Genomic DNA, 144,179 nt, shown 5'->3' with positions numbered 1-144,179 from the left:
CAGCTTTATTATTGAGACTATCTCTGCAGGAGCAGTAGGAGACTTTGAAAATGCTGAATTTGGTTTGTCTCAGAATAAATACTTAGGAAAAATTACTACATGTTTAGAAAACTTAAACCAATCTAAAAAGCCCTACCACGTTTCCCTGGCTACAATCCAGTAAAGTAGACAACAAGTGTGAGAAAATGATGGATGACCTTTCTTCAGTAAAATAGGTTTAACTTGTTTTTTCTATTCACAGTTTTACCCTGATCATTTTCTCTGTGCTTCAAAATATGCTTCTATTTGTGCATAGATGCAGATAGTGATTTTAGCATTAAATGACAGAAACTATTCTGTAGAATGTGTTTATTGGGCATCAGGGAGCACACAATTTTTTCTGTCTTTTTTACTTCTGGTGAGCCTTTACTTGTGTTTGAAACAATCTTGGTTGCTCTAGGCCAGCACACCATATCACTTTTTTGTGTGAACCAACATAAGAAAGTCCTCCCTAACTCATTTCCCAATGTGCCATGTACAACTACCAACATTTGGAAAGCCAATCTCTGCTGCAACAGTTTTAGTGGAAGCATTGACCAAAGTGCTTAGCTAGCAAAATTAAATCTCAGAGCAAACATGTTTAGCGGTAAACATACTGGGAAAAAACGGAGGTTGAAGCCAGAGGACAAAGTTACCACCAGTAAAAATGGTGTATTCTAAGAGACATAAAGGGCGTGTAAAGATTTTTGGATACAGATGAAGAGCCACCTTCATCTAGTGGCAGGACGGAGAAGAAAACGTGTCTGTATTGACATAGAACTTGATTCCTCACTGGGGAAGCATGCCATATGTTAGCCTCAAAATAAGATACTGGAGCTCTGCACTAGATGTCCAGCTATCCTCCATTCCTGTGTCAGATTCAGTACAGAGAATGTACAGAACAATTCTGCAAGAAGATACTGCCTGAAGCACTGAAAACAACAAAAAACTGAGTCTTGGCCAGTATTAATAGCTTGAAGATACTGATGAAATCCATGTTTCTTGCTCTAAACTTTATTTCAGACCTCAGAGAAATATCACACAATGCTCAAGGGGCTTTAGCAGCACAATGTGAGATGTGATTTTTTTTTTTTTTGCAATTGACTTCTCTACAATGAAAACCAGATGACAGTCCCACTGCAGTGATGAACTTGTCAAATTTGTGGTGCCACCTACCCTGGCTGTCAGAAGCTGGAAAGGACCACAGAAACACACCAAGATGCTTATCAGACTGCTAGTCCAGTTGCATCATGCTAGCACATATATCACTTCTTTCTTCCAGCTTTCCTCATGTCTCTCTTAGCAGCAGCTGAGTAGCTAAGTGATAATGGAAGTCAGTGTGTCAAACACATTGGAAGTCAGTTCTTCACAAGTACAGGTATATATTGGATGCATCACAAGACAGGTCTAGGCCAAATACAAACACAACACATTGATTTCACATGTGAGATTAAGGATGCAAGGCAGATCCAGACACATTGGTTTGATGTCCTGTCCTGTTCTGTGACCTTCTGGAGTTTCCACTGTGCTGGTGAATGGTTTTGTCCATTTCTTCTTGGTTTTCTTTTTTTTTTTTTCAGATATCATTGCATACAGAGGTGCAAGATACCTCTGAGAAAGGACTCTGGCCTGCTTCCATGGAAATACCAACATTCTTCCTGTTCATGAGACTTCTTGTCTGTCTAAATGGTTTTTTGTGGCTTTCCATCCACAGCACAGAGTGATAAAAGCTCTGTCACCACTGGGGACACACAAAAAGTCCAAAACTACCCAGCTTTCTGCTTTTCCCTCAATCTTGGCAGTATGTATATTACAAAACCACCTATAATACACAATGGGACACTCAGTAGGATAAGCTCTTACGGTAAGTTACTGCAACACTGCTGCCATCAGTTCACACAAGTTTTCTTTCATAAATCCATTCTAGGCAATTTGTCTCAAGCTGAACTAGACTGGTCTGTACTACTCAATCCATTCCTCCAGACTCTGCCTAATGTACCTGAGCGTGCTATAAACAAATTTCGCTCTTTGAGGCTGTTGATCAATCTCTTCTCCCCTTTTTCTCCCAGGAATCTCTTATTTTAATGCTTCTCAATTTTTAATTGCTCTCAGGGTTCTTGCTAGAAGCCTTTGCAGCTGAAAGATATTCTTCTGGGAAACAGTGCTCCCTATATAGCTCCGCATTCTTTTAACTTGTGGTACCTTTTTGCAAGCTTTTGGCTCAAAACTAGGAGAGCTTGATGAGTTTTTAAATGGTTTTGCTGGGGAAGACTACAGCTGGAAATAAAAATTACTTTTCTTCCTTCAGCTTACTGTTTTTTGACCTTTGGAAAATATTATTTTTAATTTTGTGTGTGCTTCCATTCATGGTAGAGATCATACTCTGCTTCACAGCTACTTTTTTTTTTTTTTTGTAGTTAAGCACTGCTGTAAATGAAGATAAAGGAATACTTCCTAAGCTGCAACTTTACCACAAAGGTACCTATTGCTGAGGTTTGTAAAAACTTTTCAGCTGAGTAATCTCTTCGGAGCAAAAGCCATGCCTACAGCTGGAGTTTTAATGGTAATGCTTTGTCTTCAGAAATTTTTCTTTGCAGAAAAGACCTTTGGAGTCCTGGTGGATGCAAAGTTAAACATGAGCAAGAAATGTGCCCATGCCACACAAGACCTGGACAGGCCGGAGGTCTGGGAGGGGAGATATCTAATGAAATTCAACAAGGGCAAATGTACAGCCTTCAGTCTCGGAAAGAATAACCCCATGTAGCAGCACAGGTTGATGAATGAAGTCTTGGAGAGTATTACAGGGGAAACAGACCTGGAGGTCTTGGCGAACAGTAGGATGACCATGAGCCAACAACGTCCCCTCATGGCCAAGAAGACCAATGGCATCCTGTGGTTAGTAGGTCAAGATAGGTTCTCCCCCAACAGTGTCCTCCTTGATAGGAATGTTGCCCACAGGTTGAGCAGAGGATCTTTATCCTCAGCACTGGTGAGGCCTCACCTGGAGTGCTGGGTACAGTTTTGGGCTCTCCAGTACAAAGGAGTTGATGATATGCTGGAGAATGTCCACCAAAGGGCTACAAAGACGATGGACTGTGAGGAAATACTGTCTGGAGAGAGACGGAACTGTTCAGCCTGGAGGAGAGCAGACTCATAAAGGACGTCATTGATGTACATGAGATGAGAGGCTTCAAAGACACTGGAGTCAGGCTCTTTTTAGTGGTGTCCAGTGGTTATGGGAACAAACTGAAACATGGGAAGTTCCTTCTGAACATCAAGAAAGACTTTTTCACTGTGACTGAGCACTGGCTCAGGTTGCCCAGAGAAACTGTAGAGTCTGCTACCTTGGAGATCTATCAAAAACTGCCTGGACTGCCTCCTCCTTCTTTAATGTGCACTGATAAAGCCTCATCTGGAGTCCTGCATCCAGTTCCGGGCTCAGCCAGCACAAAAGGGACAGGGAACTTTTCTAGAGAGTTTGTAGAAGGCCCTCCAGGGGACTGGAACATCTTTCCTGTAAAGGAAAAGCTGTGGGATCTGGAGTTATTCAGCCTGGAGGAGACTAAGGGGAGATCTCACTAATACTTACAAGTATTTAAAAGGTGCATGTCAAGAGGATGGGGCAAGGCTTCTTTAATGTAGTGTTCAATTATAGGACTAGTAGTAACAGACAAGAGATGGAACACAAAACGTTACACTTAAATACAAGGAAAAACTTATTTCCCATTAGAATGAGGGAGCCCTGGTACAGGCTGACGAGGGAGGTTTCAGAGTCTCCATCTCTGGAAGTCCCTCTGTAACTTGTTTGAGCAGGTGGGTTGTACTGGGTGATATATAGAGGTCCCTTCCAACCCCTACCCTCAGTCACCAGACACCATCAGCTCTCCTCATAGTCAACTGTAACTAAGCTACAAATGGCTCCAGGATTAGATAGCATGAAAGAAACAAAAGTGCAGGCCAGACATTATTTTTTTTAAATGTGATCAGCAGACTGCAGCACCAAAAGAGATACCATTTACAGATACATTACAGGTATCAGGTAAGCCATTTACAGTACACAGAATTTGCTGGTCCTGCAGAAAATAAGGATTGTGTTGGTGTGTCTTCTGGAGCTCCATCCACTAGGATTATTTATCTACGTGGAAGCAATGAGTGCTCTTGTGATAATGTCGTTTTTCACTAGTGACAGGTATAGCCACAGACTGAATTTTTTGTACAGTAATGAATCATAGAATCATATAATGGTAGTGGTTGGAAGGGACCTTTAGAGATCATCTAGTGCAACCCCCCTGCAGAAGCAGGGTCACCTAGATCAGGTCACACAGGAACATGTCCAGGTGGGTCCCCGTGGTGAATCCATGTTAATGCCCCATAGTAATCATCTTTTCCTTCATATGTTTAATGACACTCAGGATAAGTTGTTCTACCACCTTTCCAGGGATGGAGGTAAGGCTGACCAGCCTGTAGTTTCCTGGGTCGTCCTTCCTGCCCTTTTTGAAGACTGACATGACATTAACCTTCCTTCAGTCCTCAGGCACCTCTCCTGTCCTCCATGATTGTTCAAACATGATGGACAGAGGCTTAGCAGTCACATCAGCCAGCTCCCTCAGCACTCTTGGATGCATCCCATCAGGACCCATTCACTTATGAGCTTTAAGGTTGGCCAACAAGTCTTTAACCTCTTCCTCTTATCCACCCAGTGAAAGTCCTCTGTTCTACAGACTATCCTACTCTCCTTGCTGGGCTTCCTGAGGGCCGACTTGGCCGTAAAGACTGAAGCAAAGAAGGCATTCAGTAGTTTGGCCTTCTCTACATTCTCAGTCACCAGGGCACCCTCTGTGTTTAGCAGAGGGCTCACATTCCCCCTCATCCTCCTTGTGCTGCTGATGTACTTGAAAAATGCCTTATTGCTGTCCTTAACTTCCCTGGCTAAATTTAATTCTAGAAGGGCTCTTGCCTTCCTAGTTGCACCCCTGTATGCCCTGGCAATGTTCCTATACTCTTCCCAAGAAGCCAGCCCGTTTCCACCTCTCATAGATGGCTGCTTTCTGCCTGAGTTGTCCCAGCAGATCCTTGCTCATCCATGGAGGCCTCCTACATCCTTTACCTCCTTTCTTGCGCATTGGGACACACTGATCACGGGCTTAGAGGAAGTGGTGCTTGAAGATTGACCAGCTCTCATGGGCACTTCTGTCTTCTAGAATCATATCCCATGAGATCCGTCCAAGTAGATCTTTGAAGAGGCCAAAGTCGGCTCGCCTGAAATCCAGGGTCACAATCCTGCTTTGTGTTCTGCCCCTTCCACACAGGTTCTTGAACTCTACCATCTCATGGTCACTGCAGCCAAGGTTGCCTCCAACCTTCACATCCCCAACCAGGCCCTCTCTATTCGTTAGTACCAGGTCCAGCAGCACACCCCTCCTTGTTGGTTCCTCAATCACCTGCGACAGGAAGTTGGCATCAACAATCTGTAGGAACCTCCTGGACTGCGTGTGCTTGGCTGTGTGGCTTTGCCAGCAGATATCAGGGTGGTTGAAGTCCCCCATGAGGACCAGGGACTGTGATCATGAGACAGCTCTCAGCTGTTTGTAGAAGGCCTCATCCACATCCTCCTCCTGATCAGGTGGCCTGTAGCAGACTCCTACAACAATATCACCTGCCTTGTCCTGGCCATTAATTTTTACCCATAAGCACTGTACTGTCTCCTCATCCCCACCCAGGCACAGTTCAGTACACATTAATTGCTCCCTCACATAGATAGCAACTCCACCTCCACGCCTTGTCAGCCTGTCTTTCCTAAACAATACATAGCCCTCCATGGCTGTGCTCCAGTCATGGCAGCTGTCCCACCACGTCTCTGTGACTACAGTGAGGTCGTAGCCCCGCATCTGCACCCACATCTCCAGTTCCTCCTGCTTATTCCCCAGGCTGCGTGCATTGGTGCAAACACAGACACCCTGGACAGATGCAGGAGGATCCTCCCCAGTTTGGAGGATCCAATGCAGTTGGATTCAATGGGGCTAAGCATAGTGTAACATTTTACACTATAGTGTAAAAGACAGATTAGCAGTTTGGAAAGGGATGGACCATGAGCCAGCAATGCATAGCTGTGCTGCGAAGCAGTGGGGAGATATCTGGCTTTTTCCACACCTGCCAGTGCTCCAGGTGCAATCAGCTGTTTTCATTACTGCCTAGGGGAATTGCTGTGCTTTGCATTTGTAACAGTCTTCCACACCACTATGCTGGCTGAGCTCCCCAAAGACAATGCTGCTTGAAGATTGGTTGAGCCTTTTCCCCACAATTTTATGAAGAGCTAAGCCCTGCCACTGCAGAAACTACCTGACAGTCAATGCTGGAAGGCAGGTAGCATTCTTCATTCCATTAACACTTTCTTTCCCAATCTTGCTATTGTTGTTTCTAGACATGACAGACAATAATCAGAAAACAAAAGCATTTACATTTTCTCCATTGGCAAAGCAGCACATTCGTAATTGACATCACAAGCGAAGTTTGGTTATCATTACTTCAATATTGCACTTCAACATGATCAAAGCAATCAGTGCACAGACGCAATAAAGAAGAAGGAGCTCTGATTCAGTTCCTTCATAAAGAGGTCTTGGAAGAGAGTGAGAGCATGGTTAAGTATAAGAGGGCATACAGCTGAGATATCCTTTTACATGAAAGATGATTCTCATTTCATGTCTAATTATATCTCTAATCTGTTCAACCCAACATCACTGACATCTCTTCTTTTCAATTGACGTTGCAAAATGTGGAATAGAAAAAGCTCAATCTCAGTTGAAACTCCTCCTGAAGTTTGTCACTTGCTGATGGAAAGCTTTTTGAGAGCTGGGATGCTTGTTCTGGCTATATTAATGCTGCCAGACAGCCTCAGTCATATATGGGTGAGGAACCCTTCAGCTTTAGTCAATGAAAGTAGCCTTTTTGCTTTACTGATACAGACTACAGCTGAGTGTAGGGACAATGGACTTTGCACTGGTGAATGTCCATAGCCAGGGAAACAAATGCCATTGAAAGCAAACATAGACGTGCTGTTCACCATGTTTGTCTATCGGACTTGCCACAGTTCAGGCTGAAAAAGCACACTTGTAAAATTCCAGAAATCCTTGCCTTCTGTTTGAGCACCTCATCTTCAAATTACATTGGTGACAAGTTTAAAAATTGTTCTTCACCTCCCTCTAGGATTATTGGCACTTGTGCACACCGGTGCCAAGTCATATGGTGCAATGCTGAGCATCTTGGTTCTGCTTATGCTGATAGCCACTGCAGAGGTCCGCAGGACCTGCCTCTGCAGACTCTGGTGCTGCAGGCTGGCAGTGGGCATGCGGCTCCAGCAATTGTAGCTTCCTGAGGCTTCAACTTCAAGAACTTAAATGCCTCTGAACTTGGACTTGGGATTATCCACTTGAGTAAACAGGCACGGCTTCTCCCACCCTACATTATCCTGGCCAAGCACTCTCTTTTTGCTTTATGGATCACTCAGTCAGCTTTCTGCTTTGACCATAGCCAGTTCATCTATTTAGTGTGTGTTTATAGGACAGAAGCGGAGCATTCTAAGTGTAAATTAAGGCAAAGAAGTACAATTTTAACTTGTTGTCATTCTGCATAAAAGACAGCTTCTCCTTTCTACATCTTCTCATGGAAAACCCTCTCTCTGACAGGAATTCTGCACTTCTGCATTTGTGGCATGGTTGGGATAGTGCCTGGGACCTGACTTCCATGAAAGACTGTAACAGGTCCCCACCTTGATCAACTGTGCAGTCTTTTTCTGCTCAGATCCTTTGTTCAGAAAAAAGCTATTAAGGGAAGATTCCTGCCTCCTTACTACAAGAGGGGAGGAAGAGGTGAAACAGTGACACAAAAGTGACACCTCATTTTTTTACAGCCAGCACACTGGATTTTTTTGAGTAATGATGAAGCAATGCAAACGTTGAGAAAGGACCTATAGTTAGAGACCCATTTTCCAGGATGTGATTGTTTACCTGCTGTGGTCAGTTTAGGATTGTACTTTCAAATTCAATCTTTCTGCACAGTCTGATCTGTGCCCAAAGGATATACAGGAAGTTTTGCTTTCTGCTGAGTGTTTTTGTGTCTAACCACCATGTGAGAAGAGATGCAGTAGCAACAGGACAGCTCACCCTTGCATAGGATGTGCACACAGATAAAACAAGGCTAACAAGTACAGTAAAAGTAACAGTACAGTACAGTAAGAGTACAGTAAAAAGCTTCTTCCTCGGGGCTTAGCTCGAGCATGATTCCACATTCCTTAGCTGTAGTGGACACAAATTGGTCCTACCACTCAAAAGCATGTGAATTAGAGTGATAAAGGCAGTTTTATGCAGTAAGGATATGTGGAAATTTACTTCAAGCTTGTGTACACGTAATACCTGAGTTAACATGAGTGCTTTGGGCAGTGCTCTGAGACAGCATGAAGTCTTAAGTCTTACCAAGCAGAATTGTACATCTTCTGATATAACAGAAGAGGTCTCATGCAGTGCAATAGTGATAGAGGGTTTGCAGAATCACATTTTAATTAGTGGGTGGGGAGGGAGGGACATGATCACACCAAAGGGCTTTTCATTCATATTCCCAGCAATGTCCTGTAAGATGCCCAAATTGCTCACAGTAAAGTTAACTGTGCACACAGGCTCATGATTGCCACAGAAGTAGTCAGAGGCCCACACCCTTGGTTGTCATCTGCTTACTCTGGCTGCAGACTTGTGCTCTGACCCTGGCATTATGTTTGCCTCTTCTCTGGTAGACAGCTGGAGAGACCTGCCTGGCACACAGAGTTGGAGCATGAGCTTTCCTTGTGTGAAATGTCTGGGTTGATGGTGGAAAGAAGGGGGAAAGATGTGCATGCAAAGTGCACTCTGGTGCCAAGGACCCCTACAGCAAGGGGGAGATGTGCACCAGCAGCAGTAGTCCCTCTGGAGAAGAACACAACTTTCCTGCAGAAGATACTCCAGTTGGGAATTCCTGAGAGGCAGATACACCAGAGTGTGACACCACCAACCACAATCGGGCATTATCTTTCAAAGTAGTGGTTTATTTGAAACTTGCTCCCAGCTGAGCTGACAAATTCATTTCCAATGCAACAACAGATGGGTGCAGACAGATGGCTCAGTAATTTTAAAGCCTCTCCAGAAAAAGGAAATGCCACTATAAACCTGCACTATCTTGACATTATGAAAGAATGGCATCTTAACATCTGCATTAGCTGGAAACAGGTGTTAGGAAGATATGTTATTGGCCGGATTTTTGTAGTTATTCTGATAGTCTCCCCTGCCATAGCTCATAATCCTCCAACCTTCTCTCCTTATCTGAAAACTGTATTTTAAGATATTTAAATGACTTATTTCATGATTCATCAACTCACAGCTTCCCACTACCCACCTTGCTAGGAGGCTGGGGGTGCACTAGAAGCTGTGAGGGACACAACTGGGACGGTTACTGAACAAAGAGATAGCCAGCTTTATATACTATGATGATGCCATATAGTGATATGGTGTCATACTTAGTATTGAAAGCTGTATGAACAGGAAGGAAGGGAGGACATTCATAGCGATGGTGTCTGTCACTGTTACATTCCTTGGCTTTCCTAGGAATGAATGAACACCTGCCGGCTCACCCATGGGAAGCAGTGAATGAACTCCTTGGTTTGCTTTTCTTCAGTGTGCCACTTTTGTTTTACCTATTAAACTGTCTTGATCTCAATCCATTAATTCCCACTTTTTCTTTTCCAACTTTCCACTCCACAAGGGACAGTAAGCCAGTGACTCTGTGGGTCTTAGTTTCTGGCTGGAGCCAGACACACAGTCTTTTTTGGCATCCAGCTTGAGGTTCAAAGTGGTCAGGATGATGACAAGTTTGGAATAATGACAGCTAGATAAAGTTTGTAGCTGTCATTGCTGATCATCTATTAATTGGCTGTCTCTTGCTTGCCTTCCTATGTATGTCAGAGTCTAGTGCTTATTACTGACTGTTTTTTGCTTTTGCTGTACTGCTTATCATCTCACTCTGCTATGCCTGGTTACATTTTGATAACATTGACAGTTATGCTTCTGGGGTGGCAGATGGCCAGGGTACCTCAGCTGTTTGTGTACTTGGCAATGACAGTGACCCATACAGGAGTCCATACAGGACCAGAACACACTAAATTGTATGTCCCTGGAGGAGTCCACACCAGAGCAAGTACATCTCAAAGAGTCTGCAGACATGGTTGCATCTCTGCCACAGTAGATATTCCTCTGAAGAGATAGTGACTTAAGGAAAAGTCCACAGTAGAGGAAGTATACCGTGAAGCATCTTTATCTGTGGATAAGTCCATGCTGCAGCAGGTACATCTTGAAGCATCAGTAGCTGCATGTACATGAAGTCATGCTGGAGCACCTCAAAGCAAGCAGCCACAGAAAAGCCCATAACAGAGCAGGTACACTCCTGGAGAGACTGCAGCCATGGGTTAAAGGCATATTGTAGCACATAGTGCTAGGGAGAGTAAGCTAGACCACTCAGACCTGATGGAGTTACAGAGAAGGTACAGCTTCATGTACTCACGATGGGGCTGGGCTAAGCTCCAGCCTCAAAATTCATTAGGGTTTCAAAATTAGGAAGGACAGGGAGTGACAGCATTTGAGCAACCAGAGAGATAGGTATAAAGGTAAAAATGGAAGTGAGCAGATCCTCACTGACATTGAGTAGAAAATGACACTGAACATAGAAGGAGAAAGCAAGCAGCATGAGCTTTATTGTCCTGTAGGAAGAGGCAAAAATAATGAGAAAAGAGCTGCTCCTTAGTATGAAGACCATGAAGAGTGACACAACATGAACAAGTCAAATAATGAGTTGTGGAGCAAAAAATGGCAATGCACATTGAAAGGAATGTGCAGAAAATGATTGTACTATACTCAAGCAGTTAGTACAGAACACTTCATTGTTCAGAAAATCCTTGGGTGGTTATCGCAATGCAGGCCACCTAACACAAAACAGTATGTCACCCTGAAAGGGACCATCATTAGTGTCTGTAGGCAGACATGGATTTGACACACCTTTGATACAAAGCAGCAAAGATAGAATACATAGGCTTTTGTGGGCCTCATAACATGGAAGAGGGTTACGCAGGTCTGGGAAAACGCTGTCTCTGCTTAACACTGTAAAGAAAGGATATGTAAACTTGGAAGGCCGACAGTAGAATCAACAGAATCAAAGAATGGTAGGGGTTGGAAGGGACCTTTAGAGATCATCTAGTCCAACTCTGCTTTTAAAACAGGTCCATTTAGATCACATCACAGAGGACCATGTACAGGTGGGTTTGAAAACCTCCAGAGACTCCACAACCTCCTTGGGCAGCCTGTTCCAGTGCTTCATCACCCTCACAGTGAAATAGTTTTTCATTATGTTTAAATGGACATTTTTATGGTTTTTATGCTTCATTTCAGTACCCCTTGTCCTATCACTAGATACTAGTGATGCCCCAACATCCTGACATCCATCTGATGCTCCAGTCTCCTGACCATCTTGGTGGCCCTGTGCTGGACTTTCTCCGGAAGTTCCCTGTCCTTGAGCTGGGAAGCCCAGAATTGGAATCAGTATTCGAGATGAGGCTTCACCAGGGCAGAGTAGGTGGTGAAGAGACACTCCTTCAACAACACTGGCCATACTCTTCTCATGACCACACTCTTCTTGATGCATCCCAGAATGTCATTGGCCTTCTTAGCATGAGGACACATTTCTTGTTCAGACAGGACTACCAGGTCTCTCTACAGAGAGCTGCTATGTAGCTTGTCAACTCTTAGCCTCTACTGTTGCACGGAGGTGTTCCTGTCAAGATGCATGACTCTGCACTTTCCCATTGTTGAACTTCATGAGGTTCCTCTCTGCCTAACTATCAAGCTGATTGAGCAGTATAGCCTTCTTGTGAATTGACCAGTCCTCCCAGTTTGGTGTCATCAGCCAACTTGCTGAGGGTACTCTCTGTCTCCTCATCCAGGTCTTTGATGAAGATGTCAAACACGAGTGGTCCCAGAACCAAGGCCATTGGCCTCCAACTTGATTCTGTGCCTTTGATCACCACCCTCTGGGCTCTGTCATTCAGCCAACTCTATGTCCACCTCAGTGTCCATTCATCCAAGCCACACTGCCTGAGCTTTCTGATGAGGATGTTGTGGGAGACAGTGTCAAAAGCCTTGCTGAAGTCAAGGTAGATGACATCCACTGCTCTCCCCTCATCTAGCCAGCCAGTTATGCACTCATAGAAAGCTATCAGGTTGACCAAACAGGATTTCCTTTTAGTGAATCCAGGTTGACTCCTGCAATAACTATCTTTTCCTTCATATGTTAATAATATTGTGGATGACTTGTTCCATCACCTTTCCAGGGATGGAGGTGAGGCTGACCAGCCTGTAGTTTCCTGGGTCGTCCTTCTTGCTCTTTTTGAAGACTGGCCTTTCTCCAGTCCTCAGGCACCTTGCCTGTCCTCCATGATTGTTCAAACATGATGAAGCATGACTTAACAACCACTTCAGCAAGTTCCCTCAGCACTCTTGGATGTATCTCATTAGGATCCATTGACTTATGAGTGTTAAGCTTGCCCAAAAAGTCTTTAACCTCTTTATTATCCACCCAGTGAAAGTCCTCTGTTCCACAGGCTATCTTACTCTCCTTGCTGGGCTAGGCTTCCCAAGGGCCAGACATGGCTGTAAAGACTGAAGTGAAGAAGGCATTCAGTAGTTCAGCCTTCTCTGCATTCTATCATCAGGGCACACTCTGTGTTCAACTGTGGGCCCACATTCTCCCTAATCTTCATTTTGCTGCTGAGGTACCTGAAAAATCTCTTGCTTTTTGTTTACTTTCCTGGCCAGATTTATTTTTTAAAGGACTCTAGCCTTCCTAGTTGCACCCCTGCATGCTCTGGCAAAGCTCCTCTACTCTTCCTAAGAAACCAGGCCCTGCTTCCACCTCTCATAGACGGATGTTTTCTCCCCGAGTTCTCCTTTGTTCTTCCATGGAGATCTCCTGCCTCATTTCCCGCTTTTCTATTTGTGGGAACACACTGATTCTGGCCTTGGAGGAAGTGGTGCTTGAAGATCAACCAGCACTTCTACATCTAGGATCCTTTATGATGAGACCTCTTCAAGCACATTTTTGAAGAGGCCAAAGTATGCTCATCTGAAGTCCAAGGTCACTACTCGGCTCAGTGTCCTGCTTCTTCCATACGGGATCTTGAACTCCACTATCTCATGGTTACTGCAGCCAAGGCTGCCTCCAACCTTCACACTCCCAATCAGAGCTTCTTTATTTTTCAGCACAAGGTCTAGCAGCACACTTCTCCTTATTGTCTCATCAACTATTTGTGATAGGAATTTGTCATCGACATTCAGTAGGAACTGCCAGGACTGTGTGTACTTGTCTGAGTGGCTTTTCAGCATTTTAAATTAAGGGAGAGATACTCTGAACTGGGTTTTAAGTCAAGAAAAGAGCCACTGTGTGCATATTTTCATGAGTATTGTTCAGGAGATGGGGTGCAGCCAGTCACAATTTCAGACTTCCTTTGGAAAGACTTGCCATGATGTCATGTATGCCTACCTTATCCCTGTGATGCAAAATGGCACCGACATAAGCCTCAGAGAGGCTGTGTCCATTTTTCAAAGTCACACAGGATTAAATTGGTGCCCTGTTCTCTTGGGACGCCAGATTTCAACAATAAGAGGCTTCCTGCTACACTTAGTCTGGCTTTCCTCTGCTTAAACACTAATGCATGTTCCTATTTCCACTGTAATTAATTAATGAGCTAATTTATTCTCTGAGAGAAAAAAATATCTATCTCAGCATACTATGAGTTTATACAACTGTCATAAATTGACATAATGACTATGCTGAATTTTTAAATCATTAAGGAAAATAACCATTACAGTTATGATGTGTGTGTGTCTCTTAGGTAACCACCTACCCAAGGAAGACAGGAGCTGTTAGCCTTGAGTAGGCACTGAAGTTTCAGGCAGAGACGCATCACGTATTTCTCTACCAGCTTGCAGGCAAGGAAATTCTGTTGTAGAGCACGCTGTCTTGCACAGTTCGAGGCCATAATCCCATCCCCTCATTGACAGGGGCAATGCAGCCTATGGTGGCACTGTGTAAGGAACAGATTTGAGAAAAGTGTGTTTAAAAAGCACAGGACAGAGCTCTGCCCGTGCAGCCATGGCTATAGAACACAAGGGACAGCTGCCCTTAAGTGTCACTATCTTTTTATAGCTATGCTCTTTTCAAAGCATTCTTCATTCTTCCAAAGATGTTTGGTCTAGGTTTGCTATGATCTCATGCTCACTCTGCAGACTCACTTGCCTGTGAGCTCCTGTCACAGTAACAGCAAAACAATAAATGAAACAGGTGGTGCCATCTGCTGGGAATCAAAATTTTTACTTCTGTTTGATTTACAGACAAAATTGTAGAATCAAACAGAATGTCATCACTCAGACTCCCTCCAGGTTTTATTTGGCATCTTTGCAGCAAGATGTCCATAAGCAGGAGGCAAAAATGTCAGGAGCTGAATTCAATCTCTTTGTTAGACCTTCTGTAGTGTTCTGTTGTGGCATCTATCCACCACAAATTATGGTGTAAGAGCACATGAAAGTGTCAGGACGAACTGCTTTTGGATTTTTTTTTACCTGGAAGGAGAAAATATTTATCTTTCTGTGATACAGTAGAGATTAAACATCCTGCAGCTGTGACAAATACAAGGTGTCATGGAGGGCTGAGAGCAAGAAAAAACATTGAGCTTGCAAAAGGCTTTTCATAGAACCACAAAATCACAGAATGGTTGATGTTGGAAGGGACCTCTAAAGATGATTCTATCCAACCCTCACCCTGTAAAAGTAGGTCTACTTCAATCAGGTCACGTAGGAACTTGTCCAAGCAGGTTTGGAAACCTCCAGTGAAGGAGATTCCACACCCTCCCTGAGCAGCCAGGGCTCTTTCATTCTCATGAGAAAGAACTTTTTCCTTGTGTTTAAGTAGAACTTGTGTTCCAGCTTTTGTCCACTGCCCCTTGTTGTTGAGAGAGACCATGATAGTCTCTTGCTCACTGCCCCCCATTCAACCCCACCCCACTAAGGACAGTGGAGGAGGCCCCAGCGAGGTGGGAGGAAAAAGATAACCAAAGGATGTTGTAGATTGTGTCAAGGGCAGGGAGCGCTCACTGTCAATACTCGACTTAGAGAGGAAAGTAAGAAAATTTTATTCTACTGCCTAGAAGAAAGAGAACAGAACAAAAAGCAAAATGGGAGTAGGATAATTGAGAAAATTACAAGCAGCACTATAAGATCACCCTCTCCCATCCCTCCTTTTTTCCTGGGCTCAGCTCACTGCTCCTCCCTCTCTACCTCCTCCTCCCTTAGCAGCTTGGGGAAGGGTAAGGATGAAGTCCTTAATGAACATCTCTTGTGTGGGTTCTTTACAGCAGTTACATCTCCTGCAAATACAGGGTCCCACCCACAGGACATGGCCTCCTCTTGGCATAGTCTTAATGAACATGTCTGGCATTGGTTCTTCCCAACAGCTACACCTTCTGTGAATATGGAGTCTCTCACATGGGAAATGGCCTCCACCGGGCAGGACTCTGCACTTGTTCTTGTTGAACTTCATGAGATTCCTTTCTGCCCAGCTCTGAAGGAGGTTGAGATGTCTCTCCACAGCCTTCTGACGAATCAGCCAGTAGTCACAATTTTTTTGAGAGATTCTCTCTTGGATTTCTACCCAAGTTTTTTTCTGAAAAGCTTGAGAAAATACCCTTACTCAATAACTTCTGCCTCAGTGCCTAAAGCACTCAAGGAGCAGAGAGCTCTGGAGCCAAAGGAAAATCTTTTGGAGTCACCTTGTCCAAATATCTGCATAGACAAATGCTGAATCAGGCTTTGCTGCAGCACACTGCCATTTTCTTAGATCACTAGGTAGACAGAAATGTTAACACATCATTTGCTGCCTAAATTGGACCCTATTTAACTCAGTGAGTTTCCTCTCTCATTTCTGTGGGAAAACAACGATGAATAGCTTAGAAAAATCTGTTCTGAACTATAACTTTCTCTCTTTGTAATGTTTTAAGCCTCCCTCCTTGCCTCTATATATTTCTAACAGGTTTTGTCTAACAAGCAAGAAAACAGTTCATTCCTAATGTTTTAGGTCCTGTTTCCAGAAGTCATTTTAGATGCTATGTTAGAGCTGCAGCCCTATGTTTTGCTCTCTATAAAGAGTAGCAAGTTAATCAAGATGGCCTAGACACAGGAATTCATCAAGGCCATAGAAGTGCTCTGCTTGCCAAACGGACCCAAGATATTTTCAGGACAATAGATTAATATGTGGTTTGGATTCTGACTGGATCTGCATGGATCAACATAGAGGTATACAGATGCATTCCAAACCCTAGTCTGGCAAACCTCTGTGTAAGTGAAATGCAGTCCTCTTAATGGAGAGACTTGAGAGCAACACTTTCTGACATGCTTTAATGTGAGCTGGGATGGGCAGGCTCCTTGCCATATTCAATGTTCCTCCACCAGAAGAGGACCTTGAAGCTGGATTTCCTCATCAATGCCTTTTAGTTTAAAGATCCTTCTGCTCTCTGTCTTGCAGGGTTTTTAGGTGTTTTTGTTTTTTAAAAATAGATCTATCTATCCTTATTGCTCTTATGTGTGCCTGAAACAAACCTCTGATTTCAAAGTGGCTGGTTTGTGTTTGGGTAGGAAAAGGAAAATAAGCACATTATGTCCATTTGACTCCAAGAAAGGGTTTTATTCTCTGTGAAACAAGTGTCACACATTCAACAATCCAGATAAAGACTTAGCAGCCTCCTGGTCTGTAAGTCTTTTGGTCTTGTGACTTTTTTATGTATAGGCTGCTGAAAAGAGCTTTAAAAATTTTTTACCTTGAAAATCTCAGCCTGAAATACTAATGTATCTGGAAGAAAAAAAAATCTGTGGGAAAAATGCTTTTGGATCTCTTTTGCAAATATTTTATGAGAATGGTTGCTTAATGGGAAGAAAGCAATATTGTTCCAATTCTTATGTGATGCCAGGCCATTCGGAAAACTGCAGGAAGTTTTATACCTAAGACTGGTTTTCCTCAAAAATGTTGAAACATGAATCTAATGAATGTCCCAGTGCATACTCTCATGTGTATAAACCCCCTTAACATTCTTCCCATTCTTAATCCTCGATTTTGAGAGGGTTTAAATGCTGCCTTATAAAGGAAGACCTGGGAAAAATTCTTGATTCAGAGAAGGTATGTAATGTTCCCAGCCTATCTTAAAGCCATCTGCTGGTCCTTTACATTCTCTTATGTTGCTGTGGAAAAGGAGCAGTTAGACATAGCCATGAAGATGCAGTAACTCTCTCTTGCAACTGCAAAATTACCTCAAGGATCTTGTCTAATCCTCCTTCATTAATGAGATTACTGTTACTGAGCAGCTCCTACCACTGCACAAGACAGCCATTGCCAGTGTGCTGACAGCACAGTGAAAGGCCCAGGCCACGGGCAGATCTCATTCTACATACAGCTTCTAGTGTGGGCAACACTTCTGTCTTCTGGGAAAATGTTTCTCTGTGCACAGTAGGTGTATTAAACAGGGCAAAGGAGCTGCTTGCCTTGTTTCTTTGCCCTCTCCAAGTAAGAGTTAGCAGTCTAGGCTGGCTGTAGGACTCCTCAGGAATCCTGTGATGCTAGACTGAAGTACTATTGGATCAGGCTCCCAGTTTTGCCTCAGTGAAACACTGGCACCCTTGACTAGCCTTTCAGCACGAAGGACCTTGTTTTTTACTCTGCATATTTAAGGATTGCAGCAAACAAGGGCAAAGGCACTGTAAAGCCAAAGAGTTCTCTGTGCTTTTCAGATCTCATAGTTAAAGAGTGCCCATTTCCCTTCTGGGATGACAGCTCCATGCTTGTAGACTGATTCATGCCATCAACCTATCTGCTACCAGGTATTACAATTTGGAAATGGATCTGGTTTGACTTTCACTATAGAGGTATAAGCCATTAAAACCTAATATATGACATCAGTAGATATGCAGAAGTGTCACAGGCTGTAAGGAACAGGTAGGATAAATCCTGTAGGGGTGCATTGGCTTGAGGTTCGACAAGCTGAGCACTACACAGTAAGCAATTGTATTTAGTGTTTTCACTGCTTGCTCTGAGATCATAGGTATATGTGGAAAACAGAGGAACTAAGAAATCCCCTCTTATTCTAACCCTTACCATTCTGTGATTCTGTGAGATCCTTTATATTTCATTCTGGTCCTATGTGCCTTCACTTGCTTGTGTACTTTTTGTGATCTTAATCTCCATGGGTACATTGTCATAGGCCATACTTGTAAAGAGGCCTCTAAGTGGAAATCACTAAGCAGGAACATGCATGTTAAAGGACCAAGTGGTGGAGATGTGGTTGCTAACTATCATGCATTGAGTGGGTTCCATAAGGAAGGAGTTTGTGTGCTTTAGCTTGTCCTCTGGGACATTCAGGAAAAAGAGATCAGATGATTTGGTCCTTGCCAAAAGAAGACTATGCAACAGTTCTCTGAAATGGTTTGATTACTACATGGATGCAGGTTGTGCAGGGATGAATGGCGGCTGTGTAGCTGATGGTGGCCTTTGGTTATGCCAGGTTGTGTCAGAAAGGGAAGGTTTGTCTTTGAAAGGTACCTGTCTGAAATGAACATAGTGCCTATTTGAAAGAGAAAGAGCAAGTTTAGTGTCACTTAGGTCTTGGTAACAACCATAGGATTCATATAGCACACACTGACAACAGCTATGATCACAAAACAGAATATGAAAACTTAATTCATCAATGCCTCTAAAACAACACACAAAAAAAATCCACCTCTATTTACTTCTCTAGCAGGCATTTTCAGACTATCCCATGCTTTTTCAGGAACCAGAACTGATGGTTCAGATATTGTCAATGCTAAACTAAAGAGTTCATTATATTTAGGACTGCTGACATGTTGGTGGTGTGTGTAATCCCAGCTGCAGCCCGGAATGGAAGCTGCTTCTTGACGATGCTGCCCCTTGGACATGCACTGCAATGAGCTGGTTAAATCTCCACATTCAATGAAGAAGCCAGTTTAGCAGCTGTAACTTTGATTTTGATCACAGGCCTCTGTGCTAGCAATAGTCAAATGTGCCTTTTGAGCAGCTCAAACAAAGTTCCCCATGCTTTAGAAATGGCTTTAGAGGTTTTCCTTTCCTTTTGACACTTAATTGGGATTGATAGCCAACCAGTAGGAAAAAAGAAACTATATAGTTCAATAAGAATTGTCTCCCCTCACACTTCCTTTCTAAATCTGCATTTTTGTTCTTCTGTTCATGGTTTTGTGGTGGTTTTTCTTAAATGGTGCAGTTACACTGTTAAATATGGATAGGAGAGTGAATGCTCACATTAAAAAAAATAATACAGATGTCCCTGACAAAAATAATTATATCTCACAGAATCTTAAGGGTTGGAAGGGACCTCTAACTCCCCCTGCCAGAGCAGGCCACCTAGAGTAGGTCACATAGGAATTCGTTCAGGTGGGTTTTGAATGTCTCCAGAGAAGGAGACTCAACAACCCACCTCAGCAGCCTGTTCCAGTGCTCTGTCACCCTCACAGTGAAAAAATTTTTCCTTGTATTTCTTTTGAATCTCTTATATTCCAGTTTATACCCATTCCCCTCATCCTATCATTGGACATCACTGAGCACAGCCTGGCTCCATCCTCCTGACACCTGTCCTTTATATGTTTGTAAAAATTAGTGAGGTCACCCCTCAGTCTCCTCTTCTTCAAGCTAAAGGGCTCCAGCTCCCTCAACCTTTCATCTTAAGGGAGATGCTCCACTCCCTTCATCATCTTGGTAGTCCTGCGCTGAACTCTCTCCAGCAGCTCCCTGTCCTTCTTGAACTGAGGGGTCCAGAACTGGACACAATATTCCAGATGCAGTCTCACGAGGGCAGAGTAGAGAGGGAGGAGAACCTCTCTCAACCTACTAACCACAGCCTTTCTAATACCCCAGGACACCATTGGCCTTGGCCACAAGGGTACACTGCTGGGTCATGCTCATCCTGCTGTCCACCAAGACTCCCAGGTCCCTTTCCCCTACACTACTCTCTAACAGTTCATTTCCCAACCTGTACTGGTACATGGGGTTATTCTTTCCCAGATACAAAACTCTACACCTGCTCTTGTTGAATTTCATTAGATTTCTCCCTGCCCAATGCTCCAGACTGTCCAGGTCTCATTGCATGGTAGCACAGCCTTCTGGTGTGTCAGCCACTCTCCCCAATTTAGTGTCATCAGCAAACTTGCTGACAGTGCCCTCCATTCCCTCATCAAGATTATTAATGAATATATTGAACAGCACTGGTCCTAGCACCAACCTCTGAGGGACTCCACTAGGTACAGGCAGGCCTCCAACTAAACCCTGCCCCATTCATCACCACTCTCTGTCTTCTTCCCTTCAACCATTTAACAATCCAACTCACTGCCTGATCATCCAGCACACATCTTCTCAGTTTTGCTGTGAGGATGCTGTGGGAGACAGTGTCAAATGCTTTTTGAGATAATCCACATCCACTGCACTACCACCATCTATGCACCTGGTTACATCTTCACAAAATGTTATCTGCTTGGTCAAACATGACTTCCCCTTTGTAAAGCCACATTCCTAATGACCCTCTTGTCCTTTAAATGCCTGGAGACAGCACCCAAGATAAGTCATTCCATCACCTTTCCAGGGATGGAGGTTAGGCTGACCAGTCTGTAGTTACCTGGCTCCTCCTTCTTGCCCTTTTTGAAGACTGGAGTAACATTTGCTCTCCTCCAGTCCTCAGGCACCTCTCTTATTCTCCAGGACTTACTGAAGATGATGGAGATTGGTTTAGCAGTGACTTCTGATAGCTCCTTCAGCACCCGTGGATGCATCCCATCAGGGTCCATGGATTTATGCACATCCAGATTGCTCAACTAATCCTTAACCCAGTACTCATCAACTAAACAAAAATCCTCCTTTAACCTGACTTCCTCTGGAGTTTCCATCAAAGAAGGCATTCAGTAACTCTGCCTTCTCTGTACCAGGGCACCTGCCTCATCCAGCAATGGGCTTACATTGCTTCTAGCATTAGTTTTATCTGCAATGTATTTGAAGGAGCCCTTCTTCTTGTCCTTGAGTCTTCCTTGCAAGGCACATCTCAAACAAGGCTTTAGCTTTACCACCACCAAAACCAAAAATGAAACATGCAATGAAATCTCCTAGAAACTCGCAATATACTGGGGAGGTTTTGGGGTTTGTTTCTGTAACAAAGATTTGAACACTTTTGAGTGTCTTCTTTGGCTTTTAAAATCACATTGAATCAATATAGTTGGGATACTAGAGTTTGTTGTTGGAAGCTGAAGTCACGTTTTCTGTTTTACTAATCCCTAATCACTTTTATGCTGGCCACCCTCACTCCTCATTTCTTTCTACTGCCAGGGAAGTGTCTCTGGGTAATATGCCTGTGCAGTTGCAGGCCTGATTGGAAATAGTCTTGCTCTTCTGGTTGCTTCTTTAGTAACCTCTAGAAGTGCAGACATGCATCATGCTGATTAAGAATGTTCTCATTGTCAGTTTGTTAATGTGGTGTGCAAGGGATGTTGGCCTGACTTATGTCACAGCAACCACTGTATCACTTAGTATTGCAAGGTCAGTCTGGACGTGGGGCTTATCTTTGCCCTTCCAGCAATTAGTGAAAGATTCAGACATTCTCACTTCAGCAACAGGTCTCCTAACAGTGTCTGAGAGGACAAAATAAAAATCTGTCTCCCTCACCTCTACATTGCTTCTGCACTACCATAGTAAGTGATAGTAGCATGCTGTTATGAGGTCTTCATGCATGTGATCACCCAGATATGACACAGGCAGCAAGTTAGAAGGTGACAGCTTTCTGACTTTAACTGCTGTTGATGTGCCACATCTGGAAAGCCAGCAACCAAATCCTCTGTTGAAATCATATCATATTCTAGTTTGTTATGCTGCTCTGAGAGCAAAGGGAACAGAGTCTTTCTGCACAGGCAATATTGGTAAAACCTGTCCCGGTTTTGGCTGTAACAGAGTTAATATTCTCTCTAGTAGCCGATATATAGTGGTTTGGATTATAGGAGAATAATGTTGGTTTTCTTTAACGTTTCAGTTTCCCAGATTCTGTTAGTGAGGAAGCTGAAAGAGAGCATGGCCAGCACTGCTGACTCCAACTAGCCAAAAGGCTATTCCATACATCATGTCCAGTATATAAATTGGATGGAGTTGTCAGGAAGGGGTGGTTGCTGCATGGGAACTGGTTGAGCATCACTCAGCAGGTGGTGAACAGTTACATTACGCATCACTTCTCTTGCTTAGGTTTTATTTCTCTCTCTTTTTCCTACCTTTTTTTGTTACTGTTACTATTAATTACTATTACTATTATTGCTTATATCACATCACATGAGATTACATTATATATTATATTATATTATATTATATTACATTACATTACATTACATTACATCATATCATAGCATATCATATCATTTCTTCAACTGTTCTTACCTCAAGCCACCAGTTTTACTTTTTTTCCTTTCTAGTTCTCCTCCACATGTTAATAGAGGGCAGGGGGAGAGTGCAGCAGACTAAGCAATCAGTTGCATTGCCTTTAGTTGCTAGCTGAGGTTAAACCATGAAAAACCCCAACATTTCTCAGACAGAAAGAGGAAACTTTATTCAGTATTCTTGTGGGACTCTGTCTATTAGAGCTGACAGAAAGGATCTGCCATAAAGTTTAAATCAGAGCCACCACTTCATTAATGGTCTTTCCTCTGCAGCTTAAGGACAGCTTGTTAGCTCAATAGTTTAAATTTCCCAGTATGACTGTGATGTTTGGATAAGTGTTTTGCAGACTGCCTTTTAATTCTGGTAGAAGCAGAGCAGTCACTAGCAGCTGGCTGTTCTAGCAGATGAATATATTCCTCTGTAGGCTTTCCCTGCATGAGATCACACATGTCTATCTGGGAAAAGAAATGTTCACATCAAAGACTGTGGCTCCAGTAAATATTATGTCATCTAGAGGAAGAAATCCCCTTTGGAGGAAAGGTCTTTCTGCATCAACCCTGCCCCCTGCTCCCCCCCTCAAAAAAAACCCAAAACCCAAAACCAAACCAAACCAAAACCCAGCAACCAACCAAATAACAGAAATACACAAATGGGGAGATGTGAAATGTGTTCCCTTGATTCGTGTCAATGTGGATCAACGAATATGGATGATAATTTTTGGTAACTTTATTTGTTCTTGTGTAACTTGTTCTTGCTTTTCGTAACGGCAGCTTGACAGGTGTCCTGGAAGACTAGCTTGAACCAGGTTTTGATAAGGAGGGTGTTTCTGCTTCTTGTAACGGCAGCTTGGCAGATGCTTTGGGGAGATTAGCTTGAACCAGTTTTGCAGGTCGCCTGGGGGACACCGTGAGGAAGACTACTGACTTCCTCCGACGACCACCTAAAGAGGGTGAAAAAGACCCCCAAGATGGAACAAAGCATGCGCGAGAAGCAGAGGACCCTTTCCCAGAAATGATTAACATTTTTCAGCCCCTTCGAGGAAAAGTCATGAATACGTATAAGGCCTTCCCTACTTAATGCGAACTCGGGATGTGATGGGTGTGCGTCCTGATAGAGCAGAGGCTCTCAGTGCACCCAGCGCTGTTTGCTTGCTCTTATTCATCCAATAAATTCCTAAACTCAACCAGAATCCTGCTCGGGGATACTTCATTTATCACAATTGGGGGCTCCTCCGGGAGGGTCTTGGTTCCTGAATTCTGACTTGATTTAGGAGGGGCGCCCCACCATTTGGTGGCTCCTGATCAGGTCGGGTCAGGACTAACACCAGCCTGAACCTGAATAGGGGCAAGCAAAGAATTTGATTTTTATGAGCTCCCTTGCCGGCTGCAGCAGTTTATTTTGCCCATAATTCTGCGCGCGAAGATCCGAACGAAGACGACGGAGTCGTAAGTATTTAAGGTGTATCCCGTTCGGTTGGGTGGGTTTCGGTTGCCTGTGTGTGTAAGAGTGTGACTGAGACGGAACCTGGTTCCGAAGCGAGTGTGGAGGTCTTCTAACCGCGATTCCAATCTCCCGCGAGGGACTTGGCCGGTGAAGGACCGAAGCGATTCCTATAGTATTTGTGGGTGGGTGATAGGTCCTAAACCCCCTGCAAGACACTCTTACTGGTAACCAAGGGCTGTAGGAATTGCCACAGTAAAATTCCTAGATGGGTCAGAAAAAGTCAAAGACCCAGGACCTAAAGAAAGGGAGCAAATTACCAGACATACCATCAGAAAGTCCATTAGGAATAATGATTAGAGATTGGAATGAAAGGGGCCCCAGAAAAGGAAAAAGTAAATTAAAATTAGTCCAATATTGTATGATTGAATGGCCAAAGAAACCTTTAAAGCCACATATCTTTTGGCCTGTTTTTGGATCTTTTGAGGACTGGATTTGCGAGGCCTTAAATATATACGTTAATTCAAAGGAACCTGCTTGTCAGGAGGAAAGTGATTATGCAGGATTATGGATGAGGACTTCACGTCCTTTTCCGGCCTCAATACTTACATTGAAAGCAGATGAAAAGTTTGAGGAAGAAGAAGGGGATAAAAATGGAAAAGTAAAGGAAAAAGATGATAAATGGGAGCCACTGGATAACTTACCGCCTCCATATCCTAACAATCCACCTGCGGCGGCGGCTCCCCCTCTAGTGGCCGTAGTACCTCCACCAGCACCACCGTTGCCCCTGCCTCCACCACCAACAGCACCGGAATTAGATCTACCTCCGGCTGCATGTACGAGAAGTAGGACTGCCACATCTGAGGGAGCTTCTCTATATCCCTTACGAGAAGTACCCCTCGGAGGTAATCAGGGAGGCATTGGGTTTGTGGCAGTCCCTTTAAATACCACAGATGTAAGAAATTTTAAGAAAGAAATGGGGACCCTATTAGATGATCCCCTTGGGGTAGCTGAAAAATTAGACCAATTCTTAGGCCCCAATACTTATACCTGGGAAGAAATACAATCCATTTTAGGGATCTTATTTACTGCTGAGGAAAGGGGTATGATTAGACAAGCTGGAATGAGAATTTGGGAAAGACAAAATCAGGCTGGACCTCCTGGGGATCATAAATGGCCAAATATGGACCCTCACTGGGATCACCAACAACCCCAAGGGAGGCAGAACATGAGAGACCTGAGAACATTAATTATCCAAGGGATAAGAGAAGCGGTCCCCCGAGGACAAAACATTAATAAAGCATTTAATGAGGAACAAGGGAAAAACGAATCACCAACAGAATGGTTAGAAAGGTTAAGAAAAAGTTTACAAATGTATTCTGGAATAGATCCAAATACAGTGGCTGGGACTGCACTCCTTAGGACACAATTTGTAGCAAAATCATGGGGGGATATAAGAAGAAAATTGGAAAAATTAGAAGACTGGCAAAATAGAGGGTTAGAGGAATTACTTAGAGAAGCTCAAAAAGTCTACATAAGGAGGGATGAAGAAAAGCAAAAAGCAAAAGCAAAAATCCTTGTAGCAGCCATAAGAGAGAGTAAGGAAACTGAAATCTCATCTGGGGAGAAAGGGAAAAAGAAAATAGAGATGACACCCCAGGGACGACCTTCTAGAGAGAGGTCTGGTATTCCCGTCTGTTACTACTGTAACAAGAAGGGGCATATTCAGAAGAATTGTAGAAAACGGGAACAAGATGAAAAAATGTTTAAAGAGGAATAGGGGAGTCAGGGGCTATATTTGCTGGGGACTTCAACATCAACAGAGCCCTTGATAAAATTACTAATAGGTCCCCATAAGGAAGAAGTTTTATTTTTAGTCGATACGGGTGCTGAAAAGTCAACCATCCAAAAGCTCCCAAAAGGGATAGAAAAAGAGAAAAATTATATTTCAGTAATTGGGGCAAAAGGAGAACCCTTTAAAGTGCCCATTTTAAAAGATGTAGAAATAGAGTCAGAGAAGAAAATTTGCCTTAATGATTTGTTGTTACTCCCTGAAGCAGAATATAATTTACTGGGGAGAGATCTGATCCTGAAATTAAATCTAAGCATCCAGAGTCAAGGGGACAAGTTACAGATTAAGTTATATCCCCTAACACAAGAAGATGAGAAAAATATTAATCCCTTAGTATGGTATAAAGAGGGAGAAACTGGAAAAATACAAATGGACCCCATAAGTGTTCAAATAATAGACCCACATCATCCAATAAGAATCAAACAATACCCCATATCCATGGAAGGTCGGAAGGGGTTAAAACCAGTGGTTGACAGACTTTTAGAACAGGGGACTTTGGAACCCTGTATGTCACCCCACAATACGCCTATCCTCCCTGTAAAGAAACCAGATGGATCATATAGAATGGTACAAGATCTAAGGGCTGTAAATCAGCGAACCATCACTAAATTCCCTGTGGTGGCAAATCCTTATACTCTATTGAGTCATATTTCTCCAAAATATACTTGGTATAGTGTGATAGATTTAAAAGATGCATTTTGGGCTTGTCCTTTGGACGAGGGGTCCAGAGATTATTTTGCTTTTGAATGGGAGGATCCTGAGACAGGACGAAAGCAACAACTACGATGGACTGTGCTGCCACAGGGGTTTACAGAATCACCAAATTTATTTGGACAAACTTTGGAAAGAATTTTGCAGGATTTTTTAATACCCAAAGAAATTAAATTATTGCAGTATGTAGATGATCTATTAGTGGCAGGGGAAACTGAGGAAGAGACTCGAAAGGCTACCATAAAGTTGTTAAACTTTTTGGGAGAGAGAGGATTGAAAGTGTCCCAGTCAAAATTACAATTTGTAGAACAAGAAGTAAAATACCTAGGACATTGGCTAAATAGAGGAAGAAAAAAATTAGACCCTGAACGAGTATCTGCGATTTTATCTTTAAGACCACCAAAAACAAAAAAAGAAATTCGGCAGATACTAGGATTGTTAGGATATTGCAGACCATGGCTTGAAAATTATAGTGAGAAAGTAAAATTTTTATATAACAAATTAACTAACAATCAACTTAAGTGGCTTGCAGAAGATGACCAGAGATTTGAGGAAATAAAAAGTGCATTAATACAAGCACCTGTACTGAGTCTCCCAGACTTAGAGAAACCTTTTTATCTTTTTGTAAATACCTCAAATCAAACAGCGTATGGAGTCCTCACTCAGGACTGGGCAGGAACCAAAAAGCCTGTGGGATATTGCTCTAAACTACTTGACCCAGTAAGCAGAGGATGGCCTGCTTGTCTGCAAGCCCTAGTCGCGACGGCTTTATTAATAGAGGAAGCCAGGAAAATTACCTTCAGTGCACCCTTAAAGGTGTACACCCCACATAATGTTAGGACAGTTTTACAACAAAAAGCAGAAAAATGGTTAACGGATAGTCGGATTTTAAAATATGAAGCAATATTAATAGATTCCCCTGACCTAGAATTAAAAGTAACATCTGCACAGAGCCCAGCACAATTTTTATTTGGAGAACCATTAGAGGTACTACAACACAATTGTTTAGAAATAATCGAGACCCAAACAAAAGTTAGACCTGACTTAAGAGATACTGAACTAAAAGAAGGGGAAATACTGTTCATCGACGGATCTTCTCGAATGGTGGGGGGAAAGAGAAAATCGGGGTATGCAATAATTAATAAAGGGTTAAACATAGTAGAGTCAGGACCCGTGAGCCCAACATGGTCAGCTCAAGCTTGTGAGTTGTATGCCCTTTATAGGGCCTTAGAATTATTGAAAGGAAAGAGCGGGACTATATTCACGGACTCTAAATATGCATATGGGATAGTACACACTTTTGGAAAAATTTGGGAAGAAAGAGGCTTAATTAATACCCAAGGGAAGAATTTAATACATCAAGAATTAATAATAAAAATCCTAAAAGCTCTAAGGGAACCAAAGAAAATAGCCATAGTACATGTAAGAGGACACCAAAAAGGATTAGATTACCGAACTAGAGGAAATAACTTAGCAGATAAGGAAGCTCAGGAAGCAGCTCTCAGGGCTCAGACGATTAAAGTCTGTGTAGTACAAACTAAGAGAGGCAACAATGAAAAGGAACAAGAACAAAGAGAAAAGAAATTTACCCCTGAGGAATTAAATAAGTTGGAGAAAATAGGGGCCAAATTAGAACAAGGGAAATGGATGTTACCTGATGGGAGGGAAATGTTGTCAAAAGCCCTTGCTAGACACATTATGGAACGCTTACATGCACAAACGCATTGAGGTACAAAAGCATTAAGTGATCATTTTCTTAAACAATTTGGCTGTATTGGAATCTTTGAAATAACAAAGCAAATTACACGGGGTTGCTTAACGTGTCAAAAGATAAATAAGAAAATATTTCGACAAGTAGCAACTGGAGGAAGAAAAACAGCTTATAGACCTTTTGAAAGAGTACAAGTTGATTTTACAGAATTACCCAAGGTGGGAAGGGTAAAATACTTACTAGTAATCGTGGATCACTTAACACAATGGGTAGAAGCTTACCCTGTGGCACGAGCCACGGCACAGATGGTAGTAAAAATTTTATTAGAACACTTAGTACCTAGATATGGGATAATCCAGTACATAGATTCAGATCAAGGCACGCACTTTACTTCTAAAGTAATAAAATTATTATGCCAATCACTAGGTATCCAGTGGGAATACCATACTCCCTGGCACCCACAGAGTTCAGGAAAAGTAGAAAGGATGAATCAAACAATAAAACAACAGCTAGCTAAATTGATGATTGAGACCCAAATGTCTTGGACAAAGTGCTTGCCATTGGCACTTCTGAATATAAGAACTAAACCTCACAGTGAAACTGGATTATCACCATATGAAATGTTATATGGCATGCCCTATTCCCAAGGGATGCCTCTAGAGAACAATGTAATTGAGGATCAAACTATCCAGAAATATGTGGTAACCATTGGGAAAAGATTAAAAGAATTAAGGGAAATCGGGATGTTAGCCCAGACTCCACCGCTTGGATTTGCAATTCACCAATTAGAACCAGGAGATAAAGTTCTAATAAAAGCATGGAAGGAAGAAACCTTATCTCCTCTCTGGGAGGGACCTTTTCTTGTTTTATTAACTACAGAGACGGCTGTGAGAACTGCTGAAAAGGGATGGACCCACGTTTCACGAGTAAAAGGTCCAGTGAAAGAATGGAAAGTCGCATCTGAGCCTGGAGAGACTAAATTGACCTTCAGACGATCTTGAAAGAACACGCAACAAAGGAGACTTTGTAATGGTAACTGAGAGTGGTGGTAAGATCATTTTGCGAAAAATTCCCTCCCTCAACACCTAAGCACACTTTGAATATAAAGTGCTATTACAATAAGGTAGGGAGAAACCCCACACAAGTTTAAAGGATTGTTAGGCCACGTGTTAGAAACTGAACTAAATAAACCGGTTAATCCCTTTAATACTGAAGTTTGGCAAAAACCATATGAGTCTCATCTAGCATGATCCATATGAGACCCCTGAAGAATACCCCTGCTGCCGTGAAGATGAATAACCCCGCTGCTGGAAGCACCCCAGTAGGCGGTGGAGGCAGAGGAGTAAAAAGGTGGGGTTTAATTTTGTTTGTATGGATCAACCTAATCATACATGGAGTTTCAGCCGATTCGTGCTCCAAATGCTACCAACAAGTGGCATATGGGAAACAAACGGTGTCAACTCTGGCCTATCATACCCACATAAATGCTGGGTGTTATAAAAGAACTCAATTGGAAAAATGCCAAATAGCGGGATTGACTCTTTGGGTAGCTGAGAATCTTGGCGACAAGACAGGAAGAGTAGTCTATGGCTATGGAACTTGTCCCAAGGGAGAGAAATATATATGTTTCACTCAAGGAGGAATGTGGGGGTATTCAGATGGAGGAGGACAACAAGATAGATTTAAAGAAGAATTAGTAAAGAATGTTACACAAAGATTAAAAACAAATCGCAAACGACCTCCTTCAACTTCAAAATCATTATATGAAAAACTCAAAGAAAGGATGAGCACATGGGATTTACCAACTAAAGGACAGAATTTATTTGTAGATTTGATGCAGAAAATAGCTACAGAATTGAATGTATCCTCCTGTTGGATATGTGGAGGGTCTCAGATGACTGAGCAGTGGCCATGGAGAGGAGAGAGTGTGGAACCCCAACAATTATTGGAATGGAACAACACCCATAAATCCAGCACAAACAGACCTGAAGGATGGGTGCTAAGTCATGAAGTAATAGGCCAGTTTTGTATATCTAGAAATAGCAGTAATTTTACACAATATGTTGGACATACACCTTGCAAAATGATCTTGACCACTAACTCAACAAGTAGTACCTGGTGGCCAAAGTCACCCGATGGGTATTGGACTACCAACTGCCCTGGCAATCAAACTCAATGTTGGAAAAACAAAATGAATGCAAACCCATTTGAAGAAATTAGGGATTTGAAGTCCTTTTGGGAAAACCCTAGAAAAACAAATAGCAATTGGAAGTCTCCTGATGGGCTATTTTGGATATGTGGGCAAAGAGCATATAACGAATTACCAAAGAGATGGAGAGGTAGCTGTACCATTGGAATGATCCAACCCGCCTTTTTCTTGCTGCCAAAAATGAAAAATAATCATTTGGGAATACCTTTGTATGAGACCCTGAACCGAAGAAAGAGAAATATATTAATAGGGGGAGCACAAAAGTGGAAAGATAATGAATGGCCCCCTGAACGAATCATTAATTATTATGACCCAGCTACATGGGCACAAGATGGAAGTTGGGGTTATAGAACTCCTATCTACATGCTAAACCGCATCATTCGGTTACAAGCAGTAGTTGAAATAATTACTAATCAAACTGCTTGGGCTTTAGAATTAGTAGCAAAACAATTATCTCAAACTCGAGCAGCCGTGTATCAGAATCGGCTAGCCTTGGATTATCTACTGGCAGCAGAAGGAGGCGTGTGTGGAAAATTTAATACATCTGAATGTTGTATAGAAATTGATGATCATGGGGATACAATTACAAAGATAGCAGATGAAATTAAACGAGTCGCACATGTACCTGTACAACGATGGGACTCAATTTTGAAGAATGACTGGTGGGATAATTTATTTGGCGGTGTTTGGTGGAAGAAATTAGGATTTATGATATTGTGTTCAATATTAAGCTTATTGTTTTTACCTTGTATGATCCCGTGTTTGATTAGACTGATCCACTCTATAATCCAAGGTATGCAAATTACTGCTATGCCCATCGATCCTGAAAAAGCAGTAAGCGGTAAAACCAACCCTTTGATGATATTAAAATTGAAGGAAGATCCAAAATTGATATCAATCAAACAAGTATTAACTCAGTTAGAAGCTAAAAGAAAATGGGGGATTGTGAAATGTGTTCCCTTGATTCGTGTCAATGTGGATCAACGAATATGGATGATAATTTTTGGTAACTTTATTTGTTCTTGTGTAACTTGTTCTTGCTTTTCGTAACGGCAGCTTGACAGGTGTCCTGGAAGACTAGCTTGAACCAGGTTTTGATAAGGAGGGTGTTTCTGCTTCTTGTAACGGCAGCTTGGCAGATGCTTTGGGGAGATTAGCTTGAACCAGTTTTGCAGAGATATACACATGGAGGTCGCCTGGGGGACACCGTGAGGAAGACTACTGACTTCCTCCGACGACCACCTAAAGAGGGTGAAAAAGACCCCCAAGATGGAACAAAGCATGCGCGAGAAGCAGAGGACCCTTTCCCAGAAATGATTAACATTTTTCAGCCCCTTCGAGGAAAAGTCATGAATACGTATAAGGCCTTCCCTACTTAATGCGAACTCGGGATGTGACGGGTGTGCGTCCTGATAGAGCAGAGGCTCTCAGTGCACCCAGCGCTGTTTGCTTGCTCTTATTCATCCAATAAATTCCTAAACTCAACCAGAATCCTGCTCGGGGATACTTCATTTATCACAGGAGAAAAGCATGGATGTCATCAATGCATACAAATACCTCAAGGGAGAGTGAAAATTAATCAGAGGTAGTTTCTTTTCAGTGGTGCCCAGTGACAGGACAAGAGGCAGTGGGCACAATTTGAAGCACAAAAGGTTCCCTTTGAACATCAGGAGACTGTTTTTCACTGTGAGGGTGACTGAGCACTGTCATAAGTTTCCCAGAGGAGTTGTGGATCTCCATCCTCAGAGATATTCAAAAGGACAATTGGCTCATGGTGGCTCTGTGTCTTAGTGGAGGTTGGACCAAAAGACCAGAGAGGTCTTTCCAGCCTGAGCCAGACTGTGATTCTGCAATAGTGAGTGAGGGGATCTCTTCAGACCAGTCTGAAGCTCTTCACTCAGGTACTGAGAGCAGAATTCACCAGCTCAGTGGCATGCGTCAGTGAAACGCTTTAGCCATGACAGTGTATTAGCAGCAGCGCTTACTCTTCTGTAGCCCCTCCCTGTTAGAGCACATTTACAACTAGTCTCATTTAACAATCTTGGAAAAATAAGGCACTGGAAAGTTGAGATGGAGTCATCTAGATCTAATATAGCTTCACAGGTAATACACCTGGTTTTACTACCTAGTGCATGAAACGGTTTTGCAATGCTGTCCTTGGCAATGAAGCAGCAATATGTTCCAGCATTTTCTCCCAGGAAAACTTGAGACATCTTCCTCTTTCTTCTGCCCTTTATGGTTGGGGACAGTTTGACAAAGGTGAGGTTCCTGAAAGTATGTCCAGGCCAAATATAATAAATCAATAAAAGCAGAAGAGGAACAGAAATGGAAATGTCCCCAAATAATCAGCAGTAACAACATGTTACAATCTATTAAACACAAGCAAAAACTTTGGCAGTTTTGTTTCAGAACTAAGCAATTGTGTAGTATAAATAAAACTAAAAGCCAGAAAGAATGTTTTCCCCATCATGCAGGTGAAATGCTCTCCAGATGATTACAATCTAATGACAATTAACAGCAATGCTATGGACCAGATGGATTTTGAAATGTTGCCTTTAACCGATTGAAGGAGTAAGTAAGGATAAAATGTCCAACGACTGTCTAGGTGTAAATAACAAATTGAAGATTGTAATCCAGGCCTCAGAGATGACTTCATGTGGGGGGGAATTTTTTGAGCCTGATCCCAAAAGCAGCCCCTAATGTTGAATGTACTTACTGGCAATTTTCCAGTGCCTGTTTAGTCTAAATCCTATCACTGTTTTGTGCATGAATCACTGGAAATGAAGAAGAGCAACATCACCGCCAAAACAGTTTGCTACCTACCAATCTTGGCTGTGTGAGAGCTCTTGGGATCTCCTTGAGTAACAGTAATATACTCTTGAGGAAGAACACAGGCACTGAGAAGAACAGTGAAAAGCATCTAAAGACATGGAGTTTTGTAATCTGATAAAAAAGTGACTTTGGCCTCAGAGCACATATTACGCGAGATACCAATACTATTTTGGAGGGCTCTTCTCTTTGCTGCTGCCACAACAGAGCTCCTTTAGGATTCCCAAACCAGGGTCAAACTAGTCTGTGCATAACCAGTTGTGAAGCAAGATCCTACTTTAGATCCTATGTTCTCACTGTTGGTATTTACAGATTGTTCTTAAGATAACCATATCCTAGGAGGCTTTGTGACTGCATTATTTATTATTATTTTTGTATTATTAGCAGAGGCTTTATGACTGTAAGACATGTTAATGTGTACTTGAAGCAGTGTGGTGACTTTGGCTGAACAGAAGCCCTCCTACCACTGAGCTGACCACTTCAACGTAAGTGTCTCACATCTCTCGTGGTTTCTGTGGTGACTGACCACTGCTGCACTCACCTATGGGACTCATGCTTGTGGACGTGCAGCCATAGTTGTTAGCAAGGTGGGAAATATTTTGGTACTATAGTTATTACCTAGTAATTTTGGTCTTAAAAAAAATACTAGTTCCCCTGGGGGGATGCTGGGGAGATACTGGAATACTCAGCAACATAAAGCAGAGAGTTTGTCTTGCCTAGTTTTTACCAATTAACAATCTTTTCATATGAGTTATCGTAAGCCACTGGGCTTCTTTGTACGCAATGCTGAGATAGTGTTGATTCCTCTCAGACAAAGATTTATTCCTGAAATGAGAGGAATTTCTTCTCAATCCTTATCATTGTTAAGTGAAATGGGCATTACTAGCTCCAGTGAAAAATATTTGAGCCTGAAAAAGCCTGCAATCTCATATTCCTAACCAGGCTTGCTCAAAGAGCTGTTTAGATTGGGGCAGTTTTCTCATGTAGGACAGAAGAAGCTTTCAGGCTGTCTCTGGGAGATTGGGTGAGGAAGGGAAAATGGTCTAACTGTGCTACATGTTCTCTGAATTGGTATCAGCAATGGTAAAAGGCTCTCTGCTCAGCAGTGAAATGCAGCTTCAGAGAAAGAGAGCATGAAATCCACAAGCAGCTCTGCAGAGTGTCTCAACCAAAAGTATCTAGAAACTCACAACCTGTTTTACTTTTTTTTTTTTTTTTTTATTAACTAGTCATCACAGAAAGAGATGTGGTAGGCAGACAGACTGTCCTTAAGGATTTTGGAAGCAGTACTTTTCTTCAGCTCCTTTGGGAAAAGACTGAGGAAAATGGGAGACATGCAGGGATCCACCTGCTTTCCACTACTCCAGTGTACAATGTGCCATAAAAAGCTGAGGAAGTGCAATTGCCATCAGATTTCCAGTAGCATTGTCCCATCTTCTTGCACTGTGGAGGACTGATGTGTGTTTAGAGGTAAGAACAAAATTACCTGGCAAGCTAGGCGTAACAGTCAGACTACTGAATGCAGCAGTAGGAATTTCTGTATGAAAGAACAGAAGAATGTTCAAGTAAGACTAAATGGATCTACTTTCCTGGATTTACTCTTGTTTTACTTAAGGCAAGTAAACTATCTTTCTAAGACGGAGTTTCCCTCATATCTTTGTGTATTACATTCAAGAGGACACCTTGACATAACCTGAAGTTAGTCTGTTTGTTAGACAGACCTCAAAATAGATTTGTATCAGGCAGTAATTCAGAAAAGTTGATTTCAAGTGCAGTACTTGTAAGGACAGGTGATCTCTTCCACCACATCTCCTAATGCAGATAAGGTAAAAGGAAAGTGTTAGGTCCATAGGCTTTCAAGACATTTAGCTGAGCACACATGGTTAGTTTACTAATAAGCAGGGGAATAAGCAGGAGGAACTGGAGATGTGGGTGCGGATGTGGGGCTACGACCTCATTGCAGTCACAGAGACGTGGTGGGACAGCTGCCATGACTGGAGCACAGCCATGGAGGCCTATGTATTGTTCAGGAAAGACAGGCTGACAAGGTGTGAAGGTGGAGTTGCTCTCTATGTGAGGGAGCAATTAATGTGTACTGAACTGTGCCTGGGTGGGCATGAGGAGTGGGTAGAATGCTTATGGGTAAAAATTAATGGCCAGGGCAAGGCAGGTGATATTATTGTAGGTGTTTGCTACAGGCCACCTGATCAGGAGGAGGATGTGGATGAGGCCTTCTACAAACAGCTGAGAGCTGCCTCACGATCACAGTCCCTGGTCCTCATGGGGGACTTCAACCACCCTGATATTTGCTGGGAAAGCCACACAGTCAAGTGCACACAGTCCAGGAGGTTCCTACAGATTGTTGATGACAGTGCCACCTGGATGTACCACACAACCCAGTCACTGAATGTTCCGAGCTTCACAGCCCTACCAGCCTTTGAGCTGACTTTGTTACCTCAGCACAACACAACATGTAATAGTATATTCATTGTACTGTATACCAAGGATCTTAAATTTCTGTAGCTTTCAAGCAATCTTGAAAGCCAGTGTGTTGAGCTGTATTCCTCAACTTTTTTGAAAATCTCAAACTGTAAAAATATGATCTGATTTTCTTCACAGAATGTACTCTGTTGGTTAGAGCAAGGTGGACCAGTCCCAAAAGCTGATTAGACTGTTGTGAGACAGCAGGCAGTCTGCAAATACTTACTTCCTCAGCTTTTCACTGTCTGCAACTAGACCTATCCTTTGAAGCCAGAACAGATCTGTGAGGACAGATGTGCTAAGGTATTGTGAAAATGCCTCTGGAGATCAGAGCCTGCTCTGGGGTGCACAAGGCATTGCCTTACAATTAGCAGACAAAAGGCAAACTCACACTGTCTCCATCCCTATATTGCAAATTTTCTTGAAGGTGATCAGAGAGAACAGACTCATGGAAATCTGCTGGAGTTTGGCAAGAAACTTACCTCTGGATAGGTGCTGAGGATACCCAGACAGGAAGTGACAAGGTATAACTGTGTCCCCAGGAGCAATGGCAAGAATCCAAGGAAGCATGGTGTAAATTATCATGTTTCTCAACTCCACTGGGGTCTGGCCAAGGATTAACACCCCTGTTTGCTTAGGACAGGTCCTGAGGTGCTTTTAATCCCTGTGAGGGCCCAAATGCACTGAAGGAGCACTTCTATGCAAACATCACGAATCACATCAGCCCAATCTCTGCAGGAGAAAAAATCGCCAGCCCTCCAGCCTTTACTGAGGCTCATGCTTCATGAAGAAGTGTGATCTCCTCCCTGTGTTTAGGGTTACAGCTTGCAGGCCATTTTTAGAACAGAGAGGGAGCTTGTCCTGTGCCAGCACAGGAAGAACAGTTCCTGGCAAAACAGCCTCATCATGGTCTCCACAACAGGTGTATTGGTGGCTCTTGATAAGCAAGAGGATGGAGCTTCCTTGCAGAGCAATTTTTAGCATAGCCCTGGAATTGTTACTACAGTTCTCTCTCTTGTTTCTAACATCACCACTTTGCAGATAAATCCAGCACAAGGAATGCTGGGAAAGATATTTTGCTATTTTGGCACACCTAGGATTCACCATCAGAATTGGCACATTCCCTGCTCCCCTCCCAAGGCATTGTCCTCATCCTCTGCATCTTTCCTGCCACTCCTCATCAGAGGTCTATCAGAGGTCTATCCTTTAAAGTGATGAAGTTTTTTAGAAGTGATTATCTTAAACCAAAAGTTTACCTTGATGTAAGCATATAGCAAAGAAAACCCCTTCCACCATAATCAATGCTCCAGTATCCACTGTGGTTTAGTCTGTCTGTGGCTAAACCCTAAGAGTAGTCACTTCAGAGGGCCCCACACAGCCAGCCTGGACTAGAAGGGATTTTGCTGTGTGTGCAAGGCACTGAGCCCATATTCACAAGCCCTGCCAGGCCTGAGTTGGCAATCTGGCAGCATTGCCAGGCAAGATGAAGGAGGAAGAGGCTGGGAGAAATAAGTCCTTATTAGCAGACTGCCTTCAGGGAGTGCTAAGTGCAAGCCAGAAGGAAATTTCTCCTTTGCCAAACAGCAAAGCAATCATGTGGGTGATGCAAAAGATAACAAGGCAATGCAAAGACGTAGCAGCCGGTGAGTGGAAGAGGTGGTAAGCAAAGCCATATTCTGGAGCTACAGGTTTTGTAACATGCAGAAAAACCCTTGCATCCTAGTCCCAATATGCACCAGGGTGGGCTCTTTCCCCTTCCCTCATCAGTAACTGAAATTCTGCTAAGACACATTTGCCTGAATTCTCATTCAGGTGAAAGCCATATACAGGTCACACTGGCCACACGATTTTGGCAGTGCTGCCCACAAACAATAAAGCAAGAATGAGTCAAAATAGTTCCTCAGTCATGAGCTGACGGACAATAAAGACAACTGGTAAGAACTGGCAATATCCAAAGTGGTATTCACTTCAGGAAAGCTGCAGGCTGGGAAGAGGCCAGCAAGCAAGGCCGGGGCAAACGCTAAACTGACCGATGGCAGACGGATGCAGTGCCAGGGCCAGGCAGAAGCTGAGCTGGGCCGGGCCGGGCAAGGCAGGGCCTGGATGCGCAGAGGGCAGGAGGGGTAGGGCAGGCGCACTGCCCGAGGGCGCTATGCGCGGCGGGCGGCTGTCGGGGCGGGAAGGGCAGTCGCCGCAGCTCCTGGGGCCGGGCCAGGGTCCCTCCATACGCGCGTCACCGCGCGTCTCACCGGCTCTCGGCCTCAGCCAGGCGGCGATGGGGGTCGGGGGACCCCCCCCCCCCCTCCGCTGCCCCATCGCCCGCCCCCCCGTACGGCGTGCCCCGCGCCCTCCCCTTCCTCCCCCCTCTCGACACGGGACCCTTTAAGAGGAGGCGGCAGCTGCTGGAGGGTTTGGCCAGACGACGGGGACGCTCCTGCGAGGGTTCTAGGATTGGGTCGACCGGCCGGAAAAAAAAAAAAAAAGGAAAGTGAAGCAAAAAGGAAAAAGGGAGAGAGTTAAAAACAAAAACACATACACAAAAAAAAAAAAAAAAAAAAAAAAAGAAAGAAAGAAAAGGACGTGTGGAAGCAAGAGAAGAGAAGGAAAGACAAGAAAAAAAAAAGGCACACGTCCCGAGGTTGTAGCTTGTGCCCATCCTGGATCGCGCAGGGATGGCACACCCCAGCTGGCTCTGCCTGCTGCAGGGCTCTCTCCTCCTGCTGGCCACAGCGCGCCAGAGCAGCCGCCCCGCAGCCGCCTGCCCGCTCCACGCCAAGGTAAACGCCAGTCTCGCGGCCCGCAGATTAGCGAGTTAAACTGGGCGGGGTGGGCGACGCGGTACGGCACGACACATTCTTTCCGTTCGGGGGCCGTGGTGAGAGAGTGCGAGGCCACCCCATGTCCCAGCTCGTCCCGGTCTTGGCGGCGGGCGAGGGCTGCGGGGGTCTGGCCGCATCCGTGCGGTGCAGGCGGCTGGTGGGAGCGGGACAGTGGCGCCGGGCTCTGCGCCAGCTGGGATCTGCAGCGCCGGGGCTGGCGGTGGAGTTGGGGAGATACCGCGATTAGCCTCAGTGGGACCTTCTGACCATGCCGTGCCGCATGAGTGTTATCTCATCTGCTATGTCATCTCTGTCACTAAAATGTCAGATAATCTGTAGTTCTGGTATTGGTAGGCTGTTTCCTAGGGTCATTAGGACAATGGTGTGTAACCATGCTGTTTAGGTATGGCAGCATCTGTCTTATTTGCAAAGCCGTTGAGTGTATCCTTATGAATATTTACTCCAGCTGACTGGGAAAAAATATACCTGCTGTCCCTGCATCTTCAGGGAAGGCTTTTTTGGGTGTGCTTTTATCTTAATTAGGGGTTTTCTTTTCTTCTCTAAATTACAGATATACCTTTCTTCTTTTTGTTAGTTTGCCTAAAGCTTCTGTCATGAAAGAAATATGGGCATTGGTGCCTGAAAGAGAGACACTGCTATTTTAAGGAATTAACATATAATTCTTCAGAGGGCTTTCTCATTTTAACTCTAAATTATAGTTAAAGCTGCAATCAGTAACGTGCCTCCTTCTTTCTTTGACAGGGAAAAAAAAAGCGCCTTTGAAAACAGTTCATCTAAAATGTACTTTAATCTTTTGTCATATATCCCGGTTACTAACTAATGTTGTCAGATTATGCTTTCTTTTTGCCTAATATTTGCTAAATTTGGTAAATTTACAGCCAGACTCCAGGAAAGAACAGCAGAATGCTTGTAGTTGGTTAGTATGTTACAATGTGCTGTTATTGATATGGGGCAATTACTTTAAATGGCTACCTTTCCCCATATAACCACTTCAGCAGAGCAAGTAATCTGTCCAGTCTCAACCTTTGGCTTTTTAGGTTTATTTATTTATTTGCTTGTTTGTTTTTAATTTCTAGCAAATAGGATCATGGGTTCTTTTTGTAGTTGTAGCCAGTGCAATGTTCATCCTCAGGCAAGTTCTGCTTACAATCTTAAGCTGAATTTGAGGTGAGCAGGTGGGCAAAAGCTCAAGAGATTAACTATTAAGAATGTGCCTAACATTTCCATAGCCATTACTGTAGATGCTTGGGGCACTTTACTTGGTGAGTAAAGGTGCAGTTTTTGACTCAGTTAGGTATACATGAACATGGCAAGATACAACACCACCTTAGATAAGAGGAAGGGAGAAAGTCATATGGGGAAGAATGTAGGGCTGGCTGCCTGGATGAAATGTTGCATGCCACATGCTCTGGCTTATGTACCAAGCAAAAGAAAAAAAAAAAGATAATATGGATTGAGAAACAGTGCAATGCTAGGCTGAGGTTTGGAAGATGTGACTATGGCTCCAAATGGGGTTAGGGGTCCTAAAGAAAGACATTGAAGCCACAGCAGGCAGCGACCTGCACAACACTTTGTGCTGGAAAATTTATAGTCTACATAGATGAGACAGATGGAATCTGTCAGATCAGTTGAACTTCTGACAGATCAGATAGAAGGAAGTAGAAGTGGTGTAGAAGGAAACACATCCTCTATAGTTTTCTGAAATCTGAACTTCACATCCAGTTCCTGAGTCTTTGGACAGCAGTTTTCCTTCACTTTTGAGCTTTCATTCCCCATATCACCACAACCTTCTCTCTTGAATTTTTGTTTGGGTTTTTGTTTGGTTTTTTTGTTTGTGTTTTGTTTGTGTTTTGTTTGTGTTTTGTTTGTGTTTTGTTTTTTTAACTCTCATGCTCTTCTAGGTGTTCAGAGTGCTGCCACATTCTTTTTTCCTCTTGTTTTCTTCTGTGTTATTTTCTGGATGTTCACCATATTTGTACTCTTGACAGTCAATAGTACATCATTTGGCCTAGCTTGAGCTAGTTTCTTAGAAGAAAGATGACACTTTATCTTATCCTTTTTGGCACCACTCTTCCAAGCAGAATCGTTACTGCCTCACCTGAAGTGATACATGATGACTGACAAATGCAGTAGTATGTGGAGACCACAAGTTGCATTCTGCGGTGACCTATAAATAACACTGGAAACAGTTAAAATGAACAGAATCTGAGGCTTGTTGAGGTTTGTTTTTTTTTTTTTTTTTCCAAATATTTGAAGAACAAACCTATTGGAAAACCATCAAAAATAACTCTCAGTCAGAGTCTGTGTTCTACCGAAGCAGACAGAAGGAAGGCAGGAGGTTGTGGAAGTTTCCAGTGCCATCTGTGGGCAACCAGCTATTGATTAAAAGGCAGATGTTGGGATATGGGACAAGTGTATTCTGGTTTTATGTGCTGATCTGTGATACATCACTTTATTCTCCTATCTTTCAAGGTTGTGAGTTTTTTTTTTTAACCTAGGCCCTGCGTCAGCTCCTGAGTATTAACCTCATGTGCACCGTGCTTTTCCAGGATTTCTGCAATACCTGATTTCCTTATTTTGTGGAAGGATTGTCTGGTGCTATGAACCTGCCACACTAGACAGTGGTGTTTGTCCCTTGTGCAGGCCTGGTTGAGGAGGGAGGCTTTCCCAACCTCATGGTAAGCAGTGGACCTTATAGATTCCTGTGTATTGTCTCTGGGACAGTGTCAGCTTGAGCAGCATTTCTTCTTTCTCCCTCATTCTCCCATTGGCTGGCTTCGATTTTGTTTCAAGGAGATTTTTTTATCTGGACTGGTATACCCCTGCAACCTATGGAGACCCATGGCAGGACTGAGAGCCACCAGCAGCTCCGTGTGAGTGAGCCTGGACGGGCGAGGGACTGTGTGGGAAGACGGCCATGGCCCAGGCCGTGCTGGAGAGCCTGCGGGCCGCAGAGCAGCCCCACACGAGAGACAGAGAGGAGCTGCAGCCTTTGGGATAAATGCACATCGGAGCAGCCCGTGCAGGGCTGCCGTGTGTGTGAGGTACCCCACGGACTTGCAGGGAGGACTGGCGTGGAGTTCACCCGTCCTGAGGAGGGAAAAACGGCAGAAGCTATTGGAAATACAGTGACTGAAACCCCCACTCCCTGCCCCCCGCCCCCCCCCCCCCCCCCCCCCCCCCCCCCAGGCCGTACGGGGTCGAAGGAGGTAAAAACACTGGAATCAGGGCTCTGAGCCCGGGAAGAGGGAGTTGTGGCAAGAAGGTATTCTTAAAGGGCTGGTCGGATGCTTCATTGTTATACTACTCTGTGTTGTTTTATTTTGGTTATGTTTTTGGGTTTTAAGGTTATGTTTTAGTTGATGTTGCATTAAATTATGTTCTGTTTTCTTCCCCAAGCCAAGTAGCCTGGTCTGTTTTGTCCTGAACCTGAAGCAGCAATTAAGCTCTCCCTGCCCTTAGGCAATTCTCAGCCTCTTCAGTACTTGAGGCTAATCGTGGTCTTTTGTTCCCTGATGGGCCTAAACCTCAACATGATGTCACATGGTATCTCCTTGGTCAGCCTGGGTCAGCTGTCCTGGCCATGGCCCCTCCCAGGGTCCTGCACACCTACAGCTGCGGGAGGGACAGTCTTGATGCTGTGTGAGTAGTAGCCAAAACATTGATGTGCTATCAATACACATTTTTTAGCTACCAACAGAAGGCACAAAACTACAAGGACTGTTGTGGAAAGTTACCACCACCCCAGACACAATACAAGGACTGTGTGAGAAGTTTTGCTAGGTGTTTGCCTGCTTTCTGCTGCATGTGCTGCAGGCTCTCTAAAGGAAGACTTTATTTACTCTATGCCTCATGGCCTGTGTGATTTCCTCCGCAGTACTGTCAGTATTACTCTGCTTTCAATGTCTGATTATGAAAGCTGGGGGAATTTAAAAAGAAAAAAAAAATGAGAGTGAAATGTACACTTTTCTACCTGGCTGTGTGCTGTGCTGATGTCTGGCAAAGTTCTGATGGTCTTTGTTAAAGCCAGGTACCATCCATCTGGGCTTGAAGGGGAGCTGATTTGAAAATTGAAGCTGTCTTGTGACCACTTGTTCCTTCCAATTCTTTGCAGTCATGGCTGTTCTTGTGCACTGCCATGTACATCATCAGACTTGTGCAAAGTGAAGGAGTGTTGACCTCCCAATGTCATGTCTGTCACAGCTGCCTCTTCTGCCTTTTTGCTTGCTTGTAGATAGAAAGCAGCACTTCTAGCCTTTTCTTCTTAATGGCTGACAGCTACTTCTAGTTCATTTCTCACCACAATAGTGTGTCTTTCCATTTTTTCCCTGCTGTCATTTCCCTCCTCTCATTTTCCCTCTTGCTTTACTTTGTGTATTTGTTTTCCTATATTCTTCCTGGGTCTGTGTCAGATTCATACTCACCGGTTGCCTTGTATCTTCTTTACCTCTCAGTGCTGCATTATATTTGTTCTTGTTTCTTCCCATAGTCTTCTTGAGAGAGCTTTTATGGTCTGTAATTCAGGAGCATATTGCAGGACTATGCTATAGAATCCAGAGTTATAGCATGATGTTACGAAGTTCTGAGGTATCCTTCAGACACTAATGTTCTGCAGAAGTGCCAGAAGAGCTCTTTGGAGTATACTTGGTTTATCAGCCCATGCTAGTAAGTTGGGCTGGTAGTAGCACTTTGCTGAATCTTGTGGTATGGGTTTGACGTAGAGAGCTCCTGGAGAAAGTTGTCCAGGATGAACCATTGCAGAGCTATCTTAAACCTTTCTAACCCTGGGTCTTCAGTATCAGAAATTTATAGGCAATGTACTTGCAATAAATTCTTCCAAGCAGCCTGTTCTGCATTTGACAGTCAGACAGACTTCTTAGATCAGCACACAAGCACATTCATAACTGAGGTTAGAGTTATCTGGTGGCTAAAGGCTGAGGAGATGTTTTGGTGCATCTGGAAGCATGTCTTCTTATCTAGACATGCAAAGGCTACCTCTTCCCGTCGGTGCAGATAGAAACTGCTTGCTTGATCCTCAGCAAGGATCACTGTACCAGCAGAATCCACACAGTGGGTGATGGAGGTCATGCCTGCTGTTGGTATAAACTGACTTGTCGGGGTCCAAGCAGGATCTGCTTTGCCCCACTGTCCTGCTGGATTACTTAGAGTTTGAGCACAACCCTGTATGCTGGGAGTGCTGCAAGGTATATTTTGCAGTGCAACCAAGTCTCATTCAGACTTCTGATGGCTGTGTTTTTTGAGAGACTTTAAGGAAACTTTTTCCTCCTCTGTGTTGAAAAGAGTTTGCCCTGGAACCACAGGCTGAGCTTAGCCTACGGCGTTTCTTCCCTTATTTTCTAAGATGTTACATGAACTTCTCTGGTCCTTAAGAAAGAGAACTGGGCTGTGAGGGGTCTTCGCTGTCTGTCATGTGCTACATCCCAGTAAAACTGTATTTCTAACTGCTCCAGTAAGTCTGCCTGCCAGGTGTGTTTTGTGTTACTCATTTATTTGGTGTCTCACTCAGAGCAGAATGTTTTCCCAAGATGCCACAGTACCCTCTAAGTATCACGGCAACTTCTTTGATGAGATGTGCCTTGCTGTGCTGAAGTGAGAGGCGTCAAGGTGAAGGTGATTGAGACCCTGATGTCTTGCTCTGTTACAGTAAAGTGATGCCAGCTTTTGACTCGATAAAAGATGGAAGCTGGATAAGCATCTTACCTGGAGCATGGCCTGTTTGGGCTGTGTTTCTCTGCTGGTTTTGGCAGATACCTGAGTGATGAGCCAGGATGGCATTACTCTTGAGGGGACTCAGTGTTTCCTTTCAGGAGGAGAAAGCCAAGGGCCATCTTCTTGTGCTGTTAATTAGTAAGAATTTAATTTTGACCTTAAAACCTGAGAGAAAGGATGGTCAAAGAGGACTCTGTGTGAGCAAAGCCACTTCAGGAGAGTCTTTGCTGGCAAGCTGCTGAGAAATGCTTGCTTGGCACCGTGTTTTCCTTAAGCCCTGTACTGCAGTGGCCTGGCATAAATGTTTGTACTTACCCACTTGTGTCTTCCTTTCCCCCAGCAAAGCAAGCTGAACTCCTTCCTGTGGACCATTAAGAGAGATCCTCCGTCTTACTTCTTTGGTACCATCCATGTTCCATATACACGTGTCTGGGATTTTGTCCCAGAGAACTCAAAGAAGGCCTTCCAGCAGAGCCACATTGTGTACTTTGAGCTGGACCTCACTAACCCTTATACCACCTCAGCTCTCACAAGCTGCCAGCTCCTGCCACAGGGGGAGAACCTCCAGGACGTCCTGCCCCATGACATCTACCGCCGGCTCAAGCAGCACCTGGAGTACGTCAAGCTCATGATGCCATCCTGGATGACCCCAGACCAGCGGGGCAAAGGGCTATATGCAGACTACCTCTTCAATGCCATTGCTGGCAACTGGGAGCGGAAGAGACCAGTGTGGGTGATGCTGATGGTGAACTCTCTGACAGAGGTAGATATCAAGTCACGAGGAGTGCCTGTTCTGGACCTGTACCTGGCCCAGGAAGCGGAACGGCTGATGAAACAAACAGGTGCTGTGGAGAAAGTAGAGGAGCAGTGCCACCCGCTCAATGGGCTGAACTCCTCCCAGGTGAGATGGAGTGGTGTGCAGGGTGCCAGGCTGGCTGCTAGGGTGGATATTGCAGCAGCAAGAGCATGGGCGGGGGCATGGGGTAAGTGCTCTCTACCCAAAGATTTGTGTTTGCTCGCTGCAGCCTCTGCCTTTTTCTGTACCCTCAGGAGAGCTTGCTAGTGGGAGGAGTTAGGGCCATGTCCTGAATTCATTTAGACTTGGCCTAGCAAGAGCACTGTCCTCTTTTCTGTGCATCCTTTTGGGCAGGCTCTGTCCTGAGAAACACTGGGCTTTTGGATGTCTGCTTTCTGATCCTGGTCAGGTTGCCACACTGGAGTCCAGGGCAGCCTGGGGCTTATTGTCTAAACTTGCTCTTGTAATAACTAGTTAAGAGGAAAGATGTGATCACCTAGGGGAAGCAGGGGTGCTATAAGTAGAGCTGAGAATTAAGTCCTGGTTGGAAAATTGTCCCAGTGGACCTCTGAGTGCTCTCAGAAATAGAGGTCCGTCTTCTACATTGGCAAAAGTGTGTTTTGATTTTGAGTTGGGTTTTTTTTTTCTCTTTCTTTGAGACCAAGTGAGAGTCAGCACAACACAGCTTCCTGCAGGGAGCTCCACAAGCTGGTGCAGGCCCTTGTGCAAGTGCCTTTGTGTTTGCAAACCAGCTAGAGTTTAGCGCTATTGTTCACACATGAGGCAAGCAGAGCAGTCTTATGTATTGCCTGAGTGTTGGATCAGGTTATCACAGGCTCTCATTTCTGAACTAAATGCACCAGGGAACTATGTTTGTCACTGCCTGCCTGCACAGCATGATCACAAGCAGGCATAAGATTGCTCTCTGGCCTGAGGTACCGTTGCTGCAGGGAGATGCTATCTTGGGGAGAGAAAATGGTGTTTGCTTAGGAGTAGGTGAGACCTGCTGTTCAAGCACATGCTGGTAGCCCAAAGTGCGAAGACCTTTGGTCATGGGCAGGGAAGTTTTGACTGATAACTGACCTTTTCCCCTGCATCCTGAGGCCTGTTCCATCACTGACGCAGCACTTCCACAGCTGGAAGGGGAGGAGCAGAAGGGGAGGAGCAGCCCAGCAAGGGCAGGGACAGCAGTTTCAGACAGATGTTGGAAGTACTGCTACCTGGGCCAACCTTGATGGGAGACTGCAGTACAGGGAATAGGTAGCCTGAGGTGCACCACTTGTACAGTCCTTAACTGCTGGCAGGGCTTCTGCACTTGTCTCTTCCCTTATTTGGAGCTGCACAGTTTCATTCACATCTCCAGTCTTCTGCTTAACTGGGCTTTGAGTCCTTGTGTGCTGTCATCATTTTCTCACAGCCGCCCTAGGAATGCGCTGGGAAGTCTCATCTCCTCCACATGTTATGTGGTTGATGCTTTATTGATGTTATTGTTCATCTTTTTCTTTTGCTGATGCTGCTCCCCTGTCTTAGTGTGATAGAAACGGGGTGGGAGCAGCATACATTTTCCCATCTCTGTTAAGCTCATGCAACTGTTGACACTTACTTTAGGCCTTCACACAGATTTCTTCAAAGAGTGGCTGTTGTGGTGCTGTTTTGCAGGTGGAATCAATACCACATGAGCCAGGAAGCTGTATGGGATGGGGACACCCCATGCATCATCCAGACTTGCCCAACCTGGTGGCATGTATTATGAGAGACCAGCTGAGGGGATCCAGGTAACCAGGCTACAGGAAGCACCTACTCTGGTTGGGAAAATCACAGCTGGTGATTACTCCACAGTGGTTGGAAGTGTGCATGCACATCAAGTGAGCTGCAGTCTCTTTCATACCTGCTCACTTCCAGGGGGGAAAAGCATGCTCTCCCTTGTTGGAACAGGTCTGGAGCAGCTACTGCACTGCAAATTCATACCCTCACTTCTGCCCACTGCTAGATTTTGCACACTGCACAACTGGAGTGCTGCACTGGATGGCTACAGACTCTTCAGAAGGGACAGGCAAGGCAGGAGAGGCAGAGGGATAGCCCTCCGTGTAAGGAAGTGTCTTGACTGTTTTGAGGTCAGTGATGGTGAGGATAGGGGCGAGTGTCTATGGGTAAGAATTGAGGAAGGACAAAAAGGGGGATGTCATGGTAAGGAGTCTGTTATAGATTGACCGGCCAAGATGAGGAGGTAGATGAGAGGTTCTTCAGGCAGCTTGGAAAACTCTCAATATTTCTGGCCCTCATTCTCATGGGGGACTTCAACCTACCAGATGTCTGCTGAAAATACAGCATAGCAAAAGGGAGGCAGTCCAGGAGATTCTTTGAGTGTGTGGAGGATATCTTCCTCATGAAGCTGGTGAGTGAATGAGGGAAGGCACTTTGCTGGACCTAGTGTTGACAAACAAAGAAGGTCTGGTGGGGAATGTGATGGTTGGAGGCCACCTATGGCATAGTGATCCTGAGATGATCAAGCTCTCAATCCTCAAGGAAGCAAGGAGGGGGATCAGCAGAACTGCCACCTTAGATTTCCAGAGAGAAGACTTTGAAGGCCAATGGCATCCTAGCATGTATCAGAAATAGTGTGACCAGCAGAGCCAAGAAGGTGATTGTCCCCTTGTACTCAGCACTGGTGAGGCTACACCTTGAATATTGTGTCTAGTTCTGGGCCCCTTACTACAAGAAGGACATAGAGGTGCTGGAGCGTGTCCAGAGATGGGCAACGAAGCTGGTGAAGGGTCTAGAGAGAAGGTATGGGAAGTGGCTGAGGATGCTGGGGATGTTTAGCGTGAAGAGCGGGCTTAGAGGAGACATGATCACTCCTTGCAACTCCTGAAGGGGAGTTGCAGTGAAGTGGGGGGTTGATCTCTCCACTAATGAGTGATAAAACCTGAGGAAATGTGTTCAAATTGTAACAGCAGAGATTTAGATTGGACATTTAGATTGGTATCTAGCAACAGGACAGGGGTAATGGAATGAAGCTGGAACACAAAAAGTATCATTTAAACATAAGAAAAAACTATTTCACTGTGAGGGTGAGTGAGCAGTGGCACAGGCTGCCCAGGGAGGGTGTGGAGTCTCCTTCCTTGGAGGTCTTCAAGACCTGCCTGGCCACATTCCTATGCGACCTGATCTAGGTGGACCTGCTTCTGCAGGGCGGTTGGACTAGACTAGATGATCTCTAAAGGTCCCTTCCAACCCCTAACATTCTATGATTAGGAAGAGCTTTTTCACTGAGAGGGTTATTAAGCATTGGAATGGGCTGCCCAGGGAGGTGGTGGAGTCACCGTCCCTGGAGATATTGAATAGACATTTAGATGAGGTGCTGAGGGATATGGTTTAGTTAGTTTAGAGCTTGGCAGTGAAGTTAGTGGTTGGACTCGATGATCTTAAATGTATCTTTCAACTGTAATGATTCTGTGATTCTATAACTTCCAATACAGGTAGCTTGAGGAAATGGAGAACCTGAGGCAAATGATTTTGTTTCAGAACCTGACTTGTGAACTGTTGTAGTTGACAATTCTGTAAGTCTTTCATTTCACAGACCACATAAGTAGACTGTAAAAGTATAAGTTTTATATTTTACACAATGATATGTACACAATCAGTGAAATACTGCCTCTTCAATCCCACTCTCATGTTCCAAGACCTGTGCAACTTCAGGGAGTATGGGAAGATTAGTTTGTCCCCATGTCAGGGCCATCATGTTTATTTTCCTCTTTCATGTTCTTTCTATCCTAGTTTGTCTTATGAACTTTTTTCTCCCACCTCATGTTCTTTCATCTGTGGTGTCTCTCTTGTTATAATACACTATAAGGACACAGGTCTCAGTCCTAGCAGCATCTGGGCTAGAAGAGAAAAGGCTTTGTAGCTATAGAAAATCTGCCACTGCTGACTTGCAGCACTGGATTTAGTCCTTCAGACCTCCCAACTGTTTCTTTCAAGTTCATGTGCTTAAATGTTTACTGTATTGGAGGCATTAGTGCTCCAGCCTAAAGCCCATGTAGCTTTGCTGTTTGTTCCTGCTGTAGCATCATGAACACCAGTGTGCTGGTTTTATGTGACCAGGTACACAAGGTGTCTGCAGGAGTGACTTCTTTAAACAAAGAGCTGCTAGAATCTTCTCCTGTATCTGATAGGACCAGTGCCAGTTGGCTCCAATATGGACCTGTCACTTGCCAAAGCCAAGCCAATTAGTGATGGACGCAACACCTGACTATCTACAACTCCCTGAAAGAAAGTTGTAGTGAGGTGGGGGTCAATCTTTTCTCTCCGGTAATGAATGATAGAACATGAGGAAATGGGTTCAAGTTGTGCTAGAGGAGGTTTAGATTGGATATTAGGAAGAACTTTTTCACTGAAAGGGTTATTAAGCACTGATATGGGCTACCCAGGGAGGTGATAGAGACACCATCCCTGGAGATACTGAAAAGACACGTAGATGAGGTGTTGAGGGATATGGTTTAGTTTAGTTTAGGGCTTGACAGTGTGAAGTTAGTGTTTGGACTTGATCTTAAGTGTCTTTTTCAACCACAATGATTCTGTGATTAACATACTGGAGGAGAGGAAACTGCTGTGCAGATGGAAAACTGCAGCAGCAGCAGAAGGGACTGGGAATGTGAGAACATCTCTGCAGACACCAAGGTTGGTGGAGAAGAGAAGGAGGAGGTGCCCAGGCACTGGAAGAGGTTTCCCTGTGACCTGAGTTGAAGACCATGGTGAGGCAGGCCCTGCCCTTGCAGTCGATGGAGGAGCGCAGAGATCGACTCACAGTCCGTGGAGGACCCCACACCAGAGTGGCTGGATGTCCAAAGGAGGCAATGACTTCATGGGAAGCACCCTGGAGCAAGGTCCTGGCAGGACTTGGGAACCTGTGGAGAGAGGACACATGCCAGAGCAGGTTTGCTGCCAAGACTTGTGACTTTGTGGGGGGACACTGATTGGAGCAGACTCTTCCTAAAGGACTGCTCTCTGGGCAGATGACTCACCTTGGGGCAATGTGTGAAGAGCTGCCCACATGGGAGGCCCCATGCCAGAGCAGTTCATGAAGTACTGTAGCCTATGGGAGGGCTCCACATTGAAGAAGTGGATGGAAGACTGTCTTCTGTGGGAGGGACCCCACACGGTAGCAGTGGGAAGTGTGAGGAGGCCTCCCTCTAAGAAGAAGCAGCAGCAAAGTCTGGCTCTAGTGAAATGATCATAACCCCCATTCCCTATTGCTCTGTGCCACTTCGAGGGAAGCAGCAAGAGTCCCAGCAGGAAGGAGCTGAGGGACAGAGTTGTTTTCAGATTTATTTCTCATTTTCCCTACTCTGTTTTGATTGTTCATTAATAAACCATTTCTTCCCAAGTTGAGTATGTTTTGCCCATGATGCTAATTGCTGATGCCCTTGTCTTGACTCATGAACTTCTCCTTATATTTCTGTCTCCCCTGTCCAGTTTAGACTTCTAGTATTGATCATTTTGTGTTATTTAAGACATTAATTTTTCATGTTTTTGCTCAAAGAGCAACCTCTGCAAGCAACAAGGTGCTGAGAGATTCCTACTTTTCTCAAAAGGGTTCCCAGCTCTTCCAAGTTTTTGACCACTAACACAACTCGTGAGAGCTGTGAACTGCTGCTTAACAAATAACTGTCCAGATGTAACAGCAACATCACTTTTCTTGCTTAATCTATGTACCCACTTTGGTGAAGGAGTTGCCCCTGGTATAAAACTATTATTTAGGAGCAGCCCATGTCTGTGGAAGCGAAGTAGGAAGCAAAGACACAACTGCTTGGTTATGTGCGAAGGAGGGAGCTAGTTGTTTTAGATTTTCTTCCTCTTCTAAGGAAGTTAGAGAAACAACAGTGATGACTTGAAATCAGGCCCAAAAGATATGATGTGAGATTGGAGAGAATTGTGCTACTCTCCTCATTTCAAAGTACTCCTTTTGCTACATTGAGTTCACAAATTTTAGTGTTTGTCTTAATTTCTAGGATGATGATATCAGACCTGGCAGTGTTTCCACTCACAAGACTGGTTCAGGTTCACCTTTGACAACAGCAGTAACAGAGAACCTCAGAGAAAGGATGAGCACAGGGTGAAAGCTGTGCAAGGAGTAGTTCAGATCCACTTGAAGCAAAACGAAGAGTAGTTGCTTGATTAACGAGCCAATAGAGGAGCAGAGCACTCACCACTGAACAAGTTGGATGGGACACTACTTGTGGTAATCTGATTGCATCTTTTGCCCCAAAGGTGTAACTTCAAGATGTATGTTAGGAATGGCCCTCCCTTCTCCATGGGAATGTCAGGATTCTGCACGTGAGCTGGAGCTGAAACAACTGAAATTAATCCTATTTATATCCTTGTGCTGGACTGAAACTGTAGTCTCTGCTTTAATGCTCTTTCTGTTAAATGCAGCAGAGGAAACCTACTGAGCCTTTCCCAGCAGGGCACATTTTCTACATGTTTTAACTATTCTCTCAGCTTTTCTCTGGCCTAGCAGTATCGGCCTTGCCTCATGGCAGTCACACATATGCTTGATGCAGTGATACTGTCACTATCATAATCTTTTCTTGTTTATGCAGCTGAGTTTGCCTGTTTTTCTTTCAGGTACAATGTTTTTCTGAGAGGTCAGGCTTGGGAGATTCAAAGTCCTTTTCGTTCTCACTGCTCCCCAGGAAGGAGAGACTGTTACCCGTTTATGGTCCAGTCCCTGTTTGCTCTGTGGCTGAGACGAACTGGGAGCCAGCAGACAATATGTTTTAACAAGAGATCCAGATAACACAGCACCTCTGCTCTCTTCCTCTATTTTTTTTTCTCCCCGGACCTTTGTTTTATCTGTAAAATCTGTTTATGATAGAGTTCAGGGTTCTTTTTCCCTATGGGTTATTGATATTTATGTTGAATCCTATACAGCAAAGAACTTCCCCTGCAGAGATTTTCAGTAGCTTTCAGAGTTGTTTCTCATGTACATTTACATTTTTAGATCTGCCAGCCTGTTTCACATGTCTTCAGTATGTGAGGTTGGGTTTGTATTTTACTGAATTCCTACTGCTATACACTCTGTTCAGAAACCTGTTCACTGATGCTGTTGCCTTTACCAAATAAACCTGAAAGCTCACAAAAAGCTACCAGGATTTTTGGGGAGGTTGTGGTTTCCATTATCCTTATTGACTAGCAATTTTTCTATAATCCTGTAATTATTTCCTATAATCCTTGTGAAGTCTTTTATTAGCTAGGTAGAAAGCTTGATTACAAGTAGGATGAGGAGGCTGAAACACAATTTTAAGATGTCTGTTGCTTTATCTGGCCCAATGCAGGAGGGGAGCAGCAGGAACAATTCTTCATTGTTTTTGATAACAGGAAAGACTGAGTTCCTTAATAAAATTATTTCTCAGACAGCAGGCTCACCAGACACATTCACACGAAATATCATCTCCAGCAAGCTTGGATGGTGTTCAGACACCAAGATGTGTGAACAGGTTCAAAAGTATTAGACAGATGGATGATGGATAGTCACACCAGGGAGTCTTGTACCTGTCCTAAGTGTCATCTCTGGCTCAAGATATTCCCCAGCCCCTGACAGCCTAAATTGAGGGAAAGTCCCAGGGAAAGAGCCACTCTGTAGGTCCTTTGTCATCATTGCAGATAGGGTGCTGGTCTTCTGCTCTGCTGGGCAGGAAGGTCATTACAAAAATGTAACTGAGGCTGCATTTCTCAGAAGGGTGGCCAAAGCGTCAGCTGAAATGAAGGCTGTGACTCCTCTCTGCAGATACTGAACTGTGCTGTCAGTGCTGGTGGGGACAGAGCATGTGTGTCCTGCTGGGCCTGTCTAGGAGTTCTCTGTGGGACTCAGACATTGCCAGGCCCTGTAAAGAATAGCTAGCTGCCCACTCCCCATCCTCCTGGTCATCCCACTCACTTTTGGAGGACTTATGGCAGGGTAGGCTGGGCTCCTGGATTAGTATTGCCATTACCCTGGTGTGTGCTGTGCCCTCAGAAAGACCATCTCTTCCTGCTGAGTTGCCAGGCAAGATGGTGCTCCCTTCTTCTAAAGCCTGAGCCTTGTATGTGACAGTCCTGTGTGCAACACCTGCAGTCTGCATTATGCTCTGGGTTATGATGCATCTCTCCAATCTCCTGGAACATGAAGTCTGTGGGCAGATGCTCAGAGACTCAGACTAAGACAAGTGGCAATAAGAGTTGGTGTTCAGATGCAATAATTTTCAAGCTCCATTGGCTCACTGGGAGCAGGAGAGAGTCCTGGAAGTTGGTACGGGACAGCTCCGACAACCTAAGCTTGGCAATGTCCCTGATGAAGGAGACATCTACATTTCCTTCCTTTTTTGTGAGGATTGTCTGCTTTGAGTATGTAGAGGTCAAATCTGAAGACAAGCACATTGGGGAGCAGTTGGCTGTGCATTCTGAAGCCAGGGAGAGGTTTGTGAAAGGATCATGAAACTTAAGAGCAGTCCTGTCAATTAAAACATATGTGTAACAGTGTTTAGTCTGCAATTTACTGTGATCACAATCCCATCATATAACTGTGTAAGGGAACATTTAGATAGCTGGCCTTATTCATTTCTCAGTCTCTTTAGTCTGCTTTAACAATGTTGGTAGGATTGCTAGTTTTGGCCAGAACTCAAAGTAATCTTAAGCAAAAAAAAAAGATTCCCTCTTTCAGAATTAACTTAGATGAAGTGTCTGGTAAATGTGTTACTATTTTTTTTTTAATGTCAGCTTTTATGTTTTTGTGTTGACCTACTTTGCTACTAAAGCATGATTCTTTTTGCACAGTGGCTGCTTTATCGGTGGACTCAGTGCTGGAGTCTGATTTTTATCTTATTCAAACCCTTAGTTTCTGTGTGGATTACTTATAATTATCAGTGTATCCCACTCCTCTTTAGTCTCCCAAACCGTACAGTGTGAGAAAAATATTTATATCTCGTTACAGACTGTCAAAGCTCAAATCAACTGAGCTTGCAACTCTCCATCAAATCCAGCTGACTTTGCTGCAAATATGTCAGTGCTACCAGGTGCCAACTGTGACCCAGACAGAAAGCATCATCCCATGGATGTTCCATGTCCCAGATGTAAACACTGAGGTGCTATGTGCCTTTGTTAGGTATGTCTGGTTGTAAGGTATCCTCACCCTGACCACTTGCAATAGCTATAGTGAGAGACCCCACTGAGATGCCTGGCTTGTGGGAAGAGCCTTATGCCTTGTCAGGTACAGTTAGTTTCCTCCAGCTTTCAGAAGTGGCATTTGTTGTCTTACTGGGACATAACACAGGTTGAGCTACCTACCCCCATCAAGAAAATGGATTTCATGGTGTGCACCACTTGGCTGAGCAAGGATCCAGCTCTGAGAGTGGCTGAAGCATATTTTTATCTGGGCTTGAGGCAAGGCAACATGGGACTACATTACTACAGCTCCCTTGCTTTGCTTTTCTGTCACTTTGTGGCATTTCAAAGAGCTCCCTGAAAGCTCAGGGCAAGTGTTTGGACTTCTCGTTGAAGCTGATTATGTAAATGACACCAGAAGCTCTGAACTAGCAGGAGAGCTGCAGCTGTGCAGTGGTGTGCTGCTGGATGTGTCTTAAGAGCTGGGTGTTGTTGAGGGCCCTCTACTGACACTATAACCCTGATGATTCAGGGTAGGCCAAATTTTCAGCTGTTTCAAGTAAACGTTGGGGGTCCTGGATTAGCTACCTAAAAATTTTAACTACTGAGAAAATTTTAACTTCCATCCAGACATTGTCATAAGTATCTTCCTGTCTCTCCATCTACAAATGTTTCATCAAACTATTGAGCCCTGGCTCCCTGGTGCACTTGAAGAAACAGTGAAAAGTGGGTTTCGTTGTTGCTTTGGGCTTCTATTCTACTTGTTTTGCAGGGGAGAGCTGGCTAAATCACTCAGATATTCAAAATCCACTGGTCTCTTTCCACAATTTTACCCTTCTGCCACGCTCCAGAAGGATGGGTAAGTTACATCAGAGTCCAGAGGTACAAAGGCTAAATCGACTTAGCTTTCCACAGTTCCAAAGGATGAGCATTAAGCTGACTCTCCCAGGTCTGGCATTAGGAATCACAGGGCTGTGCAGATTTGGGAAGGCTTGACACTGTGGTTGTTAGCCTGCTTGACCAGGGCTGTCCCAGCAGGGAAGAAATAGCCTTATAAAGTACTAGACAGAGAGAGGTATGGTGCTGATGCTCCAACCTCAGTTTTGAAGCTCTTACTTTATTCTGGCCTAAGCAACCCATTCTGCTGGCAATGTAAAGCAGTTTTACCACCTGAGTTTATTGATTAACCTCAGCTCTGTAATGTCCCATGCCTTTAATAATCAAGAACTCCCTCTTTCTTTCATGTATGCCTGGGGAAATTCCTGCCAATGGAGTGTCAAGATATGTCCCAAAGAGCAAACATACCAAATTAAGAACTGAAATCCTGTCACTGTTGTTATATCTGGTAAAATGGTCTCTAGGGATTTTTAGGGCTCAGAGTTCTGTACTCACGGAGTTGCAGACATCCTGTGGTGAGGTATATCTATACCGTCCTTAAGATGGTGTGTACCTGGTAGGCTGGTAGTGTACGTTTCAGCGTTGCTTTTGGAGAGAGGTGACTAAACAGATCCATTTTTCCCAGTCTGGCTGCCTGATGCCAGCTTCTCACCAGTGGCAGCTTGAGTATTTGATTTCCAGTTTCCCAAACGCCTGCACAAAGGCCTGATCCTGCAATATACAGGCATGTAAGGAGTGGTTGAGAGCAGCTGATTGAGGTATTACTGCTGAAACACTTCATACAGCATGGCCAAAGTCTGGGCTTATGGACAATCTCAGCTGCTCAACCACTGCACAGCAGCTTACTAGACTAGGAACTTTGCACACAGGTTTCAACACTGTATGAATTTATGAGGTCTATTTCTTAAGACAAATGGGCTATTATTACAGCTAGAGTGTAGTGGGATGAATTGTGTATTTGGAATGTTTAAAAATAAAGTAGCTGCAGATGTTCTTTCTAGGAAGGATGAAATGGAGATAGGGTGACACCACATATCTTTTTATTTCCTGTGAAGCTGTTGGTAAGTCAAAAGAAGGTGACATGGAGAGCTCAAGGTTGTAACTGATTAACGTCACCATAGGTGACAGAAGTACTTGTTATAAATGCCTGGGTGAGCAGCTCCTTAACACTGACAGAGAAGAAAAAGTTATACTTCCATTCAGGTGTTTCAGATATGTTTTTTGCAACATTTAAAAAAAACCTATTAACCTAAAACACATAGGGTTGTTGCACCTTGTTTAGAAAGTATCACAGCTGGCTTGGAGTAATATAATCATGGAATAGAAAAAGATGTTTGCTTAGGTACAAGTAATCTGAACTTCATTTTCTGTGTGAAAAGGGAACATATAGTTCCAAGCAACGATATGTATCACTGGTGCTTTAAAAGGGCCCGATTTCCCCAAACTGAAATTAATTATAGACCAAATAAAGTGGGGGGAAGAACGTAGCATAAAAATATGAGTGATAATTGGAAGTTGTTCAAGAATCCTGTACTAGATCCCTGAGAAACCACAATTCTGCTTTTGAAAAGACGAATTATTTAGTTTAAAAGGCTGTATTGGTTAACCAAGGAGATGAAAACAGCAATAAAAACCCCAAAACATAACAAATGGTGTCGTGGTTTAGGCCCATCAGGGAACAAAGGCCACGATTAGCCTCGAGTACCGAAGAGGCTGAGGATTGCTCGAGGGCAGGGAGAGCTTAATTGCCGCTTAAGGTTCAGGACAAAACAGGCTACTCGGTTTGGGGAAGAAAACAGAAAATAATTTAATGCAAAATCAACCAAAACATAACCAAAATGAAACAACCCAGAGTAATACATCAATGGAGAGTCCAACCAGCCTTTTTAAGAACACCTTCTTGCCACCCCTCCCCTCTTCCCGGGTTCAGAGCCCTGATCCCGGTGTTTTTACCTTGCCCCCCCCGAACGGTTCGGGGGGGGCAGGCAGTGGGGGGGGTTCAGTTAGTCGGTTTCCGAGAGCTTCTGCCGTTTGTCCCTCCTCAGGACGGGTGAACTCCACGCCAGTCCTCCCTGCAAGTCCGTGGGATAACTCACAAGCATGGCAGACTTGCACGGGCTGCTCCGATGCGCACTTATTCCAAAGGCTGCAGCTCCTCTCTGCCTCTCGTGTGGGGCTGCTCTGCGGCGCGCAGGCTCTCCAGCACGGCCTAGGCCATCTCCCCACACAGTCCCCCGCCCGTCCGGGCTCACCCACACGGAGCTGTTGGTGGCTCTCAGTCTTGCCACGAATCTCCATAGGTTTCAGGGACACAGCTTGTATTCTCGCCACGGCTTGCAGAAGGGTCTCCGGTCTACTGCTTCTCGTTCCTTCCGCCTTCTCTGGCTGAAGGGTCCGCGTGGTGACCTCCATCTTGTACCACTCTCCACCTCCCGACTCGCATTTCAAATTCCCGTCCCCTAAATAGTGATCGCAGAGGCGCCAGATTGGCCCAGCCGGGCCGGAGGTGGGTCTGAACCTAGGAGCCGGGGGAGGGTCTTCACTGCAACCCGCTCCCCCTGTTACCAAGCCAAAAGCTGCTCCTTGCTAAACCAGGACAAATGGAAAGACAGAGGAAACCATGAGAAAAAGTAATCTGCAAGGAAATGCGGACAATTGATGAGAGAGCTGAAGGGTACTGATGAAGAGCCTTTGGGCAGCAGGTTTGGAATAATAAAAAAGGATTCTTTAAATGTATCAGGGATTCATGAAATCCTAGTGGTACAGGCTGCATACTGAATGGGGTTGCAAAATTGTTGCTTATGAAAAAAAAAAAGGCAGAAATAACCAGTAACTGTTGGTGTTTGGAAAGGAGACAACTGTATGCATACTTGATCATAGGGGAATATTTTCTGCTCCAGTAAGAAATTGCTGCCAGTAATTAGGGAAAATGTTAAATGTCAGTGTTTTTAAATGTACAAAACATTAACAATGGTTAACTTTCAGTCCAGAATATTTAGAGGCTAAGCCAAGAAACTCTTTGAATCATTAATATAGTCACTAAGAAAACTTTAGGGGAGTGGAAAAAGCCTACTGTATCGGCATTATTCTGGGACAATGTCTGGGTAGCTACTCAAACTTCAGTTTACTTGAAGCATAAAAAGGCTGGTAGGCTCTGCAACCGGTAAAGAGCTGAGAGAAGGCCAAATGGTACTCTCTGGTTTTTCCTGAATGGGAAACTGGCCTTGTCGAACAAATGTGATGCCACTTCTTGGTAAGAGTAGGTTTTTTGGGTTTGGTGTTTTTTTTGGTTTCTTTTTTTTGTGATAAGAGTCATCATGTTGACAGAATTATGCATAGATTTTAAGGCTTCTGACTTTATTCTTGGTGACACTCTGATATAGAGAGTACACACTAGACAAAATCAAAGTGGCTTATTGTAAGCAGCTCAGAGGAAGTGTTTATCTCATGAAATGGCTGCAGATGGAGTGTCATCCTCCACTTGAGAGGAGGGAAGTTAGAAGATGTTAATAAAAAAAAGTACTTAAGTAATGTTCCCGGGCCTGCATTACCCAATGGCATTGTCAGTGATGACAGTGAAACCAAATAATTGTTTGCACAAACATGGAGGTCCTGCGTAGGCAAGGGAGGTACACAGCAGGTTAGATGTAGAAGTTTTATAAGTTGTCTGGAAATCTGGTCTCATCTACTGCTGTAAATGCAAGGCAGTACATCTAGCAGCAAAATGTGGGGTCAGGCTAGCAAGGCTGGAGGCCTTATCCAGAATACATTGATTGTGAAAGGATTTGGAAGGTTGCTAGCTAACAAGACTGCCAAGGACAGTACTTCAGCTGAGAGGAGAGACTGCATCCTCAGGTGAATGGTAGGAGAAGGGGAGAGATGTGCTGGCAAGCTCAATGCAGGATCATTGCTTACTCCTGGTGTCAGCACTTCAGAAAGCATTGAATTGGATCAAGGACACAGAAGAGCTACACAATCAATTTTGGACCTGAAGACCATGCCTGTACAGCAGAAGAGTCTTAAGAAAATTGATCTGCAAAGTTGTTTGTAGAGAAACTGACAAGCCATTTCACGAGCATGCTTCAGTATCTGCCTGAGGAAGAGGAACAATGCAGCAAAACCCCCAAGTCTAGTGGCCTAGTTGCTGAGCATACATACTATCAGAATCAGTGTAATTGGTTTCTAGTGAAGGCAATTAACCAGTTGAACAAATTTCCTTAGGACCTGGTGGAATTGCCATCATTCAAGCTTTAAATTGGCACTAATAGACAAGAAGTTATTCTGAAACCGAGGTGCTGTGGCTTTAGCACAGGTGCTTTAGCACAGGTGCTTTAGCACAGGTGCAGGCAGGAGTTGGGGGACAGCTGCAGGTCAAAGCTGTGTGCTTTCCTCTGCACAACCTCTGCTAATGGTCTGAGCTTTCAGGAGCAGTGAAAAAACACCACCAAGCAAAGGGGTCTGTTGTGTGCCTGAGGTACTGGCAGTCTTTGCTAGCCAGTCCCGAGTGTGTTCAGGCATTAGCCAAATGTGTGCTTAGGTGTGAAGGACTTCTATGGCTGCATTCAGTGCTGCAGTACCTATAGTGGAAGATCCCTAAGGAACAGGCGGAAACTCTTCTGGGCTCTACTTACCTGCTTAACAATGAATGATGTGGGACTATAAACCCATAATGCTGCCTGGAAGCCGCATGCCTGCTGAGGCTAGTCAGGGGTGGCACCATAGTTCTTCATTTCACTAAGCCCTGGCCTTAACCTCAGTGGTTTACAATCTGTTCTAGGAGATTGTAAAGGGCAGAGACAGCCATCCTTGCCTGGTGCAAAGCAGGGAATGGTCCTTGGGCTGTGACTGCTGTGGGGATGCATGGCAGGGGGCCCTGTGAGCACACAGGCTGGCACTCCCATCATGTTCACAAAAGTCCTTGCCATACCTTGCACTGTTGAGTGGAGGGCTGGGATCTTGGTAGGTGGCAACAGCCATTGCTGTTGTCTCTGTTGGCTTGCCATTGGTTTGCGGTTCCAAGCACAGGGAGCACCAGGCAGATAGTGATTTAAAAAGCACTTGTGTTGCCAGATCCCTGTAGTTCAAGGCTATCCTGCAATGACAGATGTTTATCTGGGTGCTCCTGTAAAGATGACTTGAGTTGGTCCCTGAAGTGGTGTTTTGCAGTAGTTACTAGGACAACAGTGTCAGGGAGCCTGTAATGCTTATAGATGGGAAATTGACGCATCAGTGATGTTGGTGTGTAGCAGAAGTCACTTCTTCATACTGTCTGTGAAAGCTACAGTATGTCTGCACAGTAGCATTGTAATTAATCCTATGGGAATTTTCTTTTGCATAAAATTTAATTGCTATTTTAGGCTAGTCCAATTTGATATTAGGAACTAAAATTTCCAGGCTGGATTCTTCAGTCTGCACTGAATCCTGGCTAGCTGACCAAAGCAACAATTGGAGCTCATTGCCACTATTACAAAACTGTTTCCAAAAAGTCATTGTGGTGCTACTGTTATAGATGGCATCGTGGATAGGTGAGGATGACTTCTCTGTCCTCCCCATGTTCAGAGAGGATTGGGAACCTGTCCAAATGCATTGCCTTTCTTGGACAATTTTCAGGGTGGTAGAGTTTCAAGGACATTATAGGGTATTGAACGATTAAGAAGAAAGATCACCTGCATATCAGCCTATGACTGCTGGAGCAAAATGTTTTTGTAACAATTTCCAGAAGTCATGGGCTCATGGGGGAAAGTCCTTGAGAGATGGGAGTTTTCTTTTTCAGTGCCATCATGTGTGAATGTGCATATGCAGATAGCTAAAATTTAGAGGAACTGCATTCTTTGGTGGCACTGGAACCTAAATGAACTAGAAGCTATGTGATTGTGAGACAGGAGAAATAGAGGTGTTTCCAGACACTGTTGTGTTTAAGAGTGTGTGCTGCTCAATAATCGATCCTTCTGCCTATCCTGCTAGCAACGTCTCTGTGGAAGGAGCAAGCCACCCTGCATGCTCTTGCTGAGCTCAGTGCTATTGACTGTGGTCTGGAAAAGGATGTGCAGTTGGCATAAAGCAGGTTCCCAGGCAATGCAGTGATGGTGGTGACTTGATAATGTCTGCGTAACTTACACGGTTATGATCTCATGTGCTGCATAATTTTCTGTTCTAGCTCTTCTGAAGACACATGCTGAAGAACATGAGAGGCTGTTTGTCTGCATCTGTAGAAAGTAATCAAACAGCTGTAGAGCAGCAGCTCTACAGCTCATGGTGCTGGGTCTTCCTAAATAAGGAGTTTACCATGTAATGTAGAGCCAGAGTGGTGAATCCAGAATGTGTCCTCCAAGCCAGAACAGTTGTGGCCTAGGAAAAACTGTGACAAAGGAGTCCTGTAACTCTCAGGCAGCCTTTAGACTGTCCTATATAGCCAGATGGAAACTGAGCTACTTCAGATCTATGCTAAATTTGGTAAGGAAGTTACCATAGCCTATGGTAGCCTGTGGTCCCTAGCAAGGATAGTAGGATGGCCTGGACAGCAGAGGACTTTCCCTGGGTGGAAAAGGAAGAGGTTAAAGACTTGTTGGCCAAGCTTAAGGCTCTTAAGTCCATGGGTCCTGATGGGATTCATCCCCCTTGACCAACCTGATAGCCTTCTATGAGTGCATAACTGGCTGGCTAGATGAGGGGAGAGCAGTGGATGTCATCTACCTTGACTTCAGCAAAGCTTTTGACACTGTCTCCCATAACATCCTCATGAGAAAGCTCAAGCAGTGTGGCTTGACTGAGTGGACAGTGAGGTGGATCAAGAACTGGTTGAATGACAGAGCCCAGAGGGTGGTGATCAATGACACAGAATCAAGTTGGAGGCCTGTGATCGGTGAAGTTCTACAGGGATAGGTCCTGGGGCCTGTCTTGTTCAACATCTTCATCAATTATCTGGATGAGGGGACAGAGTGTACCTTCAGCAAGTTGGCTGATGACACCAAACTGGGAGGACTGGCTGATTCCCCAGAAGGCTGTGCTGCCATTCAGCAGGATCTCAACTGGCTTGAGAGTTGGGCAGAGAGGAACCTCATGAGGTTCAACAAGGACAAGTGCAGAGTCCTGCACTTGGGAAGGAACAACCCCATGCACCAGTACAGGCTGGGGATTGACCTGCTGGAGAGCAGCTCTGCAGAGAGAGACCTGGGAGTCCTGGTTGATAATAAATTGAACATGAGCCAGCAAAGTGTCCTCATGGCCAAGAAGGCCAATGGCATCCTAGGATGCATCAAGAAGAGTGTGGCCAGCAGGTTAAGGGAAGTTCTGCTCCCCCTCTACTCTGCCCTGGTGAGGCCTCATCTGGAGTCCTGTGTCCAGTTCTGGGCTCCTCAGCTCAAGAGGTACAGGGAAGTGCTGGAGAGAGTCCAGCACAGGGCCAGCAAGATCATCAGGGGACTGGAGCATCTTCCTTGTGAGGAAAGGCTGCAGGAGCTGGGCTTGTTTAGTCTAGAAAAGAGGAGACTGAGGGGATATCTTATTAATATTTACAAATATCTAAATGATGGGTGTCAGGAGATTGGGACATCCCTTTTTTCAATGGTATCTAGCAACAGGACAAAGGATAATGGGATGAAGCTAGAACACAAAAAGTTCAATTTAAACATAAGAAAAAACTACTGTAAGGGTGAGGGAGCAGTGGAACAGGCTGTCCAGGGAGGGTGTGGAGTCTCCTTCCTTGGAGGACTTCAAGACCCGCCTGGCCACATTCCTCTGCGACCTGATCTAGGTGGACCTGCTTCTGCAGAGGGTTTGGACTAGATGACCCTACCAGTCTATGATTCTGTGATTTTCCTTTTCCTTCTCTATGGCCTGCCTTGGTGAAGTTAGGAGCCTGGCAAAGAGCTTGCTCTGCGTGCTGATCAAGTTAGCCAAGGATGAAGCAGGTAGAGAGTGGTAATTGGAGAATCTTGTGTTAATGGATTTTGTGAAATGTCAGCTGCTGTTTCTTGATACAAAGCTTGTGTAAGTCAGGAAAGGATCTCCGGTAGATGTCAGTGGATTTCTCCTTCAGTCCCTTTAGAAGAAATGGGAAAAATCCTAGGAATAAATTTCTGATGTTAGATCTCTGTATACAAACATGGGGCTCATTGGTTTCACTGAGAATACCTCCCTCTGGAAAACTCTGCATGCACTGAGTTTCCAACTGCTCTTTGGTGCAGGTGATAGGCCTGACCCTTACTTTTTATCCCTCCTTGCACGCTGCTTTCCTCAGATGTGTCCCAGACAGGGAAAGGACCAATTCCTTATATCAAGCATGTCACATGTTTCTGTAATGTGACATTGTAGAGCACTATTTCTGTAGTCACATGCCTTAAGCATGCTGTCCTGCATCCTGAAAACTGTCTACTTGTTCAAATACCCACCGGTGCAAGTCAGCATTGGTTTGTTGGTTTTATTAGAAATACACAAATTTTTCCACACTTGACAGTCTAATTTTAATCTTCATATTGCTACCCATGCATATTGTGCCTGATTTTTAAAATTGTGACTGAATTACTGTGTTACATCGGCTAGAAACAGCATAGATCATATCTGCTCATTAGGAAACTGTTGCAAGTGTCTTCCTACTGCACCTAAAACTTCACTCTTCCAGTTCAAGAGCCTTAGACATAGCATTAAGAAAAATGCTCTTTGTTCTGCTTTCCATTGGCTTGCATTTTCTTCTTCTTCCTCTCTCCTCTTCTTAATGTAAATACAGTCTACAGCAGACTTTGCTGTTGATGCAGAAACTAAATGAAATGTTGCTTTGCAGTTACATAGTATGCACAGAACCAGCTCCCAAGGTGTGTGTCCAGTAGAAGGGGAGAGGCAAAAGGATGAATATTTGAGTTACTCCCGTTCTCTGCCTTGGCCTGTTGTTTTGTCAAATATCCAGGGCTTGATTTTCTAGAAACTCTGTGTCAAATCTGGCTTGCCTGATACTCTGGCACTGTGGCACTGTGTATGCTGCTGCTGCTATCGCTTTCTCCACTGTCTCTGAACTCCACAGTCACTGGGAAATTTAGTCCTGTTCCCCCTGAAGATGAGCAGAGTTTCCCTACACCCCACTTGTGTTCTTTTTTGGAATAAGCATAAAGGGTAAAAGTTAGAGCTGAGTTTTAACTGCAGTCTTGCCTGGCACCTTTTTACAGTTTAATTTCAACATTTAGCCAGAAGTTAGGGGGGTTTTCCTTTTATTTCTTTTTTCCTTGCAATACACACATTTATTCTCAAGACAGTCAAACAGATCTAATGCAAACCAGTGGAGTGCCTGAGGACTGACTAAGCAAGTAAGCACTGTGGGCTCCACTAGGGTTCATGTTTAAAAACAATGGCAACTGGTAGGCAAACTTTCCTGAACCAGTGAGTGACAGGCAGGAGTTCTATAAGACCATTGCTGCTTATACCAGAGTGCCTCAACTCTGTGCTGAAATGCCACAGGCCTCCTAGGAGTCAGTATCTGCTAGAGATTTCCTCCGTCAGCACTGAGTGCAAGCTCAGGAATGAGAAACCAGCCCAGGAAAAGTGACTGGTTTTGGAACTGCGTCTATAAGAGAAGAGTTTCTCTTCAACCATCTACCTTGTAATGTGATTTTTGTGGCTGCTGATTTGGATTTGCTGATAAACAGTGTTATGTGTTCAAACAACTTAAAGCATATGAATCAGGTCAGCTGAATTAATGTTGACCTCTTCCTAAATGCCTTCCAGGTTTAGTATCCTCTAAGGGTTTTGTTTTCTAACTTTTAATATGTCTGGTGGAGGCAAGCACTGTGGCATTTCACTAGGCAGCTGGGACACATTGCAGTTGCACCCGAGCAGCAAGCAGTCTTTGAACAGACAAGCTGGTAGCACAGCTGGTGCATCCAGTCAAGGCCTGGCTAGCATCCTGACCTAGTTTAGAGAGGACAGAAAGATGTATGAGATGCAGTCTTGCAGATGAGTGTAACAAGTGCTGTTGCATAATTAGGTCACTCTAATAGGTTCAGAGGAACAGCATGCTGACATATCTGGCTTAACTATTCACATATAATTTGGGCTGTCCTGGACCCCTGTTGTTTGGCCCAGATAACACAGAAGCACGATGACAGTCTCTCACTTGGTACCCCCCATTCACCTCCACCCTTGTTAGGATGGCAGAGGCCCCAGCGAAACGGAAGGGAAAAAGATAAGCAAGGTTGTTGTGGATTAAGACAAGGCCAGGGAGGGCTCACTGCCGATTACAGTTCCAGGCAAAACAGACTCCAGTATTCAACTTAGAGAGGAAAGTAGGAAAGTTTATTCTACTACCTAAAAGAAACAGAATGGAATAAAAGCAAAAAGAGAACAGGATGATGAGAAAATTACAACCAGCACTTCAAGATCTCCCTTCCTCATCCCTCCTTTCTTCCCGGGCCCAGCTCACTGCTCTCGATATCTGCCCCCTTCACCCTCAATGGCTTAGGGAGGCAGGGAATGGGGGATGTGGTCAGTCTCTCACAGATGGGCTTCTCCTCAGATGAGGTCTTAGATGAGGACGATTCCTTGCATTCTTCCCGTGCTCCCTCCCATGGGACACAGTCCTTAACAAATTTCCCTGATGTGGGTTCTTCCCAGCAGCTGCGGCTTCTGCCAATACAGGGTTCTTCACACAGGACCATGCCCTTAGTGAATATCTCTGGCATGGATTCTTTGCCACGGTTGCAGCTTCTGCAGATACAGAGTCCCTCCCTTGGGGCACAGTCTCTTCTGGGCATAATTTTAATGAGCTACTTTGGTGTGAGTTCCTCTCCACAGTTACAGCTTCTGTGAATATTGTGTCCCTTCCATGGGACACAGCCTCCTCCAGCCATAGTCACTGCCCCTGGCGTGGGACAGTGAATCACTACTCCTGGCTCAGAGTTTCTAGCAAAATGGATCTCTGCTGCTGATGTGGGGTCTTCAGCAAAATGCAAACAAATCACAGCTTCACTAGTCCTCTCCGTAGAATGCAGGGGAGTGTCTGCTCCAGCACACCTCCTCCTCTCTTCCCTCATTGACCTTGAGTCTGCATGGTTGTTTTTCTCTCTCTTCCCACCAGCCAGAGAAGAAGAAGGGACAGAAGAAAGAAACAGGAAGAACCCTCCTCTTCCAGCTTCTTCTTAAAAAGTTATTGTGGAGGTGTCTTATTGGCTCAGCCCCAGAAGTGGCTCTGGCTCAGAGCTGTGGAGAGTTTCGAGCGACTAGTTACAGGAGCCATCTTTACAGCCCCTTCCCCCTTACCAGAAAAGGATGTCATGTCAAACCACGACAGCTTCACACTGCAGTGTTGCATGTTTTGCAGATGCCTTGCCTGTGCAAAACACGTTTTGAGAGAGAAGCGTAGAGCACCTATGCTGTTGTAGGACTGGAGATGTGAAGTGGGAGTGATCAGATGTTCCAAACATAAACTTAAGGTGTCAGGACACTCAGTTCCATGGTCTGTTCTCCCTTGCCTCCCTCTGTGTTTCCCTTCTCAGAATTAAAATTGAAAGAAAGCTGAGCCCAGGGGATGTGTACAAGGACGCCAAGCAGAGCTTGCAAGACAGAGCAGAGTTAGACTTTGTTAATCAGAAGGAGATGGAGAGCCCTACTTGAAAGTGAAGCAGTGGCTGGAGGCAGGTTTCTGCAAACAGATCCTGTGGGCGAGAAGGGAAGCAGATACTGTTGTGCTACCGGGAACTTCCATATATCTTGCTCAGGACAGCAACGGGTTGTAGTGCCCCCCACATCTCACCCTGGCATGTTTTCTGGGCCAACTCCATGGCAACACTCCTTTTTGGCAGGTCTGTAGAGGGTTTTGACTATGTTTGTTCTCAGGATTTGAGGTGGCCCCTTTTCTACCAAAAGTTTTGTCCGAAGGTCAGGAAGTTCCCCGTCTGAAAAAAAACCCTGTCAAATGTGATCTTGATGATGGTTTGAAAGAATTTCTAGGACTTTATTAGGTGTTTTTTTGGTAAAAGCATTCTTTTCCCTGAAGGATACCACAGCATAGCAACACATTTGAAAAACATCCTGTTGCTTTTTCTTGGTTTAGGCCCATCTGGGAACAAAGGACTATGGTCAGCCATAAGTTCCAATGGCCTTTGGAACCCTCTAAGGGCAAGGAGGGCTCAGTTGCCACTTACGATCCCAAGGAAGACACTCAGGACTACTCAACTTGGGGGAAGGAAACAGAAAGTAATTTAATCCACCACCAACCAAAACTATAAAACCCCAAAACATAACAAACAGAAACCAACACAGACTGGTACAATAATGAAGCCCTTTAAGACCACCTTGTCCCCACCCCTCCCCTCTTCCAAGGCTCAGAGCCCTGATCCTGTCATCTTTACCTCCTCCCCCCAAAACAGTTCAGGAGGAGCAGGGAATGTGGGTTTCAGTCAGTCTCTTCCTGGTGGCTTCTGACACTTGTCTCTCCTCCTCACTGGTCCTCCCTGCTCCAGTGCGATGAAGTCTCTCACATGCCAGACAGACCTGCACGGCCTGCTCCGACATGCATTCATCCTGAGGGCTGCAGCTCCTCTTCACCTCCTGTGTGGGGCTGCTCTGCGGCATGCAGGCTCTACATCACGGCCTGCACCATGGCCGCCTCCTCACTTTCTTCTGCCTGTCCAGGCACACTCACCTGGAGCTGCTGGTGGCTCTCAGTCCTGCTATTGCCCTCCATGAGTTGCAGGGGCACAGCCTGTGTTCTTGCCACAGGTTGCAGAGGGATCTCAGGTTTGATACTCCTTCCTTTCTCCTTCTCTGACTGTGGGGTCTGTATGGTTTTCTCCATCTTGTAACACTCCTCCACCTCTTCTTCCAGCTGCAGATTTCCCTTTTTAAATAGTGATGAGAGAGGCATCAGACTGGCCAGGCCAGGCTGGAAGTGGGTCCACCTTAGAGCTGGGGGATGTTTTGAGAGCTGCATACGGGACCAGCACTGCATTTCCTTCCCCCTGTTACCAAGAAAAAAGCTGCTCCACACAAATTCATGATACTGTGTTAATAAAGTAGTTAAAATTTTTTCTTTCAGGAGCTAAAAATGTCTTTTTGAACTCGTGAAAAATAGAACATATGCATCAAGATTACAATGGATGTGCTTTTGTTGATGAGCACAAAATCTGTCCTGTAAGCAACATCCAAATAACTGCCTAGCAGAAAATAAAGTAACAGAATAGAATTGTTCTGCATACTCTTTCCACTATTCTGTTTATGTTTCCGTTATCCTCAGTTGATGCTGCACTTGTTTGTGATGTTTTCTATTTTAGAAATGAGATGCTTTCCATTAAATGATTTAGTGAAGGTGGATTTTGTTAGTTTGTGTTGCTTCAATTTTAGCATAGAGTTTATTAGAATTGACAGTGGCTCAGCATTGCAGAGACTCAGCTGTAGCATATATTTATTGTATTTTGCTTCATAATAGGTCTCTGTTCCTCTGACAGGAATTAGATTGTCAAGTTTGAGAAGGTTCTCTTCTGAAACTTAATTATTTTACATCATAGTGCTGCACTAGAGTGACTCGCTACATACTTCAGTTGGGGTAGGGTAGGTGATGTCTCAGGACTTCTCTGTTTTCAGGGCTCTGATCACCTACTTTGAAGACTGGAACTATATCTCACACTTTGGTCACCAATGCACATGTTGAAAAATAACAGGAGTGTAAGTTCCTTCAAATTAGAGGGAGTTCCAGCAGATACCGCCATATGGCCTGAACCTGCAAGTGCTTTATCTCCCATATTTAAATGAATGATGCTCGGTCATAGTAACTTTCAGTTCAAGCCTGTATGTCATGTTAATGGGTTTCTGCTTAGTGCAGGGAGTGATGCCCAGTAACTGCTGGTATTGCAACAGATGCAAAGCTGAAGAGAGGAACATTTGACAACATGTGCTCAACACCAGCTGGCAGATGAGTGCAGAAGTGACCTGAGAATTAACTTAAAAGTGCTTCTCAAATTCCTGTACATTTTCCTAGAGGCTTCTTGCAGTGTTAAGGCAGAACTCACCCTTTGATAACAGATGTGATGTTTGCCAGAGAAGTAAATGTGTGTTGGCTGAAGCAGATTTTAGGAAGTGTTGAGTGGATCAGAAGAACAAATCCTATTAGTCTCAATGGCATTCATACTCCTACGCCCTCTGTCTGCGTATGAAAATTTTGCTCATTAGGATTGTCTGGGTTAAATCAAAATCTATATAGGACTGGCTTTTGAAGGAGCTATTAAAAACACCCTCCTTCTTTTCAGGACACAATCTGTAAGAGAGTATTAGGTCTGAATCTCCTCACAGTTATTTTGCTTGTATTGTGAGGGCCTCATCATCAGTGTCACTGCAGAAGGAGCTGTGAACAAGTGATTTTTCCAGCTGTTAGGAAAGTGCAATGTATCTGCTCAGATTTCAGGGGATGAGAAGACTCTCATTGGTTTGGCTACGTAACAAGGATGCAAAGGAAAAGCATCGACATGCTTTTTGGTCTAGAGCAGAGTTGAAGACATGGCTTGCTTTCCATGTGCTTTGCTGAGTATCTTTTTCATAGATTATGCTTACAGCTGAGACAGCAGGATAGACAATGACGGGTGTAAACAAACATCTTCCAGTGATCCTAGGTAGCGGTTTTTTTGTTTGGTTGTTTTTTGGGTTTTTTTTAAACATGGGCCTGGTATAACTCTGGTCAAGGCAAATTTGTACCTTTTGTACATACTGATCATGTTGTTTGTTGTGATGTAGCATTATCCTTACAGGAAATAATCAGAATGGAGCCTGAATTGGAGAAAGCAAACCAACATGTCCTTGAGTTCTGCAGCTTACATGGTACTTCAGCACAGTCCTGGTAGCTAATAATTATTCCCTCTGCCCTTTGGATTGTTCATAGCCCAGGTCCAAGGAATCATGTTTTCTTAGCTATGTCTTTTAATATTACACTTAAAAGTAGGCGGGAAAGGATTTCTTTTTCCATTAGAAAATGGAACATCTCTGCAACGTCTCCTGACGATTCTTTCCAGCAGGAGCCTTTCCTCCTGCAGCATGCTTATTGCTGCTATTAAACTTCTGTCCACCAAGATTCTTGCATATGGGAGCTGTTTTTGTGGAAGCACGGTAAACTGTGAGCAAACTGCTGGTTACTGTCATTCCTTCTGCTGTTCAACCTCGTGGCAACACTAGCATTCAGGTACTTGTGTGCACACTGCACATTCTCATCCTGTTTTGTTGCTGTCAGCATATGAAAGCATCAGGCAACCTGTGCTAGGGATGCAGCTCCAGGTGCCGCTGAAGCTGCTGCAATGGTGACTTTTTGTGTGTGTGCATGCAACTTGCCTTGGTTGAACACGTTTTTGTTCAAGTGATGCATGTGCGGGCATACCGATATGAAGCAGCAGTGTGACGGGATGTCAAATGTGTGAAAAGGATCTGAGAAAGACGTGGAGTAAATAGCCAGGATTTGGCAGAGAGATGATTTATCAGGAAGAGTTGGAATACTGGGAAATCCTAACTTTTCTGTGAGATTTGTTTTTTGTGGATATTTTTTCTTCTGCCATAAAGATTTGTGGATGGGACCCATGTGTGGCAGAGACGAATACAGTTCCTTGACCACACTGACACTTTCAGCATACTTTTCTAGTTGCTAGAGACGTGTTGTGATTCAGTCTGTGCTATAGGAACATGCTGACTGGTCTGAAAGCTCTGTGAATAGGCATGATTTCTGTTTAATAACCAATTTAACAACTAATTTAATGATCACACTTGGTATGTTAAGTAGGATTTTAAATAAACTGTTAATCAATTAATTTAACAAAATTGAAATTGAACGGCTAATTAACTGCCTACAGTTGGCAGTTCTTAAAATTTCTGTCTGAGCTGGTTTGCAGACTACTTCTGTGGGTACTGAGCTTATATTATGTGGATTATTTTGTTGTCATCAGATGTCGTGAAAATGCTAGGCATTCTCCAAGATAAAATTATTCTGTCACATAACAGAAGCATTGCAATTCTTCTGGGTTTACCAAGTTAAAAAAAATCTATGAGGGAAAGTTTGTTTTTTCCATAGCCTGTCTTCTCAGAAATTAATATTTGTGAATATTATTTTATTATTTTGGATACTGACTTTCTACCTATATTTATTTCCCCCATACTAGATGACTTAGTTATTGTGCATACAGTATTATGTTCCTCAGTTAATTTTAGTTACATATTACAGCAGAATCTGGAACATTTTAAATAGAGAGACAAAAATACACAAAAAACCCCCTGGAGATTAAGCAACCTATCAGTCAATATGACTATTGGCTTCACTACTTAGTTTTCCTGTGCTATAAAGGTTCCATATTCTGGTATCACTTGAAACAAGTTCTGAGGAAGGTAGCTAGGCCTATAAGATTGGGAACATTGCAAAGATAACTGGGAAGATAAGGTAACAAACACTTTAAAAAAATAAAATCCTCAAGTACTTTTGTCTTATCCTTTCCTTAAGAATATAGCATCAGGAGGATGGTAAGCAGATAATGGTTTAGGTGCCAAAGGCTGAAAAACCATCATATGTGTGTTGCAACACAGAAATATACAGCAGAAAACATTAACAGGCCACACATCACCTATGCATCACTCAAGTGGCTCAGAGGGAGTTTCAAGGTGTAATGGGAGTTCAACAGCAGGAGAAAGACCAGGTAATCTCTGTATACCTGGTTCTGCAGAGGACACAGCTTTTCCTAACAGCAGTCTGTCTGTCTCCAGTTATTGTCTTCTTACCTGAAGAAGCAGTTACTAGTAACATTTGAGCATTTGGTTGTGACAGCTAAAAAAACTTGCTGAAGCTGCAGAAACATAGTTCATCATCTTGTCCCAAGGCAGGAGAAGTACACCAAAATGATGCCTGATAAACAAAGTGAATAATCTCTTAAATCCAGTGATGCAGACTGTACAGGGGCTGTGGAGAATCCATCCCTTCTTCATTCCTTCCCAATTTAGCTTCCCCTTGTACCTAGAACACTTGCTGTTGCAGGCTGAACTGTTGTCTTCCTGTCATTCCCAAGTTGTAGACCAGAATTTAATGGCCTTTTCCTTTGTTAAGCACCTTCTGTAGGCAGGGTCAACTGTGGTGACACCTGTCTCCTTCCTCAGGTTTGTCTTTTCTCAGTTGATTAAATACGTTTTTTAATCCTTTCCTGTAGCTTATGTTTCCAAACCTTTGAACAGTTTTCCTTTGCTCCTCTGGACTATGATTTTGTTACTGTCTCAGCAATGTCCAAAACTGGATGCTAGTGTTTTCATATTACACTCTTGGAAACTGATTTTTGCAAAAGCATCATGTTATTGACTCCTCAACTTTCTGGTGCCCTGCTACCCACAAATCCTATTTAATAGTATGTCTGCCTTCTCAACAGTTCCTCATGTTTACTTGTCTATCAGTTTTGAGGTTTTGTTCCCATAGTTTCATTTAATCCACCTGAGATTATCCTTTCATTTTACTATAACTGTTGTGAAACATTGCTCTTTTTCCAAGGAAGCTTAGGGAATCTTTTTGACTTTGGAATTAAAACCAACAACAAGCAACAACAAAACAAAAGTGTTATAATCATTCTCCATGTATGGAGATAGAGAGCCAGTAATTTGCAATTTTTTTAAAATTTTGAGCTCTTTAACCAATTACAGAAAGGCAGTTTGCAGTGAGAGCCACTTTAACTGTGAGGGCTTCATGAATTAGCTTACTGAAACATATTGCCTGTTTGTAGGTATGAAAAGTTGTTTGATTTAAGTGTCCTTTTGGTTTGGAAATAAAAGACTGACTGAGTTGAGTCATAAATTCATCAGAGATGTTGCAAACAAATTGTAATTATGCATTCATTCAATTAATGTAGTAAATCCCAGGAGCTTTTACTGGATATGGAATACTTTATTTAATAGTATTAAAATATATCAAGAATAAAACTTTATGTGAAAGGATTATAAGATTTGAATGCATTCAACTGTACTAGTTTGTGCAGTGATTCTAGACAGAGTGCTTGGATTGCAGTATCTGACTTTTTTGCAGTCCTGCACACTGCAGGTCACAAGCCATGTGTGATTATGGACTCCCTAGGCTGTGGTACAACCAACCAAGGCTATGTTTGGCTTGTGATGCTACATGGAAAGAGAAGCAGCAAATATTTTGTGAACTCTATTCTATAGCAATGTGTCTGAGATTGTGGTATTTCACATCTGTAGAGGAGGAGGAGGATCTTTGGAGTGACAAGTGTTAGTGCAAACAGCTAGTCCACAGTCCTGGTAGTTCTGGCAAGCTATTTCAGCAGGCTTGGGGCAGCTGCCCAGTCACTCCTTGTGAAAAGAGAACCCAATAGTAGCATTTGGACTGCTAAGGGTTCCTACCCCACCACGTGTGCTTTTGCAAAGTTTTCTTTTGTGTTAGCTGTAGTGCTTACCAACACCTTTGAGAGATACGTTGTTCTTCATTATGAGGTTTTAAAAAGAACAAAACTGAGAATGAAGACCCTTTTGAAAAAAGCAGAGGTATTTTCTTGTGTCAGCAGTTAGGAATTTAAAAGATTAAAAAAACTTTACAGAAGCAGATGTGGGATTTCCCTTCCACTGTCCTGTCCTGCCACCATCCAGTAGCCTGTAAATGTCTAGGCACCACTGAACACCGCGGAGAGATTTCAGAGGACTTTCTGGGTTGAATCAAAAGTTACTGCTACAGCTGATGCTCTGTTTCTTATGTTCCCTTCCAAATTAATTAAATGGACTTTCCAGATTTGTGTTCATTTAAATCCAGCACTTTTTACCTGACTTGTTAAATGACGAATTTGGTTTTAGGATAGGTAAAGCCACGCAGTCTAATGAGTATGATAAGAAAATAAAGTGGGCAGAAGCAAGGAGTGTTTTAGAAAGGATTTTTTGGTCACCAGGCTCGTTGAGAACTCTCCACCAAACAGGTCTGCTCTTGTGCAAGTCCCTTGTGATGCAGAAATATTCATTGCACCATTTTGCAGCAAGTGAGCAAAAGCTGTGGAAGGTAGGAAAGGAAAATAAAGAGAGAGCTCATGATTCAGGGTATATTCCAGTTAATGCAACAGTGCCATTATGGACCAGCAGGAAACAAATAGAATTGATGTTGGTTTATCGAGCAAGTTATTGATGAGGGGAGGGTGAGAGGATACCTGGTAAACTTAATCATCTCAAAACCAGCAGAATCAGATAATATACAGACAAGTCTACTAAAGGAACTAGCATAGACTAACATGAACTGTTAGCCAGCCTTTTTGAACGTTTATGGTGAACAAGTGAGATTCAAGAAAACTGGACTAGGCAAATGTACTAACAGCCTTTACCTTGGAAATTGTTAAGCAGAAAAGGTCAAACATCGCAGCACTTATAGCAAACTCTGGTTTTTAGCTATTTTAAATTGAAATGGAACTAGCCCTTGCTGGTGGTGGAGAATTGTAGGCTATCTTGTACAGTGCTATTAAAATGGTTCCATCAGCAGAGAAAAATTACACTAGGTTTAAAGTGTTAATTATTTGTATTTCATGATTGCTTGGATCTGTCTTTTCATGGCGGCTTTTAAAATGCCTGGTTATTTCATGGACCATCATCTGATAAGCTTGGAAGACTTGTCTGTCTGACCACAACTTAAATAAACACTGAGCTCCACCAAATATATGCTTGATACAATGTCCTGAGGGTTGGCCTAGTGGCTTTTTAGTGTCACATGGTCATTCAAGATAGAAGATTGTGCTGACAAAACTTTGACAGCCTCTGGAGCAGAATTATGTGATTGGTGAGTAAATTGAAAACATGACTATAAGTAAAATTGAGTGTTTGTTCCTTCCTGGATGCAAAATAAAGGTTCTACTGATATGGTTTAAGGGCTTCTGCAGTGTTCCATCAGAGGTTGGGTATCTCTATCAGACAGACTCAGAAGGGAATGATGTTTTGGTTTGACTTATTTTATTATCTTTCTTTTAAAAAGAGAACCTGGGAAAAGTCCCATGTCCTAGATCTGGGATGGCTTGTTGGTTTCCATAGCTACAGATAGGGAATGAGGGAGTTACTTGCTAGGGTGCACAGCCTTCAAGTTTGTTTCACTTGGTTTGAAATGTTTATGAGCTTAAATGCAATTGAACGTACTAGCTGTGAGTCTGATCTATGACTCAGGTTTGCACCTTTTAATCAGTGGTGCTTCTATTTTTATGTTTGTAAATTCACATTTTCCTGCTGTGCACATTAGACAGGCAGGACACTTGTCGGGAAGCAGTGCTATCCACTTCATCTGAAAGGTCCCCCGGAAGGGATTGTGTGAGGAAGTTGCAGTAGAGGCTGCAAAAGATTGGGTTTCTGGGTTTGATACTAAGCTTTGATGTTGACCAGAGGACATACCAAGTGACTGAGCTGTCTTCCTTGAATCTCACTCTCACCATTTAAGGGTAGTGTAGGATTACTGCCTTCCTTAGTGCTACTTGTCACCTGGCAGAGCATCAATATTGTCATGTTATAAGAATCTGATACATCAACATTGCAACTTGAATTTGATAGTGAAACATTAAAACCTGTTTCCATTGAGTCTGGGAGATAATGGACAGCCTGATTATAAATATGATGGCAGTTATCATATGAAGTTGAGCACTGAGCTCTTCATCCATCAGGAATGGATCCTACACTTCTCCTCCCTACCTTAGGAGTTCTGGCTGAGTTTGTCAGATTTCCAGCCCAGCAAAGGGCACTTTCAGTGACTATGAGGCTTATGTGGATAGTCACACAATCAAACAGAAGGGGAAAACTAATTTTGGAAGCCGGGGCTTTGAATGATAAAAGAAGGGAATTTATACAGAGCTCAGGTTTGTGCAGTAGGAAGAAAGATTTCAGCCAATGTATCAGAACCAGCTCAATCAGCTCATGTACTGCAAAATCGTATTTCTGAGTACAAGAAGGAGAATAGAAACAATGAAGTGAGATGCTGTGAAGAGTATTACACTTCATTTGCAGCACTGTTCAGCTTGAAGATTGTTGCTGATTAGAAAATATTTTTTGACAGTATTTTGCATACACATGACAAAGGCTTTAATGTCGTCTGTCCTTGGAATTCACATGTGTACCCACAGTATTTCATACATGTCTGCTGGGCTCACAGAGATCATACTGTGATCATACTGCTGATGTGCAAAACTTCCAGTGGCTTCTGAAACCACTTGGTTGGAAAACTTCAGTTTCCTTTTTGCATTAAATACAAATTGTTCAGCGGGTTCTGAAGGTTTGACCCTATTTCAGGCTTTTTGGGGGTTTATACAAGTGTTGGAAATGCTGTTCTGAGGGATAGTGATTTCATTCCTTATCTGTCACAATCAAACGTTCTTCCACAAAATGTTCCCTAACAAAATGTTTGTTTGATGTGAATTTACTTTTCGACACTGAATGTGTTTAACAATAAGTGTGACCTTTTCTGAACAAGAAATATCTGTTGCTCTGGTAGGTTTATGTTTAGTTGCATTTAATCATGAATGGTGCAGAGCCTGGAAAATAGTCATAACTGAGAGCAACTTAGGCCCAGCATTGGTTGATGAGTGGTTTTGAATGAGTTTTCAGAGGGCAATGTCTAGGAAGATTCCTACTCTTACAGGCTTTTCTTCCAAGGCGAAATGTTACTGTGCCCGGAAGAATTAGGGAAGAGGTAATGTTGACATTTCTCTGTCTTCAATGAGTTCACTATACTATTCATGTTTGAGAAGGCAGGAATAATCAAAGATGAACTTGAGTGAAAAAGCAAACTGGAAGACGAACAGCTACTAGAAAGGAAGAGGATGTTTGGAGATAGGGTTGCTTTGAAGGGTGAGTGAACACCAATTTGGAAACAAAATCCTGGTAGGGTGAGGTGGAAAACCATACCAACATAAGGAGGCACTGTGTATTGTGGCATGCTGGCATGGGTAGTCTTTGAGAAGGGTTGGGTTGAGCTGCCATTGAACTGAGACATGAGCTGATCCAGTGGGTTCCCTAATTGTCAATGACTATGGTAAGAGCGTAACTTTCCTGTTGGAGGATCATACCTTGCAGGGCAGCAAATACTAGATGTCCTGTTCAAACAAAGTGTCTTTGTCATACAGAATTGTTTCTAGTTAGAGCAGTTAAAGATGAAGACTGATCAGAAATACCAACAGAGCAGCATTTTTCCCAAGACAATAAAATCAGGAATTTGTAGGAATTCATGAATGTAAGAGATTGTTTCTTCTGTCTTGTGCGTTTTGATACCAGTCTCTCAATAGCAAATTTATTTTCCTTGCATGTGACTTTAGGGTTGGGATTTTATTCCTTCTATGTATGTGAATATTTAAAAAACTGTAGGAGCCTTATAGCACAATTGAAGGGTTGGATACCTATTCTTGTGTCACAAATCCAGAGAGAGATAATCTATGAACCCTTTTATCCTTAATCCAGTGTCACAACACTTCATAGACACATGGCTTGTAGACCTTCATCCCAGATTTCGATGAACAGACATGAGTAGAAGGAATTCCAGTAGACATAGCGTGACAGAGAATGTGCACATTAATGAAGACATACAAATGCATAGTGATGCAGGAGGGAAGCATTCGTGGAGTAGATAATACAGCTTAGTAGTAATACAGCTTAACTCAAGACTTAGCATATGGTGTGTTCACATTCAACGTTAAGTTTCCAGACTAGACTTTTTGGAGTGCCTGTGCTATACAGGCCTTCTTTAGAGTTTGTTGTCCAGAAAATGGAATTAAATAACTTAGGAGTCACTGGGAAATATCTCACTTGTCTAAAAGTACAGCTTCTCAGAATTTACCTAGCTTGGGAAGAGGAACAGTTCAGCCACTTAAATTTTGTTGCCCTGGTTACCTGCTTATTGTTTTGTTTCTGTCACAGTTTTAGCAGATATTCACTCACAAAGCAACTGTGGTTGTACAATATTTTTTATCTGTTATTTTCAAAACTAGATTTGCAGAATGATGATTCACATCCCATTATGCCTTTAAAATATTTTGCACAATTCTGAGTGCACTAAAGCTTTTTGCTTTGGTGGTGCTAAAAGTTAGAGACTTTAAGATAATACATTCTTGCATTTTTCCATACATGAACTTTCTGATTGAGTTGCTAGCAGTTGCTTTGTACCTTTTCTGCATAACCTCTGAAAAGAAACATAGACCTCTCTAGCCCAGGAAAACTACCCTGGTGTTCCCTTCCAAGACCTGTGAGATAAATCTTGACATAATTCCTGTTTTACCACATTTCATCACACCCAGAGCCTTCCTGCTTACCTTTGGCCATTTCAGTCTCAGTGGTCAGACTTTAGTAATCCTAGTGACTTTGTGGAAATTATGAGCTCTTGGCAGATACCTCTGCTTTTCTCAGGGATCCTTGAACAAATATTTATCCAGAACACTTACCCTGACAGTAAGTGTGTGTGACCATGTGCTGGAATTGCTGTGATGAAGGTGGCAAGCCCTGGCTTAAAAAAATCATTTGACTATTTGGGGCTCAAAAGTCCTAAAGAAGACCAGGTTAGCTCATTGTTGGAACTAGTGTATACCTTGTTCACTGAGGTGATTAAAAAAATCTCTGTTCAACTGATTTGAGAGAATATGAGTTAATTATATCATGGCTTTCTTGGCTGAGAAAATCTTTGTATATTTTTTTGTGGCGCTTTTTGTTCTGATCCATTCCAAATGGCAATGCTGGTAGATGCCTATTACAAAGCTATTGTAATCCAATTTGAGCTAACATCCTTCTAACTTCATATTTTGATGAGCTGCAGTTACTTTTTGGTGATTTAACTTTTTTTATTTTAAATGTAGTCAGCAGGGGAAGGAAAAAAATGAAGGCCTGGTGTACAGTGGATAAGTCTTGGAGTTTGCAGGAGAAATAGGAATTCTTTCTTCTGTATTTAGGTGCATTGAAAGAGAAAACCAAAGCAAAGCAAATAAAAAACCCCAGATACTTTTTAACAGCCTGTTTTTCACAAGTGCCAAATACCCAGCAGTTCCCTGATTGCATTGGCAGCAGGTGAGTTTTCATGAGTCTGAAAAACAAAGTTCTTTTGTTTTGTTGTTTCTTTGTTGTTTTTTTTTTCCCCACAAAGGCAGCTTTGTGTGTTGGCTAAAGCGGGACCACTGGTCATGTCCTGGTTTGACATCAAGTCTACCCAACCCTTCCTTTCACCCCTGTACCTTGAAAAGGTCATCTTGGTCTGCTGTTGCATTTGGAAGCCAGAAGCTTGTCTTAAAGTTGATCCAAGTTGCTTTTGACATAAACATTGTTCAAAGTTGTTCTATTTGAAACAGCAGACAGAGTCCTGTCCTAATTGCTCTACTGAGTAGAAAAATCTTTTATCAATGGTGAGTATTTATATGAAACGTGGTTTCCCCACTGGCAGAACTTCAAGAAAATCCAAAGTATCTCGTTGCATAGTAATCAGAAGGCATATGATAACTGCCAGAGCTTGTTCATCATATCACACAGCTATATTGTTTAGTAACTTTGTAGTCTTCATTTGCTCATGCTTACATGAATTATGACAATAATGTACATAAATTTTACATAAAGAAGGGGAAGCACTTTAGGCATTTTTTTTGTTTCTGAATTATTCCATTCCACAAAAAAGGTGCACAACAACTGTTGAGAGTTGTTTCAAACTTTACTATTCTGCACTTCTGAGAAATACTACTACTAATAATCTTCCAAATAGCTGCCAAGTTTAGTTTTAAGCTATGCATGGCCTGTGGTAGAGAGGTCAAATGAGAAAAATAATGAAGGCAGGCAAGAAGGGCATGTAAGACTTTTTCTTTCATCTAGTAGCATTCCAAAGAGCATCTGTGGTTGAGTGAAAGAAAAATGGAGGCCAAATCACAGGTCACCAACACCAAGTTTGGTTAGCTTCAGTGATTGCATTTCAAGAAGATAAAAAGTACTTCTAAATGTGGCCCTTGAAGCTGTGGAGATAGGTTGGGCTTTTGCTGTGTTACTAGCTTACTTCTTACAGTGGCATACACAGAGATGTCTTCATCATTTCTACATTTTAAAAATAATTTCTACAGTTTTGAAAGCCAGGCTGTTTCTTTTCTAAGGGAATTTGCCTCTAAAGTTGTTTAAAAGGTGGTTTTGGTTTTTGGTTGTTTTTGTTTTTTAAAATACAAAACAAAACCACCTTTTAAACAGAAGTTTTCTTTGTTACTCTCAGTATTTTAGATTTGCTTCCACTAAAGTAAAGTTTTTTCAGTGAACAAGAAGGAATAAGTGGACTAAAGCAACTTGTATTTTAGAATTTTTTTTTAAAAAACAAAACAAGCTAGCAACACATTAATTGCAGGTCTTGAAGTTTAGCCAGTCTCTGCCCAAGGAACACTAGTTTCAGATTTTTGCTTTGTGACTCTGTTACTCTTTTAGTACAGTTTTGAGGCAGCTGTTTTGAGTATCCTGTACAGTAAGTAGTTCTGCAAAAGAAAGAGACCCTTACCACTGGGCTAATTGTTAGACAGTCCTGTAAATTGGAAAGTGGACAAACCCCAAGAGAAACCTGGATTGCTAGTAATTATTTTTGTTTTGGTTAAGTGTTCTCAAGTCTGATCATGACTTCAGTTTAGAAGCTACCCAAAGCTAATCGAGAGCAAGCTGGACATTACTAACTTGTTGAGTAGGAGACAGGCAGGAGTTCTAAGTGTTATGTGTTGGGAGCCCAATGTTTTGCTTTGAGCTTTGGTTCAGGACTACAGAAACCTGAAAATTATACAAAGGGTTAGTGCCCAGTTCTGTTTGATAAAGTAAAAATGTGTTTGATGAAGGTTTCATTTGTGAAGGTTTTAAAAACAAACATAGCAGAGATTTTCTGCACAAGGGTGAACTTCGTGAAAGCTTGAGGCATTCCTGCAGCATGAGGAGGAACCCTGGTGAGCATTTAGATGGAGATCTCTCAGGGACAAGGTGCAGTAGCATGTTCATGACCATACTATTAGCTCTATAGAAAGACAGGACCAAGTCCCAGCAAGGTGATGGAAGTGTCCAGCTAAGTGCAGGCTCATCTGTGAAATGAGAACAATCTATTCCACTGCTGGTCTTATTCTACATTCATCCCCTGCTATCAGTGTAAACATAAGAGCCTATAAATCAGTGAATATTACTGATAGAAAGAGCTACATATTAATGCAGTATGTTATAAGTAAACAGGTTGCACTTCTTCTAGAGGTGCTGTAAGAGCAGTAGTCTGATTCATCATTATCTACCATCCTCCTGAATCACGAGAAGAATGATAAATTCATTCATTGCTTCAAAAGGGCTGGATAAATTACTGGAAGTTCCTAGTTGGAGAAGGTTTGGCTTTGTATATTCCCATATAAATCTCAAGTAACAACTAAAAACTTTAAAATGTCTTTTTCTTCAGTTCTGGAAAGGCACACTACAAGAATCTGACACCACATGTGCTAGAGAGACTTTGTTGTCAGCCAACCAAAGTTCCAGTTCTTCACTGCCGTTACCCCGTCAGCATCTGTGTGCCTGATTTGAGGCAAACAGAGTGTCATCTGTGTGCCTTGGGATGATTGTGCTGGAGAAAAGGTGCTCCCTCAGTTTTTCCATACAGACTTGAGAACAAAAGCCATAAATTAAACCAAGTCTATGGGAAACCTGCAGTTTGTAGGTAACCAAAGAATAGTTTCCAGTTCCTTTTGTTTAGGTGACTTCTTGTACTATTCATCTCTTCTTCTTTGAGTGAGTCCGTCAGATAACCTTTCTGTTCTAGTCACCTGAATCCAATCTTTCTGACAAAAGTTCTCAAACTTTGGGAAGTCACTTCCTTTTTCTCCTTTACAAAAGCTTGTTGCAGAGGCCACAGGGAGCATCTCATCTACTGCAACAGCTCTGAAAGTGACTTTGGCTTCACTGAAGGCTCCAGCTGTTGGGTTAAATTTCCTATTGGTATCCTCAGTGCCTGCCAAAATCAGACTTCTGCCTATGTGTGCAAACAGCTGTTTGCAGGGTTCCTTATGGCAGGTGGGTTCAGGTTTCCAGGCTCTTGAGAATCCCAGTCTTAACTTTATTCATTGAAGGCAGCTGAGGCGGGAGCACCAGACATCTAAGGAGCTGTGTCACATTGCAGCAAGGAGTCCTACTTTCTTTCAGCACTTGGACTGCTGGCCATTGCCATGACAAAGGACTTTCATAGTTATAATGCCTTTGATTTGAGGCTTGCTTTGATTTGGGGCAGTAGTATTAAATGTCCCAGAGAAGCAGTGATCTCATTCAGGTGAAGAGCAAGGAGAGAAGCATGCTTTCGAGGAGGATGAAGAGCCTGAAGAGGCTGAATGGAAGCCATAATGGATGCAGTTAGTTGCTTGGAAGGACCCAAAGCAGCCCATAATTCCTTAAAACAATTAAAAGCAAATTGTCCAGCTGAATGATCCCAGAGCAAGGAAGACGATCCCCCAGACTATAATTCAAGGGGCTGAATGGCCCTCTAAAACTGAGAGTGGAAAGAAAAAAAAAACGAGTTGAGGCAAAAGATGGAACAGATGTGAGCGCTTTTGTTGGAAAGACTTGGAGGCTAGCAGGATGGGGATAGGCTAATTTGAGACGCATAATGCTACATTCCTTTCACATGCAGAATAACACTTTGATCCAATGTGGATGAAAGTATTGAAAAGTGGAGAGGATAGCAGGGGGTCCTTCGTCTTTGACAAAAAAAAGGCATCTGCCGGGCTCTAACCCCCTTTTCCCCACCCCCTTAGCCTTGCAGGCCACTCCAACAATGCTAGCAAAGGGGACAAGTGTCTCCTGACAGCTGAAGAAATCTCCAGGAGGAGAATGAGTCTTGCAGCAGATATGTATACCAGAGAGCTTAATTGATTTTTTCCACAGTTCAAAAAGGGAGAGAGTTGAGGTAAGACAGAGATCACAGTGAAAATGGGAGGTGGGAGGAAAAAAAATCGTTTTCTAATAAACTTGTTACTTTTGTTCTCTGAATACATCTTTTCAGGAGTTGCTTTGATGTTAGCATGAATACACTTAATGGAGCAGAGTAGGGTAGAATTGCTATGGGGGGAGATGTGAAGTGGGAAAGAATAGTTGTGCAAGGAAGATGCATGCAGTGATTCCTGTGGATTCCAGTACAGGAAAGATTTTAGAGTTAGTAAAACAGTGTAATGCAAGAGACAGATGGGAGATAGATGCATAGTTCTGTATAACCTCTTGGAGGAGCTCAGCTCAGCACAAATTCTTGATCTTAATTTCTAAAAAAAAAATGAAAATTTCTCTTCAGTCTTTCCTCATTTTCTGTTGTTGTCTGAATGCCTGGGACTTAGTAGAAATGAAAGGTCTACAGGATAGTATGAGGAGCTAGGAAGGCAAGCAGTATTTGTGCCAAACAAATACAGCAGTTGCAGATCAACTACTGATCTGGTCCCTATTTCTCATGCTCTGTTGACTTTTTTCAGCTTTTCACATCTGGGAAACAAAACTGGAACCCAATCAGCAGAGTTTCATGGCTGTGGTTTTCCTAAAGTGTCACTTTGCACCTAGCCTAATGTTTTCTTTGAGAAATAAAGACAGATAAGAGTTAATTAACCTCAGAGCAAGACTCACCTCAGCAAATGAAATCTTTTAACAGTAGGTTCAGTAATCTTCCTTTTCTTGAGGTCTTGACAGTGTTTATCCATAACTATTTATTGAAGATAACCTTCTCACCAGGGCACAGCTATAAGCAACAGCTGGTACTGCAAACAGCTTCTCCCTCTTTACCCCACACCCCTTCTCATTCTTCCAGGGAGTTAAAGTTCCCTGAAGAAGGTATGAGTCATACAGAAATAAAAAGAAGCTATCATAATTCTTTGAGAGACTCTGCACACATACAGTGATGCCAAATTGTATCCCTGTGTAGTTGTTAATGATGTAGTTACCATGATCCCCCTTCAGCGGATGCCACCATTCTGTTCAGACCAGCTGATGTGGACAGCATTTTTGACAACAGCATCTCCTGCCCTCCAGCTATGAAAAGCCTGATTATAGAAGTTACTGTAACTCATTAAGTAAGACTAATTGTCAATGACATCAATGCTCTTTTGATTTCTGCCCATTTGTCATATCTTGACTTTTCTTGGCCCTTGTGCATGGTCTGTGGTTAGTGGTGCATAAGGACTTGAGCTGCTGCTGCTGTCATCAAGGAGGCTGAGACCACCATTGTCCTTGACAATGCCAAGGTTAAAATCCCCTCTCTGGGAGGGCTTCAGGTGATTCTTGTGTGACTTCCTTTCAGGTGAGGTACACAGTGGTAGGATACAGATCTAGATCCAAATGGGGAAAGATTTTGCTTATGAAGAAGTCTGACCTAGCAGGGAACAGCCCTCTGTGACACAGCAAAACAGCCCATGCAGTGCCACACAAACCTATTGGTGGGCTGTGGGGTCCATGGCAGCCTGATGGATGCTGTGTCCCCAGGCAGTTGTTGTTGGAATGGCATGTAAGAGTCTTGGTCATTGAGCTTCGACACTTTGTTCTTTGAAGTAAATCATGAACTACCTCATTGTGAAAGGTCTTTTGTTCTTCCCCGGCTGTGCACACAAACCTTTCAGCTGCTGCCATCCTGAGATTTCTTCATGTGTTCAGTATCAACACTTCCACCCCCACACCAGAAAGATGTGCTCTTAGCAAAGACCAGAGATCTGCCAAAGCTACCTTTGTGTCATGACAGTTTTGTGTCCTGCCAGCAGGACACAAATGAAGGGAGAGGGGGCGAGTTGTCCTTATTCATGTGTAAAACTATGTGGTAATCCTGTGTAACTGCAGGTAGTCATTGTAGTTTTGGAGCCATGCTCTTGAGACAGACTTATTTAGCTGTTTGCAGTTTACTTTGTGCTAGTTTCTTACAGCCTGTGGGTAGGCCATAAGGAAAGGAAAGATAATGCCTATATGGCTTGGCATGGCTGCTACAGTTCAGGCCAGGTCTGTTTGGAGAAAATACTGAAAACATTTCACCTGAAGCATGCTACAAGGGAGGAGGAAAAAGATATGCATGGAGTAGAGGGTAGCATGGAGAGCAAGCAACAGCATGAGTGCAGACTGTAGGAGTACAGCAGAAAGATAGATTTGCTTTGTTCTCACATCTCACCCAACAGGCCGGTGTCTTCTGCAATGAAACCAGTTACTCTCTGCTGGTTTGTGTTTAGATGAAAATCAAGCAGTAAAGATTGCAAAGCCCTTTTGATATGCTTACTGTACATTGAGAGCTACCTGACCAGCTCAGGAGACCATCATGTTTTACTCCTGCCCTGTGGACAGGTACTGGTCATTTTTAACAAGGCTGCATTGTCTAGAAAGGGCCGTATTGCTTTAACAGTAAATCATCCAAGGGGATGCTGCTAGGACAGTCAAGTAACTTACATAACAAGTCATTCCCATGGAAGTACTTTTTGTGGGACTGACAGTACATATGAGATTTTCGTGGCATGATTTTCATGGCTGTAGAAATCCCACATTTTAAGCACGGATTTGGCTTGTCTTTCAGTGAATCTTAGCTGGTCATTAACATCCATTAGGACTTCTGTGTGTGGGAAGTTCAAAACAATGGCTTTGGAGTGCAATAAACCCCAGGCTGCATGCAAACTTTTGTTCAGACATAAAATGATTTTGATTTGTTTTTGTTTAATTTACCTCCAAATTAAATAGAAGTTCTTTGCAAGATGGCCATTGGTTGGTTTGATATGTGTCTTTCCCAAGTGGCTTAAGTGAAGGTATTTTTTTGCTGTTTGTACCAACAAAGTGAATTCTTATCCTTTTTAAAAACATGAAATGGGAGTGAATGTTGTTATTCAGGAACACAATTCCAGAACTAATTCTAAGTTATGTGCTTTCATATTTTGGTTAAATGCACAGTGGTTTGGATGCAGCTCTAGCTGTAGTGGGGACAGCATTATTTAAGTTTGATAAGATCTGCACCTTCCTGTAGGAGATAAGATTGTTGTGCTGGTGAAGGGCAAATTATACCTGTTCATTCCCACATTTGCCCAGTCCTGTCATCTCAAGATTTGGTTCACATAATCCCAGTACATCAAGAATATGCTTACTCGTGTGTGAGTTTCATGGTCTTGGTGAATACCTCCATTTCCAGACTGCTTTTGATGGTGTTGGAGGCGAATATCCAGGATTTATTTGCAGAGAGCCCTCATTAGAGAGAGCTTGGAAAATAATCCTCCAAAGAGTAACTTTGGAAATGTGTTTCAAGACCTCTGCAATATCTCTCAGCTTGCTTCTTTTAGAAATGAAAAAAAAATAAGCTAGTCGGTAGTAGGGAAAGCATATTACTGCTGAATTGTGTTGATGTGCAAACCAGCAGTAGCCTGAGTAAGCATGGTGTGCTGGGGACATGGCAATGTTTTACTTGCTGTGTGCCATTAGAGAGCTGCTGTCTGCACAAGCAAGCCAGCCAGCTCCAGCTATGCACCTTACCAGTGTGCAAACTGGCATCCCGTGCTCAGCCTGGGGAGCTTCTGTCCCAAGTTGTTCCTTGGCTGCCTCTCTTCCTGGGGCTCGGTGGCTGTCTGCTGCAGTGACTGGAGTAGCGAGGGAGAGGTACAGAGGTGCTGAATCCACTGTTTGGCTCTAGAGGCCTCTGTCAAACATTGCTTCAAACTGCTCTCCTGTGTCTTTTAAGTGCCTATACTCCTCTTCCTGTATGTGCGTTGCCCCAGGTAGGAGGTAGCCAGAGCAGCTCTCTCTGGGTCAGGCCCTGGGTGAGCCATACTCTGAAACAGAACATCTGGAGGATAATTCTGCTGATCCTCTCCTTTCTGGCCAAGGGAGAGACTTGCTGGGGGTAGGAGCTGTGGCAACCAGGCTGGTTGGGCTTGAGGGAATGGGAGTGTTTGCATTCCCTGGTGAATGTCAGAAGGAAAAGTAGGGAGTTGGCAGTGGCAGCCTGCAGAGGTAGTCCACCAGTGGAGAGTGTGAGGCTGCTGGCCTCAGACTTTGCCTATCAGGGAGGGTCACCTGCATCCCCGTGCAGCTGTCTTTCCCCAGCCTGCTCTGGAGAGCCATTCCTGCCTGAAATCAGTGTGTGGGAGAAGGAGACATAACGCAGGAAGTGACAATGTTAATGTTCCTCGTGGGTGAGGAAGAAAGGGCAAACAAGAAGCAGCCATGCTTAATTTAGGTAGGTGGCTGAGGAGCTGTGAGGGCAGGAGAACATCACGCAATAGGGCTATATGGCGGTCAGGCAAACTGTCATCTAGGGAAGCAAGGTCACTCCTATTTCAGTCTACCCCTTCATATCTTCTGTATTAATAACATTATGGGCAAAACCTCCTGGAGTTACATGTGGTGAGTCAGTTCTGCATGAGCAGGCTTGTGGGACCTCAGATGTGAGTATCTGCAGATGTGGAAGGTGACACAGGCTGGACATGCATGGACGTGGAACAGCTTAAGGGAGCTCGTGTCAGGTGGCTGTATGTCTGTGACCTTCTCAAGGGGCAAGAGAAGAACTCACCAGGAACTCTTGTCTTTTCCTCCCTCTCCCCCTCCCTCAGGTGGTCTTTGCTTTGAATCAGACTCTCTTGCAACAGGAGAGCCTCCGAGCAGGCAGTTTCCAGATCCCCTATACAACAGAAGACCTTATCAAGCATTACAACTGTGGGGACCTCAGCTCCATCATCTTCAACCATGACACTTCTCAAGTGAGTCTTGCTACCTCAGCCCTTGAACTATGCACATGTCTCTGTAACGCTAATCCCCACCTCACACATGCTCCTCTCTCCTCGGGCAGACCCTTTGCAGGTGAGGGCCAAGGGCACATTTCTGGCTTTCTGACACATCCTCTTTCCTGCACCCTCTCCCAGGAGACTGCATAACCTCAGCTGCAGGCAAGCAGCAAAGGTGCATCAGGCTTTCACTTTTGAATGAGCGCTGTGTTTGCTTTAGCATCAAAGCTCTATAAGTTAATCTTTTATTTTCTTAAGGATCCTGTGGAATTACTCTGTCTTAGGTATGAGCAAACTTAGTGCCAACAGAGAGCAACATCAGGCTCCTTTGTGCAAATAGTCACAGAGAAATGTACTTATGGCTTGGTTGCTTGTGTAAGGCTGGGCAAGTTGCACGATTTTTTATGTCCCCCATCACTATGATTGTGTGCTGTAGGCATGGTCCAAAGAAGAGAAATGAAGTGAAACAGAGAAAAGATAGATTTAAACTGAATGTTGAGGAAAAGAAAACCTTCTGAGGCCTCACAGACTTGGTTTATGGAGATGGTTTCCTAAGCAGCACAGTGGAATGCAATGCTCTGATTTTTAAACCACGAGAAAATGCCCAGCAGGGACCAATTTAGCCTGTTTGGACTGTTATATTAGCTAACCTCAGACTGAGACGTCAGGCCTCTCTATTCTTGTCTTGGCAGTTGGTACACATCAATGAAAATGCAGGTTCTGGCTTCACAAGTGCGTGTTGATATCTGGGCTTTCCCTGCTCAACAAACATTTTCCCTATGGCCTTTTGAGATATACAGTGCAGTGCTGTCATGCTAGCCCTTCCTTCCCTGACACTGAGCTTTGCGCACATACTCTTACCTTCTTGTCCTGCAGCACTCTCTGCAGCCTGGAGGTGAGGGCAACCTGGTCGTTAACACTGCTTGGCTCTCACAAAGTGCACTTCATTCATACATTTCAAAGGACTTCTCAAAGGAAGTGGGCACTGTAAGAGCTTACAGATGCTGTGTCACTACTCTGCTGGGGTGTTACAGACTGCAGACAGCTGGCATTGCCTCAAGATCCTTGGAGAGAAGCTCTTCTGCCGAGACATGCCTGCATGTCTCAGAGGGAGCAACTGCCCTTTACTTACGGAGCAAGTCCACTACAGGGCATTCTCCCCCACAGCAGAGCTGGGTACTCATAATCTGTAAGACTATCAGCTTATGTTTTTAAGCATAACTCTTCTAAATTGTATTTAACCCCATGTTTGCCCAATAGATGACCCACTGTGGGCTAAGAACCCTTTGGAAACAGTACTAGTCTCTAAGGGGCTCCAGAGATTCTTTGTCTGCTGCAGCCTTGCAAGGGGAAGCTTCTGGCTTAGTGGCTCTGCTCCCCAGAAACCACTGCTTGAAGACCCTTTCCTTAGCAGTCCCCTTAGCTGCAATGTTTAAACCTATTTGTCAAGAAGCCAGGATGGCTGCAACTCCAGACCCTTGTTTCTAGCAAGAGCTCAGGACAATGTGCAGCCACCACTGTCCTGGTGGCCCCAGGGGAGGAAACCAGTATTTTTAAAGATACCTTGAGAACAGGGGAACTGGAGGTAGTAATACCTCCTTACAAAGTCTGTCCCTCTTTCTTTTGGAAAGTTTGGGGATGTTTTTGGTAACTAGTTTGAATTGCAGAGTTATTCTTTGACAGCCTGAGGGCTCTGCCACCAGTCAAACTTTCCTACAAGAGTGTAATTATCATTATAGTTAACATTATACCTATGACAACTTAAGAAAAAAGTATGTAGCTGAAGATAACTATGGGCAAACATTTAGCTTCTTCAGCTGAGCAATCAGGATTTGGGATCTACAATGTGGCAAACATTATTTGTTGACTTTGCATTAAAAAAAATAATCTGGTTGATTTATGAAATGATATTTTGAGAAAAATGAAGCACTATGCATTATTAGAAATTTGATGAGTCTTTTTTAGCTTTCAGATTTTTCCTACTGTGCCTTGAAGGACAAGGTGATTGCCACATTGAATGGTGGAGCAAAAGGCCTGTGCATGATGATTGCCTATGAAATAAATGCTTCTTTAATTAAGACTTTTTTTCTACTTTAGGTCCCAAATTTCATTGATGCTACACTTCCAGCTCATGAACGTATTACTGCCCAAGAGATAGACAGCTACTTCCGTCAGGAGCTCATCTACAAGCGAAATGAGCGAATGGGCAGAAGGGTGAAGGACCTGCTGGAAGAGTACCCAGACAAGAGTTTCTTCTTTGCATTTGGAGCTGGTACGTCAGATGCCTTTCAAGCTGAACACATTCTTTCCACTTCTGTTAGAAGCTTTCTACAAATATTTGCTTCATTTAAAGAAGGGTCAATACTTTTACCATAGTGGACACAGAAGAGAACTTTGTTCTGATAGGTACACCCTAGTAGGGAAACTTTCAGTGTAGGAGGCTGTTTTTATGTAGTTTGTGAAAAGCTCACAGTATCCACATTGATTGCATTATTTATTAGTCATAGACTTATTTGTTGTGTGCATAGCCAAAGATACTGAACCAACTGCAGCGCTTACACAAAAGAAACAGCTTTTAGACATATATGTTTATGGTCTTGCCAGCTAAGGCAGAAAGGTGGGAGAAATGAGGAGCTGAGATGAAAAGTAGCAGGTCAGAGGTTGCACTAGTGCTTGAATAAACCTTTCAAGAACACAAAAAGAAATAATAATAAAAATTATTAACAAATAATTATAAGAAGAATAATAACTTCTGACTCCAAGGGGCTCAGTAAATGCAAGGGAAGAGTGTTTTTTAAAAAAAACCACTTTTATCATCTATTATATCCAAACAAGCCCATGGTTTGTAGGTGACCGTGGTTTTATAAATACCTCCCTTGTCATTTAAACTGCTCTTTGTATTTTTATTTTAGATGTGGTAAAATCAGAAAAGATTGATGACGTATTCAATAAATAAAAGTGACTTGATTCTAAGTGGATTGATGTGGTTCACAGGTGTAATATATTGGCAAAAAAAGCTCCTTTCTCTTTACAGTTCTTAATACAGCTGCATAGCTATAGATGTTAATTTCTTATATGGAATTACATATGATAATTTGAACTGTAATAGATTTGATCATTAGATCATAGAATCATAGAATGGTAGGGTTGGAAGGGACCCTTAGAGATCTAGTCCAGCCCCTCTGCAGAAGCAGGTCAACCTAGATCAGATCCATAGAAACAAGCCAAGGCAGGTCTTGAAGACCTCCAAGGAAGGAGACTCCACATGCTTCCTGGGCAGCCTGTGCCACTGCTCCCTCACCTTCACAGTAAATATTTTTTTCTTATATTTAGTGGAACTTTTGTGGTCCAGCTTCATCCCATTACCCCTTGTTCTGTTGCTAGATACCATCGAAAAAAGGGATGCCCCAACCTCCTGAAAATCCACCATTTAGATATTTGTAAATGGTTAATAAGATCTCTCCTCAATCTCCCCTTCTCCAGACTAAACAGCCCCAGTTCGTGCAGCCTTTCCTCATAGAGTGATGCTCCAGTGCCCTGATCATTTTGGTGGCCCTGTGCTGGACTCTCTTCAGCACTTCCCTGTCCCTCTGGAGCTGGGGAACCCAGAACTGGACACAGGACTCCAGATGAGGCCTCACCGGGGCAGAGTAGAGGAGGAGAAGAACCCCCCTCAACCTGCTGTCCACACTCTGCTTGATGCTATTGGCCTTCTTGGCCACAGGGCACAAGCAGGACTCCCAGGTGCAGGACTCCCATCTGCAGAGCTACTCCTCAGTACTCCTGAGTACTGGTGCATGGTGCTGTTCCTTCCCATGTGCAAGACTCTGCACTTGTCCTTGTTGAACCTCATGAGTTTCCTCTCTGCCCAGAGCACCTGCTTACCTTGTTTTGCTTTGCGTCATATGCAACATTTTCTATCTTTTTTACCTCCATAATTTTACTAACTGGGTTAAAGTGTCACCAAGTTCTGTACCCCGACATGTACTTTTAAAGTATAACTGTGTGTATCTTTGAGGCAAAGTCATGAAATTTACCCCTGGATTTCTGAGCACCAAGTACAGATTTCTTCAAGTGTGTTCATCTGGGAATGTTTGCCACTGCTGGTGCTGTCAGCCTGTACAGGAAGACTCCTGCAGTTTTGCTGGGGACATTTTGCAGTTTGGTAGGACTACCTCAATTAAAAAGAAAAGAAAGGTTATGGTAGTAGGTGATTCCCTTCTGAAGGGAACGGAAGGCCCCATGTGTGGACCAGACCCATCCCACAGAGAGATCTGCTGCCTCCCTGGGGCCCAGATTAGAGATGCTGCCAGGAACTTCTCTGGTCTGGTGTGTCCAACTGACTACTACCCGCTGTTGGTAATGCAGCTTGGTACTGACATGGTTATGGAAAGAAGTAAAAAAGCTAGTAAAAAGGACTTTAGGGCACTGGAGAGAATGCTCAATTGATCAGGAGCACAAGCAGTGTTCTCCATTCCTCTCATGGCAAGGAGGAAGACTGAATGAATAAGGAAAGCACAACTGATTAACAGGTGGCTCAGAGGCTGGTGCCACCACCACTACTTTGGGTTTTTTGACCATGGTGGAATTTTCATGATGCCAGATCTGGTGACAGGTGGAGTTCATCTGTCTCAAAGGGGGAAAAGGATCCTTGTGAATGAGGTGGTGGAGCTCACAGAAAGGGCTTTAAATTAATTTTGAAGGGGGAAGGGAATAAAACCAGGCCTGCTAGAGTTGAGCCAAGCTAGAGTTGGTGGCAAGCCAGTGCTGGGGGTGAATGCTACACGATTGGCTTCCTTCTTGAATTGCTTCTATACAAATCCATGGGGAATAAACAGGAGGAGCTGGAAGTCTGTGTATGGGCAAGGGATTATGATATGGTGGCTATTGCAGAGACATGGTAGGACAGCTCACATGATTGGAGTGTGGTCATGGATGGCTGTGTCCTTTTTAGGAAAGACAGGGAGGCGGGCAAGTTGGTGGAGTTGCTCTTCATGTGAAAGAGCATCTGAAATGTTCTGAATTCTGTCCAGGAGAGGATGAGGGGCAAGTTGAGAGTTTGTGTGTTAGAATTAAGGGTCAGGCTAGCATATGTGACATTGTAGTAGGTGTTTATTACAGGCCACCTGATCAGGATGGGGAAGTTGATGAGGAAGCTGGGAGCAGCTTCAAAATCACAGGCCTTGGTTCCCATGGGGGATTTCAACTACCCAGCCACCTGCTGGAAGACATGCACAGCTAGCCACTTACAGTCCAGGAGGTTCCTTCAGTACCTTGATGATAACTTCTTGATGCAAATGGTGGATGTGCCAACTAGGAGAGGAGCAGTACTGGGTCTTATATTCCCAAACAAGCAGAGTCTGGTTGTCTCTGTTCAAAGATCACTTTTTCCAGACTCAGGATCAGAGCATCCCAGCAGGTAAAAAATCAAGAAAGGGAGCCAGGAGACCCGCATAGTTAAACAGGGAACTATTGCGCAAACTCAAGTGGAAGAAGACGGTCTATAGATCATGAATGGGATGGCCACTTGGGATGAACATAAGACTGTTGTCAGAGGATGTAGGGAGGCAACTAGGAAAGCTAAAGCCTTGTTGGAGTTGTACCTTGCAAGGGAGGGCAAGGACAACAAGAAGGGCTTCTTCAAATACATTGCAGATAAAACTAACACTAGAGGTAATGTAGGCCCACAGCTGAATGAGGCTGGTGCTTTGGTGACACAGGACACGGAGAAGGCAGAGTTACTGAATGCCTTCTTTGCCTCTGTCTATACTGCTGGAGAATGTCCTCAGGAGCCTCAGACTCCAGAGGAAGTCAGGTTAAAAGAGGATTTTTCTTTGGCTGATGAGGACAGGCTTAAGGATCAGTTTAGCAGTCTGCATGTACGTAAATCCATGGGCCCTGATGGGATGCACCAATGGAGCTGGCAGAAGTCATTGCTAAACCAATCTCCATCATCTTCAGTAAGTCCTGGAGAATAAGAGAGATGCCTGAGAACTGGAGGAAAGCAAAAGTCAATCCCGTCTTCAAAAAGGGCAAGAAGGAGGAGCCAGGTAACTACAGACTGGTCAGCCTAACCTTCATCCCTGGAAAGGTGATGGAATGACTTAACCCTGGGTGCTATCTCCGGGCATTTAAAGGACAAGAGAATCATTAGGAGCAGTCAACATGGCTTTACCCAGGGGAAGCCATGTTTGGCCAACCTGATAGCCTTTTTTGAAGATGTAACCAGGTGCATAGATGGTGGTAGTGCAGTGGATGTGGTTTATCTCAAAAAGCATTTGACACTGTCTCCCACAGCATCCTCACAGCAAAACTGAGAAGATGTGTGCTGGATGATCAGGCAGTGAGTTGGATTGTTAAGTGGTTGAAGGGAAGAAGGCAGAGTGTGGTGATCAATGGGGCAGGGTCTAGTTGGAGGCCTGTACCTAGTGGAGTCCCTCAGAGGTTGGTGCTAGGACCAATGCTGTTCAATATATTCATTAATGATCTTGATGAGGAAACGGAGGGCACTGTTAGCAAGTTTGCTGATGACACTAAACTGGGGCGAGTAGCTGACACACCAGAAGGCTGTGCTGCCGTGCAATGAGACCTGGACAAGCTGGAGAGTTGATGGGGGAGAAATTTAATGAAATTCAACGAGGGCAAATGTAGAGTCTTGCATCTGGGAAAGAATAACCCAAGGTACCAATACAGGTTGGGAAATGAACTGTTAGAGAGTAGTGTAGGGGAAAGGGACCTGGGAGTCTTGGTGGACAGCAGGATGATCATGACCCTTGTGGCCAAGGCCAATGGTGTCCTGGGGTATTAGAAAGGCTGTGGTTAGTAGGTTGAGAGAGGTTCTCCTCCCTCTCTACTCTGCCCTCGTGAGACTGCATCTGGAATATTGTGTCCAGTTCTGGACCCCTCAGTTCAAGAAGGACAGGGAGCTGCTGGAGAGAGTTCAGCGCAGGACTACCAAGATGATGAAGGGAGTGGAGCATCTCCCTTAAGATGAAAGGTTGAGGGAGCTGGAGCCCTTTAGCTTGAAGAAGAGGAGACTGAGGGGTGACCTCACTAATTTTTACAAACATATAAAGGACAGGTGTCAGGAGGATGGAGCCAGGCTGTGCTCAGTGATGTCCAATGATAGGATGAGGGGAATGGGTATAAACTGGAATATAAGAGATTCAAAAGAAATACAAGGAAAAATTTTTTCACTGTGAGGGTGACAGAGCACTGGAACAGGCTGCTGAGGTGGGTTGTTGAGTCTCCTTCTCTGGAGACATTCAAAACCCACCTGAACGAATTCCTATGTGACCTACTCTAGGTGGCCTGCTCTGGCAGGGGGAGTTAGAGGTCCCTTCCAACCCTTAAGATTCTGTGAGATACAATTATTTTTGTCAGGGACATCTGTATTATTTTTTTTAATGTGAGCATTCACTCTCCTATCCATATTTAACAGTGTAACTGCACCATTTAAGAAAAACCACCACAAAACCATGAACAGAAGAACAAAAATGCAGATTTAGAAAGGAAGTGTGAGGGGAGACAATTCTTATTGAACTATATAGTTTCTTTTTTCCTACTGGTTGGCTATCAATCCCAATTAAGTGTCAAAAGGAAAGGAAAACCTCTAAAGCCATTTCTAAAGCATGGGGAACTTTGTTTGAGCTGCTCAAAAGGCACATTTGACTATTGCTAGCACAGAGGCCTGTGATCAAAATCAAAGTTACAGCTGCTAAACTGGCTTCTTCATTGAATGTGGAGATTTAACCAGCTCATTGCAGTGCATGTCCAAGGGGCAGCATCGTCAAGAAGCAGCTTCCATTCCGGGCTGCAGCTGGGATTACACACACCACCAACATGTCAGCAGTCCTAAATATAATGAACTCTTTAGTTTAGCATTGACAATATCTGAACTATCAGTTCTGGTTCCTGAAAAAGCATGGGATAGTGTGAAAATGCCTGCTAGAGAAGTAAATAGAGGTGGATTTTTTTTGTGTGTTGTTTTAGAGGCATTGATGAAAGGCTGAGGAAGCTGGGGCTCTTTAGCTTGGAGAAGAGGGGACTGAGGGATGACCTCATTAATTTTACAAATATGTAAAGGGTGGTGTCAGGAGGATGGAGCTCAGTGATATCCAATGATAGGACGAGGTGCAATGGGTACAAGTTGGAACATAAGAGGTTCCAAAGAAATACAAGGAAGAGTTCCTTCATTATGAGGATGATGGAGCACTGGAACAGGCTGCTGAGGTGGGTTGTTGAGTCTCCTTCTCTGGAGACATTCAAAACCCACCTGGATGAGTTCCTAGGTGGTCCTGCTCTGGCAAGGAGGTTGGACTGGATGATCTTTCTAGATCTCTTTCAACCCTTAAGATTCTGTGATTCTGTAACTTGGTTATGCAAAGCTGCGGGCTCTCTCTGTGCTTCCTATGGTATGACTGCTTCCAACATGGCTTGCCAAGTTCTGACAGTAAGATGTGGTTAGGCTTATCTTTCTCTTCTCACTTAGTACTGTATGGGAGAAAAGAGGTCATTTCGTGATATATGCGAAAAGTGGACTTTGCCTGTCACTCACAGAGCATCAACTATTTCTCATCCTTGTGCAAAAAGGTTAAACTAAGTAGAGATCTGAGGATAGGGAGGAGCATCCCTTTCCACAAGTTTGTTTTTATTTCATGGATTTTGGTTCCTCTGAGGGAATAACAGACCGTAGAGTAGGAGCAATAAAATTCCCCTGTAAGAATTCTTGCCTGTGGAGACACTGTGGGTAGAGGTACCACATGAGTGCTTTCTGAGTCCTAAGAGCTATGTCTTCTGGGAACTCATTTTAGCTTTGTCAGGTACCTCATGTCATGTCGTGTCGTGTCGTGTCACGTCATGTCATGTCATTTTGTCCACCTCTGCGTCATGAACACTAAAGTGACCTGGAATTGTAGGAGAAGTAATATGTCTGTTTTGCAATTTGACCTCCATACAATGAAATTATTTAAGATAGTATTCTGCATTCTCTGGGTCGTTGTCAGAAGCCACCACATGATGAACTTTTCAGCTGCAGATACCTGTCGCACTGACTTGGGCCATGGGTGTCCCTGCTCTCCAGGCCATTGGGAATTTTCCTTTGCTTGTGCTTACAGCCTTTGAGAGAGCACTGGCAGTTTTGAGCTGCCTTCTCTGTTGGTTATTGGCTCGCTGACTGCTATAGGAGGATACTTTGACTGATAAAAGGGTAGGAAAAGAGTCCTGCCTTGGGAAGCACACGAGGAAATATGGAGTTCTTTTTTGTGCCTCATAGTTAAGTGATCAATTTAATGAAGCTTCTCTTTTATTATTCTCCAACAGCAAAGTAAGCAGCCTAATGTTATGCCTTTCCTCATAAGAAATATGCTCCAGTCCTCTGGCCATCTTGATAGCCCTGTTCTGGACCCTCTCTAGAAGTCTGTGTCCCTCTGGACACAGGACTCCAGATGAGGCCTCACCAGGGCAGAGTAGAGGGGGAGTAGAACCTCCCTCAACCTGCTGGCCACACTCTTCTTGATGCATCCCAGAATGCCATCAGCCACAAGGGCACATTGCTGGCTCATGTTCACTTATTATCAACCAGGCCTCTCAGGCCTCTCTCCACAGAGCTGCTCTCCAGCACATCAATCCCCAGCCTGTACTGGTGCTTGAGGTTGTTCTTCTCAAAATGCAGGAATCTGCACTTGCCCTTGTTGAGCCTGATGAGTTTCCTCTCTGCCCAACTCTCAAGCCAGTGGAGATCTTGCTGAATGGCAGCAATTGGCTGCCATTTATCTATAAAATTCCTGTAAGAATGATAGCAGGTGACTATTGCCATGGGTATTTCCAGGAAGTTTCTAAATAATTTTAAGATCTGTACCTCTAAAATGTTCTCGAAAATATTTGTTTCAGTAATCCACAGAGTCTCTGTTACCAAAGGCCCATCTGGGCACTCCCAGCCCAGTCAGAGAGAAACATCCAGCTTTACAATGTTACCAGTGGCTGGAGTAATTTGAGCTTTTGTGGCTGCACTGTTGTTGTCACGTGCTGTAGCTGTTCCCACTACTTCTTGGAGGTCAGCAGTCCAGATCAGGTTTCCTTACAGATGCATCCAGCAATTTGTTGTCGTGATAAATTTGTAGATGGTGAGACCTTGGCATGTTTCTGGGGCAGATGGGAAATGCCATCCTTCTACTAAGGAAAACACAGCAGACATAAAGAGTTATGTGGGCTTGGGGATTTCCTTTTGCATGAGTCTGAGAGATGGTCAGGGAAATTTGGATATCAGCTTGGAGTCACAGATTTTGTTGAAATTCAAGGAGGAATACAGTCTTATTCAGTCTTACAGAATCACAGAATGGTTGGGGTTGGAACGGACCTTTAGAGATCATCTAGTCCAACCCCCCTGCAGAAGCAGGTTCACCTAGATCTTGTTTCATATGAAAAATAAAAATTCAGGAGCAGAAACAGAACTTCTGTTGTGCAGTATTTCCTTCCTCGTTTTACTAGATGCAGGAAGATTTTCAGCCTTTGCAATGGCTCTCATTTGTGTGAAACACATAGTCGTAGCACAATTTACCTAGACAAAAACACCTCTACATGCACTGGCAGTAAAAGTTGTAAGCAGGAGACGAGGATTTCATGGCAACAGTAGTAGCCTATGCTCTGCAAGAGTGTGTATTGCTACCAAGGAAGGGCAGGAGTGCTTAATGCATGTCTGAGTGTGTAGACTAATCTGCAAGTGCACATTAGCAAAATGGTGGTAGTGTTTTAGCATGTTGCCTGTTGTGGTCCCTGCATGCCATCTCCTTTCACTGCAGATTAAAGACTGGAGTCTTATTTACCCTCCAGTAGAGTGCATGGCTAGTGCACACAACAGCTTCTTAGTTTCTCTTTGAATTTTAACACAGAAGAATAGAGATTCATGGCTACCCATCCCTTGCCAGGGTAAAATGACCTCTTGGAGACATCTCTTTACCTAACGGTGTGAGGATAATGCAGGGCTGTGTACAGAAGAAAATAGCAGGCTCTCTAATGGTACAGGGCCCAGGGCTTTTCTTTTGGCAAGCATTCAAGTGTGTTCAGCTAAAATAGAGAACAGGTGAAAGTGTCCTGTCATGTGAGTTTGGGCTAAATCTCCCTTACAGCATCACTACTTGATCTTAAACCTTGGAGGATGAAGCTTTCTCATGTTTCTTACAGTTGCTTTTGGTGATCGGGTCTCTCAAACACCACCAAGCTCTTTCTGTTACAGTTCCCAGGTAAAAGTCAAAAATGCTGACTCTGGAGAGGCTCTTGGTGGAGTCTTGTACCTCAGATCCTTCTGGATATTTTTTAATTTTGCACCTAGCTCAGGCTGATACAGCTGCACCTAGCTAGCTGTATGTAGGTCCTCTGGACCCCTAATGAACTCTCTCGTGGTGCAGGCATGGCCCACCTTTTGGATAGCAAACACTGATATCTCCTAATCCTTTTACATACCTACCCTCAGTGGCTCCTGATTTATCATGTCTTGTGGACTATTTAATATCATTTGCCTGTTTGTATTTGTATGCATCTGTTTTACACATCTATTCATTTGGCCCATACTCTTTTGCACAGCATTAGCACACAGTTGTTTCTCATGCAGACGTAACACATTGCACCAGCAACAATGAGGAAAGGCTCTCTGTGAAGGCCTGTACAGGTGACTGTGATATAAAAGACATTCTTACCACTCCATCAAATTAAAAAGAATATAAGGCCCAAATTGAGGAAATCACTCAAGCAAGTTGACTGATTGAAATGGAATTCATCCATGTGCTACAGTGAGTATTCCTTACATACCCATCTAAATCACTGTTCTGAGCAAGGATAACTACATTTGAGTTCAGCAACCATTCATTAGACACCCCGTGTTTCTAATGCGTGCTGGTGGGGAGTGATAACACATTGCCTGCACTGAGGGTAGCAGGCCTCCTGTGATGACAAAGAACTTTGTTGTTCTTGTTTCTTGTGCTTATTGAGTTCTGATGACATTTTTCTCTTAACTTCAGGTCACTTCATGGGGAACAACACACTGATTGATGTTTTGAGGAGAGAAGGGTATGAGGTGGAACACACTCCAGCTGGACAAGCCATCAACAAGTAATGCATGCTTTTATTTAGCTGAGCAGCCCTTGAGAGGGTAGGTTTGTAAACAGTCGTGAAGAGGTAGTGCAGCTGGAACTATACCTAACAGTGAGCTGAGCTCTTTCTTCCCTGACCAATTTGGAAAGAGGATTTTATTTGGTTTATGTTTGGCATTTGTTTTGGTTGCTTGTTTTTTTTTTTGTTTGGTTTGATTTGTTTTTTTGTAATAATTAAAACATTCTCTTTCTGTAAGTTTTTAACTCTTACACTAACAGCTATAGAGTATGCATGCTTGATCTACCAGATGTGGGCACTGTCTCATACCACATATGCTCCTAGGCTCCTCCTTCCTCCCTTTTGACTGCCCTGCCTTTTAACACTCTTCTCTTACACTGCTATTTTTGATTCTTACTGATTACTCTCTCTCAGCCTGGAATCTGACTGCCCAGAGTCCACCCAGCCTCTTCGCAAGCTGTCCCCATGACTAATCACTGTCATGTCCCATGATCTCTTCAGCAGTTTTAAGCCAAAGTACTTGCTGTTCTGGTTCATCTTACAGTTGTCCTTTGGGATGTATCCTTCCTGCCTCTTTTATTGCTTGCTGAGTGTCTTTATATTTCCCTGTAGTTTCAGTAACTACAAGATGCCAAATAACCTCCTCCTCCACACTCTACCAAGAATTACTTGCGCTCTTGACTCACCTCTTTCCAGAGGTCTTTGCCACCAGCATAGGGTCTGCAATCCTTGTCTCCACCTTCTCCAGACACTTGCCAAACTTGTGCTCTTGTGTCTCTCAGATATCTCTACTCCTCCTTATAGTCACTGCTAAAAGATCACAGTGGAAAAAAAAGTTTTATCCCAATTGTGGTACTCTTCTCCTTTTATTCTTTGTGCTAGACATTCTGTCCCTCACCACTTATGTCTTTCTTCCTCCTCTCTGACATTTCTGATACAGGGCTTTCAGGTAGAATGATAACCTTTTATGCACGAGGCACAATGCAGAGTCTGTGCCAGGGGGTCCACTGATGTGATACAAAAATAGTAACATGTTTTTCTCACACTCTGGTTGCTTAATCTTTCTCTTTGCACTACTTTTGCTGCTTTTTTCAGACCATGAGATTCAGCCTCTGGCAGGTCATATTTTTGCTGTGATTCTTGACATGGGCACACATCATTAATGCTACATGTACTGAAGCAAACTGAGCTGAGAGTCATCCACATGATTACATGAATGCAATCTGTAACCCTGCCACCAATGTGCAGGTAGTCTGACATGGAGAAGCCCCCTGTGCTTAAGCACAAAGCTTAATGATCTTATAACACTGAAGTCAAGCTAGACATTCCAGTGTGTCAGTGTTTACAGGGATAATCAAAAACCTGCCTGTATTGCCACTTTTGTGTTGTTTGGTTTCTTCTTCTCCAAGAAAATTCTTATCTTTGGTATTTCTAAAAACAGCCATAGCAGTTTCTTAAAGCTTAAAGACAGCTTAATATGTACTCAAGGAAAAACAATATCCAGTGCTGCTCTGTAAAGGAAGCTGTAAGGAAATCAAATCTGTAGCTGTAAGGAAGTCAAGGTCAGACAGCTGTGTGAAGGAGGGCTAAGATCTTCACCCATCAGGAAGATAGGTATCAGTGATACTCAGGGTGACTGGGCATCCAGTTCTCTGACCACATCATGGGGATTCATTGTCCATCCAGTAACTCTTGTGCTTTTGAAAGCCCTCAGTTTGGCACTGGTTGCATCTCAAGCTTTTCATTAGGACTACTAGACAGAATATCTTTCCTGAAGGCTTGATTTTAAAGATAAGTGAAGATGCTAAGCAAGGTGGCACTTTAGTGTTTTCTTTGAGAAAAAGGTGTTAACATTTCTGCATCACGTGGAAACAGGTTTCAAAAAAATGTGAGTTCTGAAGAAGAGGAACATTTGATCTAAGAGAAAGAGCTGTGTCAAGAGTATGTCAGAGTCCTGGGGGTTGGATGGAGAGTTTAAGTTGATTGCTATCCTGGACTTGTTCTGGGAACAAATACCAGGGCAGTCTGTGCCAATAAACCCAGTTCTACCTATGTAAATGTGGGACCATATCCCGCTACTGTCCTAGATAGTCTAGTGAGTACATGTTGATTATTTGACAGGGTAAAATAGGGAGAAGAGAAAACTGGCAAGGTGCAGCAGTGCAAAAGGTGGTTTATAAATAGTGCCACAAGTCCAGTCAAACTCCTACTGTCTTATTTTGGGCTTTAACTGTTGTTCCTGGTTTTTGCATGCATATATATTGAAAAATATTCATCACACAATCACAGCTGTAATTAAGGACTCCTCCCTTAGCTGCTGTGCTGGGAGAGGGAACTGGCCTTGGAGAAGGACACACTTTTGTATCTGTGTGCCTTCACAGTGTTGCTCAGTCTGTCCCTGGAAGAATTATCTGCAGGAAGTATAGCAAAGGAGGTTGTGTACATGAGTCTCTGTTGTTAGTAGTGTTCTGAGGCTGCAGGTATCAGAATAAACTTCTGATCATGCAGGATGGGGGTCATCGTGCCTGTAGCAGTGCTGAGCTTTCAGCATGGTATGGCCATGAGTTTGGCAGGGAAGGCTTGCAGGCAGCAAGGCTTTCTAATCTACAGGGGAGGACTATTGCCCACTCTGTGACTTCCACCATTAAGGAGCAGACATGGTGAAGAGAAACTGGGGAAAAGGGAACCATAAGCAGTGGACCTACAGAGAAATTGTATCAGATCACTAGAGACAACTGGGGAGGCTCACTCTGTAGGGCAGAGTGGGAGTGGATGATGTGAAGACGTTGTGGAGGAAAGCTGAAAGGTGAAACTGCTAAAATGGCAGTATGACAATCACAAGGATTTTGAAAGAAGTTGATAGCCGAAGACCCATTCTATGGCAGTCTCTGTCACATCAAGTTCACCAAATCAATGATTTGTGATTTTCCTTGCATGAAATAAGATCAAATTCTCTTCATTTTCATCCCAGTTTCTCCCTCATGTTCCAGTTCACAACTTCATTTCTCCTTCTCCAGGATGAACCCTCTTTATTCTCCAAGAGATGTGCCCATCACTGTGAGCTTGAAAACTGCAACCACACTTCTCTTTCTGGACTTCCTCCTTTTGATGCCATCGCGAGGCAGAAAGGAAACACATTATGGTTCTGGGAAGGTTTCAGTGACTGAAGTCAGTTTTCTGCACAGTGGCCAGAGGTCTTCCATTACCTTTCTGAATTACAGCCCAAGCCATTTTCCAATTTTATCTTGTTACAGAAGACTGCTCTACCTCTTCTCTTTAGGAAGTAGCTGTAAAGATCAGTCAGATGTTTGTGTTTTGCTCTGTGTATCCACATAAATAAGTGAAGAGGAAGAATCACTTTTTTCCAAACAAGGAGAAGCATGGGCTAGCTAACCCATGGGTAGATGGGAGAATGCAGACTGCCTGTCTTCAAGAATAGATGAAGAGCTGTTGTTTGCTCTGCATGTAATGAAACAGAGCTTGAGTAATAAGGGTGGAGATGATTGTTTCTTCAGTAATCACGTTTGCATGAAGTTTTGTAAGCATAGCCCTTAGAGCTTTTTTCTAGGGGCTTGACTGAGTGGTCCATAGGGCTCCCAGGATTTGCTTGTGATAGCTTGTGCATACAGATAGTCTCACTGCAGTATCTTACTTGCTTGAGCTGACTTGAAGTTGTAGATAATGCTGCCAGACTAATATAGGTTCTGTGCAGCCAGCAAGCTGAAGGCCTGGCTCCTACTCCCTCATTACTTCCTATCAATGTATAGAGAGCTCACTTCGGCATTGTGGGAGAGCTGCAATTGCTCAGAAAATGAGGTAACAGTGAATTTCACACTGCTATGACTACTCCACTTACAGTTGCTGCAGGCTAGATGTCCCAAAGGACTGCTGAATGGCATACTGAGCCATTTCCTTCAAAGGTGATAATTTGCAAGGTGCATTTCTGCAGCCATGACCACAGTTGATGTGGACTAGCTCATTACTTACCTGCTCCACACGTGAGTTTGTTGATCTAGAATTGGCTACTTCAGCCAGTGTGCCTTAGTCATCCTGTCACTGCCCAGCAAATTAGTTGGCTCAGGCAAGAATTAGTGAAAGGAATAATTCTGGTCTGTGTTCTGCAGTACGTAAGACTACAGGAGTATGCTTTGACCTCCTCTGACTCTGAAGGAGATTCCTGTTGTTGTTTCTTTATAGATATACAAGGTTATTCCCAAGAGTTATTCCACCCTGAACCAGACTGCATTCTTTCCTGAGTTCCAGATGACCTCTTTTCTGAAGTATTTTTCATTAAAGAGAACTATTTTGATCAGAATATTGACTTAAGGAAGAGAGGGCAGGAATAGAAGGCAGAGAAATAAGCATCAAGCCAATATGTTCGGGAAAAACACCTGTTTTATATATGCCTTACTGTTATCTAAATCAGGATTCTGCCTCAAAGCCCTTTCAAATAATATCTGTATTCCCTCCTTCTTCCAGCAGAAAACCCCCCAAAGCTTTGTTAACTTTTTCATCGTCATCACCAGCACACAGCCGCTATGTCGTGTCCCATGAGCTCCCACTGCCATTACACCCACAGAAGGAAGAGGAGGAGAAAGAGGAAGAGCTCCTGCCTCAACTGCTGCTCCCTGACAGCATTGCCATGCTGGAGAAGGTAGACAGGAAGTACAAAAAGAAGAAGAAGCAGCAAAAGAAGCAAAGACAGTTTAATGACCTATGGGTTCGCCTTGAAGAAAGGTAGCTAAGGGCTGGGGAGGGAGAAGGGTTTGTCATGCAAACTGGACTTTTAACTTAGACTGATTAATCCAGCACATCAAATGCCTGCAGGGGCTAGATATATTCTGAAACCAGGATCTGACCTTCTCCCTCACTGTGGTTCTTGCCAAAACATACACTCAAAGCTACTTGTGCTTTTAGTGACAAAATAGCTTCTTCCACATGATTATGTTTGTGGAAATTATGAATAATACAAGTGGAAGCCTTGTCTAGATCATATTGCATTTGGATTTGAGGAATTGTAAGCATATGGTAGTCCTCTTTATCACAGAATTCTAGGTCCAATGTTAGATGATACAGATCAAAACCATAGACAGTTATACAAGACCTGCTGCATATGGGGAAAGAGCAATATCTGGCATATGTGCTCCTTGTAGTTTTACAGTCCTTACAGAAAATTTCCAGTCTCTGTGTTCTTCCAGTCTTAAAAAACATGTGAGCCATTACTGGACATGTGGAAGGGAGAATAACAACCTAATGGATGATGGACTTAATATAAAAAATGGAATGTGTTGTGGGCAAAGGTTCATACATACCCCCCTGATTTTCATCCTAAAGATTTTACTTACTTCCAGAAACTACAGCAATCTGCAAGAAGAGCCATCTTCTCCCTCACGAGCTATACTTACACCTTCAGCTAAATGCATACCTTGATTTTTCCCTCCTGTCAGATAACACAAAGACCTGGTTCTGCTCTCTTTTGTACTTTCTGTCTCTGTTTCACTGGTGTACTGAGGTTGAAAGCATTTTATTTTTGGGGTATTGTAAACAACCTGAGGTGTCAGGATGATGGAGAAAAGCCTGCAGTTCTTGTAACTAAGCGTCTACATTCATAGAATTGTAGAATGGTAGGGGTGGGAAGGAACCTTTAGAGATCATCTAGTCCAACCCCCATGTACAAGCAGGTCAGCCGAGATAAGGTTGCATAGGAACATGTCCAGATGGGTCTTGAGGACCTCCAAGGCAGGAGACTCCACAACCTCCCTGGGCAGCCTGTGCCACTGCTCCCTCACCCTCACAGTGAAATAGTTTTTTCTTATATTTAGATGGAACTTTTTGTGCTCCAGCTTCATCCCATTACCCCTTGTCCTGTTGCTAGCTACAATAGAAAAAAGAGATGTTCCAGTCTCCTGACAGCCACTCTTTAGATATTTGTAAATATTAATAAGATCCCCCTACAGTCTTCTCTTTTCTGGACTAAACAGCCCCAGTTCCCACAGCCTTTCCTCATATGAAAGATGTTCCAGTCCCCTGATCATCTTGGTGGCCCTGCGCTGGACTCTCCGGAAATTCTCTGTCCCTCTTGAGCTTGGGAGCCCAGAACTGGACACAGTACTCCAGATGAGGCCTCACCAGGGGAGAGTATAGGGGGAGAAGAACCTCCCTTGACCTGCTGGCTACACTCTTCTCACTGTCCACTCATTCAGACCACACTGTCTAAGCTTTCTGATGAGGATGTTGTGGGAGACAGTGTCAAAAGCCTTGCTGAAGTCAAGGTAGGTGACATCTGCTGCTCTCCCTTCATCTAGCCAGACGGTTATGCACTCATAGAAAGCTATCAGGTTGCTCAAACAGGATTCCCCCTTGGTGAATCCATGTTGACTCCCCATGACTACTACCTTATCCATCATATGTTCAGTGATAACATTCAGGATGAGTTGTTCCATCACCTTTCCAGGGATGGAGGTGAGACTGACCAGCCTGTAGTTACTTGAGTCATCCTTCCTGCCCTTTTTGAAGACTGGAGTGACACTGGCCTTTCTCCAGTCCTCAGGCACCTCACCTGTCCTCCATGATTGTTAAAAAATGATGGAGAGAGGCTTAGCAATCACATCAGCCAGTTCCCTCAGCACTCTAGGATGCATCCCATCAGGTCCCATTGACTTATGAGTCTTAAGCTTGACCCTCACATAGAGAACAACTACACCTCCACGCCTTGTCAGTCTGTCTTTCCTGAACAATACAAACCCTCCATGGCTGTGCTCCAGTCATGGCAGCTGTCCCACCACGTCTCTGTGACTGCAATGAGGTTGTAGCCCCACATTCGCACCCACATCTCCAGTTCCTCCTGCTTATTCCCCAGGCTGTGTGCATTGGTGTAGAGGCAGCACAGGGGCTTACTCAAACATGCAGGTTTCCCTGGACAGGTGCAGGAGGATCCTCCCTGGTTTGGCTCTTTCTCAGGGTGGTCAGCCTTCTGCATCTCAGCATGGTGTACAGATGGGAGCCATTTATCATTGCGTTCCCTGTCCTGCTCTGTTTCCCTGCTAAAGAGGACAGCTTGTTCTATGTTGCATCTCCCCCAACCCCCCAAGTCCTTTAGTTTAAAGACCTCTTTATCAAGTTTGCTAGCCTATTCCCAAATATATCAGTGCCTTTATGGGAGGGATGAATCCCATCCCGTCCTATCAAGCTGTAGCCCCCAAGGAAGGATCCACTGTCATAGAATCCAAAACCTTCCCACCAGCACCAGCCTCTCAGCCAGGAGTTCAGTTGGCTGATTTTTTCATTGTAGACTCTCCCTTTATCTCTAGTGAACACGATGGAGAAAATAACCTGAGCCCCCCTTCCCTTTTACTTGCTCCCCCAAGGTTTTAAAATCTTTTTGGATCCTGGAGATGTCATGCCTTATGACATCATTCATACCTACATGGAACACAATCATAGAAGCATAGAATGGTAGGGGTTGGAAAGGACCTTTAGAGATCATCTAGTCCAACCCCCCTGCAGAAGCAGGGTCACCTAGATCAGGTCACACAGGAACATGTCCAGGCGGGTCTTGAAGACCTCCAAGGCAGGAGACTCCACAACCTCTCTGGGCAGCCTGTGCCAGTGCTCCATCACCCTCACAGTTAAATAGTTTTTTGTTCGTGGAACTTTTTGTGTTCCAGCTTCATCCCATTGCCCCTTGTCCTGTTGCTAGCTACTATAGAAAAAAGAGATGTCCCAGCCTCCTGACACCCACCCTTTAGATATTTATAAACGTTAATAAGGTCACCCCTCAATCTCCTCCAAACTAAACAGCCCCAGTTCCCACAGCCTTTCCTCATATGAAAGATGTTCCATTCTCCTGATCATCTTGGTGGCCCTGCGCTGGACTCTCTCCAGCACTTCCCTGTCCCTCTTGAGCTGAGGAGCCCAGAACTGGACACAGTACTCCAGATGAGGCCTCACCAGGGGAGAGTATAGGGGGAGAAGAACCTCCCTCAACCTGCTGGCAAGTCCACCCACTGGCAACACAAGTAAGGAGTAGTTGCCTGCATCTCTGACAAGCCATGGCACTCTCTCAGCCACATCACAGACCTTGGCTCCTGGCAGGCAGCACACCTCTCATGACACCTTATCCTCTCCACAGGTGGGTTTCTCAGTGCCCCTTAGCAATGGGTCACCCACAACAAGCACCTGTTGCTTCTTTCCAAGGTGCCAATTACCTATTGCAGGTGCAGCAGCTGATAGTGAGTTGTTTGCTGGATTTTCCCCTTCTGGAGCTTGTTCGTCAAAGTCCCTTGTTGCCATTGCCTCATACTTATTTGTAGTGGGCTCTCTGAAAGGAGGGTTTTGAAGGTGAGCCCTTGCCCTTGTTTTTTTTTTTTTGTTACTAGTTTATTACATTCTTCTTTTTGTGTTTTTTTCCCTGCTCGCCAAGGTACTATGTCCAAATTCTCCAACATCTTTTCTGTTACATCTGTGGCTCCCAGCTGTACCACTGCTTTGAATAATCTGTTGCTCAGGCTGGCTGCAAGCAGGTGCATCAGCTGTTGTTCTATTCCAAGCATTCACTGTTTTCAGACTTTTTAGACTAGACTGCTTTTCCTTGTCTCTAGAGTAGTTTTGTGCCCTCTCCCTGCTCTGTCTTGCAACCTACACGTGAGTAGTTTGGAGATAAAGGGAGACAAATGCATGTGGAGATTTTTATTCTCACTCACAGACCTACATACAGTCCAAGATGCACCAGTATGACAAATCCTTGTATAACATTTGTTTTTGTGTTTGTTTTAGTGTATCATTTACTTTCTGTTAGTGTAGTTGGTACCAGCTCCTTGTCAATGGGTTTTTAGAGCTGACAGTTCCTTTAGTTGAAATGCTTTGGAATGATTTTCACATGCTGTTGTTCCCATGAAGCTCAGGGAAGTCAATGGGCATACACTTGCTGCATCAGTACCTTCCGAAGGAGAGGGAAGATGGGAGGATGTGCTACTGTGACTGAATTAGAAGTACATTAGGACTACATGCTGGATTGCAAGTGCTGCAAGGCCATAGTGAGGTAAAAGCAAAGCTAATGATGACAATTTAGGAAACAACTACATTATTGCCTCCTTTCCTTTTTCTCTTTTGCAGCATTTCCATTCTTTCCATACTAATTAAATTGTCCTGTATGACAGAAATATATCCAGGTGTGCAAGGTGATAGATTCTTTTTAGGGGTGAGTCCTTAGTGGCAGAGAGCTTGCTTGGGAGCCTGGAGCTGCTGCTACTGCCGGTGCTGGGAGATGCGAGTGATGCCCGTGGCTGCCCAGAGACCGCCATGCGCGCCCTGCAGAGGAGGACCACTCACTCGCAGACCGCCCGCTCGCCCGCCCGCCCCGTTTGGCTTTTGCCGAGCTAGGGCGGTCGCCACCCGCGCTCTGTGGGCTGGGCTGACAGCCCCACCTCGTGGCGTAGCCGCGGCGTGCCCCGCGCAAGCGGTCCCGGCTCTCAGGCCTGGCGACTAGCGCTTCGCGGGCGCCCAGGCATAGGTAACGCCATCAGCTGTCTAACGCGTGAGTAGCTCCCAACTGTTCCCTGTCAGCTTGGGAACACGAGAGACATGGCGCCAGTGGTTTGACAGTCTCATGGTGGGTTTGGCAGAACTGCATTAGCTTGCACTTCTGTACGCATCCCGTGCCTGGCAGCTGTATTGTCTTGATGGCTTCTCTCCAGTTACTCTTCAGATCTGCTGTAGGGGCCTTTGGGCATGGAAGGGTCAGTGCTTTTAAGAAGAATACTAATTACCTTCAGTTTTCTAAAGAGTCTTTGCTTAATGCAGCTGGCCAAAATAAGTCAAGAGTGGTGCAGGAGAAATTACTCTGCTTTTGTATTTGGCAGGAATTTGTCTTTGTGTTCTACACAGCACCATGAGGCTCTTACAGCTGTGAGGTCAAGTGTGGCTTTCAATCCATTGCTGAAGAGAGTGACACCTGTGCAATGTCTGACCCTTCTGGTATGAGTGCTTCCCAAATTCAGGACAGTTGGTTTTAGCAGCCTGGAGCACACAAATTTCTCTGCTCAGTCACTTATTGTCATATTGTGAGTTCAACATTATGTAGGCTCTGACTTGGTTCTGGTTCATCACCACCTTGGAGTCCCCACTTCCAGGAGATACTCTGGCACATGCTTGGTGAGTTTTTCCCAGTAACTCTAGGATACATTTCTGGAAGTGGCTCTTCCTTCCCTTAAAGCATATCATTTAAACCCTTTGTAATTCCTGACCTGTGGAAGGGAACATGCAGTATGGGACAAGTTTGGTCCACTCTTAAGATGCACATACAGAAGAGTGGCTGAGGAAGACAGATTCAGCTGAGGGGGCCACCCTCAGAGTGCCTCCCTCCCATTGTGCTCAGCAAGCCTTGCTGCAGAGACAAACAAAGCTTATTTTGTTGTTCTTGGATATTTTCTACTGAGCTGAAAGTCACTAGGAATGTGGTCATCTTGCTCACCTGAGTAACTATATGGAAACAATGGGCAGGTTGCCTGAGAACAGGGCAGGAAATGGTCTCCCTGCTCCTCCATCCCTTCCCTGCTCCCCTGAGGACTGCCCCACAGCTTGGCTGGGCAGTGCCCATGTCCATGTGGGCTGACGCAGGGGCTGCCTGTGCTGCAGGGATGTGAGGCAGTGCTCTGCTGTAAGGAGACAGCCCTTTGGTAAGCGTGGAACCCATATGAGACACCACTCAGGAGCACTCCCAGGAGAACCAAAGACAGTCTCCATGGGGGCTCCATGGGCAGCAGGCAGTTCTGGGATGTGTCCAGGCTGATGTTCTTCTCTTGCCTTGCAGTGCTACAGACTCTCCTCCCCAGATCCACATCATTAATGGCTACGTCATGGTGGAACCCCGACCTCAGGGCTACGGACACTCAACGCATACTCACATAAATACCAGCAGTGCCCAACACCTCTCCTGTTCTCTTTTCTTCCCTTTGCTGACTGTGACTTTGCATATGATAAGGCTGCATTGAAACTGAGCTGTAGGGCCTTTGCCTTAAAAAGCCAAAAAGAAACATGTAAAAAAACAAAACCAAAGAAGACTCTTGAGTGGGACAGCTGTTCTTCAAGATGTTCTTAAACTGTCTCATTTTCCTGAACCTGGATCATTAACACTATTAACTAGTTTAACCTTCCCAATACAGGAGAAGATATTTTAATGAAAGTGTTGTTTATCCTTCCCTTGCAGAAGAATGATTTCATATTATCTCATAATGCTTTGGGGAAATTATAACGTTGCTATAACATAGCAGTTGTTTAGCTGTATGAGTCCAACTAACTTTTTTTTCACCTTCAGTGCCTTGAAAGATTTATGCACCACTAACTTGTTTATTAGAACAGAATATTTTGGTGGTATGAGCACAGCTGGGAAAGAGTGGTTGGTATTTTATGTCTATACTGATAATGCTTGCAATTCTTTATGCTTGCAATTCTTTCTTCTTAGGGCTCTGGGTTACACATGAAGCTTCACAACAACACCTTTTACAATAGAATAAAACAGTAAAGATACATGAACAGAATGTTTCTGCTGTCTGTTTGGTGCTGTTGTAAGATAACCTCCAATGAGCAGACAAGTTTCATAAGCACAAGCCAAGGAATATTTAAGAAAAAAAAAAATCAAACTGCCCAGGGAGCTTCACAATCATACTGTTGGATGCTTACAAAACAGGAAGTTCTCTAGAGGTGATCTGAGAAGACCAGATGCAGGTTTTCTCTGTCTTTCACAAATTGTTTTTTTACAGCTGTATTCACTTTGAGGGAGAAATGGCCTTCTTTTCCTTTCCTGCACAGTCAGACTTCATTGTGGGAAATAGTTGCAAGTTTTCTACCAGTTTCAGCAGAACTTCTCAGAATGTCCAAATGGCTTTGACTCTTTTGCTATCTGCTTAAAATGGACATACTGTTGACTGTTAGATGTAGGAAACTTGGAAATAGTGGTGAATATTTCTCTGTGTTTGTGCAGAACATCCTCTTGTGATCACGTTGACTGATTTTGTGAGCAACATATCCCTCCCTCCTCCTCATAGGAGAGTTTCATTTCCTGGAAAAGTCTCATATGATTCATCCATGGGAGGGGTTGAAGCCAATGTGCTGAGTGTGGTGACTTAAACACAGCAGCCACCTGCCCCAGTGAGGCAATATACTCTCAAGTTTCCCTTCCTATGCATGTGCATGTGTTTCACTACTTTTTTCATTGCCTATAAAAAGTATCTCTTTTTTTCATCCTGCTGCACATTGGAGGAGAAGGAACAGACAATTCAGCTTTCTTATCTCTTACTCTTCTTTCACAAGTACTGAACCTGAACAAAACCTCAGTTTGCTGAAGAAAACAGAGAAAGGAGGGGCAAAATATTGAAATTTACGGGAACACTGTGTGCAATGAAATAGATCTGGGCTGGGGTTAAAGATGGCACTGTCTCATTGTATATTACTTCTTAGAGAGACTATTACAACGCCTCAGAGTCCTGAATATGTTTTGGCTTTGTTGGCTTTACACAGCAGCTAGGCTGGTGATGTGCTCTCCCATCTGTCTCTTTGATCTCTCACTGAGGTAGAGATATAGACCTAGTGGGTCCCGAACTGTTTTCCTTGGCATGAATATGACCTGAGGGGAGCAGATCAGATGGGGGATAGCTTAGTTATCACAATGCACTGCAGGTGTGAAAAAACTGAGCACATACTTGTGTATTCACCAGTGCATCTGAGGGGGCCACCAGAAATATTACATCAGAGTATGTTCTGCCACTTTCTAGCCTGTTCATTGGAACTGCTTCTTCTTCATCCTCTGTCCTTCAGAAGTGCATGTTGAGATCTGTCACAAGTCCAAAGGGCTCCAACAGCACTGCAAGAAGGAGCTGAGGCAGAGCTTCCATTTTTCTCCATTACAAGACAAAGACTGATGAGTAAAATAGCCCCAGGCTGACTTTTTTTTGCTTTGTTCCCTTTCCCATGGTTACTCCTGAACTTCACCTCTGTGAGGGGAGCTGAGTTGAGTCAAACAGCCACCAACATTTTTCTTCAGCTGATATTGCAGAAGAGTAATTATGAAACACAGAGGAATAACAGAGGCTTAAAGTAGCACTATGGATAATTCAGTTATGATGGTGTAAATTATTTTGTAGCCTTTTCCAAGTGCCTGTCTCTATCAGGGAAATAGAGGTGTCCTTAAACTGTGGTGGGTTGTGTGCCTACATAGGCTGCATCCTGGAAGTCTTTCTGCAAAGTCCAATTCTTTCAAGGTGCTTTTAAGGGTCTCATGGGCCTGGGTTGGTATCTGTGAACTAAACGAGTGGTTCCTACCACCTTTTCTTCCAGACTAGTCATTGCTGACTGGCCTTGGGACACCAAAGTCTTGAAACATGCATAGGTTATTTCTCCCTAGCTCCAGAACAAGAAAAGTCTGTTGGAATGGGAATAGCCCAAGAAGCCAACCTAATGGTGGAGGTCTGCACACCATCACCCCTCTCTGGGCCACAGAGTATCAGGAAAGCAAGCGTTCCTGTCACATGCCTGGAAGACTTCCCTGTTCCTCCATCTGTCCCTCTTAAGCAGCTGAGGTAGCTTTCATTGCCTTGCAGTTGAGATTCAATCAGGCTTGGGATGAGTGACAAACTTGAATCAGAAATCTCTGTGAAGGCACCAGTGCTTCTTTCTTGAGTACAGGGGCTGTGGCCTAAGCTAGGTACTTCCATGTCCTCTAAGTGCTGTAACAGTGGTGTTTTTTACATCTGAACATTCTCTTTCCTTTGTACTTACTTGTTAGCTGGTGCACTTTGCTATTCACCTCTCCCCACTTAAATGATTTTCGTAAATCATCTCTCCAATGTTCTCAGTGAACAGGTCTGTTTTGAGATGAGTAGGACTCTTGCCATGGCTTACTTGTGGTCAAGATTTCTCTTTCTCTTTTGGGAGAATATAAGTTATAACCAACACTGATGGTCAGGAGTGTATTGTGAATTCTTGAGAATATTTGACTAAGCTTGGCTAATGGACTACTGTGTTATATGACGTAAATGCGTTTTAATTATTATAAAATTTCACATGTATATAGCTAGGAAAAAAAAAAAAGGCTAAAACCCTCCTTGGGAAAAAGGCTTGCTCATAAATTCTTGTTTCCTGAGATAGTCAGCACTTGCACTTTATTTCTGTTTGATAATGAAGTAGATCAGACTTTAGACACTTTATTTTGAACTTCATTGACCTTCCAACAGCTATCTCCTGCAATTTAACAGTTTTTCCTCACTGTTGCTGTTCGCTTGTAATGCACGGAAGCTGTATTTTCTGGTATGGTATTTGGTTAGCAACTGGCATTTATTGCGTGGCAGGAAGCATAACTTCACTCAATGTATTTTCATCCACAGTAATGTGCTCTTATCTGACACAGCTTTTCTGTGATCTATGAGTGCCATTTGGCCAGCTGGCAATCAGTACTCGTTTATTATCAAACCCTTTCAGATTAGGATGTGAAAATTAAAATTACTGAAAGAAAAAAAAAACCTTGTTCTTCGCATAGATTCTGAAAAAGTACACATCCCTCCTGTGTGATTGTTAACAACGGTGTGAGAGGAGGTGCATAAGCTGTGTGATTGCCTCACTCTAACCTCTGACATGCCTTAAGGCCCTCATATGGTTCTGTTCTTTCAAAGATGCAGTGGTATAAAGAAACAAAAAATAATGCGAAATCCCTTGTTCAGTGCTTCACAGTTCTTTTCACTTTGAAACTTTGGAAAGAGCATGTTTTTTTCTCTTTTTAAACCATTCATTTAGCAATATTAAACTTGTAAAACAGATAAGTTGAGAAAAGGGAGATAACTAAGTAGAAATGAAGAAATCTAAGCACTGTATTTCTGTTTTTCTCTGTGCTTTTGTACCCTCTTCAACAAGGCTTCAAGGGAAAATAAGGTGCTCTTCAACTGGGGAAAGCCAGGCAGTGAAGGAGCAGAGCCTTCTCTGCAAATGCCGAAGTAGTCTTGAGGCTGCTCTGTTCTCTTGCTTAGAGCCAAAGCTGCACTTACTCCATAAACAAGACAACAAGCTGATGTAGTTCAGTGGGTTGTTAGGATCAGCTGTTTAAAATACTGTGGCACAGTTAATGTGTAGAAATCAGACTGAAATATCTTATTTAGATAACAAAGGAATGTGCTTTAGAAGATGTATTTCTCCAGTGGCTTGCTGTCTAGAAAATGTGGACAAAACATGTCATTTACCCTTTATCACAAAAAACCAAAATCTAAGCCATGACAATTAATGGAAGAAAATGTAAACTTTTTATGTCTGTATTGAAACTGATTACCGTTTTCTATCCTTCTGCTTGGCTTCATCTGGACTGCTGTCTTGTAACCAGCAGTGAACACATGAGGTTTATTCAGGCCCTGTCTCTTGCTGAAGGAAGTTCTGAAAGTAAGATCACAGACCTGTTACGGTATAGGTTTGTCCTTATCAAGAAGACTGTGTGTATTAGTAAAGGCTGGAAAAAGTCTGTCACAGCACATTAACACTGCTGCCTGGAAGCAGGGCACAGCTAGATGGAGTGGGTTAAATGGAATAAAAGAAGAAGCTCACGGTGTTGCTGGATGTTTCCTGTGATCCACAGCAGTAATAGCCGTCCAGGGTTTATACCCTGAGGACGCCTGTACTCCAGGCAATCAAGGCTCCTGCTTTTGGTTCTCTGAATCCTTCTGAAGTGTCTGTCTTTCCCTACAGATATTTCCAGCAGTGTTCAGCTGCACTTTATCCAAGAGATAGGTTTTCCAGTGCTCAAGAAACTAGCTATTTCCTGTTGGCGTCCCAGGGACTCAGCACCAAACTGTTGGACAAAGATGAAATTAGGTCTGATTATACAACTTGTATCTCAAGTCAATTAATCCTTCAGGTCACAAAATCCATTAAGAGTTTATTCCCTCCTATTCTGCAAAGAGTTAAAGCATTTAGATTTAAAGTTTCACTTGTACATGTCTTGATACAATTTGTCTGCAGATAATTGAATTCCCCAGATGGCAAGCACTTTGCCATCATAGGTCATTCTCTGATGCTTGTGACCAATGACTACAGATCTTTTATGCATTATCTCTTTTATTTTGTTTAACATCTTCCCTTCAAGTCACCTTAAGTTTATGCAGCTGAAAGCACAAAACAGTGTTTTGCCTTTGTTTCCTGACAAAGGTTACTATTTGAGCATTGTCTCAGTTCCCTCTACTCCTCTCTGCACCCCTAACTTTGGCTCCAAGTTTGTGTGGTTTTAGGTAGTACCAGCAGAAGGTCAGGGGACTTGCCTTCTACGTGTAGACAGCCAGTGTGGGAACCACCTCTGGAGTCCTGACAAAACAAGGACCAGAGCTAATATCTCTTTTGTTGTCAGGTGGCTCTGTGAGTTAAGAGCCTCAAATATTGAGTAAGACCTGTTTTCACCTCTCCATGTTGGAAGACATTTGAAGCCATAGCACCTCCAGGTGCAGTCTATCATCCCCTGGGAAGTTAACTGGAGGGAAAAGGTTCCTCAGCCATCCTTTTTCCAAGATGAAAAAAACCCTTCCAATTTTTCTCTTCTAACACAGATTGCAATGTCTTTTCTTTCTTATGGTAAGGAGCTTTCAGAGGTCACAGTTTTCAGTCACAGTCCATACTATGGTCTTCTTTGAACTCTACTATTATCTTGTCCACCAAGTGGGTTAACCAGCAACTAGCTGATAATCTTCTTGCTTACCATCGTATAACAGAACTTTCATGTCTTGGCAGAGCAGATACCAGCAGTGCATCCTCACCTTCTCCAAAAGGTGCAACCCATAATTACTGGACTTCATACCTTCATCACATTTGCAATTAAATGTCTACTCATTTCTATGCCTGAAGTTTATTTCTCTAAGGCCGACCAGGCATCTGTCTTATTAAGGGAGTCAATTAACAGATTCACACAATGTATTTCTGGTACCACAAGTTACTGAAGAAGACACAGTACTGCAGTCACTTGTAGAAGGTTATTACAATTTTCACTCTTACAAACACCTTCGCAACGTTATTCTCTACAATTAGTGGTTTATTATTTTCTTCAATTATCATGGTCTTTGTACCTATCAACACAAACGTTACATTCAGGCCACTCAAGACTGCATTGTTATTGCCCAAAATTCCACTGGGATAATAGTTTCCACTTAAAATATTAATGGTAAGTTAATCTCATAGTCCTTGCAAGGGAATTGTGGTTTTTTTCTCCTCCTGCCATGGTGAAAACACCAAAAGGAATCAGTGTGGTCTTCAAGTATATATCATCATGTAGTCTATGTTTACTCTAGTCAGTTTTCTTCCGATGTGAACTTTGGATTTTTTTCTTACATATGGCTGGCTAAGGCAGACTCATTCTTCCATTTCTCCAGCTTTTCTGAGTTCATACCTTCATGCCTTTAACAGATTCTCTCAAGCTGTCAACCAGCTACAGCCTGCCTGTGAGTTTTGTCAAGAGGAGTGCACAGTACCTATAAGGTGCTGATAACCTCAATTCTTTATCCATTTAAGGTTTCAGCAATTCCAATAAATCTTAGTAATTTCTGGAGAGTCTGAGATGATTCTTTCCCCCAGTGGTATTTGCTGTATGTTTAAAACCAAATGTTGCAAAGCATTCACCATTTTTTGCATCTGAAAAATGTTTTAGAATTTGTAACCTTTCTTTCCCTAATATTTCATGCATCAGAAGATTTTACCTGACATTTTACCTGACCAAAGGTTATTTGGCCTTTTTATGTTTATAGCTTTATGTTTTTGAAATGTTTATGCAAACTGTTCTTTCTGCATACCTATTTTCACCATATTCTTGTTCCTAATTTCTCTACAACTCTCATTATCCAACATATGTTCAAAATTATTCCTCCAGATATTATTAATCAAATAATTATTATTTTGCAAGAATGCATCATTTTTCCCCATAATAATATAATGCTTCCTGTTTTCTTTTTTATTCATTATATTGCCTTGATAAGTGTATTTTTCCTCCCTCAGGGATACAGTTCACTGCAGACTATATTTTTAGTTACTGTGGTATTTATTTTGGCATAATTTTATACATTGTGTATACTAAGATAAAGTTTTCTATATCAAAATAAAGATTTTCAAGTTCTTCTTTAACAATGAAGGAAATAATCCTTCAAATTGTCAAATTGACAAATATTTAGTAACTTATAAAGTAACAAATGTAAGACTAAATTTTCTCTGCCACAGCATTCTTTCCAGTTATGAAAAGGTTTCTGTAATTCACAGAGTATCACTGTTGTGGATACTTGCATGATTTTTTCTAGATTCTAGGTCAATTATAGTTTAAATAAATTGTAAGTGTAATCAGTAAATTTTTAATTGTGAAAAAATTTTTTCATGATTCTGAATAGCTGTGATTAATAGATTTTACCTTGCATTCTATCAAGCATGGGAAACAAACTTGGAAATTTATGGTAGTAAGAGGATGGTGGGACATGACATAAAGGAATTTACTAGAACACATAAAAATAGCTGCAAAGGTTTAGAGCAATGCACATTTATCTGATGAGACAGACTTTTGAGTCAAATACATCTCTTGGATTTCTGTTGAAATATAAAGTGTTTTCTCTGAATGTATTTTGTTGTGGTTTATATATTTTCATATAATCTTTTATTTATCAAAAGCCCTGTAATTTCTCTGTATTTCCATTACACTGAAATTGCTTTTTTTAATAACATAAATACTTTAAAACACAAATACCTGAGTATGACAGTTCTATTTCTGTGCAGTCTAATGTATTTTATATTAGTTGTCTTCTCTATACACTGAGAAATACAAACAAAAACTGACATATTGTTCTGAACTCTTTTACAAAGGTGAAGGTTAAGACTCATGTAGTTGCTAAAATGAAAAAAGTGCTTTCAGTCATCCCTGCTTTGCAAGATCCTTTTTGTTTTGCAAACTGTAGCCTGGGTTGCAAAAGCTTTGTTTGTTCACCATCAGAGAATAAATATTTCTTTACAGATGACTGATTTTATTTTGACATCAACATTACAATGCTTTTGATAATGTTTATACTAAATTAGAGAAAGCACGTGAATGTTTGATTCTTTGAATGATTTTTTTTGGTGCAGAATTTATTGTCTCCTTGATTCAGATCTTAAAATTTAGCGCTTTTTGGGGGGGGGGTTTTGTTTGTTTTTAGCTCTTTGTTTCTTTTCTTCTATCCCTTTCCGTTTTGAAACATGACTAATTAATTTCACATTTTCATGTTTCAGCTGTGTTACTTTGTGATTTTGTAGTCCTAACTCCTAAACTAGTCTAAAGGGAAAAAAAAAAACAGCTTTTGTTCCTAGGCATAGAATTTCAGAGAGATATTACATCTATGAGAATAGCAATCTTGTTAATCTATTTTTTCATTAATTGTTGGGTCCTGAAAAATGGAGACACTACTAAGGCTAGAAAAAAAAGTTGTGTGGAAAAGCAAAAACCACAAGGTAACACTGAATTAACACCCAAGATGTATCAATGCCTGAAGACAAACTGCAAAGTTTCTGTGTATCCATTCACTGCAAACCATATAATGATTTATTGGCTTGGTTTTCATTCTGCTTCTAGCATTGCTCTTGGAAACAGATTAATTCTATAAAATTTGACAGATATAACATTCCTTTAGCCTTCTCATATTCACTTCTTTATTAACTGTGACCTCTTTTTTACCATGTGACAGCTATTTGCTGCTTGAAATAAAAATCAGAGCGCATAATATTACCTGTCTTCTTTTTCTTATTTCCTTGAAAATGTTCCTGCTTTTCATTTGTGAAGATGAGTGAACATGCCTTTTGATGTCTTTGGTAGAGACATATGTAATAAAACAATAATCATGTAACATTAGTTTTAGTTTTTTATATCAACTAGGTTTTATTTATCTCTTATAAAGAAACTAGTATTTATGTATGGAACTTGAAACCCATTTTTTATATAGTCATTACCTGAAATTTAGACTGTAGCAGTTTAAGAATGTTGATGATTACACTAAAGACCAGAGATTTGAGTTTACAAGAAAAAAAAATGTTTGTTTTGCAGATGCATTGATTCTGTTTACATTGGAAATCATAGAATCATAGAATGGGAGGGTTGGAAGGGACCTAAAGGTCATCTAGTCCAACCCCCCTGCACAAGCAGGTCCACCTAGATGAGGTTGCACAGGAACGTGTCCAGGCAGGTCTTGAAGACCTCCAAGAAAGGAGACTCCACAACCCCTCTGGGCAGCCTGTGCCACTGCTCCATCACCCTCACAGTGAAATAGTTTTTTCTTATATTTAAATGGAACTTTCTGTGTTCCAGCTTCAAATGGGGCACTTGTGAAAGTAGATGGGCAAAATTAGTTTTTCTTCCTCATGGTAATGGGGTGAAGAAAGGATATATACATACACAGCTGCAACAATGGCTGTAGTCAAATCAGGTGTGCAATTGTTTATATATGATGTTGAAAATTCATTATTACATAATATTTTATTAAAAGATATTTTCTAGTACTATTAGTTTATACTTTGACAACTGGGGAAGGGAACTGATTATGATATGAAAGCACTTCTGTGTTCAGGACAAAAAAAATCCCTAACATCTCCTAGATTCTAGAAAACAGGAAATTTGGAAATATAAAATATTCTTTATTTTGCATTTATTGGTCAGTAGATTTTTTTCAAACCTGTAGCTGAAGTTGTTGATTGCTAGGATCAGAAATGTGTTCATACACATTTCTCTCTTAAAGAGAGTTTTTTTGCTGACATGTTGAAAGATGGTGAGAAATATACAGAATCAGGTAAATATATTTCAAAGACAGGGTGAAAAAATTTTAGTTGACTGAAAATCTGAGACTGATAGTCTTCAACCAGGATTAAGCTCACTCCATGCATCTACATGTTATCCTAAAACTCAGTTCAAGTCTCTATAGATACTTATGAAGAAAACTGTTACTTTCTATGTTGAATTATATTGGAGGTGTCCCTCAATTACCACAAGCAAAACTTTTGGATCAGTAGACAGAGTTGGAAGGAGGCACTCTTGACTCAAGTTTGGGATTATTTAGTAGTCTTCTGTCATTAATCTTTCTCGTAGATAATTTGAGTATTATTTTATCAAGCATTATCTGCAAATAGCTAAACTGACAAAATTTACTTCATTCTTTCTTCATGTCAGAAAGTATAAGAGGAAGAAATAAGCTCCTTTCCTTTCAGTGACAGTAGATGGTTCATTTGGCTCAGTTGCACTTGTGGGATATAGTTTTTAGTGTTAAAACTTGAAAAAGATCCTGAGCTTTCTAAATCTTTTCTAGTACCCATATGTTGTCTGCAGAACAGTTGGGTGTGTGTGACGTAGCAGCAAATTTCATCTTGTCCTTCAAAGTCAAGGCTGAGTATTCCAGAATGACAGCTGGAGTGGGAAATGGAGACAAAACCCTAAATTTCAGGCTGCATTCTGATATTACGTGTTCCAGAAAACTCAAAAAATTATGTAGGAAGTATTATACTTCAATGATGGTTTTGTAGGATAACATTCCAGATCAGAGTGAACCTGATGTGAGAATCAAGAAAAAAGTTAACATGTCTTTGGGTTGTATGGACACTGAAGAGATTACTGTATATTACACATCCTTTTCAATCCTTAGAAATTCTGTTAGATTTAGCACAACTGTACATATTCCTACAATGTTCATGAATTCCCTAAATTCTATGACCAGTGCATTAGTTTGATGCATCCGTTCTTTAACTTGGCCAACTTCAGAGGCAGGTGATGGCTTTAAACACTGACACACTATATACCACCACATTCAGCAGGTAGCTGAAGTGGATCTCATCACTGCAAGAGGAGCTGCAGTTGCTGCACATTGTTAACATTTTATTTGAGAAATATATGCCTAGAACACAAAACCAAAACATATGGATCATGGAGATGATGGCTTGTTTTGAAGCAGCTGTACTGCTTTCTGCCATTAGCTGACTACCCATCCAAGACAAGGCGTCTTAAGAGGAGTACCTGCCACACTGGTGGCCCAGACACCTGTGTGGCAGTTGTTGATCCACTCCAGATTACTGTCTAATGATCTAATACGGGTTTGTTTCTAACAGAGTTGTTCCGCCTCAACGAACAGGACAGCCACCCGTCTGATGGGAGAAGAGAGCAAAAAGGAGAAAATAAGCAAGGAGAGATGGCCAAGGAGTGCTTTGAATAGAACAGTTTCAGATCCATGGCTCCCAATACTTGGACGAGTGATCTTCCGTACTTCCCAACTTCCCTACTTCCTGCTGATGCATCAGAATAATTCAGCTGATATGTAAGGCAAGGCAAACAAATGATCAAGATATATAAGCTGATTCTTAGCTGTTTTTTAGATCATCCGTGAGACTTTGGAAAGCTCTATTGATCTTACTATTTTCTGTATGGCTTATTTTGTGTAAGTAGTGTCACAAACTACATCTTGCATATAGCTATAATTTTTACATTGTTAACCACAAGCAACAATTTGGTATTCTCTTCTTCTGTAAAAAGAGGGAGGAAACACTCTGTTTCAAAAACATATTCCTGAACTTTGGAGGTTTTTTAAACACTGTTTATTCTGATTCAAGGATGTTAAGGCCTGGTATGGATCTGTCACTGGCTATGACAAAGTTTGTCATCCTTGTGCAATTCTAAGAATCAACCTATAGGTGCTTTCTTATGCTGAATTATATATGTCTTTAGATATTTAAAGACAATGCTTGGTTTATTTTGATAATAGGTTTTATATATAGCTTGATATTTTTAGCTTTTTAAGTCAAAAGAGAATGTTTTAATATATATGTTGTACATAAGCATATTTCTGCAATAAGTGTGTATTTTGCTTGTGTGAATGGCACCTTCCAAGATTTGGATGTGTTGAAACATTTGTCTGACTATTGGTCCAGACGTTCTCATAAATGCATGGGAATGTCCATTTAGTATTTTGGGTTTATAGGTTTTTCTTAGGTACATTTCTAAACTAATTATGTTAAAGTATACTTTGTAGCTTAAAGGGCAAATTTTATTTAACTATCACAGTTTGTTAGGCAGAAATAATGAGGAATGGCTGTATTACCGATTGGATCTGGCTTCTCTTATGTAGGTATGTAACACAGGATTCTTAGATGCTCTCTTCAACCCATTTCTTATGAACTCACATATTAATAATTTCTTACTGTTTGTAGATTGTATGTTATATACTAACATAGTCATGGTTTTGCACAAATCAATCACTTTTCATGGTCTAGTGGTTTTATACTTTCTGATTTCACAAAGGAATACTTTAAAGGAATACTAAGAAGCTGTTCAGATCCACATTGTCAATATTATATTTGTTAAATCTCATTCATTTATCCTAAGAGTACCCCACTAATCCTCTAAAAGTTGCTTAAGCATGATGTTTATAGCAACTGAACTAAAATAATATTATATGCTTAGAAATGGATAAGGAAGTTTGAGATTTTTCAATACAAACTAAGGGCTGCATAAATGAGAAGGAAAAAACTGTTAGTCTATGTTTTTTTGAGGAAGAACTACAGTGATTTTGTGTAATTCTTGATTGTGCCACAGATAAGTCATAAGTCATTTGATCTCTTTTCATCTATAGTTCTGCTAATCAGAAATGATGGTATCCCTTCATCATATACCTGTTCTGTTTCATTTGACAACTCTTCAGACTAATAGTGTGCAGCCAAGCACATAAGATTTTTTTTTTCTTGTGCTTCTGTGTGTTTAATAATGACAACCTGTGAGTTTAGAAAAACACATGTTAAAACTCCCTTTATCATTCTGAATAACCTACTCTGTACACAACATTATTAGCATTTATCTGTGAGTTTATACAAGATTTCTAATTCTTTATGTTTCCCTTCTATATCTATCAGATAACAAGAAATATATCAGTTCCTTTGTGAAGATTATATCAAACTCAACTTTTAGAAGCGGTTTTTGAACCAATTCAACTTACTAGCATCACAGCTCTCTATTCAGGAATAAAGCTGTAATTTGCATTTATAATACAATATTAATTTTAAAAAACGGACTTTTACAACAATAAACTGAAGTACTAAAAAATAAAGGAAATCCCTCCCCTTAGAATGATGGAAGGCAAAGAGTACATCATTTAAACATAAACTTCATTCCTCTGAGATTGAAAAAGGTATTTAATAACATATATTACAAAGGTAATTCAAGACAAGCATTAAAGTTTTACCTCATTTCTTAATGTTTAAAGTCTCATTAGGTCATACATGTAAGGAGTTTAATGGTAAAATTAGAAACATATTGAAAAGAATAAGCTTCATTATGTGCAAAACAGTGAAAACTCTTGTTAAAATGATCAGCAAAAAGTATTAATAAACACTTTAATTTTAAGCATCTATCTTAAATTTAAATAGTATCCCTAGTCTACAATTCAATGGAACAGATATTGTGCAGAATTAAAAAAAATATATTGCATATTAATTCCGGGGAATGAAATTCAGGAAATATATTTTTCCTATGTAGTTATTGTTTTGCTAAATAGCTGAGGGCAAGTAGAAAGCTGGTGGAGAACAGTAGAACAAATTTTGGAGTGAGCTGTCTTTACCTAGAAACTACACTCACCACAAGTACAGGACCAGCCAAAAGCACAGCATCTGTGCCTTTGTATGTGTTTCAGCTGTAGTTTTCTATCACACTATAGAAAGATGTCTTTTTTCCTTCCCCCTCCTCCCCTCCCCGTTTGTCAGTCAGTCTGTCCCAGGCAGCTCTGGACCTATTCATCAGGAGGAGGGTCCATCCCCATTAGACCTTCACTACAAGTCACCATGGTAGAGTCTTTTTCAGCCGCCTTCTCCATGCTAAGTACAGAGCAGCACAGATGCTAGCTAGTCACAGAAGAAACGTGTTCTGTATTTGTGGAGAGAAGAATAAAATAAAACAACAAAAACTTGTGTGTTTGAGTAAGCCCCTGCGCTGCCTCTACACCAATGCACACAGCCTGAGGAATAAGCAGGAGGAACTGGAGACGTGGGTGCAGATGTGGGGCTGCAACCTCATTGCAGTCACAGAGATGTGGTGGGACAGCTGCTCTCTATGTGAGGGAGCAATTAGTGTGTACTGAACTGTGCCTGGGTGGGGATGAGGGGCAGGTTGAGTGCTTATGGGCAAAAATTAATGGCCAGGGCAAGGCAGGTGATATTGTTGTAGGAGTTTGCTACAGGCCACCTAATCAGGAGGAAGATGTGGATGAAGCCTTCTACAAACAGCTGGGAGCTGCCTCACAATCACAGTCCCTGGTCCTCATGGGGGACTTAAACCTCCCTGATATCTGCTGGCAAAGCCACACAGCCAAGTGCACGCATTCCAGGAGGTTCCTACAGATTGTTGATGCCAACTTCCTGTCGCAGGTGATTGAGGAACCAACAAGGAGGGGTGTGCTGCTGGTCCTGGTACTGACAAATAAGGAGAGTCTGGTTGGGGATGTGAAGGTTGGAGGCAACCTTGGCTGCAGTGACCATGAGATGGTAGAGTTCAAGATCCTGTGTGGAAGAGGCAGGACACAAAGCAGGATTATGACCCTGGATTTCAGGCGAGCCGACTTTGTCCTCTTCAAAGATCTACTTGGACGGATCTCATGGGATATGATTTTAGAAGACAGAAGAGCCCATGAGAGCTGGTCAATGTTCAAGCACCACTTCCTCCAAGCCCAAGATCAGTGTGTCCCAGTGCACAAGAAAGGAGGAAAAGGAGGTAGGAGGCCTCCATGGATGAGCAAGGATCTACTGGGACAACTCAGGCAGAAAGCAGCCATCTATGAGAGGTGGAAACAAGGGCTGGCTTCTTGGGAAGAGTATAGGAACATTGCCAGGGCATGCAGGGGTGCAACTAGGAAGGCTAGAGCCCTTCTAGAATGAAATTTAGCCAGGGAAGTTAAGGACAGCAATAAGGCATTTTTCAAGTACATCAGCAGCACAAGGAGGGCGAGGGGGAATGTGGGCCTGCTGCTAAACACAGGGTGCCCTGGTGTCTGAGGATGCAGAGAAGGCTGAAGTACTGAATGCCTTCTTTGCTTCAGTCTTTAAGGCCAAGGCTGACGCTTGCAAAGCCCAGCCCAGCAAGGGATGACCAGGGCAGCAGAGGACTTGCCCTGAGTGAAGAGGAAGAGGTTAAAGACTTGTTGGCCAAGCTTAAGGCTCATAAGTCAATGGGATGCATCTGACAGTGCTGAGGGAACTGCCTGATGTGATTGCTCAGGCTCTCTCCATCATTTTTGAACAATCATGGAGGACAGGCGAGGTGCCTGAGGACTGGAGAAAGGCCAACGTAACACCAGTCTTCAAAAAGTGCAAGAAGGACGACCTAGGAAACTACAGGCTGGTCAGCCTCACCTCCATTCCTGGAAAGGTGATGGAACAACTCATCCTGAATGTCATCATTAAACATATGAAGGAAAAGGTGGTAGTCATGGGTAGTCAACATGAATTCACCAAGGGGAAACCCTGTTTGACCAACCTAATAGCCTTCTATGAGTGCATAACCAGCTGGCTAGATGAGGGGAGAGCAGCGGATGTCATCTACCTTGACTTCAGCAAAACTTTTGACACTGTCTCCCACAACATCCTCATCAGAAAGCTCAAGCACTGTGGCTTGGATGAGTGGACAGTGAGTTGGATCAAGAGCTGGCTGAATGACAGAGCCCAGAGGGTGGTGATCAATGGCACAGAATCAAGTTGGAGGCCTGTGGCCAGTGGAGTTCCACAGGGATCGATTCTGGGGCCAGTCTTGTTCAACATCTTCATCAACCACCTGGATGAGGGGACAGAGTGTACCCTCAGCAAGTTGGCTGCTGACACCAAACTGGAAGGACTGGCTGATTCCCCAGAAGGCTGTGCTGCCATTCAGCGGGATCTCGACCGGCTTGAGAGTTAGGCAGAGAGGAACCTCATGAGGTTTAACAAGGACAAGTGTAGAGTCCTGCAGCTGGGAAGGAACAACCCCATGCACCAGTACAGACTGGGGGTCAAACTGCTGGAGAGCAGCTCTGCAGAGAGAGAGCTGGGAGTCCTGATTGATAATAAACTAAACGGGAGCCAGCAATGTGCCCTTATGGCCAAGAAGGCCAATGGCATCCGGGGATGCATCAAGAAGAGTGTGGCCAGCAGGTCAAGGGAGGTTCTGCTCCCCATCTGCTCTGCCCTGATGAGTCCTCATCTGGAGTCCTGTGTCCAGTTCAGGGCTCCCAAGCTCAAAAGCAACAGAGAGTCTTCTAGAGAGAGTCCAGCACAGGGCCACCAAGATGACCAGAAGGCTGGAGCATCTTCCTTATGAGGAAAGACTGTGGGAACTGGAACTGTTTAGTCTAGAAAAGAGGAGATTGAAGGTATTTAAATGGTGGATGTCAGGACATTGGGGTATCCATTTTTTCTATTGTATCTAGCAACAGGACAAAGGGTAATGGGATGAAGCTGGAACACAAAAAGCTCCATTTAAACATAAGAAAAATCTATTTTACTGTGAGCATAATGGAGCAGTGGCACAAGGCTGCCCAGGGAGGGTGTGGAATCTCCTTCCTTGGAGGTCTTCAAGACCCACCTGAATGCATTCCTATGTGACCTGATCTAGGTAGACCTGCTTCTGCAGGGGAGTTGGACTAGATGTTCTCTAAAGGTCCCTTCCAACTGCTACCATTCTATGATTCTGTGAAAGATACATTTTGCTTGGGAAGATGTTCCGCAATTTCTTATATTAAATAAAAATCTACAAAAGCAAAATGCTGATAGTCTGCATAACAACTAGGAAGTTTCTGTTCACAAAAGTAATTAAGTGTTGAAATCCAACGAAACGTTTTGCTCCAAAAACATAACTGTATTATGATCGAGATCTTCCCAATATTAAAATAACTAAGGCATGATGGATGATCATTAGGAAGTTTATTGATATGAATTATCACAATAAGAGGTTTTTTACTGGTACCAAGCTAACTAACAATCCTGACACTTTGTCTTATATGAAAGTTGTTTCTTAAGTGATTGAGTCTAAACGGTTCATTTCTATGCTAGAGGTTAACAAGCAGTGATAAAGTATGTCAATGAGAAATTAGGGAAACTGAATTCTCTAGTATTGGAGATTTAGGACTAAGGATCTGTTGAAAGTACTTGAGACACAGCTGTTCTTGCTCCCATACTGGGAAAAGAGATTGAATGATTTGTATGATTCAATAGACTTAAAAAGTAGTTGGAGATCTGATGACCATCTTAAACGGTGATTGAAAGCAGTTGTGATAGAATCTAGCTTTAACAGCTATGGTATCAAACATATTCCAAGAGACACTTCTACCCTTGTCTGTGCAACACCTGTCTAGACCTTTAGTAGCCTAAACAAGAGGCTCAACAAGAGAGAGAGAGACAACTCTCTGACCACATACTTTCTTATTAAATTCATATTTGGCACTTTGTATGGTTTGTGTCTTTTCTCACGTAGTCTCTATGTCATCCAGAAACAAAAGATTAAGAAACCCTCATTTTGCTGAGAATTGCAATATTGATATATAATTCTGGGAAGAGTAAGTCTTCCAAGCAAAATGATCACTGTTCAGCCCAAACTCTTAACACAGATCTGCTCCCACTGAGTTTTTTTATAGACTTACAGAGTTTTCTTCCAAGTTCTGCCATGAAGAGCCTTACAAAAGGAAAGCGAATTCAACCAGTTTCCCCTCCAGTTATTTATATGGAGATTTCATGATATTTGATATTGTTATTGTTTAAAATCCCAGATTAATGCGGTTCTTCATTGACTTTCATCAGATTTATATCATCCTCTTAGCCTGAGCACAGGGTAATTTAGAATAAGAAAATGGGTTCATAATCCTCGTTTATTATAGTCACTACCAAAAAGATAATATTGAATGAAAAAGCTATGTATCTTTTCTGTAGCAAAGAAATCCTTGGTATTCACTGCTGTATTTCTCATGGTGGCAGATAAAATAGCAAGTTTTCAAGGTTGATTAAAATATTGTAACAAGAACGAAAAATGTGTTCTTTCAAGTATATGTACGTATTTGAGTCAAGATAGCTATGAATACTTCCAAAAAATCGGTAACCCATGTGCCAAGGTAAAATTATGTTTGATGATATATCTACAATTCTTTGCATTTGACTAAAAAAACAAGGCAAATATGCTGAATACTTCCGTACCAGAAGTCTCTCATGCCTTCAGGGAAATAAGGTACTTCTGGGCAAGATAAATGCACATGAACCTTAACTATCATATTTCCATGTTTCCGTATTTCCATGTTACCTAGTGGGGGTAAGACTTTAATGTTAAGTAACATTAAAGTGTATGGATTTTGTAAAGGATATTATAGTTTAGTTTCTTGTTGCCATTTATCTTTTGTAATTGATTTTGTATTTTTTCTTTCATTAATGATGGCATGAAGAGCTGTGAGTCACTATATATATCAGTCTTTCCAAGTGAACTGTTGTTCTCAGGAAAATCTTAAATGCATTTGCACTTTATTGTGCAATGCTCAGTATAATAATAATTTTTCTGTGCCATTTTTCTCTGACTCTGTGTCATTCTATACATTTTGTGGCAACAGTGTTACCTTCCGGAAGGCCAAATGACAACTTGCTATCAAAAGGATCTGCCTTATTTTGTCATCTGAAAAAGCATACAGCAAGCATTTTCAGTGCAGTGTAAGGATTTCTAAACTGCATACTACTAACACAATTTGAGTTTTAGGATGTTTAAGAGAAAACCCAGCCCCGGCACTCTAACAGCATAAGGTAGTAATCTGTAAGTGGGATTTTTTATTTGCACTGGATTTTATAAATGAAAAAGTTATTTAAATTAATTTTCCATCCATTATTTTTTCCATCCTTCTTCTGATCCTAATGTGTGTGCATGCAGTTAAAAATACTCTTATAAAGAGCTCTGTGTTTCACTTAAGGAAATGTGCTTTGCATTAGGATGCTAAGTTATTGTAACTGTGTGCTTTAATATTAGCTTTCTTCTTCTTAACCTGTCACAGTAGATTACCTATAAAAATTGAGATATTCAAGCAAAAACATTAGGGTTCCTTGATGAAATTCTAAAGTTCATTTAGCATCCTTCATCACAAGCAGCAAAAGTTTTTGTGTATTTAGATCTATCATTTGTCCTCATACCTAATGCAATAAATTACAATAAGTTGCTGTCCAAGAGCCATCTGGTATCACTAGCCCAAACCCCAGAGCAATTTTCCTGTTCAGTTAGATATTCTAGTAGGCAAATCCCTCTTGAATTACATTCAGCACAACAGCAAGGTAAATTTTGCAAGTAGGAGTTGCACAATGAGCAGGAGAGAAATGCAGAGAACATGGGAGTTTCCTTCTGTGGCCTCAGAAAGAGCTACTTAGGGCACTAATTCTCCTACATAGGAAAACAAGGTTTCTCTAAAATATGGATTGAATTTTCAGTAGAGGCTGTTACTATAAGACATTGTCATTCATGTTAGCTGCAGCTAGATTGGAAGTAACTGTAATACAAAATACAAAACAGAAAACAAGTCACTGTAGTCAGGACTTCAAGAGCTTTTTAAAGTCTAAGCAATGTGATGAATCCATTGGTGTAATGCTTTAATCTTGCAGCTACAAAAGTAACAATCATTACAGTGAAGTCTCTACTTAAAGGAAGCATTGCCACTTAATGACCAATAGCAGCAAAATCTCAAGCACCTCATCCTAAAAGAAATAGTTGCATATTCTATCAGTCTATGGAATTCACTATCACCTTTTAGATGGAAATACTTTCCATTCAGAAGTAGTGCCCTGATCTGCTTCTTTCTCTCCAACAGCGATGGTGGGAAGGATCCAATCACAGAGATAAGAGGAATGTTCACTTTGGTACCCTAACACTGGAAGAGCAACAAGTTGGAAGCCAGACAGAAGATAATAGGTACTGTCTTCTTTTAGTGAAGATTCAGAGAAGTGCTGTGTTAGCCCAAAGAGCAAAAGTGTCTATAGTAGACCATATCATTCTGTAGCTTTGCTGTGATCACTAGGCAAAATAAAATCATACCAACAGAGGTGTTATTCCCACCCACAGTAGTGGGTGGAAAGAAGTTACTATTGAGAATAGAACTTTTTTGCCCTTATCTTCCAGAGAAGTGGCATAACTGGATTATTTTTTACTAATATTTAATTATGTTAAACTACTCATGGACATTGATACATTAAAACTTAGCAAAAGAAAATTAGTCTATTATACACTCCTTTTAACAAAGCCATACTGATCAAATTGGAAAGTGACTGACTGTGCCAACAGAATTTTCAAAAAATACTACTTCAGTGGTGTAGACTAAATATTAAATCTGAACCAAATGAAATCAGTTGCAAATTTCCTACAGATTATTCAGACATAAGATTTTTTTGTCCTAATTACAGTTAGTCAGTATTAGGTTGGCAACTGTGTCCCAAGAGACATTTCAAATTGAGTTTCAACATGGCAGCAACAATCAATCAGCTAAGAAGGCAGCATCAAAGATATATGATCTCCACGACAGTCAGCATGGAGAATGGACTTTTTTTTTTCAACATTGCAATTTTTTTTTAGAATAGTAATATTCTGCTAAAAATACATCCTGATGACATATTTACTGACAAAACATTCCAGTTACAGCACTACTAAGAGCTAACGTGATAAGTTTATTTCCCTAAATACAATATATATCGTCATTAGACAACAGAGATACTTCTGTCAAATCTGAGTAATGAATGTCACAGCCACACTAAACAAAACTGATAAAACACAAATATACTGAAAACAACAGAATGCTGTAAAGCTTATAGCCATCAGTGATCATTTAAATTACTAACAACGTATAAAAATTCACAGATTCATAGTAGCACATTGATACTAGTGTTAACTTGTAATAAACATATTGCAGATTTGAATTCTTGTCTATCATTTCTCATAGATCATGACATAATTACACATGACACTAGTCTGTGAAATAGTAACAACTCAGTGTTTAGTATTCAGTAACTGCAATCACTAACATCAGGAATATTTACCTCCTGAAATTATTTTCATCCCCTTCTATGTATGTTAGCACATATAAGTACACTTCTCTATTTGAGTTCAATTATCCAGCAAAATTATTGTGCTTGTCTTTGAGATCCTTATGCAAAATCTTTTGAAACGGCATGTATGAAATTTGGAGCTCCAAATTTGTAAATGTGCAAATGGTGGCAAAAAGGGTAAATGCAACCAGGCATAATCTGTCTATGACAACTGCTGCAAACTTCCACTAACTTCAGATCTCTTCACCCTCATCTTGTTTCCTGAAGTGCACTGCTATGAACTGAACTTCCTCCAAGATCTTGATAATCACTGGAACAACATCTGTTAAAGCTTTCTTCTGAACAAGTTCAATATCTTCTGGTAAGGAGCAAGGAAACTTTCCACTCTTGCTACCCAGATCATTCTTTCTGGGGCAGCATGGATTATCTGTCGTGTGGTAGCTGTAGATCCTGTTGCCGCTGCTGGACTGGTGCCCAGGAAGGACATTCATCTCCATGCTGTTTATGCTCAGATAGTGTTTGGGATAGCTACATTTGCAAGAGAGGGGCTTTATGTTTTCTCCAGGTTTTTTCATGTGTAAAAACCAAGCACACCAATTCAGTAAAATGACATAGACCTGAAAGAGAATGATCACAATAGAAATAAAGAGAATTTTCTGCATTTAAAAAGTTTTTGAAACATATTGTGACTATTGTAGCTAGTCTATATGGTCCTTTAGAAAGACTGACTGCTTTCTGTGTTCTCCAGCTATCTGCTTTCAACAGGGTATTTTGAGGTCTGTCTCCTTCACAAGGATGACCTTTCTTCAGATGTGTCTTGAACATTGAGGTTTTCAACACTTTTATAAATATTATAAAGCAAAACAGATGTAAAGTCTCACTTTACAAAATGATTCTTGAAGTCATATCTTTAGTATGTATGGAATTCATACAAAATTCACTTGAATATTTGAGGCAAATATTTAGATTCGGATGAAAAAATCCCTCTACTACAGACTAACAGCTGTTTTTAGCACATTCACCGCCCATCTCTCTTGTTTTGATCTAAATAACCAGCCTTAATTGTTGGAGTTTAGGGTGTTTTTTTAGTTTGAAAGCCACTTTCAGCCACATAATACAGGAACTCTCTTTTATTCAAAATAATACTCATAAATCAACTAAATCAGGCAGTCCGGAGTCTGAAGGCTACAATTAATTGCTGTCATTTCCCTGTGCTCTGGTATACCACTGTTCTGCCACATCATGAGAGCACTCTAACCTGCACATGGCAGATTGTGCCCTGTATGTTTCTTGTCAAGGTCATCAAATGAGCTAATTCCAGAGAGTGCGTCCATTTTTTTTTCCCAGTGAATTGTTCTTCAAATGTCTTGTCTGAAATCTGAGCATGCTATGATTTCTACTGTTAACATCATTTGCTGTGAACTACAGTAAAAAGTCTGTGAAATTGGTTACATCTTGTGTGAAGGGCAGCAAACTAAATGAGTAAAATCTTGCCATTATTAAGTTCTCCAGCTATTATGTATATAAAATGGACTTTTACAATGTGCTTGTTAGAGTCTCTCTGAGAAGAAAGATATTTCTTTAACAACTTCATCATTCAACCTGATATTCAGACATCACCTCTGGTTTCACTTCTGGGCCTTGGCCCAAGGCTTCCTGTGTGATCTTGCTCCTGTCACTTTGGCCATGTTTGCATCAGGATCACACTTTGCCTACAAGGTTGCTTTAGATGCAGGAAGAGTTCTCTCTTGTGTTTGCACAGTACAGATGCAGGGATAGGGAAATTACAGCTTGAACTTCAAATTGATGCTGTAATAACATACATAATTTCAGAAAGGAGGTGGCATTAATTGCCACAGGTGGGAATAATAGAAAAAGACGAGGAAAGTGATTAGCAGAAGATGGTTATGCAGTTTTTAAATCCTGCAGTGTGCATTCTTCTGGGTCACAGCCCCATGCTTTTTTCTGTTTTTTCTGCTTTTTTCCTTTCATCTTCTCTCCCACTGATGAATCTTTTATTGTTCGTCCTGAAAGACTATTTCCCTATGATTCATATTATTCTACTTTCATTGAGGTCTTTTAAAGTTTCATTATTTTCTCCATAATCACCACAAATACAAAACTAAAATGTATCACCCTAAAAAATTAGTCCTACCTTTAATTGAACTTACTTAATTACAATGTCCCCTGACTGCTTACGGAAAGAAAATGGAATATCATGGAACAAAATAAAAGTCTTAATTGCTGGCAATATTTCAACAGTGGCAAATTGGAGAAATAAATTAATTCTCCAATACTGTGAAATTCCAAAATACTAAGCCAGATAAACTTTCTTATTAGAAAATGTTAATATGTCTGTCTTAGCTCTGGAGGGAGATATAAGATGAAAAAGCTCTGTTTTACAAGAATGCTACTTTTTCTTTCAAGACAAAGTCTTTCCTCTTTAGGGAAATTACATATAATTCAACTCCATTTTCCATAGGAAAATAAATACACAAAAGACAGCAACATAGCTTTTAAATTGCTTTAACTTCCAAATGTCCTATTTCCTTGGAAAAATACTCAGGCATCCATCTGTTCTTGTCATACTGTTATAGATTGCTGTGATAAAGTTCACTAGCCAATTTAAGTGACTCATGGATCAAATTTATTAAGCAAGCGGTAAATAAGCAAAACAGCGCTGGGCGGCTGGGAGACTCTGCTCCACCAACGGCGCGTGACCCCCCCCGCCCCGTATCAGAGTCCTTTTATACAGTCCTTATCAGTCGGGTGCATCGCTCCCTGGTGTACTCTGCGCATGTGCCCGTCTTGTTACTAGCGGGTCTTCTTCTGCCTCCTGGTGGTCGTAGGGTGGTCGCTGGGATGAAGAAAGTAGTCTTCCTCTAGTGGCCCGCTCATGAACTCTTCTCTTGGCTCTTATCAGTTCATGCACAACCTGTTGTACCTCCTATAAGCATCTCAGCCAACTGCACCTGTGCACATTGTAGAAACTTGACGGTTAAAGTTTTACAAGACTTTTACAATGACTTCAAACGGTTCCTTGCACAACTATTTCATGATTTGATTAATGAACATGACCTTTTCCATTACAATCTCCCCTTTTCTTTTCCTCATTTAGTTCATCAAATCTCCTAATAACATATTTAGTCATTTCTAAAATAGTGTTTCACTTATTTCATCCTCTCCATTGCCTAACTGCTTGTATTGCTTCCTAACCAGCATTAAGTGGGCTGCTTCTAGCCTGGTTTTTACATTTTCAATTACCTTATTGAATACACAAGGCCCAATTGTCAGCGCTAATACCAGTAGAATAACGGGCCCAGCTATAGCTGACAATAACGTCTTGTGAGCCAAGGGGAACAGTTGAACCATGACTGATACCAGACTTGTTGCTGTTCCCTTTCTCGTTTTCGTTTCTCCAAGCCCTCCCGTAATTTTGTCATCATGTCTCTCACTATACCGGTATGATCTGCATAAAAACGGCATTCTTCCCCTAGGGCTGCACACAGTCCCTCTTGTTGTAAAAACAGCAGATCCAACCCCCGGTGATTTTGTAAAGCTACTTCTGAGTGTGATCTCAAAGACTTCTCTAAGGCCAAAATGGATTGTTCTGTTTTCATCAAGTCCTCATCTACAGCTGCCTGTAAAGCTTGGAATTTCTCGTTCTGCTGCACTAGAGATGTAATCCCGGTCCCTGCTCCCGCTGCCCCAATTGCCATCAAGGTAGCTATAGTTAGGGCTGTGAAAGGCTCCCGCTTATGCTGGATTGCCCCGGTGTTCCACTGATTATATGCAAATTCTTCAGGGTGATATAAAATGAGTGGAACAATGGTTACCTGAATGCAATATTCACTAATATTCACTAATATTAAAGGTATTTAATATTCATTAAATACCTTTAAAGAGAGGCATGGGGTTACACCGATTTTTGAACAAACCCACTTAAAGCCGTTCACAGGTATTAACCATTGTCTATTTCCGGTCACTGTCATATCACTCCCATATAAAGATTGCAGGTGTTCTGGTATCCTGCCTACACATAATCCTTTCCCAGATACTCACTGTACCGTTATCCCTTGCCTTCGTGTGTCTTTCTTTCCCCACATACACTGAGCTTGGTTTATTTTATTTTCCAATTTTGCTGATTGGTTCACTCCGATTGCCTCATAGAATGGGGGGTTCATGCTATAACATAGCCAGCAGTGCTCCGTGACATTTGGATTGGAATCGTTTAAGGCTTGATAGCTAGCCTTCCTAAGTACCCAGAGGGGATTTTCCACGTACTCCTTTTCCCTGATATGACTACTATAGTTGCTTTTCAGAGAGGTATCATTTGATCCATTTCCTGGTGACAAACTCCAATTCAGAACAACTGAACTGGGATCTACTGAGTGTGGGGGCGGTCGGATGACTTCCCTTCTAATGTGAAATAGGCCTCCCCTATCGGTGCCAGGTTCTCAAAATCGGATTCCCCAAGTCTTTCCTATAGAACAACCAGAATTCCCCGACTGAGTCACGTTCACATATATATGCCAACACATTTTATTGTCTCCTCCTAAAACTGACCCTTGGTAGGCAGGTTTTGGTGGGTCATATCCCGGGGGTCTCCAACCTACTTGCAGGAATCTATCCTGTGTCTCAGTATGCCAATCAGAGGCTATGGTTTCACATCCCCAGTATGCACAATAATAATGGTCAGGCCAGTTACAATAGGACTTTCCCGGGTTAGATGCTGGACACATGTAAAAGGCCTTGTATTTGGCTTGATCGTTCCACAGTTGCGGGTCCCCCCACCAATCTCCCATAATCAAGAAATTTAGATTAATCCTGAAGGAGGGTGTTCCTGGTGTTTCAATGGATTGAACCACTTCTGACTTTTCCGATTCGATCAAAGACCACTTGTAAGGCTCATGGGGATTATGATTCTCTTCATCCACATGTACTAAGATAGTTAACCACCCTGTTAGCCAGATAACAATATACCATCCCCAGATAATGGGTGGGGCCCTTTATTGAATTTCCTTCTTAGTTTTTCACCCCACATTCTTTTAGGTGCAACACTTTTGCCCTTCTTAGAGGTAGGCTTGGGATCTTAGTATTCCCAATATGAGGCTTTGAGAGACTCTATACCCCACTCCCAGTACGCCTCTGCCTCCTCCACCTGTTGTTTAGAGCAGTGAGGTTTATGATCTTCTCGGCAGCAATCATAATCTTCAGGGGTATTCTCTGTCTCCTTAAAGCACCCTTTTATAGACTTAAATTACAACCCCCACTCTACTTAGATTGTTTTATACTTCTCCACGATCTATTACTCTAAAACAGGTATTACAGCCCCATCAATTATCTTACATCTTTCTGATGATTACAATTTAAACATTAAACTCTAATGTTTTACAAAAAGGAAATCACTCCACTCCTCAGTCAACATATTTCTTTTTAGGCAGCTTAAGCTTCAGTTCTCCTGAGACCTCCACAACTTCCCACTAATCTTGGGAAACCGGTCCTTTCACTCTACTTGCATGTGTCCATCCCCGTTCGGCAGTTTGGATGTCTGTCTCTGTAGTAAATAAGACAAGAAAAGGACCCTCCCGTCGGGGGGTTAAAGATCATTCTTTCCAGGTTTTTATCAAGACTTTGTCCCCAGGATTAATCATGTGGATAGCAATATCTAAAGGTGGTCTCTGTACCACCATTCCCTTCTTTCTTAATTCATTCCATCTCTTCGACATTTCAATAATATATTCCCATAAATACCCTTCCTCTATATTAGGGTGTTCTTGGGGAATCTCTAGGTCATAAGGCATCCCATACAACATTTCAAATGGAGAAACCCCAGTGTGAGTCCTTGGTTGTGTTCTTATGTTTAATAAAGCCAAAGGTAAACATTCAATCCAAGACATTTTCGTTTCTAACATTAATTTTGTTAGCTGTTTCTTAATTTCCCCATTCATCCTTTCCACCCTCCCGGAACTTTGGGAGTGCCATGGGGTATGGTATTCCCGTTTGGTTCCCATCGGGGCCAGTGCCTCTCGCACTGTTTAAATGCAAAATGTGGGCCTCTGTCTGAATCAATTGTTTCAATGTTCCCATATTGGGGAACAATATTCTCTAACAATATTTTTACTACATTATTAGAGGTGGCCCTGGCTGTAGCAAAGGCTTCCACATAATGGGTCAAATGGTCTACAATTACCAATAAATATTTATACCTTACTACTTTTGATAATTCCGTAAAATCAATATGAATTTTTGCAAATGGTCTGTAAGCCAATTCCTGTCCTCCTGGGACTCATTCTCTCAATTGTTGTTTCTTTACCTTTTTGCAAATTATACAATCTCCTAGAATTCTTTTTTCTATATTATAGATCCCTATACACATATATTTTGTGGCAAACTGATCTACAGGAGCCTGTACTCCCCAGTGAGTTTTTCGGTGAAATTCTTTCATCACCCTCCAGGTCACAACCTTTGGAAGGACTTCTCTCCCATCTGCGAGTTCCCATTTTCCTTCTTTGTTTCTTATTCCCATCTGTTCTAATTTTTCTTTCTCCTGAGTTGTAAATACCAACTCTCTTTTATTTATAATACCAATTTCAGTTCCAGTTTCCTTCGGAACTTCTGTCAAGGGTAATAAGGTGGCTCACCTAGCCCGAGTGAGTTTCTGGTACAAAAATTTTACCTTTTTGCTAAAATTTTCGATCCACTGTCAACAATATCCTAGCAAGCCCAAAAGCTGTCTCACTTGTCTCTTACTTTCTGGGGCCTGCAGTGACAGTATCCCATTTACTCGGTCTGGGTCTAACTTTTTACTTCCCTTGATAAGCCACTGTCCTAGGTATTTTACCTTCTCTTCAGTAAACTGTAATTTAGATTTAGACACCTTTAGTCCCTTTAGACTCAAAAAATTCAGTAATCTAATACTTTCTTGTCAAACAGCTTCCTCTTCTTTCCCTGCTAACAATAAATCATCCACATAGTGAACCAAAACAACTCCTGTGCTTAGTTCATAATTTCTTAAAATTTGTTCCAATGCTTGTCCAAAAAGACTAGGAAATTCAGTAAACCCCTGTGGTAATACAGTCCATCTCAACTGTTGTTTCCTATGTGTATCAAGGTCTTCCCATTCAAAGGCAAAATAGTCCCTACACTCTTCTTTCAAGGGGCACATCCAAAATGCATCCTTAAGGTCTGTAACACTATACCAATGATGCTCTGGACTCAATTGGCTCAATAAAGTATGTGGATTGGCTAGCACAGGGAACCTAGTAATGGTTCTTTTATTTATTTCCCAAAGGTCCTGCACTAACCTATAAGTCCCATCAGGCTTCTTTACTGGTAAAATGGGAGTATTGTAAGGGGACATACAGGGTTCAAGTAACCCCTTAGATATCAATCTTTCTATTTCCAGTTTTAACCCTTGCCTACCCTCTTGTGATAGAGGGTACTGTTTTACCCTTACCGTCAATTCAGGGTTTTTAATGACCACTTCAAAGGGTTCTATATCTAATTTTCCAACAGTTTCAGGAGTATACCAAACCTCTGGGTTAATCTTATCCTCATCCTCTACAGTCAAGGGACATAGTTTCACAATAATCTCTCTGTTGTTTACCGCTAGATTTATTCATAAATCTATAATCAAATCCCTCCCTAATAAATTTTAATCAGCCTCCGGAACTAACAAAAAGGATCCTAGAGCATATTTTTACTGCTTCAGATTCTATCAGTACCTCCTTCACAAGAGGTACTTTAAATGGTTCCCCTTTTGCCCCTACTACTTATATTTTCTCTGAAGATATCTTACACCCCTGGGGCAATCGCTGGACTGTAGATCTCTCAGCCCTAGAGTCCACTAGAAATTCTACTTCCTGACGCTGAGGACCTAACTTCAGTTTTATCAAGGGCTCGGTTCCTCCTGTGGTCCTCAGCAAATAGAGCTCCTGACCCCCCTATTCTTCCTTAAACATCCATTCATCCTGGAATCGCCTTCTACAGTTCCTTTTTAGGTGTCCCTTCTGTTTACAATAAAAACATTCCATCGTCTTTTGATTCCTTTTTTCTGATGAATGCACCTGTCTCCCAGGCTTTTGTTTCCCTTTCTCATTGCCTTGGACTACTGCCAGAGTCCCTTTCTGCCCCTCCCAAACGGCTGCCACTAAGTCTGGTTGGCTTTCTCTCGGCTTCCTCCTCTCTCCTCACATATACTTTTTGTGCCTTCCTCAGTAATTCATCTAGCCCTCTTTCTTGGCAATCTTCTAATATTTCTAGTTTCTTTCAGATGTCTACCTATGATTTTGCCACAAACTGGGTCTTTAATAATGTCTGTCCCACTGGAGTTGCTGGATCTACTCCAGAGTACAGTTGGAGGCTTTTACGTAATCTCTCAAGCCAATCAGTTGGGGTTTCATCTTTTCTCTGTCTCTCTTTGAATGGTCTGTTAATATTCTGTCCTTGGGGAACAGACTCTCTGATCCTCTGAACAATGATGGCTCGGAGGTTTGCCATATGGGCTCTGTGCTCCGCCATCTGATTATTCCAATTGGGTCTTTGCAAGGGCCATTTCACATCTGTGGCTGGTCCTGCCTGGTGCTGTTGATCCCAGATTCTCATTCCTGCTCTTTGAATCATTTCCACCAAAGAACAGCCCCTTCAGGTCTGCAGTCTCTGATTTGGGGAGACAAGTGCAAGGTAAAGCTTGACCCAAATTATTTGGTAAGTTCCTGTCAGAAAAGATTAAAACTGGTATGCTACTATGCTAGCATGCTACTTATAGTTGCAATGACAGCATCTGGGAGCTCAGGTAAAGTATTTGCAGATCTTTTCTTGGTTTCCTTGCAGAGCAAGGCACAGACCTGAGTTTTCAGGAGAAAACTTGAATCTTTCTTCTTTATTGTCCACTGAACTCTTCTGTTACCCTGTCATGCTGCTTTCCAAACACATTAAGGGCTTTCACACATTGCAGCACAAAATCTGCAGTTTAAGATTGTTTGCAAGCATACAATCAGGTTTGGGATGACCCTAGGGGTTCTAGAAATGCAATCTCTACGATGTACAACCATTTTACACACTGTTCAATCAAATCAAAACAGTATATACCAAATTTCCCAGTTATTGCATATGTTCCATGATATTGGGTTAGCAAAAAAACAGTAAAATTATGTGGATTTTGGCTTTTGGAAGTGCAAAATGACTCATAGGTAATTGTGGCTGTGATTTCAGTATTTTTGTGCCTTTTCACCAGGCATGCAACCCCTTTTACTAGTCATTATGCCTTCTGAAACAAGGAATTTCCACAAGAGCAACTGAATAACTATGTAATATTACATAATCAGTCAAACTGTCAGTTGCTAAGGTTTTCTGAATTGGTGGGAGCTGCAAGGGTGAACATAGGGAAGAAAAGCAGGACAGAACTTCACCATACACATGGAGCTGAACTGCCAGACCCTTGGGGTAGCCCTGCTGAAGATAACATTGTCAGAATGAGCATGGCACTGCAGCATTAGGAGGAGGCTAATGACTGTACAGGCTCGGAAAGCCAACAATGCAGTACCTACTGGAAACCTCAGATTTGTCTTTGCTTTGGAAAGGGATTTTCAGGCATTTATTATCTCTGCAGCATTGTGCCGCCAGCTTTTATCACTCCTCTTAAAATTAGCTCTTAGAGGATTTTTAAAAAGATATGTGATACATTTCTAGTCTGGCCATAACTTTCTTCTTCATACTCTTCTGCTGGTTGACTGCTTGGTTTCTGTTCCTCTCATACATTTAATCTTGCAGTTTAATGACATTTGAGGCCTAGACAGCTAATAAAAGCAGCTTTTCCTGTGGACCACCAAGTGAAGTGAGGCTATTGTTGCAGCTGTACTGATGTACTGACCCAAAGATAACAAAGAGTATCACTATCAGAAAGAAAGCTGAAAAATAAAGACTGGGGTTTTTTTAAATACCAGTGTTTCCACATAAAGCATGAAGATTACTTCACATAACTCATGAGGATTGCCAACAGAAGCAATGAAAACCATCATTCATGATGATACATGGTTTCTACCTAGCAGGCTCCTATCACAAAAGCCAAGGGAAAATACTTACATTTCCTCTGCTGTGAAAAATGTCATCCCTTAGTTGCTGCAGCCTAACCAAAGGATGGGGCTTTTAAAGAAAGTAAGAAAAAAATTATTTTTTTGCAAGTACTTGTGGATGTGGTCCATACTTGCTTGGACTTGGCAGGGCCTGACAATGCTCTGTGGGAGACAACACCAGCCAAATGTCCTGCTGATGCACAGGGAGTTCCTGGCTTCTGTGAGAGAGGGCAGGCCCCACGTAGAAGTGACTCTCAGAAACTGATCCACATGAGGCACCGATGCTGGAAGTTGTCCTTACACACAGAGGACAGGACAAACTGCAATGGGACCCTGCTGCTAAACAGGTTGTGTAACTGTCTCTCTTTCTGCTACTTTGTTTCCTGAATGTAAGACATCTGTCTTGGCTGTAGTTGTGAATTAATATAATTTTAGAAAATGTCCTAACCTTAATGACAAGAAGTCTTTTACTTGCATTTGTGACATGTAGAGAATATGTTCTTCATGGCTTTGAGTATGATGGCTGGCTTTGAGCGCTAAAAACCACTCAGATTCTGTTGCAGGCAAATACATACTGATAGGGGCAGGAAACGTAATCCAAGGTATTAATGCTTTGAAATTTTATTTGAATGGATGTGAGAAGAGCTGAGATTTTAAGTAAATTCACTTGTCACTACTATTTGACAAAACATAGGAACCTCAGACCTATCTTTCTCCTCCGTGTAGCAAAATGAATCTAGATTGTCATCAACACTGTTCTCAGCAGGCTGCCTGATGAAGATAAATTTAGATTTCATTACATTATAATACATATGTGTAGGAAACCGATTTATGGAGTTGTGTCATGTAACCTGTCCCAGGCAGAAGTGCATTAAATATGATAGGTCTTGGCAGTGCTAAGGAGTGAGTTTCTGTATCAGTGGACAGCCAACCCCTTCTTCCTTCCATGCAATAATAAAACAAGAGTCTTGTTTTCATGTCCTTTACATTGTTTTTTCCCACAGGGAAACCAGTCCAAAGTCCCATATCTCATGTCCATTGCAGTGACTACATGCAAAATATCTCAGAAGGTCCAGCAGTACAGTTCTATGCACACTATACTCCCCTGAGCACAGAATCTTTGCTTCCTCCACAAGGAGCACATACATGAAGTCGTTTCAGGCTGAGACTTTGCGTAGCACACTGCTCTGTCATGGTAATGAAGCATACTGGATGCACAAGCCCTCAGAAAGAAGAGCTTTGTCCTTTGTTAGTGCATACACCAGTGCTAAGACTGATGTCTTTTCCTGAAAGAGAAGCAGCTGTGCCCCAGTTGCTTTGTCTTGTGTTAGTCAGGGCAGCCAAGGAGGCAGCTTCCTCACCCCCAGCCTCCCATCTGGGTGAAGAGAGAGATCCTCACTTGGTTTTTCAGTTAATAGAGGTTACCTCTCCTTCATAGCCTGCCTGCTACTCTTTACATCACTATGGCTATCATGACTCTCCTCTTAAATAGGCATTTTCTTCAGCAGCTGGAGCATCCAGCTGTGGAGGCTGAGGGGCTGCGTCCATGCTCACTATCTGCTTGTGATGGCATATTCCTGCACTGCTTCCTGATTTAGGGACCTATGGGAGCAGCATTTTTCTGAATTTTCAGGCTGGGTGGTTCAGTTGCATGTAGACGCCACAACGACCTTTCTACTACAGAGAATCCACTGCCAAGGGATTTTCTGTCCCTCCTGGGAGGAGATAGGCACATCATGTAAGATAAACACTTCAGGTGACTGCTAATATTTTTTAAAACACAATGAATGCAGTTTGTAAAATCATGAATTTGATACAAGTTATTAATGCTCTGAGCTGATCAACTTCTAGCATCTATAGTACGTGCAAAGATTTTGTTTCTGGTATGTATGATCTTTTAGATTACTTCTTCACATTGTAGACACTCAAAAGAGAAGACTGGAATTAAATCTGTTGTAATGGATGCCAACACGAAGTAGATAAAGTGCACAAAGTAGATAAAAAGTCAAAAGCA

The 144,179-nt window shown here is 42.7% G+C and overlaps 1 protein-coding gene across 1 annotated transcript; it reads left to right on the top strand.

Moving 5' to 3' along the window:
• Positions 1 to 38,522: 38,522 nt before the first annotated feature.
• TRABD2A (TraB domain containing 2A) lies at positions 38,523 to 111,016 on the top strand. The gene is made up of 7 exons (XM_062019056.1): positions 38,523 to 38,627; positions 44,761 to 45,321; positions 87,750 to 87,896; positions 90,018 to 90,192; positions 99,935 to 100,025; positions 104,505 to 104,762; positions 110,836 to 111,016. Exons 1-7 carry the CDS (start codon positions 38,523 to 38,525, stop codon positions 111,014 to 111,016), a joined length of 1,518 nt encoding a protein of 505 aa, XP_061875040.1.
• The last annotated feature ends 33,163 nt before the right edge of the window (positions 111,017 to 144,179 follow it).

Source organism: Colius striatus, chromosome Z, assembly GCF_028858725.1.
Source record: "Colius striatus isolate bColStr4 chromosome Z, bColStr4.1.hap1, whole genome shotgun sequence".
Lineage (NCBI taxonomy): Eukaryota > Metazoa > Chordata > Aves > Coliiformes > Coliidae > Colius > Colius striatus.
The sequence above is the reverse complement of the archived record's forward strand: the minus strand, read 5'-3'. Positions and strand labels throughout refer to the sequence as shown.

Bases quoted from the DNA above. Each gene is read 5' to 3' on its own strand.
- TRABD2A (XM_062019056.1), top strand. From the start codon at position 38,523: ATGGCACACCCCAGCTGGCTCTGCCTGCTGCAGGGCTCTCTCCTCCTG. The intron at 38,628-44,760 runs GTAAACGCCAGT...CCTTTCCCCCAG, and splicing joins CCTGCCCGCTCCACGCCAAG to CAAAGCAAGCTGAACTCCTT. The intron at 104,763-110,835 runs GTAGCTAAGGGC...CTTGCCTTGCAG, and splicing joins TGGGTTCGCCTTGAAGAAAG to TGCTACAGACTCTCCTCCCC.